Source organism: Lissotriton helveticus, chromosome 2_1 (assembly GCF_964261635.1).
Source record: "Lissotriton helveticus chromosome 2_1, aLisHel1.1, whole genome shotgun sequence".
NCBI lineage: Eukaryota > Metazoa > Chordata > Amphibia > Caudata > Salamandridae > Lissotriton > Lissotriton helveticus.
Window position 1 is genome coordinate 282,802,776 of NC_136059.1, and position 144,179 is coordinate 282,946,954.

The following is a 144,179-nucleotide window of genomic DNA, read 5'->3' on the forward strand; positions in this document are numbered from 1 at the left end:
GAAATTCCGAAATTAGTCATAATAAAATAATTGGCTTAAGAGTGTGTATTGTACTAGTACGTTTTTTATAAAAATGTTTAACACATACAATACTGCAACAAGACAATTATGACTGCAGAAACTGTGCTATCTTTTAATGTGTGGAGTTCTTCATAGCCGTTAAGATACTATGCTGCATCAAGACAAATATGTTAATTCAATTAGTTGTTGTTTTTCTAATGCTCCGCTGTCAATTGTAGGCACAAAAACACGGTGTGAAGGGTTTAAGGTAGGTGAGATGTTTATATCACACATGAATATACAGGGCCCTATTTACAAAGGTACACATACACATTTGGGGGTCGATTCCGATCCGGTAAAAAGCGCTCTGAATTGCCGTTCGGAGCGTTTTTCCCGTATGAATCGTACCCTGCAACGTCCCCCATACGTACGACGAAGTACGATCCGTACCAGGAGCTGGACTCCGTACGAATCGTACAAGGACCGCACGAATCAAATCCCCCGTACGAATCTCCCTTGGAACCCGCTGTACGCGACATCTGTATGGTTCGCGGCTGCATTTTCCGACCCGTCAAGTACGATTCGTGTTGGGTACGCACCGTACGACCCTTTTTCTACGGGAGCTGAAAACAGCCGTAAAAGCAGAGTTCGCCCCGAAACAGGTACGGACCCCCCCCCCAGGTACGGTGCGTTCCACCCATGATTGCAGGGGTACGGTGCATACCCCTGCGATCACGAGGTGTACGCACCATACCCCGCGATCTTGGGGTGTACGCACCGTGCCCCATGTACGCTGGGTGTACGGTGCGTAACCCATGTCCGCTGGGTGTACGGTGCATACCCCCATGATCGCAGGGGTACGCACGGTACCCCTGCGATCATGGAGGGATACGCACTGTGCGGTGTGTATGTGCATGTGCCCTTTTCCGTACGAATCGCCCTTACCTGACGTGGACCGTACGCATCGCGTCCTGATACCCCGGTCCGGATCGTACTCGTCGAGTGGTACGGTGTGTTTACGAGTCGTACGGAAACGGCTCCGGATGCGAATCGTACGGACGAGAATTTTACCGGATCGGAATCAGCCCCTTGGTGGGTAGCTTTACGTGTAGAATTTTTACGACTGCAGAAACTGTCATATCTTTTAATGTGTGGAGTTATTCATAGCTGTAAAGATAATACATGCAAAACAGCGCTTGTTGTTTGTGAATAGCAAAATAATTGTAGACTTACACCAAAAGTGCAAGTTTACCTTTCTGAATAAGGCCCAATCTGGTTTTTCAATGGATCTTGTCTTGATTTTGCTACATCTTTTGATTTCTACATTTAATTTTCCTCATTGTTGTGTGATTCTGCTTATCACATGTTCCCCCTTTAACTAATTTGGTTCAGAAATGTTAATTATTTATTTCATAAGTGCATTGTTCTTTGGGTTAGTTGTTGCAAATGTACCTCATACCTTGATTCCTGAGCCAAGTTTCCATTGATGACACTTAGCCATGGATTTCTCTCTGAAACTAGTATAACTTTTAGAAGTCAAAGATTTTGAATCTTGTGAAAGCACAGACAATTGAAAATGTGGCCTCTCTCCCATACAGAGTAACAGTCTTACCTTTTTGTAAAACAAAGTGAGCAGTTTGCGGATTAGAATAGATATTGTCTACAATCTCTCAGAGATATTGCAAACATTTCAGTATAAAATATTATTATTTGGCTCACCTTCTCACCTACACCCAAGCCAAATATAGCCTGCTAGAGATAACCCATCTCGCGTATATGGTATTCTTTACTCAGCAGTTAGACTGCATATTTTTCTCCAGCCGTAGTTTTGCTGCACTATTTTATCTATTTTGGGGAAGTCTGCCTGTTGCTTACAGCCTTGTTGCTCGATTTCTGCAACCCCATTGCATCAAACTACTGACAAACATCCACGCTCATCCGTGCTCTGTGGTGGTCTTTATTAGCCCTTTGACTTCACATCTATATTTGTTTAGCCAAAATATCTACTTTTTAAAAGTAGGGGTATTAGTGATTAAGGGTTGCGTGGGGGCTCTCAGAACCCTGAACAGTTTTGTATTGTGCCTTCAGTCTTTTATAATGGTAACTAAATTGTGCAATGCATTGGATTACTTGTTGGTGCTTCGCCTCATTTTGCGCCATACATGCACCTGCGAGAAATCTTAGTAAATAAATCCATTGGGTGCTAGGGTAGCTTTCCTTCAGCCTAGGCACCAGGGCCGGCTTTGTCACTGGTGGCGCTTGGTTGGATAATGTTTATTGGTGCCCCCATCCATGGTGGAGGTGGTGACCCACTCCACCATGGATTCCCTCACCACCACCTTTTAACAGGACCCTCAAGTGTCCATAACCACTCTTTCAGATACATTTAATTAGTTATACAGTGCCACCTATTCCAGTGGAGGGTGTCAGAGCACTTTGCATCACACACGTTACACTGAGACAATCAATGGTATATGTGTAAATCAGTTTCTAGGAAATGTTACATATGCCAGAGGACTACAAGGCGTAGAAGTGACATGTCATCCATACTGGCAGACAGTATAGGTTACGTGCTTCGTCTGGAGAAGCACAAACTCAGAATTGAAAATGGAACACAATAGTTGGGGGTTCTCTTTAATAATAGGAATCAATTTCTACCCAAATTAACCCTTTTTGCAACATTAATCTATGCTGTAATCTATACTTTGCAATGTGCATGCACTTCTTTAATGACAGTTAATAATTCACTGTTCTATTTTAGGATTTTTACTGATAAACTGTAACAAAAGGACGTCTCTTAAAAAAGCAGTAACTCACTGACCTATTTATATTATATGCACTTTGTGACCTGCATGGTACACATTCTTTGCAGCATATTAATCCTCTGTACTATTTTCAGTCAAACCTCAACTAGGCAAAACTCTGATCTCTCTCCAGGAAGAACATTAATAACTGGAGTTATCTTGACACTTTTACTGTTGCCTGGAAACTGGTGGAGGGAAGGAACGTGGCAACAAGTGCTTTTATAAGCTAAATAAACTTGCAAATAAGCACCTCCTGGAGTCAGTACCCGGTCCAGTGGCACCGGTCACATCACCCTAGAGCCGACCCAGCTAGCACTATTATCTGGCCTCCACACTAGGTTCGCTGTTGATGATATATAACATATGCAAGGAGAACATCCCCACATGAAGGACATTTCTTTAGCCAGTAGAAATACCCATTCTTCAGCCCATTGCACATACAGCAGTTGACATACCTATTTGTGAGTGTCAATGTGATGTTTAGTTCTACTGCACTAGTATGCGTCAATATATCGTTGTGGTAACAAATTCAGGGGTAGTTTTGCAAACATTTTGCTCTGGGTTAGCATTACAAAAATTTACTTTCTAGCACAAAACTTGTTTTGCACTAGAAAGTACCCTAAAAGTAACACGAAACAGCAGGATGCACTGCTTTGCATTACTTAGCACCATGGGGGCATTACATGGGTGGTACATGGGCGTTCCCATGGAACCACCCATGCCTTTTGATGCAAAACCCTATCTACAAACAATGGTATACAGGGTTTAGGGCCAAAAGTTAATGCTATTTCAAAGGAGGCGTTAAAAAAGGAAAAATGCTCTTATTTCTCCTTTATTTTCTGACTTTGCGAGAGTGCTGCACTGTGCAAAACGTATTAAATTAATTCTAAGCATGTTATTTTGTACTGGAAGGATAGCCTTCCAGTACAAAACTTATGCTAGACTCACACACACCCTTACACTACTGCGCAATGGTATGTGTGCCCCTCGGCAGCTGAAATCAGTGCTGGCACTAGTGCGAGAGGAGGAGAGAGCCCTATATCTGTAGATATGGTGCTCTTCTGCTCCCTCCCTGTCACGATACACAGCACAGTATTTTTGGCAGCTGTGCTGCATTCCGTGACTTTTTTGAAAATGTGGCCCTCAGTTCTTAAAATCTCCTGTGCTATGGAGTCATGTTGTTTACCTCATTCCTCCATCCAAAATATGAAGCTGGATTAAGAGAGCATTGTTAGATTCTTGAACCAGATAAAAAAAATACCAACTCCTTACTTGGTGGACCTTTGAAATTTGGACATTGATTAATGCTCTGGAGACTTTGAGATTCTTGAACTAAGTCGGTAGTTCAGAGCCAAAGTGATGTTTCTCTATCTACAAAACTGTGTTCCCCAGATTTTCATCTAGCCTGCTTAACTGAAAATGTGCTGGCAGAAACACCCTCAAGCCACCCAGATGTAGTATGGCTGTTATAATTCGACCTTTTTATTGTATAGTCACAGACTTTTTGTTTGCTATGTATCTCCGCATAAAACAAAAATCTGGATTTTTGTTCACAACACTGTGGACCTCAGTGTATTCTATATCAGTCATTTTTGGTGGAGAGGTGTGGTGCAGCGGCCAGGGCAGCTGACTTCGGAGCACAGGGCTCACGATTTGATCCCCATCTCCGGCGGCAGCTCTGCACCATGTGACTCGGCGATAGCTCACTTAATTTCCGTAAGGGTGAGTAGTTCGCGCTTTACAAATACGGATTTACATTCTTGTATCAGAATGGAGATACAATTTGAGTTAAAAGTACAATGTAGGCAGGTGGGACTACGAACAAATCCAGGTATAGTGAAATTTTTTAATGAATAAATGAACCGAAATGGCATTTCCAATCCACATGATTGAACTGTTTTGAAATGATGGTGCCTACACGCTTTGGGTCTGATAAACCTATGCTTCATTAATAACTACATTTAAAGATATCCCTTGTAGCAAACTCTTCATGCATAAAACATTAAAGGCATATGTTTTTTTTTTAGGTTTGAGTTTATTAAACATTAAAGAAAACATAAAAGAACAGAGTGAAGAAAAAACAGCCAAATGTTAAATCATCAAAATATACAACAGCAAGGGGAGGAAGGCAAAAAGTGATAAACAATGTAAGGAGATAAAAATTCAATTACATCAGAAAGATATATCCAATAATGACAAAGTAAGCATAAAAGTTACAAAAGATAAACAATTAATAATAATAAAGGTTTAAGGTGGTTTGCATACCTCAATAGAGTGAGCATCATGAGTGATGGAAGAAGGGGCAGAGGAGGAGAGGTAATTCACTAAAGGGAGCCAGAGGAGAAAACGCTTAATTGCTAGGGAAACAGGGGAAACAAAATTTGTATCTAACCTATGCTGAAAGCAAACCACATTCAACCATGAAGTGAAGGAGACATTAGTGGCTTGTTTCCAATTAGATGTAATATGATGGAAAGGAATGGCAATGAGGAGATCAAGAAGGAGATAATGTCGGTGTGGTTGGGGTAGTGCTGAGGACAGGGAACCTAAAAAGATGTGTGTAGGGGAAAAGGGAATCTGAAAAAGAAAGATTTTGTGGAGTTGTAACCAAACCAAGTTCCAAAAGCGCTGGATAGGTGGGCAATCAAAGAGCATGTGTTTCAGATCTGCAAATGAACAAGGACAGGGCCAGCAGGTAGAAGGAGTATCTGAGGAGAAAGAGGATAAAACAGAGGGAGTTAGTAAGGTACGATTGTAAATGAAGTACAAAGTCTGGGTTGTATTGGCAGCTCTAGAGGTTTTATATAGTTTAGACCAAATCTTTTCCCACAGTACAATCGACCAATCAAGGGAGAAATCGCGCTCCCAGGCTAACTCGACTTTTGATTTGGGTCTGTCAAGAGAAGTTTGAGCCGAATTGTAAAGAAAGGAAGCAGAAGGAGAAGAATCTAGTGCCGAAGCTATAGAATGACAAGCAGGGGGGATGGAGTTGGAGGCTGGCAAGGATGTGAGATAAGAGCGAAGAGCTGGAAGTAACGCGTCATATTGTGAGCGTGCACTAGCGGGCAAGGAGAAATGAGAGCGAAGATTAGAGAAAGAAATAGGCGAACCCTGAGACAAAAGTTGAGATATCCATCGTAGACAACGAGAGTGCCAAGTCTTCCAAAAGAAAGAGCGATTTCGAATTAAGAGTTGTTTATTATGCCAAATGGGTTGCTCATGTGTCGAAGAAGTAGAGGGATAGGAAGAGGATAAGTGGGGAGAGAGAAGTTTGCGAGAGTAAGAAATGATGGAGTTGGAAAGACTAGTCAAAGGCTAAGTGAAGGACAAGAACTCACGAAATTCAAAAGGGGAAATGAAAGAAGACGCAATTGTTAACCAAAGAGGAGGATAAAAAAGAAGAGCAGAAGAAAGCCAACGAGCCGACTGTTTGAGCGAAAAAGCACGACGCTAAGCTTTAAAATCCTGGAAACGAACTCCCGAGTGAGATTTGTCCTTTCGCAAAGAAGCAAGCGCAATGCGAGGTTTTTTACCTTACCATAGAAATTTTACCAAAATAGAGTCAGTCTTTTTAAAATAACAATTAGGAATACGAATCGATATAATGCATATAGTATACAATAGAAGTGGGGAAGGCATCATTTTGATCGAATTCAAACGACCCCACCAAGACAAGAAAAGCGGATTCCAACGAGATATAGCAGACTCTAGTTTTGTAGAAATATAATCAAAATTGAACTTCAAAGTGTCCGAAAGAAGGGGAGCGAACCAAACGCCCAAGTACTTTATTTTAGTCGGTCGCCACGAAAACCCAGAGAACTCAAAGAGATGATTTTGACATAAAGCATTTAAGGGAAGAATCTCACATTTATCAACATTAAGACGATAGCCTGAAACAGCGGAGAAGGAGGAAACCTGCTGTAAGAACGAAGGGAGAGCAGAGACTGGATCCGAACAATAGAAGAGAATATCGTCGGCATATACCGAAAGCTTGACTTGTTGGGAAGCAAAGGGGAAGCCAGAAATAGAGTCATCCTGCCGGATTTTGGTAAGAAAGGGTTCTAAGGCCAACACAAATAATAAAGGAGAGAGAGGGCAACCCTGCCTTACACCTCTTTGGAGATTAAAATAATCTGAAGCTGCACCATTGACAATAATGGACGCTTGGGGACAAGAGTAAAGCAGGGAAACAAGAGAAATACATTTGGGAGGAATACCCGACCAAGAGAGAGCCTGAAACATGAAGTCCCAACCTGTCCGATCGAAAGCTTTCTCTGCATCCAGAGAGATGGCAGCTAGTGGAGTTCCAAAGGAAGAAGCTTTACTCAGAATATTGAAAAATACCCTAGAGTTATCAGAGGACAGGTGACCCTTAATGAACCCAGATTGCTCAGGGCCAATTAGATTGGGCAAAATGGGATCTAAGCGGAGAGCCAGAATTTTAGCCAGAATCTTATAATCGGTATTTACTAAAGAGATGGGTCGGTAATTTTTACAGAGCGAATGATCCTTGTCCTCTTTAGGGAATAAACAAATTAAAGCTTGTTGGAAGGACCCGCTCGACAGACCTGAGCCCTGGAAGGAGTGAACCAGAAGTAAGAGTTTTGGTAGAAGAAGTGAAGCAAAATGGCTATAGAACTCAATTGTAAATCCGTCAGGACCAGGGGCTTTACCATGACGCAATTTGGAGACAGCGTGTGAAATTTCGGAGAGGGAGATGTCAGCATCTAAAGGCCCAAAATCTACGTGGGAGGAGAGAGGGGAGGGGATAGAATGAAAATAAGAAAGGACGTCTGCTGAAGAGGGAACTAGTTCTGGTGTGTACAGATTCCTGTAAAACAGCATAAATTCATTAAGAATATCTTTATCCTTAAACAAAGAATCTCCATTTGACGATTTAATCAGTTCAATACTTGTACACTCTTTTCGAATTTTCAAATAATTGGCAAGTCATTTTCTCATTTTGTTTTGACCACCATAGTAGCGTGCATTACACTTCAGCAACGAATTGGGAGCAGCGTCTGTGGTGAACTTATTAAAAGAAAGTTTGGCATCTATGAGATCTTTAAGGGAGGATTCAGAATTCGAGGAATGATAAGCAAGTTCAAGTTGCTTAATTTTAGTAAGTAAAAGAGAAGATTTAGCCTCATTAGCTTTTTTTCTGCGGGAGACAAAGTTGATAATAAAACCCCTAGAAGCTGCCTTAAACGAGTCCCAAACCATGACAAATGAGGAGTCAGGGGTTTGGTTGAGTGAGAAGAAGTCAGACGCAAATTTAGAAAATTCCATACAGAAGGCAGTATCAAGGAGCAATGAATTATTAAATCTCCACCTGCCAGAGTGAGGGGAAAAGGGAAGAAGGTCGATATCAACAAGCACAGGAGCATGATCAGAGATGAGAATAGAGCCAATTTCAGAATGAATAGCATGTTGGGTTAGGGATTTACTAAGGAAGAGATAGTCTATACGTTTTTGGGAGTTGTGTGCGGGGGAGTAAAAACTGTATTCTCTCAGTGCAGGATTACAGAGTCTCCAGATGTCTACTAATGCATTATTCTGAATGGATTTGACGAATTGGAAATGCATCCTTGAGGGGGAGAACCTAACTTTGGAATGACGATCAAGGAAGGGATCAAAGATCTGATTGCAATCATCACCAAAGATAATATAGTCATCAGGGAGGGTGGAGAATTTATCAGAGATAGTGGGCCAAAACAGCTTATCAACGCCCGTAGGGGCATAAACATTAAAGAACACAATAGGTATGTTGTCTATAAGCAACTTAACAATTAACCAACGACCCTGTGAATCACATTCCTGAGATATTACAGAGACATTTAACTTTTTATGAAATAGAATCAAAACTCCACTTTTTTTAGTGTCAGTGGGAGAAAAGAAAACATGTCCTACCCAACAACGTTTAACTTTCAAGGCTTCATCTTTTGACAGGTGAGATTCCTGGATAAATGCAACATCAGTCTTAAGCCGAGCAAGGTGTGACAGTACTCGTTGTCTCTTATTTGGGTTATTCAAACCCTTAACATTCCAGGTAGTAACACGGAATGGAATACAGTAAGAATAAATACAACAGAAGCATGCTTACTAAGCCAGTAAAAGAGGAAAAAAGGAAAGAAATCTCATGATATAAAAAAGAAGAGGTGAGGATGGTAGAAAGAAGAGAAATGAAGGAAAGAGGATAGAAAAAGAAGAGCAATGATGAGGAAAAAGAGAAAAGGAGAGAGATGAGAAACAGGAAGACAGTACAAGTCCAAGACAGACGACTGAAAAACATACCTACAAGACAAACTCGAAACGTGGAGTGACAGCACCAGAGACAGCGACGACAACAGCGAAAACAACCGCATCCGGACCTCCATCTGCACAAGGACAAAAAGAAGAGAGGCAGTATAAAAAAAAAAATTATCAAAGGAAACAATAGGGTGGAAATACCTGGGCGTGAACCTATAGGAAGCGGGAATAAAACAAAGGTTAGGAAAATAGGGTGATACAGTAGGAAATTGATAAGGCACAAATTTGGGACACAGAACGCAGGGCTAAAACCAGTGAGAGACAATTAAGACCCATCAGGTTGCTCTAGAAGTGTCCAAATCACTCGCTCCATGTCGACGGAGGAACTCTTGCAGTGCAGCAGGATCTTCAAAGGTGGTGGTCTTCTCTTTATAAGTGACTTTGAAAAGACATGGATGGAGGAGGCCATATCTAGCATTGAGAGCTCTCAGTTACGGGCGCATATCAAGGTAACGCTTCAGGCGATCAGCAGTGACTTTAGCAACATCTTGCGCTAGGTAGAGACGATGGCCCTCCCAGACAATTCGTTTTTTGACCTTGGCGCCAGAGAGAACTTGCAAAAGATCTGTGTATTGTAGAAACAACATAATGACTCCACGAGGTTTAGAGGACACTCTAGGACCCAAGCGATGTTCTCGCTGTATGTTGATGGAAGATAAGGCAGGAGCGTCTAATATCTTTGGAAGAAAGGATTGGAAGAAAGCCGTGGGATTTGACCCCTCTGAAAGTTCAGGGAGACCATAAAGGCGAAGGTTATTTCTGCGGTTTCGATTTTCCAAATCCTCTGTCTGCCTTTTAAGGAGAAGAATCTCAGCCTCCATAGCCGGAATTCGGGAACAGGTGTTTTGTACAGATTCCGTGGATTGCTCGAGGAGTAGAACACGAGAGTCTAGGGTAGTCCATTTATCCTGCATACTTTGCAACGCTTGAGACGTCGATTCCATAAAAGGTCGCAGAGCTCGTAACTCCTCCAATATGAGATCCAATGAAGAAGGCGAAGGAGCACTATCTGGAGAAGGAGGACTTTGTTTAAGGCGTTTAGAAGAGGTCAGAGTGGTCGGAGGTTTGCTGCCTGTATGAGATTTGGAGATGGCCCCCAACTGAGGAACAGGTTTAGACATCGCTCCTTCCTCCATATCCTGGGAAGGAGAATCATAGTCTGAGTTAGTGAGTCCTTTAGTCGCAGCAACAGGCTTCAAGTTGCGGGGTTTCCCCATATGTGGACAAGGAAAGATCTGAAGAGGAAGGAAGTGTTGGCCGCTCAAGGTCAAAATTGCTGAGGAAAGTCAATTAAACAGGAGGTCGATGTACAGAGCAAGAAGGAAAGCCAAGGCCCGTCCAGACAACCAGAGAGGAACAGCAAGAGATTACAGTAAGTAGTATCTTCCTTGAAGCCTGAGAAAGGTGGAGCCAGGGTAGAACGTCATATCAGGCAAAACGAGAAGAAAAGGGCATCACAAGATAGGATATCCAGTCGTGGCAAGCAAACAATAACAAGGAGAGAACCTCCAAAGATACCCAGCGTTGGATAGAAGCAGACATTCCCCCACTAGGGCACAGAGTCCATGCAGTGCTTCAAATTGAAAATTGGAAACAACTTTTAAACATAGTTAGTCTGGCAGCGCTCAGTGAAGTAAGAAACTGGACATAAGGAAAAACATTGCCCTATTATTGAAGTCCATTGCAGCACAAAACAATGGGAGAAATTGCATTAAGTAATGTAGAGAAGCACGCCATCATGAGGGCAGACAGCACAGTTGAAATGGCAGCTAGAATGACAAAAAACGAGATCGCGACCCGTATTTATTGAAGGGCGCTCACCTGGCATAGAAAGTGGCAAAAAACCAAGTCAGCGTCACAGGGAGAGCTCCACAGGGGCAGGAACACACTGTTGCAGAAGTCGGAGCCTGCCCCCTGAAGTCGCGAAATGGCGGCCAGAGCCACGGAAGCAACGTTCCTCAGGAAATGCGCAGGAAACTCGCCAAAGACGGAAAACAAAGATAGCGCTGCATTCACCTCATGTTAGGCTGCAAGAAAAAGTACTTCTGAATCGAAATACTGCTTGGTTTAAGTTTTAAGTAATGCAGGAACGGAGGTCTTCACGGGAGCTCCGCAACTACCCCGCCATCTTGGCTGGTGCCGAAACCACGCCCCCCCATATGTCGTTTTTAATAAAACATATTAAGTGGTCAATTATAGAAAGCCTTGCACGGGGCTGACCAGACTAGTTCACACAAACGTGAAAGGAAACTTGCTTGCGACAACAGTTTTTGGAATTTTCCCCCCCAAAAATGCAAAAATGGGGCCACAATGCGAGGAGAAGATGTGGACAAAGAAAAGGAATGTCTGTTTCCTAGTTCACAGAGATGATCAAAATTGTTCACTCTAAGACTAAATTATTTTCCATCCTGCTGCAGGGGCCCTGCCTACATACGTGTAAGCTCCAGGCACAAATCTACCCACCACCTATCAGTATGCCAATGACATTCATTGAAGATGCCCTATAGCCAAAACCATGCTTGCTTTTAGCCATGTGCATGAGTGATTCAAAATCCACAAAAAGTCATGTATATAATTCACCGTGCTGAATTTGGTGCCATTCAACTGAAACACCTGATCAAAACAAAATTAGCTGAGTAACTATAGAGCTTCAGAGAGCCTACCAGAACTGACTCCAAAGTGGAATTTTTATAACTCTCCAAAGCTCTTAATGGCGAGCTCTCAGCAAGAGAGACCAAACCTTTAGAGTCGAGGGCTACGACGCATGTTTGAGCACGCAAACAGACTGATTGGCAGAATTGGGCCATTTGCGACTGAAAAATTGCTTTTTCTGATGCACAAAACCCAAATTCCGATTCAGTTGCTTGTTACCGTATCTCCAGTTTAGGTTTTGTAATTCAGTATTTGGATGGGGCGTGTTGAGGGCCGCCTTCCCAATACAGTATTGCAGTGTTATGTACAAATGTTTTGCAACCAAGATGTGCTCGCAAAACATCCGCAATTTACGACAAACTCAAAGTTGGTAATGACCTATTTGCAAATGAGAAGGGGTCTCCAAGGAACCCCTTCACCGTTGAGAATGGTCGGAAAACCACCCCACCCCCTACTCTTAAAAAAAATAAATCTCAGAGTTTCATTATATTATTTTTAAATGCATCCCATTTTTCTTTAAGGAAAATGGAATGTGTTTAAAAAAAAGAGTGCTTTATTTAAAAGTAGTCACAGGCATGGTGCTCTGCTGACCACAGCAGGCCATCATCACTGTTCAAGTTCAAGTTCAGAAATTTGTATAGCGCACTACTCACCCAGAGGGTCTCAAGGCGCTTGAGGGAGGGAGGTGAATTTACTTATCGAATATCCAGGTTTTTAGTTGCTTTCTGAAAGAGAGGTGGGTCTGAGTGAGGTGGAGGTGGGTGGGGAGAGAATGCCAGGTTTTAGCCGCTAAGTAGGAGAAGGATCTTCCCCCCATGGTGGATCTGGGGATGCGCGGGATTGCGGCGAGGGCTTGATTGGACGATCGTAGTTGGCGGGAGGGGTTGTAGAAGGAAAGACGCGTGTTGAGGCATTCGGGTCCTAGGTCGTAGAGGGCTTTGTGTGCGTGGGTGAGGAGACGGAACGTTATTCTCTTGTTGACAGGGAGCCAATGAAGGTCTTTCAGGTGGTCGGAAATGTGAGCTTGCCGAGGGATGTCCAAAATGAGCCTGGCTGTGGCGTTTTGGATGCGTTGGAGTTTTTTCTGTAGTTTGGCTGTGGTTCCGGCGTAAAGGGTGTTGCCGTAATCCAATCAGCTTGTGACCAGTGCGTGGGTGACTGTCTTTCTTGTTTCGATGGGGATCCAACGGAAGATTTTTTTGAGCATTCGTAGGATGTTGAAGCAAGATGATGAGACGGCGTTGACTTGTCTGGTCATCGAGAGGGAGGAGTCTAGGATGAAGCCCAGGTTACGTGAGTGGTCCGTAGGTATGGGTGCGGTTCCGAGGGCCGGTGGCCACCATGAGTTGTCCCAGGCAGAGGGGGATGGTCCTAAGATGAGGACTTCTGTTTTGTCCGAGTTTAGTTTTAAACGGCTGTTCTTCATCCATTCGGCTACTTCTTTCATTCCTTCGTGTAGGTTGGTTTTGGCGGTGTTTGGGTCTTTTGTGAGGGAGAGGATCAGCTGGGTGTCGTCTGCGTAGGAGATGATGTTGAGGTTGTGTTGGCGCGCGATGGATGCGAGGGGACTCATGTATACGTTGAAGAGGGTTGGGCTGAGTGACGATCCTTGTGGTACGCCGCAGATGACTTCGGTGGCCTCTGATTTGAAAGGGGGGAGGCGGACTCTCTGGGTTCTTCCGGTGAGGAACGATATTATCCAGTTCAATGCCTTTCCTTGTACTCCGATGTTGCTGAGGCGTTGTATGAGGGTGCTATGACAGACTGTGTCGAAGGCTGCGGAGAGGTCAAGTAAGATGAGAGCAACTGTTTCTCCGTTGTCCAGTAGTGTTCGGATGTCATCTGTTGCTGCGATGAGGGCGGTTTCGGTGCTGTGTTTGGCTCGGAAGCCTGATTGAGAGGAGTCGAGGGATTTTTTGGATTCTAGGAAGGCGGCGAGCTGACTGTTGATGGCTTTCTCGATGACTTTGGCGGGGAATGGGAGGAGCGAGATGGGGCGGTAGTTCTTAAGTTCGGTTGGGTCAGCCCTGGGTCTCTTCAGAAGGGCGCTGAGTTCGGCATGTTTCCAGTTTTCTGGGAAGGTGGCGGAGTTGAGGGAGCAGTTGATTACGTCTCGGAGATGGGGTGCGATGATGGAGTCTGCTTTGTTGAAGATGTGGTGGGGACAAGGGTCGGTTGGCGATCCTGAGTGGATGGAATTCATCAGGCGGATGGTGTCTTCAGTGGCGATTGGGTTCCAGGCGCAAAGGTTGTTAGAGGGGGGGTTTGGTTCGGAGGTGGGTGGAGTGGGCCGGTCTTCGGACTGGTTTTGAAAGCTGTTGTGTATTTCGGCGATTTTGTTGTGGAAGAATGATGATAGAGAGTCGCAGAGGTCTTGGGAGGGGGTGATGTCGTTAGTGCCTGCGGAGGGGTTAGTGAATTCTTTGACGATGTTGAATAGTTCCTTGCTGTTTTGGGCATTGTTGTCAAGTCGATCCTTAAATGCTGATTTCTTGGTGAATCGGATGAGTTGGTGGTGTTTGCAGGTGGCGTTTTTGAAGGAGGCCAGGTTGTCAGTGGTAGGGTTTTTTCTCCAGGTTTTCTCGAGAGTCCGACAGAGCTTCTTGGATTTCTTAAGGTCATCGTTGAACCAGGGGGCTTTTTTGTTCCCTTGCTTGATTAGATGGTTTTTCAAGGGTGCTAGTTTGTCTGCGCTGTGGGTGATCCATTGTGTGAGGTTGGTGGCTGCTTGGTTTGGGTCCGATGAATTGGCAGGAGTGTTTTGTTGAAGCGACGAGAAGAGCTGGTCGGTGGTGATTTTGTTTCAGTTTCTTCGGGGAATAGGTTGTGGGGGGTTATGGGACGTGGATTTTTTGTAGTGGAAGTGAACGCAGCTGTGGTCCGTCCAGTGGAGAGCTGTGGTGTGATCGAAGGAGATGTGCTTGCTGGAGGTGAAGATAGGGTCGAGCGTGTGTCCGGCGGAGTGGGTGGGGGTGTCAACGAGTTGTTTGAGTCCGAGGTTGGCCATGTTGTCCAGAAGGGTGGTGGTGTTGTTGTCGTTTTTCTTGTCCAGGTGGAAGTTGAGGTCTCCCAGTAGAATGTAGTTCTCGGATGGGATGGCATGTGGGCTGATGAAGTCAGCGATGTCTTCACTGAATTGTGAGCGGGGTCCTGGGGGTCTGTAGATAAGGGTGCCTCTGAGTGTGGTTTTGGGGTCGGTGTGAATCTGGAAGTGAAGGTGTTCGGCGGTAGCGAGGTTATCGTCGGAACTGGTCATGATGCGGATGGTGTTCTTATGGACGATGGCGATGCCTCCTCCTGTTTGGTTGATGTGGTCCTTTCGGATGATCTTGTAGTTGTCCGGGATGGCTATGGTGATGTCGGGGGCTGATGAGGCATTCATCCAGGTTTCTGTGAGGAAGGCGACGTCCGGCGATGTAGTGTCGAGTAGGTTCCAGAGTTCGATGGAGTGTCTGTGGACTGAGCGGGTGTTGAGCAGGAAGCACTTTAGGTGGTTAGTGTCGGAGCTCTGTTTGGAGTTTGTGGATTTGGTGTGGGTCCTGATGCAGTTGAACTTGCAGGAGTTGCAGGTGAAGGGTCCATGGGTGTGTCCTGGAGCGGCTTGGTAGCAGTTAGGGAGTGGGCCGGGGTTAAGTGCTGAGAGGGTTGCGGCGTCGTATGTTATGCGGGTGGAATAGGATTTGCGTGGACCAGGGGGGCTGGCGCTGGGCGCGGTCCAGGCGCGGACGGGCGTAGACGGGCTTACCTTTGGCGCACCTTCGGCGCGCATAGGGCGCGACCGCTGCGCGTGAACGCTGCGCGCGTAGGCATCTGTCATATGTGGATAGTGGAAGGGGAGGGGCGAGGGAGGATCAGCTGGGAGGCGGGAGCGGGATGGAGATCAGGGCAGGGAGGCACAACACAACAACAAAAAACAAAATGGCAGCAAGCCAATATCGCAACAGGATTGGGGCACAATTGTAAATAGCGCGATGCAAATGGCAGTGGCGCCAGCACAATCAGGCACAAATAAGTCTGCAGGCAGCCCAGCACAAGTTCAAATATCGTACAAGCGCACCTTGGCAATCAAGCGCTATGATCTAATTTACATCAGCAATTTAATAAATAATAATAAACAGGCGGGGCAATCTAGCGCTACGAACTCTAATAAATAATTATGCAGGCTAAAGCAGTTGTGGGTGCAAGGCGAGATAGGCACTCAGCAGTCTGGCGGTAAGCGCTACGATACCAGGCGAGGCAGGGAGCAGCGTGTGGAGCGACCTCTTCTGCTGGGAGCAGGACGGTCACAGCGCTACCACGGCAGAGCGGGGGTAAACAGTATCAGTGGGAGGGAGGATCAGCTGGGAGGCGGGAGCGGGGTGGAGATCAGGGCAGGGAGGCACAACACAACAACAAAAAACAAAATGGCAGCAAGCCTATATCGCAACAGGATTGGGGCACAATTGTAAATAGCGCGATGCAAATGGCAGTGGCGCCGGCACAATCAGTCACAAATAAGTCTGCAGGCAGCCCAGCACAAGTTCAAATATCGTACAAGCGCACCTTGGCAATCAAGCGCTACGATCTAATTTACATCAGCAATTTAATAAATAATAATAAACAGGCGGGGCAATCTAGCGCTACAAACTCTAATAAATAATTATGCAGGCTAAAGCAGTTGTGGGTGCAAGCGAGATAGGCACTCAGCAGTCTGGCGGTAAGCGCTACGAAACCAGGCGAGGCAGGGAGCAGCGTGTGGAGCGACCTCTTCTGCTGGGAGCAGGACGGTCACAGCGCTACCACGGCAGAACGGGGGTAAACAGTATCAGTGGGAGGGAGGATCAGCTGGGAGGCGGGAGTGGGGTGGAGATCAGGGCAGGGAGGCACAACACAACAACAAAAAACAAAATGCCAGCAAGCCAATATCGCAACAGGATTGGGGCACAAGTGTAAATAGCGCGATGCAAATGGCAGTGGCGCCGGCACAATCAGGCACAAATAAGTCTGCAGGCAGCCCAGCACAAGTTCAAATATCGTACAAGCGCACCTTGGCAATCAAGCGCTACGATCTAATTTACATCAGCAATTTAATAAATAATAATAAACAGGCGGGGCAATCTAGCGCTACGAACTCTAATAAATAATTATGCAGGCTAAAGCAGTTGTGGGTGCAAGGCGAGATAGGCACTCAGCAGTCTGGTGGTAAGCGCTACGATACCAGGCGAGGCAGGGAGCAGCGTGTGGAGTGACCTCTTCTGCTGGGAGCAGGACGGTCACCTGTGATGGCTGCGATTCTTAATAGGTTGCACATTGCGACCTACCCTATCAATATTAATGAGGTAGGTCTATTGGCGACCCACTAGGAATCTTTAAGCACCACAGCCTGTGTAGTGTACAGCTAAATCTCCTCACTTTATGGCAAGCATGTCCACATCCTTGTTCTCGATAAATTTAAGCCAGCATCTCCTCTTTGGCAAGATACAAGACTCATTCCACCCACAATCACTGCTCGATGCCCTGTCAACACCCGCATCATCCAAGGAAACTGCCTGCTGTGGCTTGGTCATCAGCCACTACTTTAGGGACACATCTGCACAGCAGCACTGTGTCCCTCCAAGTCACCTCAGATTCTGCTAAGCATTCTCACCCAGTGGGGTCATAATGGTAAGAGCACAGTTTCAATCAAAGTCCAATTGCATGTTTTTTATGTTTATAGTCTTGCACTATCCTGCTTTGGGTCCTTTCCTTGACATGAAATGGAAACCACTGAGGAGCTCAATAGTGTGCCTCCTACTCCACATTAAGCGGCCATGCCCCACCATCTTCAATGAGGTTTTTGTCACCAAGCAGAAGGAGGGTGGGAGCCCACTGCCTCACTTTCCAGAACTCAATTTGCCCCAATTCATCATGGTAAATGCAGTGCAGGATACCACTTACATCAGTAATAATTTTTTATTTTTCACCCTTGTTGGTGCAGCCTGTGCTATGTAACTCTAGACACGTGCTTCTGGATTAATTCCTTCATCAGTAGAGGGCAATCAGTTCCTTTGGGGGTGCTGGAAATGCTGCCAAAAGCATGCTCACCCAGTGGGGATATAACAGTCAGAGCACAGTTTCAGTCCAAGTCCAAGTCCAAATATGAATTGCAGACACTACGTTTTTTATGGTTATAGTCATGCATTTTTTGGCCAATCCTGGACTGTTCTGCTTTTTGTCCATTCTGCGGGACATCAGATGCAGACCACTGAGGCGCTCAATAGTGTGCCTTCTACTCCATGTTAAGCTGCCTATTCCCCACCTTCTGCAATGACGTTTTTGCTACTAATATCTAAGATCCAAATCCTGCATATGGGCTGAAGTTCATGCTTGACGTACTGTAAGTGTACCTTGAAGTCTAATGCTAACATTAGGTAAAACATCTATCACAATGGATTGTAAAAGCAGTGTTCAGCTATCAAATGTGCCGATTTAAAAATTTTTAGAAGTCTTTGGGCCCTCCAAACTAGTTGGTGGCATGCTTCATCCTCAGGTCCCATCCAAGGTGTCGAATGCACCTCGTGTGTGCTTCAAAGCCTGATTTACAGCGGAGCTGGTTACGTGTATGATCTGTGCAGAGTGGTGCAGTAGTGGTGGTGTTTAAAAACTGTCCGTTGGGTCCCTTTCAACTATTTTAATGTTGGGCCTGCTGGCACTATTAAAAAGAGAGGCGGATATGGGTAGAGATTAGATTATGTCTCTCATATCCTAAAGGTAAGGTCAGGTCTACAAGTTTCAGCCAGGCAGTTACGTTTACTGGCATTCTTCAGGACTCATGTGTATGTGTGTTATAAGTGCAAGAATGTGAATGGCCAGGTGTGAGTAGCGTGGCCACTGGTGATGCCAAACTCGCTACGGCGCGGTGAAGGGGGAGGTTTTGTCCTCCTGATGTTGCTTAGTGCGATGAAACTGTCATCACGGGGAACATGAATCCCGCAAGGGGGCAGGACCTGTAGTTACACATTCTTCAAGGTCGTCTGCCCGCTTCCCATACCTGCTTCGGCCTGCTGTTCGGGATTCCATAGAGCCTACAATCTGTCAAAATGTGTTAATAACAAGGAGGTATACACTTATAATATTTGAGTTGATTTAAGGCAGACATATATAGATTATCTAGGCATTAGTGTACACACCTATATATGTGTAATATAGAACATTAAAGACCCTGAGAAAGGAGGATATTGATTTACTACTTGCTCCATAAGGGCCCTATAAGAAATCCATCTTTTCTGCAGGGTTTCACTAGATTGTTCATCTTTGCTGTACCCTATAACTTTACTAACTTTTGAATGCTGTAAAGTGTCTGTGCTCCTCCTTTGACAAGTAGATAAAATGGCGTATTTCTGATTGGTACATTTAACTTGCCTGTATGTACCTAGTGTATGATATAAATAGTGCACCCAGGGCCTGGAAGTTAAATGCCATTTATAAACTGTAGCACATATAAAGGCAATCTACTACAGTGGCAGTGCAAACCAGCCATTTGTATTCTGACTGCTGCAGAGGAAAACCTGCAGGCAGTGAGACCTATTAAAATAACCCTTTGTGACAAGTAAAACCCTTCCTTTACATATTAGTAATTCACCCCATGTAAGCGTTTTAGCCCAGAATGCAGGGTGCATGCTATTTACAAGTGGGATATGTAAAAAAGTAATATCACCATGCCCCACCAGTGATAAGACTTAAAAGGCTACTTTCACTGCAGCACGACTAGCTTTCCTATGTGGAAAACTAGAGTGGAGATTAAAATACTAATACTGCTAACTGGGGAAAGAGACTAGCTAGAAAAATAGTTAAACCACTGCTTCAATAATAAATTTGGATCTTTAATAAATATTAAGCAAAAGTAACTTTTAGAAAAAAATAATTTGCCTGAAGTACCTGGCACTGATGTGCATGAGCTCTCCACCTTTCCCAGCTTGTGCTTAGCCTTGAAAAGGTGTGAAATGCTTCCCAAGAACAAACTAAAGGGGTGACATGAATGGACAGAGTTGACTCCTCTTAGCTCAACAGAAAATGCGTGGCAGGTGCTATGACTCCAAAGGTAAGTTGGCTGACCTCCTGTGTGACTACAGAGAGAGAACCCGCTGCAAGAGACATTTCCCTGGACGTACCCAGGGGGCAGTGGCAATAAGATCTTGAAAGGACCCTGCTGTTAGCCTCCCCCTGACACCTTGTGAGTCTTTCGGTGCATCCCCTGAGGCCATAGGGGGCTTTAGAAGTATACTCCTGTGTACCAGGAGAAGTTTGGAAACTTCTAAAACCTTTTCCTCCAGAACAGTGGGACTTAGAAAATGTTTACAAAATATTTTACTTACAGACTTTTAGCAGGACCAATCCACTTGGTGCATCCCACCCAGGCTCTCTTGCGGTTGGCCTGAAATTGCATCTTGGTCCTAGTCTACCCACGACTATTGACCATTATTAACGCTTTACTTTTCTTTGGCACTATTTCTACTTCAAACTTTAAAAAAGTCATATCTTTGGCAACAGAGATATGGCTTTTTAAAGTTTGAAGTCGAAGTATATGCAATTTCAGGCTGCAAGAGCCATTTTCCCCGAATGCACAGCTAACGAGTGGCAACTAGAACTAGACCTGGAGTGGAGTGAGCCCTGGCCGGTAAGTACTGTTCCTGAGGTTCGAGGAACCCTACAAAGTGACAAGAGGCGCTGCTCCAGAAAGTCTGAAAAGCTCTGGACATCCACGTTTGGAGGGCCACTGAGACATCACAGCAAAGGTGTCTGATTTTGAGTGGACTTTGTCAGCTACAGTTTCGGTCTTGCCCTGCTGGAAGATTTTGAGCTCCATAAAAGGACTAACACTGGAGGCAGAAATCTTGAGCGGGAGAAGGCGTAAAAGTATATACCCATCTCAAGGACTTTGGCGGCCACAAAACTTTTATTTTTACCACTCTATGATTTTCCCAACAAAATCAACAGGTTCAGCACACCTTGTCCTAAAGCAATCCAACTTCGAGAGGATTTTGTCGGTTACAGAATGGAACCTTTGCCCCCTAGAGGATTTCAACTTTCATTATAGAAATTAAAGGCCTGATTTATACTTTGGCGGATAGGATACTCCATCACAAAATGTGACAGATATCCCATTTGCCTCATTGCAATTACTCCATATCTTATGGTATTTATAATATGGCAGATGGTATATCCATCATGTTTGTGACGGAGTATCCCATCCGCCAAAGTATAAATCAGGTCCTTAATCATAAGGTAAAATCCTTGAATGGGACAACCTGCTTGGTGTATCCGATCTCTATAGTGGTCAGCATGGAAATCATGCAAAGGACCCATTCACCCATGAACTGTAACTTCTTAAAGTCGCTTTATTTTTTATTGCCACTTTTTGCCTTAAATATTTAAAAGTTCATACCTCTAGTTCCAGTTTGATATCTGTCCTTTCGGTGTAATTTTGCTCATTACGTTTTCCTCTATGTTTAGAAATTGACTGTGATATTTTTATGTTCTTCTGTTTTGACTTTAAAAGCTGTTTCGCTTCAGCTAAACACTTTACATATGTCCTATAATATGCCTTTCTGGTCCGTGTCATATCTACCAGAGTTCAACCCAGGTTTACATTATTTATACTGTGTTTTACCCCAAAAATGTTGTGACCTAATTGCTTGTGGTGGACTCACATCCATCCCAATAAATGACACCGTTTCTTCCAGTGATTATGTAAATTAATGGCTCCTAAAAGTAGAAGGTGACTGTGGACAACAGGACTTACAGATCAATGGAAAGATACCTATGTCAGTGGAATAATATGAGTATATTATCCATACAATGCTGTGTTTTGAAATGTCCAGGTCAAATTTCAATGCAAACAAACAATACGTTTAGTAAAATCTGAAACCTGCTTTCTTTGGGAGTTAGTGAGGCTAGGCCTATCCCTCTGAAGATTGAATAGGGTGCTTATTGCTTGTTGGCAAAATTTGAAATAACCCGATTTTGCTATGAATTTGGTATAAACATCTGAAAAGGCCATTAAGAGAACAAATCACCAATGCTCGCACGTATGAAAAATCCTTGAAAAACTAGTGGCTGGCCCACATACGAAATTTGTGGGGAGCTTTACCAGTGCATGGTTTACTGCAAAGAACTGACACTATTAAAAAAGGGACAGTGAACATTGTTAAAAAGAGATATTGAGGAAATATGAGTGATGATGCGAAAGAAAGATGGCTGATGTCAGATAGCAGAATGTAAATAAATTATTGGATTTAAAGCTGTCTGCTGGGTTGTAGTATTAGCTTTCTAAGAATTTTACTATGCAGAAATAGAGCTTGTATCGCCAAATCAGACTGGAGATGTTGTCACTAAGGGAGGAGAATAAAGGAAGAAAATAGCAATCCAGGGGAATATTTATCAAAGCTTTGAGTCACTTTTGCGCCAAGCAAAGTAGTGCAAGGGCGATGCAAAACCTAGAATGATATTTATTGCCTAGCGTGGCCCTGTGTGGCTTGGTAAATCTGGAGTAATGCAAGGCAGTGCAAGTCGCAGTCTTGCCTTGCTATGTCCCTGGGAGCCGTTCAATGGCATGCATGTCCCGATGCCTCCACCTGTGTATTTTGGTGCATTCGTAGTCTAAATACGTGCCTTCCTACGGGAAGTGTAACGAGGAGAAATTCTTTATTTGTCCTTGTTTTTTCCTCTTTCTACGTGTGTTGCATTCTTCAGCACATGTAGAAAGAGAAAAAAGCAGAAATTAAATATCTTTATAGGTAATGCACATTCTTACCCTCCCTTTTTATGCAGTGTAGCACAGCAAGATGTCTTGCTGCGTAGTGTGAAATACTTATAAATATGGCCCCAAGGGTCTTGCTATTATAAGTTGAGGAAGACAGTCTCATGCTTTCTCTTCTGAGATATTGGTGGTTAAAAAACGTTTTGAAATGTTAATATATTAGCCATCTGGGTGTTGCCTTATAGATTTTCACTAAGTTCAACAGATGGTTATGGGATTTCATTCAAGAGAATGAGGGTTAAGGAACGACAATTTATCACAGTAAGTGATAGATACACAACATAGTCGTGATGACTTGAATATTGGCTTACACACAGAAACAAGGACTTTTTATGGCTCATGTTTTCAGAGATCATGATAATAACCAGCTGCATGTTTAAATATTTAAACACCCTAAGAAATATTTAATTTGAATATGAATCGAACTGTTTATTTGGCAACATAAGTGTAATAATTGCAAGACATAGAGTAGATCACAGGAATGCATTTAAAAAGGAATTGGCATTTAATGTATTATGTACATTTCAAAAGAGGCACCTGTATACTTTCTGGTTTTCGGAGTATTTTAAAGCCACATCATACTTAATCTATCGAATTGCAAACAACAAAGCTATGCATTTTTTATAGGAAACCTAATAGAATTTGGATTGATAAAACTCTATAAGCAAATGATGGATGACAAGGATTTGCTAGCATGAAAGTGCCTTACATTTTTGCAAATCCTAGGCCATTTATGCAAATTCATACGAGTGATAAGGTCTTCCACCAAAAGGATAGCATTCTTTTAGGACTCCTATATGAATATTTGTCTCGATTGCCTTGTGTTTATGATCATTTTAAAATGTGAATAGATTTCATACCTCTGGAATAAAATTGTACATGAAATTAGATGTATTTTGTTGAATTGTGCATAGGTTATAAAAATGTTTCATAAGCTTCATGAAATAATTATTTTACACTTCAGTCTACAATCTGGAAAATAGTTAACACACTAACGTCTGTGCAGGTGTTGTGTCCTTTCTACACAGAACTTCTCACATTGAAATGTTCATATCTATGGGCCTCGCTTGTAGTTGGCAGCCTGGAAACCAGATGCAGTCAGGTTACAAAATGTAGGTCTGTCCACCAATGGGTGGTACATTTTTCCACCACTTTAGGACCAGCATGCGCAGGGAAACCAGTTTCGGGGTACAATGAACGGTAATAGATGTATCACCATGCAGTGGTCCCATGGTGACATTTCACTCATTCAGGTGTGTCCTGAAGATACCTCCAAAGTGGGTCCGTCAATGGGCATGCTACACTACTGTGTCGCACATGTAGGGAGTTTCTTTCCTTATGTATATTGGGGATTTGAAAGATTTTCTGTCCTATAAAGATATGATTTCAATAATGGTCTTAGACAGACACCGAATCATGGGAAGGCTGTTGGAAGGAGCCACCTTTAAGGGAGCATTTCCCCCCCTTTCACCCCACCATTGCTAGTCCTGTCAGGGCAAGGTCTACCAAGCTGGTTTGTCCAATGGCAGAGCAGGAGCGAGCTCCTCCATTGGAAACACCACTTACCACTACTCTCTAAGTGGCAGCGCGCTGGAGGTATGTTGTGGGAAGCTGGTTAGAGGCATAAGGCTCAGCACGCTTTCGCTTAGCAGTCTCCCAGTGAGCTCCCCTGACACCCAGCCCTTCACTTTTAAATTACATGTTTTCTGGTGATCATTTTTAAAATTTTATTTTATTTACCTCTTGCTACTTTGCACTTCCGCCTCGTTCTGGGCACTCCTCAGCCTCCTGCGCAGTCCGCCTGCACCCCAGTCCACCACGGGGCTCTCCCGATTGTTGTGGAGAGTGCAGGCTCACGCAGGACGACAGTCTCTCTTCCAGCATAGTTGGGGCGGAGCACCTGGATCAGGCCGTGCCGCTACCCTTAACTAGGGAGGTGTCCTCATTCTCTTCATGGCAGCGCGCTGGAGGTACGTTGTGGGAAGCTGGTTAGAGGCATAAGGCTCGGCGCACTTTTGCTTAGCAGTCTCCCAGTGAGCTCCCCTGACAACCAGCCCTTCAATTTTAAATTACGTGTTTTCTGGGGATCATTTTTAAAATTGTATTTTATTTACCTCATTGCTACTTTGCACTTCCTCCTCGTTCTGGGCACCCCTCAGCCTCCTGCGCAGTCCGCCTGCACCCCGGTCCACCACGGGGCTCTCCCGATTGCTGTGGAGGGTGCAGGCTCACACAGGATGACAGTCTCTCTTCCAGCATAGTTGGGGGCGGAGCACCGCGATCAGGCCGTGCCGCTACCCTTAAATAGCAATGTGCTTTCCGTCGCGCAGCGGAGCCGAAGGCGCGTCAAAGGTAAGCTCGTCTGCACCTGTCCGCGGCCGGCCGGGGCTAGTGCCAAACCCCCTGCCCAACTTGTTCTCTCTTACTCCTCAACAGAGCTTAAAACCCTCCAGGTAATTGGCCCATCAGTTCTGAACTCCTTAGCAGACTACACAACACTGGGATTCGGTCCCTACTTCCCTACGTCTCGCCTGCACCCCCGTTTGGTCCATCCCCTCCCATCCCTCCGGCACAACCCAGCACCCTTCAGACCTCCATCCCCCTCATCCATCCCAAGCCAACCCTTACCAAACTTTCCATCTGGTACTTAAACACTCGCTCGCTAGTCAGGCACCAGCTAGAGATTTTCCACCTGCTAGACACCATCATCCCGTCATCCTGTTTCTATCTGAAACATGGCTTTCGTCCGAGTCCATGCCAGACATCCTAGCTGCGCTACCTGACAATTACTATATTCTCCAGGCAAACAGACCTGATGGGAAGATAGGGGGGGAGTCACCGCAATTTTCTCCCACTCACCCATCTTCACCTCTCTAATGATTCCCAATACCCCTTTGGCTGACATTTTAGCAGTCACACTGCACTCGAAGCACTTCCCGCTTACATGTGTAATATGTTACAGGCCACCTAACCTTTCGTCGAATTTTATCCAGTTCTTTAGTAACTTGGCTGCAGAATTGACGGTCAATCACGCCAAACTCCTCATCATAGGGGATTTTAATTATTGGCCGCATGACCTACACGAGAACCCCTGCTCCAAACAATTTACGGACTTACTCAATGGGTTGAACTTTTCAGAACAGATCAAAGTGGCCACCCACATTAAAGGGCATACCCTGGACCAGGTCTGGAGTCTAAACCTGGACATACTCGATCTCAGAGTCTCCCCCTGTGCCTGGTCCAACCATTACTTTGTTTCCCTCTCCATCATCCTGCCGACCGCCACCATAACCCACACAGCTGCCCCCATCATGGTCAGACACTGGAAACGTGTAGACATTCCCTCCCTCTGCACGAACCTCACTTCCACCCTCCACGCCTTTCCTAATCTTACTGACCTACAATGTTCACCTCATGTGCAGGCTGAAGCTCTCGACTCCTGGCTGACCCAGGCGAGAGATAACTTTGCCCCCCTGAAAGCCCTCAAAAGAAAGAGACCCCATGACGCCCAACTCTGGTTTACACAAGACCTAAGGACAAGAAACTTGCATTGCGCCAATTAGAGCGCAAGTGGAGGCTTCACTATTGCCCCCTTAAGAAAGCTTCCTTCCTTGCAGCCCTACAGGACTATAAAGCAGCTATTCTCTCGGCCAAATCTGTACATTTCTCTGCAAAAATACTGAGTTCAAATTGTAAATCTAAAACCATTTTTTCCATCGTGGATGAGCTGGTAAAACCTGATCGTGTCACTGCTAAATCCCTCCCATCACAATCCCTCTGTGACTCCCTCAATAGCAACTTTATTGAGAAGATCATCACAATTAAAACTAGCATCCCCACAGCTGTCGCCCTACCTGTTCTCACTGTGGCTTCTCCCAACCCCGCTCAGTATCTCAAGTTCCCCATGCTCACGGAAGAAATCTTCTCCTCTCTTCTTAGGAAAATCAAGTCTGGCTCCCCCCAGGATAGCTGCCCCCCCCATATTAGTCGGGAGATCTTCCTCAACAATCCTATGCCCCCCTTTCTCTTTTGAACAACTCCCTCTCCTCTGCGGTGGTCCCTTTCTCTTTCAAAACTGCTGTGGTTTCACCCATCCTTAAAAAAACTGGAGCTGACCCCTGCACCCTCTCTAACTTCCGCCCAATCTCCCTCCTCCCCTATCTGGGTAAAGTCCTGGAGTTCTTTGTGGCTAACTGTCTGAGCACCTTCATTGAATCCACCCACTTCCTTGATCCTCACCAAGCTGGTTTCAGGCCTCAGCATTCCACTGAATCTATTGCACTGGCCGTCCACGAGGAGCTAAGAAAGGGGACGGACCAGAACATTTCTCAGGCATTGGTGCTCCTGGATCTGTCGGCGACATTCGACACCGTGGACCATACCATCCTCCTCGAACGTGTCGAACACGCCGGCATCCGGGGGCTACGCCTGAGATGGATCACCTCCTTTCTTCAAGACCGAGTCCAGGCAGTTTCCTTCCTCCCTTCGCTTTGGTGGGAAAGCGTCTCACCTGTGGAGTCCCAGAAGGCTCCTCTCTCTCACCACTTCTCTTCAACCTATACATTCGTCCCCTAATCTCGGAGCTTCAGCAAAAATCCGTGACCATCTTCAATTATGCCGACGATCTTCAGCTCATCTTTAACATCGACCCCTCCCCTTCTTCCATCCAAAACGTCCACTCCATCATGACCCTCATTAGTTCCTGGATGAACTCAAATCAGCTTAAACTTAACCCCGACAAGACCGAGTTAGTCCTCACTGGGCCGCAAGGCAACCCCTGGAACCCCACCTTTTGGCCCCTCTCACTTGGTCCCTCTCCCTCCCCTGTTGACTCTGTCAAGAGCTTAGGTATCATCATTAGCAAGGACCTCTCGATGAGGGCTCAAATCAACTCAGTAGTATCCGTCTGCTTATTCCATCTGCGTTGCATTCAGAAAATTAGCAGACTCCTTTCCCATGAAGCTCTTGTTCAGGTCACTCTGGGACTAGTTATGTCTCGCATCGACTATGCGAACTCCCTATACGTGGGCATTCCTGCATATCAATCCCAACGCCTCCAACTCATCCAGAACCAGGCAGCCAGGCTGATTTATGTCCAACCAAGATCTAGTCACTCCAAGCCTCTCCTTTGGAACCTTCATTGGCTCCCAGTGGCACAGCGCAGCCTCTTCAAACTCGGCTGCCTGATTCACAAAGCCCTCTCCTCTCAGGGACCTTCTTTCATCTCCTCTCTCTTACACCGCTATGTTCCCCACCACACTTTATGCTCCTCTGATTCCAATCTACTGACCCCCCGATCCTTCAGACGTAAGAAACATGGAGGCCTGAGATTCTCTACCCAGGCTCCACTCCTTTGGAACTCCCTCCCCCTAGCACTCCGCCTTCTTCCCTCCTACACTCACTTCAGAAAATCACTTAAAACTTGGCTCTTCTCGTTAGTTCACTACTAGTTTTGCTCCGCTCTGTACCTCTCAGCCTTCCCACTCCAGCGCCAAGAAACCGTAGGTGAACGTGCGCTCTACAAATCCCATTTATCATTATCATATCTAAATGAGGCCTGCAAACGGGGAGATGCGCTGCCTGGTGGATGTCCAATTAGTACCCAGTGTTAAATAACATCAGATTCAAAGGGAGGCTGTTCAACTTGCATTATTTTGATCATGTCCTGTCTTGTTTTGTTTTTGTCATCATTTGATATACACACTTAGGAGTAGATTTTCAAACATTTATTCCTGGAGCACTGGGGCTTGGGTGACACTAAACAGCACAAAATGATTTTTTACCAACTTATTTTCTAGTGAAAAACTTGTTTCGTGTTTGAAAGTACCCTACAAGTAACGAAAAGGAGCACAAAGCATTGTTTTGCGATACCTAGCGCCAGGGGGCACTACTTGCATGGTACAAGGGCATTCCCAATCAACCACCCTTGCCTTTTGAAGCAAAACCCTATTTTATAACAATTGTAGACAAATTTAGCGCCAAAGGTTAACTACAGTACGAGGCTATTTAGTCATGGTTCAATCTCATGCCTCTTTAATCAGTTCCAACCACTCCCTGCCTTTTATCTCATTATATTATGTTAATTTTAATTCCTGCATTCTCTGTTTGTTACTGTGTTTTCTTCTGAATCTTCCTTCATCTTTCACCCTTTTGTATTATTTTCTCTCTTGCTCTGTATCAAAGTCTGTAGAAGAAATAAAAGTTATGTAAAAATGAGTGCATTAGGTCCCACCTGTAACCACCGACTCAAATTAAGCTCTGACTACACATGTTAAGTATCTAGAATATGCTTGGTGCATTATTCTATGTTTAGTTTTCTCTTGTAACGAAGCCTATTTTGTCTCTCGAATATGACCGGCCTTGGATAGGGTCATCAGCTTGCTGCTATATAAACATCAAATGAAAAATTATATTCCTAGCATTTCGAGGTGTGCCATATTTTAAATCATTCTTTAATGATCAGGATGCTGTAATTGAACTCTGCTTATAAATTCAGTGAGGGATTTGAGGCCCTTCCACTCTCAGGAAAGGCTGTGAATAAAGGAGCCAAATATGTGCACATTACAGCAAAAGGTTTGGTCATAAAGGGTACGGAATGTAGAGATTATTTCAAAGAGGTCTTCATGATATGCTCCTATATTGCAGGAGGGGCCTATCACCAAACATGATCACTTGTCCACAGAAGCAGACTACAACCCAGGCACATGTCTCATATTGCAAGTTCCTGTAGGCCAAACGTTTCCCTGTATTTCCATTTACCTAAGAGCCTCACAATTCTGTTCACTTTGCTTCAAGATGCATATACTTTTGGCCCACGTCCATTTGCCGCCATTTCCCTTATGTCTCACGTTCATCCTACTGAATGCCCTGGTGTCAAACTCAATAACCTATAATCCATGTGTCACTCAAACCAACATTTTTCACATTGACTGCCTAATGCTGTATATCTCTGTGCCTCTGTGCACGTCTTCCATTTTCCTTACACTGTATTTTAATATAACCAAGCTTCTCATGTTAGCTGGTCTTGTGCAAAAGGCTCCTCTAACATTCTCCCAAACGTTATGCTTCACATTTCCATGTGCACAAGATCGACATGCTCTTACTAATTTGCCCTAAGCTCTTTACTGTGCATTGCCATATGACTAAAGATTCTGCATGTCCTTGTTCTGAGGCTTCTCACGTCTATGTCTTTGGGCTGTACTCTCCTCACTATGCAAATCTAGGAGCCGCAAACATTCTTTAATTAGTACATGATCCCCATGCTGCTCACATTTCCTGTTTATATGCCCCGAGTTTATAATTCTGAATGGCCATTTCACCCAAGCTTCAAACATGTCCAAATATCATCAAATGATCTTTATTGGGGGTGCATGCTCCTACTGTGTCAAGAAGCTTGTCCATCAGCTCAAAGATCTGAACGTTTGCTTGTGTGCCCATGTGCCATCACTGTTTATGAACACAAGCTCTTCTTTGCTTGTTTCTGTTCCACAATCTTACAAGCTCAGGATACAAGTGTCTATGACTGTAATCTCTAGAATGTGCATTTCGAGGAACTAATAAACTATTCACTTTAGAAGTCTACGAGTCACAAACATATCACTATCACGTACCCCAAGCCCTAAACTCCTCACCATGGGCACCATTCACAGAACTAACTTAAGACAAAATCCCAAACTTACTACCATTTAATCATTTTGGTATTCACAGAAGGCACTTACTCATTGACGAGTAAGTGCCTTCTGTGAATACCAAAGTGAGTAAGTGCCTTCTGTGAATACAAAATGGTAGTACGTTTAGGATTTTGTCTCAAGATAGGTCTGTGAATCGGGCCTCATGTGTGTAGATGTGCTCATGGTATAGACATGCATATCCGTGAGCTCCAAGCTCCCCACTTTGCCTATGCATGAACCTTAAGCTCCTCATTGGATCTATGCTCCTCACAGCATGTGTGTGCCAAAGTACATCAAGATGCAGATCAACGTGCCCAAGCCCCTATACTCCTCAAGCCACATGTTTATGTATGTGCTCTTACATAGTCTGCTCAAATATCCCAAATTTATCATACTACATCCACTTTTATATATTTGATTTTAAGTCACTTTGGAGCACTTATGATGAGCACAGTCATTACTTTGCCTCTTCTTCGATGAAAGAATGACTAACATTGGTGAGCAGTGGTTCTTAGCCAGTAGTCGTGAACATCTGGGGGTCTGTGAAGCCTAACCAGCGGGTCCACAACTGAAAAGTTTATATAACTGAAGACGTAAAATGGAAAATTTAGAATTTTTAAATATTCTGTAAATGTGAATGAATTTTAAATTGGAGACTAAACAATTACTTAGTTTCCTCAGATTGATTCATGGGAGCAGTGCAAGTGCATCTAACAGAATATGAACAATCAGTGGGCTCAAATGAATATAGAAATGCTCCAACCTTCCTATTGAATTGAATTTTTTTATTTTTTTATATTCGTTTGTGAATTAAGTAACATATTTTATCGTGTCGCGCAGAAAGTTAAGTGAATTTTGCTTGCCTTACTAATTGTGCTATGTGCTAGCAATTGTGGTTATATTATTATTTTGTTTATTCTAGTGCGCCGCTTTAGCGCTTCTATTACGCGTGTTCGCGTTGTGTCTATCAGGGCTTGGTTGCCCTTTATTTGCAGCATGTTGTCTTGCAGCCGCGCCACCCCACTGCCTTCGGGGGTGTGCGCGCGGCTCTCCGGTCGTCTCTACAGAGACAGAGGTCTCTCCTAGCGCGATCCTTTGCGCGCATGCGTTCGGCGCTCAATGCTTCCCCCGTTACAGGGAGGTGCGTGACTTGTTACGGCAGCGCCATTGCTATTGAAACCCAACTGGTACCGCCCCTAATCGGCCGAGAGCGCTAGGGCAGTTAGTTTCACTTTCTTCTCCTTAGGTTTCGATGTGTGTAGCCCAATTGGGCTGGTTTTTGTAGGATTGGGCTACGCACATCGCTACTGCCCGATTTTAGGTTGTTTTCCCCCCATTCCAGCTACGATAGTCAACAGAGCAGGACTCCTACGCCTCTCTGGCTGAAAAACGTTCAGGGCCTGGAGGGAGCACACCTCCTGTGTACTTTTTGACTGCTTTTGCCCCACCTACGCCCTTAGGGGTGCAAGAACTCTTCTACAGCATTGCTGAGGAGCTAGGTACCGGTGACTGGACTGTGCTGTGGGTTGGCTCCCCCCTTACTCCTCTCCAAATAATATTCTAACCTCATGAACAGGTCCATTTATAAATTTGGCACCACCATGGAGGGTTGGGTTACCTATGAGGAGGATGATGCTGCTTATCAGGAAGAAGTGCCTAATGCTTCCATTGAGGATAATATTGTTGAGGCCCTGGACGCTTCTGTCCAGGATTCCGTCAACAAGGCCCTGGAGAAGACAGTTTCGGGAACTGTACAACTAGTGCTGGCAACTGCGTTAAAGCCTATCACTAAACAATTGGAAAGGTTTGCCAAGCGCCATGGTCTCTCTAAGCCTGCAGCCCCTAATAAGGATGGGGCTCCTTCTTCTGATTCTCAACCTCAATCTTAGCCTCATTCCTATTCCTTGTCCTTTTTGCCTGCTCATGACCCCCACAAGTCCAAGGACACGGACACCGACACCGATATGGACACTACATCCACTGATACCCCTGATGAGTCTCCTCCAAGAAAGAAGACTAGGAAGTCCAAGAATGTGGAGCCTGCACCTCCTGTGTCCACTCCCTTTAATGTAAACCCGTCTGACATTGTGCATCCAAGGTCGTTCGATTGGTTGCCGCATATCTACATGACAACCTCCGTAAAAGTTTCAACAAGGAGGTGAGAAATAGGCTTCGGTCTGAGTGCCCTAGGTCAGACATATCCGACAAGGTTGCAGAAACTCCTGATATATACTCTAGTATGCTGACCTTCTTGAAAAAGTTCGCAAAAGACCCAAAAAAGGGCATTGATCGCGCCTGGAGGGGGTGTCAGGATAAACTCTTCGACGTTGTGGGACCCCTAGCAAAGATCTTAGAGATGGCCTTGGAGGAGCAAGAAACAGGTGCCACGATGGATCCGCATATTCTGGCAGGTTGGACCCAGAGGGCGATATGCCTCTTGGGCAAAGCTAATTGTGCAATTTCCACGGAGCGACGTAAGTCTCTCCTTATGAGAATGGACTCCAACCTCACTGAGTTAGCAGCGGCGGAGCCTGCTCCACTGGCGGACGGCAATCTGTTTGGTGAGCGTTTTGTGAAGATCGTAGCTAAGTACGTGGATACCTTCACAACCCTCGAAAAAGCCCAGTCAGGAATAAAGAGAGTTTTTCAAGCTGGTGTTTTTAACAGGGCCGGACAAGGCCGGGGACGCTCTTTTGGCCGCCAGTCATTCCAGGGCCCCAGAGAGGTGATTTTGGCAGAGGCAGAATTGATTGGGATTCCACCCGAGGGGGAACGTTTTACCCGACCAGGCAACGTTTCAACAAAAGACGCTTCAACAGAGGAAACTACCGTGGTGGTTTCCAAGCAGCAGAATCTTGAGGTGAGCGCTGCAGATACTTTCCCGCTTCCTCTAGGGGGTCGTATTTGGCATTTCTTTCACAATTGGGCTCAATTGTCTCAGGACGCTTGGGTGTTAGAAACTGTTCAGGGCTTTCATTTCGATTTCTTTCAGGTTCCCTCTCAATGCCGTCAACCCAGATAGCTGTCTTTTTCCCGAACAGAATGCGTTTTTATAGATTCAGAAATCAAAGAATTGCTGCAAAAACATGCAATAGCAAATTGCGACGAGGGCCCTCACGGTTTCTGCAGCAATATTTTTATGGTTCAGAAGAAGGGCGGTGGTTACAGGTTGGTACTCAATTTGAAGGATTTCAATCAATATATGGTCTTTTTTTTTTTTAAGTTTCTTTATTGAGCAGAATAAATCATCACATCAAAAAGCACTGTCTATAGTACATCAATATATCAGCAATCCAGCTTTGATGCATAGTACAGTATAAACATATCAGTTTCGTTTTTCAATTTTCATGAACGGTTCAACCCTATAACTCTCCCCCCCCCACCCTCCCCAGCACTAGTCATTACAGTACATCAATTCAAGTTTAGCAGCGCCACAATCATGGCATTCGTTGTGAATAAGGAATGGATTTCTCGTCTTCCTACAAGTGTATAGTATTCGACAGTGTATAATTTCTTGAAGTTCTGCAACTCGGTTCAGCCATGAGCTCATCAGTATACAGTTCATTCACGTACCATTCAAAGTAACGTGGTCCAATATGGTAGACCATGCTCTTCCTCCACTTTTGGATCTATGGATGAGCCTAGTCATTGTGTTCTTGAAGTCCCTTCTCAAACTCCGTTATTAGTACATTCCAATCTAGCGAAATGGGATGTTTCCTAAGCCCCCTACGCTCTTCTCAGTGTAGCTCCAACCCTTCTGCCTTGCCCCATCGTAACACTTCCTTGCCCCACACCTCTACCTCTGGTGGCCTAGCCGATTTCCACCTCATAGCCACCGCCCTCTTTGCCAGCAGTAGTGCCAAGTCCACAAATCTAGTAGTTACACTTCTTTTCTTCTCCTTGTAACCTATACCCAGCATGCCATATAAAGCGGACGTGTAGGGTCTATTCCGCGCTAGCCCACCCAGAATGCGGGTAATCAAATCCCAGTAATGACCTAACTTGGGGCATTCCCAAAACATATGTAGGAGTCCTGCGTCCTCATGTTGACATCTGGGGCATGTGTCAGCTGCGTCAGGGAACATAGTACGCAGCCTGTGGGGGGTTAAGTACGCCCTGTGCACTACCATGAGCTGTATGTATTTAAATTTGGGGTTACGTGACACCTTATTTGGCAGTTGCAACACTTTGTTCCATTCCTTATCAGTGAGGGTTCTCCCCACATCCTCTTCCCAGCATGATTTAAGGAGTTGCAGTGAAGCAGCTCTGCCGGTTTTGATACCACCAGCCAGCCACTTTGTTAGATGGCCACCCATCCCCATGAGGTATAGCATACTGGTCAACGTGTTTGTGTCTGGTTCCGACCCGCCTCTCACCCAGTGTGTGGTTATGTAATGCGTAACTTGGGCATGCATCATAAATAATGCCGCTGGCGCATGGTATAGGTGGGTAAAGTCCGCGTGTGTCATGAGCCTACCCTCTGAGAAGAAGTCCCCAACCTGTTTAACTCCGGCATCCATCCAATGCCTCAACCTCCATTTCGTTAGCAAGCCAGTTCCCAGTGGGATACCCAATAACGGGATCGTGGGTGTATATGAAGAATGTCTGTTCGTGTATCGGACTGCCTTTTTCCAATACGTGATCGCCAATTTAAGTAGCGGTGGTGCTGACTCGGATATCTTAGCCTTTGGAAGCAGAAGCCGGTGTATGTCACCCCGCTGTCTGTCAGCGTCTGTCATGTCTAATTCGTGGAGGTTGCGACCGGCCAGCCAGAATGCCAGCCATTGTAGTTGGCATGCATATCCATAGGCGATCAGGTCTGGTACCCCCAAACCACCCTTGTCCGTAGGAAGTTGTAATTTGGCCAGGCTTATTCGTCGCCTGCCCGTTCCCCATACCAGTTCGGTCACTATCGCATTGAGGGACTTGAAAAAGGACATGGGTATTATAACAGGCAAGTTCGTGAAGAAATAGAGTAGCCTCGGCAGAACCACCATTTTAGATATGGCGACTCTGCCCGCCACCGACAGGGGAAGAGTAGTACAGAATCGCACCTGAGAACTGCAGGGCGGTCAGGGCCTTGCCCAAGTTGCCGTCCAATAGATCTTGTGGTTGACGATACACCTGGAATCCTAAATATTTGAAGGTCACGGTCGCCACCTGAAATTGGTGTGGCGCAAATCGGATGTGTGATACATCCAGGGGTTTATGAAAGCCGAATTTATACGATTTGGCCTCATTGATCATAAGGCCTGAAAGCCCGTGGAAGTCACCAAAAACCGACGGTAAGGGGTGTAGCGGGCCGCTGACATCATTAAAAAATAACAGTATGTCATCTGCATACGCTGATATGATATGGTGAGTGGCGAATCTGACAATCCCAGCCGTGGCTGCAATAGTCCGCACTTTTATCATTAATGGTTCTAGCGCAATTATAAAGAGTAATGGCGATAACGGGCCTCCCTGCCTCGTGCCCTTCTCAATCTTGAACTGGCCTGAGATACATCGATTGGTGCGAACCTGCGCCGTAGGGTTCCTGTATAGTAAGGACACCAAGTTTATGAATTCCGGTGGGATCCCGAATCGTCTCATTGCTGCGATCATATAGTCCCATCTTAGGGCATCAAAGGCTTGCCTGAGGTCCAGGGATATGCACCCTTCTGTGTCCCTTCCGGCATTATTGGGTGACATCAACTTACTGAGTCTCCTTAAGTTTAGGGCAGTGCTCCTGCCCGGTACAAAACCGCATTGGTCGGGGTGTATAACGTCCGGGATGCATTGGGAGAGACGTGTGGCCAGGAGCTTACTGAGGATCTTATAATCTGTATTGAGCAGCGACAGGGGTCTATAATTCTCCAGCTGCTGGGCGTCTCTGCCGGGCTTCAGGAGGGACACAATCACAGCCTGTAATGTCGTGCTCGGTAAGGAGTCACCCTCTAGCGCCTCCATGTAAAGTGCATGCAAGCGGGGGGCCAGGATGTCTATGTATGTCAGATAGAATTCCGCCGGAAGGCCGTCCGACCCGGGCGCTTTATTCCGCGGTAGGGCTTTAATGGCCTGCCGAACTTCCATTAGTGTGATGGGTTTCGAAAGGTCCGCGCTTTGTGCCGCAGTCAACTTAGGAACACATATGTCAGAGAAGAACGTGTCAAGGTCTTGGCCCGAGAGTGGAGGGTGTGGTCCATACAAATCTGAATAGTAATGTTGCAACGTGTTGTTGATCTCTAGCTGGTCCTGCACTAATATTCCTGCGTTATTGCACACCTCTAGGATAGGGGCACTTGTCGGTTTGTTGCGCATAAGGCGCGCTAGGAGCGCACCTGCCCTGTCAGCTTGGGTGTGTTGTCTTGCGGTGTATTCCCCATAACCTACCACCCTCAGTTCCTCCAGCAGCTCCGCATACTGTATGCGTGCCTCCTGGAGCTGCGTGAGAGCGCCGCCCGTGCCAGCGGCCTCGCTCTCAAGCATCGCCAGGCCGTGCTCCACCACCCTCAGCTTACTCAGTATTGTGTGCCTAACTCCCACTTTCGTACCCATCGCCACACCACGCACGGTCGCATTAAAGGCGTCCCATTCGATTTGCCTGGAACTGGCCGTGCCTCCGTTCTCGGTGAAATAATTTGTGCTTGCGTCTAGCAGTGTTGACCTGAACACCGGGTCCTCTAATAGGCTCGGGGAAAGTCACCATGTCGGGATCGGGGTAGACAGTCTCCCCCAGTGTATTGTCTGTTCCACTGGGTTGTGGTCCGACAATGTCTTGCCCATGTGCTGTACAGATATAACCGATGCCACCAAAGTCCTGGAACGGAGCAATCTGTCAATTCTAGTGTGTAATTTGTGTGGTGGAGAGTAAAACGTGTACTCCCTATTGGAAGCGTTAAGTGCTCTCCAGGCATCGACTAGTTCCCATCCAGCCACCCACCATGCTAGCGCCATTGCCTGTTTTCTGCTCTCCGTGCCGTGGAGTAGTGGGTGCGATCTGTCCATTGTTAGGTCTAACACTGCATTACAATCACCTCCAATCCCCCATTCGTGCCCCGCCCAACCCATCAACACTCTGCCAACATTTGTGAAAAACTTTGACTGGTCTGTATTCGGAGCGTATATACTACCCAACACTATGCATGTACCATTGAGCATCCCTCTCGTGAACACATATTGGCCGTCCTTATCCACTCTCGTTTCTACTGGTTTGAATGGGACCGTGTTCCTAATCCATATGGCCGCCCCCCCGGGAGAAGGCGGAAAACGCCGTGACGAAGAGTTGGCCCTTCCATTTCTGCAAAAGCTTAGCGCCCTCCGCCCCGTTTAGGTGCGTCTCCTGGAGATACGCTATATGTAGCAGCCGTCTATTCAGTTGAGCCAGTACCCTGTGCCTCTTATGCACTGAGCCCATGCCTCTCACATTCCAAGTGCAGACCTTATATTGATTAGGAGACGCCATTACCCCATGTAGTCCCATTTCGAGACGCTGCCTCTGACCTCATGAAAACAACCCATATGGTAAACATCACCAGTGCTGTGTGCAGTCGAACCACCCCAACATTACGGACCTCTCCCCTAGAACAGAGAGGACCAAACTTTAACACCCAACAGGGGTACAAACAGAGCGCTATTGTGTCTGTGCCTGGGGGGCGTGTGCCCAGTCGGGCAAATGCAACAGTTACTTATTAAGAGTCTCGTCCTCAGGGTCCCCATCAAGAGCAGGTGCCCAAGACCCCCCCCCTCTGTAGCCAATTAGGTCAATCTCTACATTACCAAACCGCTTTATCCGGATCGGTGATCACATGTCTGCTGCCATCTGCTCCGTGATGCAGGGGAATAACTGCAGACTGCCCTCTGCATCCGACGCCGTTGTCTGTGAACTGGTTGGGCTGGCGGGTATCGCCTCACCATTGGTATCATGTTCCGCAAGGGCGTTGGATGTCAGCAGGGCCGCCACCATCGAGGTATTCCACTCCATTTCTCCGAGTCTCTCATGTTGTGGAGTCCCCCGCTCTGGAGACCCCGGGAGCCTCCCCGGCAAGTCCTGGCCATCAGAATTTTGCGTTTCTGGCACTTCCTCCCTGGATCGCGGGGATGTAGGTGGTGTGAGTGTTACCTCCATCCATTCAGAGGCCTCCTCCGGGGTGTCGAAAAAGTAAGTCTTACGGTCATGAATGACTCTGAGGCGAGCCGGGAAGAAAAGGGCATATTTCACATTACGGTCCCTGAGGGCGCGTTTCACTCCCCAAAAGGACGCCCTGGCCCTCTGCACCGCTTGCGTGAAAGCCGGGTAAATGGAGATTGTTCGATTTTCCTATTTGATTGGGCTGTGATCCCTCGCTGATTTCAGGATTGCGTCTCTGTCCTTGAAGTGGAGTAGGCGCGTTATCAATGGTCTAGGCGGTGCTCCCGGTTTCGGAGGCCTGGGGGGTACTCTGTGTGCCCTTTCGACGCTGTACATCTGGGTAAGCTCCGCCGGGTCCACCACTGTTTTCAGCCACTCTTCCACAAAGCGGGTTGGGTTCGCCCCCTCTCTTCTCTCCGGCACTCCTAAAATGCGTATGTTGTTGCGACGCGAGCGTCCTTCAGCATCATCCACTCTATCTCTTAGGCCCCGCATCTGCTTCTCCAGATTTTATGAAAACCGCGTGGAATGTTCTGTCTGTTGAGGTAGTAGATCCGCGATGGCTAGCTTGTGTTCAGACACCTTTTCGGACAGCTTCTCGTGGTTATCTTTCAGCAGTGACAGCCCCGAGGAAAGAGTGTTGATCCGTGCCTCAAGCGCTTCTCTGGAGGCCCTGATCTCCGACAATATAAGGTCCAGTTTATCTTCCTGTGTGGGAGCGCCCGTTGGGGGTATCACCTCTTCATTGGAGGAAGCCAGTGGGTCTTCCGAGCCGGAGGCATGCGGTCCCTGGCGGGGGAGCCTGTTCCGCCCCATCGCGTTCCTTAGGTGATACACTTCGCAGGTCAGCGGTGAATCCTGTATGTCTCCCGCTGGGCAAGTCTGTTCTCACATTGGGGGGGTTGGTCTATTACGGTCTCTCCAGCCGGTTTCGAAAATGAACCCCTCACTGTCCTCCCACGCAGCTCGTGTGATGGTCTCCAGCAAACTCAGGCCCCCAGCCCGATCGTCTCGGGGTTCATAGCATGGGGGGGGGGGCAGGCACGTGAGGAAAGAACAAACCAACCCCCAGTGCCGTTCATCCATCAGGTCAGTGCGATCCTCTTCGGGCTTCCAACGTTCAACCGCAACTCCCTGTTACACAGGCGCGGTCCTGCCTCTGGGGTACACCCACAGCATCCGCGGCACAGCGGGGCAGGTAATCGGTCACTCCCACGTGATCAGTCCGCTCAAGCTTCTCAGGGACACCCCCTCGCAACCGATCTATCAATATATGGACACCAGGGATCTGGGCAGTGGTAGTCTGGGCAACCCCTCGTCTTACAGTGGTTCCCTCACCTCCAGGCAGTCGGGTGTTCAAGGTTCCTTCTTCGTTGCTCGGCAGCAGTGGGGCCCGCGGGGTCACCCCCGTCTGCGCGGAGCTCCCCCGCGGTGTTCAGGGCAGCGGCCGATCGCAACAGTTGGGCTAACCTCGTATGTATCCGCGTGGCAGGGCGAGTCAGTCCGGCGACTCCCGTCCAGTAATTCAGTGGTGTACAGCCCACAGCCGCCGCTCTGCGTGCCCCCGACTGCAGCGGTTACCCCACACACCAGGCAGCTAGCTCTATTTGTGCCCGCTAGGCTCCGATGGCATAATTCGGCAGCGCAGTCTCCGCCGTGCAGAAGTGATTTTGCAGCGCCGGGGATGGCAGCACTTCCGGTCCGCCTCCGGGTGCACTGTGGACCGCGGCTTCCTCCCTGTGTGTAGGCCCCGTCCGGTCTCGATGACTCACCAATTTGTATGCCACATCGGTGGGCTCCCGAGCTTTGTCAGATTTTGTAGATGCCGGTCACAGTGGTATGGCAGTTTAAAGGGTTGGGATGAGGGTTCAGGCCCTATAACAGGATAATTACAGGATTTCGGGGATTTCTAGTGGAGTGAGCTCAATGCACGTCTGCCATTCTTGGCTGTTAGCCACGCCCCTTCAATCAATATATGGTCTACAAGCATTTCAAGATGGAGGACATCCATCTCTTAGCGTATCTTTTGAAGCAAGGGGACTGGATGGTTCGTCTGGATCTGAAGGACGCCTATCAATCTGTCCCGATTTTTCCTCCTCATCTGAGGTTTCTGCAGTTCCAGTGGAAAGACCAGTGGTACGAATATTTGGTCCTTCCTTTCGGTCTTTCTTCAGCTCCATGGTGTTTCACCAAAGTGTTGAAACCAGTGGTAGCCTACCTCAGAGAGCAGGGGATTCGTATGATAGTATATTTAGATGATCTTTGGATCATGGCGCAAACGCCGGAGATGGCGGCCCAGCATCTGCGCATGACCATTGCTACTCTGCAGAACCTCGGGTTTGTGATCAACTAAACTGAATCCGTGTTATGTCCAGTACAGCAAGTAGAACATCAGTGTACCATGGGGCAAGCACCCGGAGGTGCCTGCCACATGATGCAGAGATGTTTACAAACATCCATTTTTGAATGGGAGCTTGTGCTGCATGCGGTTTCGGCCTGCTGAACAAGCTCCCATTGAAAAATGGAAGTTTGCGACCTTACCACTTACTCCTGACCCTCCTGGGAGGTCGCTCCACCTCCAGGTAGCTCCGCCGGTGTGCCCCTGCTACCGCTGCCGAGATCCCCTGGTAAGTGTGCTCAGCCTCCATCCTCTGTGCCACTCGTCTTCCCCCTCCTTGTGCCCCATTTTTGTTTTCTGTACCACTCGTTCGGCCCTCATTGTGACCCGTTTTTCTGCTCTGGGCCACTCATTTTCCGCCTCTCTGTGCCCAAATTTGCTTCTGTGCCACTAGCCCACTAGCTCCCTGCTCACCCTGCGCACTCGCCGGTCCCTCCTCCCACCTCCCAGCTGCTCCTCCCTCCCACCTCCCCATATATGCCGGATGCTGCGCGGTGAAGTGAGCGACCCCTGACCCTCCTGGTAGGTCGCTCCCCCTCCAAGCAGCTCTGCCTGTGTGCCCCTGTTCCCCAGGTTAGTGTGCTCAGCCTCCATCCTCTGTGCCACTCGTCCTCCCCCTCCTTGTGCCCCATTTTTGTTTTCTGTACCACTCGTTCTGCCCTCATTGTGTCCCATTTTTCTGCTCTGTGCCACTCGTTTTCCCCCTCCTAGTGCCCCATTTTTGTTTTCAGTGCCACTCGTTCTGCCCTCATTGTGTCCCATTTTTCTGCTCTGTGCCACTCGTTTTCCCCCTCTCTGTGCCCCATTTTGCTTCTGTGCCACTAGCTCCCCGCCCCCCTGCGCACTCGCTGCTCCCGCCTCCAGAATTGCAGCTGCTCCTCCCTCCCACCTCCCCATATATGCCAGATGCTGCACGGCTGCGCAGCGGACGCGCGCAGCAGGTGCACCGCTGGCGTGCCGAAGGCGCACCTACAGCAAGCCCGACTGTGCCCATCCGCACCTGGACCGCGCCCAGTGCCAGAAACCCTGGCCCCCACGATCGCCACGACGCCAGACTCCGATACGATGCCAGCACCCTCCACGCACTCAACGTCGGCCGACACCACAGCTGCTTTCAGGCCACCCCGAAATGCACCCACGGACCTTTCTCAGGTCGCATCTTGTATTTGTATTTAATTATACTTATAGTGCATCTGCAGCTTCAACTGCGACAGAGCCACCAAACCTCCAAGGACTGGACCCAAACACCTCCGCTGCATACTCCTCAACTCCCGCTACGCACGCAAACACGCCGTCGAGCTCTGGGATCTGCTCTACACCTCCGCCCCAGACGTGGCCTTCCTGACCGAGACCTGGTGGAACGACTCCTCGGCGCCCGACCTCGCCATAGCCATCCCGGACAGCTACAAGATCACCCGCAGGGATAACGCCAATGGAATCAGAGGAGGAATAGCCATCGTGCACAAGTCCACCCTCAATGTTGCCACCCACGCGGACGACACCCTCAACACCGCCGAACGCCTGCACTTCCAGATCCACACCGACCCCAACACCACCCTCAGAGGAACACTTGTCTACAGATCCCCCAGACCCCGGGCCCAGGTCAGCAACTCCATCGCCGACCTTGCCAGGATCCACACACTCACCTCCACAGACTACATCCTCCTCGGGTACCTGAACGTCCACCTCGAGAACAACAACAACGCCAACTCTGCCACCCTGATCGACAACCTCGCCAACCTCGGCCTCAGACAACTCATCACCGCACCCACCCACGCCACCGGCCACACGCTGGACCCCGTCTTCACCACAAGCACCCACGTCATCTTCAACCACACCACCAAACTCCACTGGACCGACCACCGCTGCATCCATTTCACCTTCAAGAAACCAACCACGCACCACCCACCCAACAGCTGCCTCGCCGTTGCTGGAGCAAAGTCACCGGAGACCAGCTAATCACCACCCTCGCCCAGAACCCACCCACCAACCCAGACACCGCAGCCCGCAACCTCAGACAGTGGATCGACGACTGCACCAACACCCTCGCCCCGCTCAAGAAACCCTCCAACAGCCACGCCAGCAAGAGAGCCACCTGGTTCACCGACAAGCTCCAGACCTCGAAACGAGCATGCAGGAAACTGGAGAAGAAATGGCTCCATGAATGCACACCGGACAACCACGCAGCCCACAAGGACGCCACCCGCAGACATCACCACCTCATCAGATTAGCCAAGAGATCCTCCTTCAAGGACCGCCTGGCTAACAATGCACACGACAGCAAAGAACTCTTCAGCATCGTAAAGGAACTCTCCAATCCCAGCGCCAACACCATCGACATCCCGCCCTCACAAGAACTGTGCGACTCACTAGCCATCTTCTTCTACCGCAAGACCGCTGACATCCACGACAGCTTCATCACCTCGACCGCCAGACTACGCCAGACTTCACCTCCCCTGTGAACACCACCAGTGCCAACCGCCTGACCACCTGGTCCAACGTCAACGACGACGAGACACGCAAAGTCATGAACTCCATCCACTCAGGATCTCTGTCAGACCCGTGCCCACACCACGTATTCAACAAAGCAGACACAGCCAGCGCATCCCAACTGCGGAAGATCATCAACATCTCCTTTGAAACAGCGAAATTCCCGGAAAGCTGGAAACACGCCGAAATCAACGCTCTCCTCAAGAAGCCCAAGAAGGACCTCAAGAACTTCCGGCCCATCTCCCTGCTCCCGTTCCCGGTGAAGGTCATCGAGAAATTTGTCAACATGCAATTGACCCGCCACCTCGAAGACAACAAGATCCTGGACCCATCCCAGTCCGGATTCAGACGAAACCACAGCACTGAGACAGCCCTCATCGCCGCCACAGACGACATCAGGCGCCAACTAGACAAGAGCAAAACCTCAGCCCTCATCCTCCTGGACCTATCAGCTGCCTTCGACGCGGTCTACCATCGCACTCTAAAGACCGCATCCAAGAAGCCGGAATCCAAGAGAAGGCCCTTGACTGTACCACATCCTTCCTCTCCGGCAGAACCCAGAGCGTCTGCGTCCCACCCTTCTGATCCGAAGAAACCAACATCATCTGTTGCGTCCCCCAGGGCTCATCCCTCAGCCCGACGCTGTTCAACGTCTACATGGCCCCCTCGCACAAGTGGCCCACCATCACGACCTCAACATCACACCACCAGGACCAACCTCCACGAGGGAATGAAGGCGTTGCCGACTGGATGAGGAGCAGCCATCTGAAGCTGAACTCGGAAAAGACGGAGGTCCTCATCGTCAGACCCACCCCCTCAGCCTGGGACGACTCCTGGTGGCCGACCACACTGGGAACAGCACCAACACCCACCAACCATGAACGCAACCTAGGATTCATCCTCGACTCCTCCCTCTCCATGTCGAAGCAGGTCAACGCGTCTCCTCCTCCTGCTACAACACCCTCCGCATGCTCCGAAGGATCTACAAGTGGATACCAACCGAAACAAGAAGAACAGTGACCAGGCCCTCGTCAGCAGCAGACTGGACTACGGCAACGTACTCTATGCAGGAATCCCAGCCAAACACCTACGACGACTAAAACGCATCCAAAACGCCTCCGCCCGACTGATCATCAACATCCCCCACCACAGCCACATCACCCCCCACCTGAGAGACCTACACTGGCTCCCCTTTGTCAAGAGGATCACCTTCAAGCTCCTCACCCACGCACACAAAGCACTCCACAACGCCGGACCAGCCTACCTGAACAGCAGACTCAGCTTCTACACGCCCACCTGCCAGCTCCGCTCCGCCAGCCTCGCCCTCGCCGCTGTCCCCCGCATCCAACCACGACCTCCGGCGGCAGATCCTTCTCGTACCTAGCCGCCAAGACCTGGAACACCCTCCCTACCCACCTAGGCAGACCCAAGACCTACTTGCCTTTTTAGAAGACTCCTCAAGACCTGGCTCTTCGAACAGTAGCGGCACCCCCCACCCCTCAGTGCCTTAATACCTTCACGGGTAAGTAGCGTGCTTTACAAATACTATAATTGATTGATTGATTATCATGGGCGGTCACATCCTAATGGGGTTGTCGGAACTGCCGACCTATGGTCTTGCGCTTCCTTCCCCGACCGACATCGTAAGCAGGCCCAGTATGTTAAAAGTCTGTGAAAAAGTCACCAAAGCTACAAGGCTGGCTATTTCATGAGAAAGCACTGGATTACATTATTACGCTTAGTAAGGCCAATTGAGTTTTGAGTATAGGAAACAGCTAGAATATAATACAAATAATGTTAAATACGTATTTCACAATATAACTGTAATATCAAATTTGTAATATATTTTAATGAAAATAAATTTTTGGAAAGTTACTTTTTCCCTTCCCAAAACCTCTGGAGGCCTATTTGTATGAGCTCCTACTGTCAGATAGCAGCTGACTAGCCGTCTTGTTGAACTGTGAAAACTTCTTCCCGAACACGACAAATGCCTTGGGTGTGTAGAGGTGTAAACATATGGGCTATGCCCAGAAACTTGTTTATCTTCAAAGAGGCTTACGCTGTCACAGGCAAATGTCAGCTGATACCTGGACTGGTCCCTTCTTTGTACCCTAATCAGGTAGGCACCAATACCAGTGGAAGAGTAGCTGCCATCTCAAGTGGTTTGAAATTACCACAGATGAGTGGTTGTTCATTTCCCTGGCCCATACAGGGGTTGGACAAGTTATGCACAAGGGGAGGAGGGTTCCACATGTTGGATTTGGGCAGGAACGGGCATTGTGGAATTGTTTGTATTAGGGCACTGGAACTGCTGTGAATGTGGGTAGTGTTATCTCTGGAAATGTTTTCTCAATTGTTAAGAGAGGAATATGTGGTCTCCCTAAAAGTCTCCCCTACCCACAAACGTGTACCAGGCATCCTCACTGCACCTACTGTTGAGACCTGTGAGGAGATTGGAAGGGGTGGACCTGATCTCACTTGCACCCAGGACAAAAAGGTGGACTCCAAGTGTCAGCTGTTTGACCTCCTGTTATGCTACAGTGCTACAAAAAGCTACAAGAAGCCCCCTTTCCTTAAGAGTCCAGCTAACCAGTTACAACTTGACCTTCCATTGAACCTGGTGGTGGCTTCTTCTGAAATGAGTCTGTAGAAGCTCAGTATTTAAGTGCAAAATAAAAGGGTCAATGACAACAGTAAAATAAACAATTCGCTCTCAGCACATTTGTATTCAAGATTTATTAGGAACCCAACCAATCAGAATGCAAAACAGAATGCAATATACGTGCACACGGAGACCTCAGCAAAGCTCACTGAGTGCCCAATTGGTATGACAGTGCAGAGACATTTTATAGGTATAAGCCCCCACAGGATGGGCATCATAGCATACGTAATCTGGATCAGGCTATGACCGGCTGGACCAATCAGTGAAGTGCACATGTGGTGTGACACCCTTTTAAGGCTCGAAGTGTGCCTATACCCTAATGTTACTGCCCACGTGTCATCTACAAGAGCAGATTTGGGTTTTCCCCTAAAGGTGAAATCTGTGTCTCTGGTGTACGTGGACTTGGCACGTAGGCCTGTAGGTCATGTCGACATGACTTACTGAAAATGTGGCGTGTTGCAATAGCGAGCTGGAAGCTGGCAGGTTTGTTTCTCGGAAGCCTTGCGTTGCTTGCACGTTGCAGCTGACTGACACACAGAATGGAGCGTGCGACCATTTTGTGGATTTCAGCTTGTGTCTTTCATTAGTAGTTCAAAGAAGACTGTAGGCCTGGAATCATATATATTTGGTATCATGGAAATGTCCGCTTCGTCAAGTCTTGCCTCCTCACTGCTGTTCCTGGGGTTCAGGAACATTTGGCTATGCCAAAATGTTCTTCCCCTCACATCTTGAATCCACTGACAGACACTTTTTGATTAAAAAATCCTGCACAGGACCGTAACAAACCTACTAAGTCTATCTGACAAAGGTGGGTTGCCACTGGGCCAAAGAATCGGGTTGAAAATCAGTTTCAGTGGGGCATCACAGAAATAATATACTGCCTCATGGAGCCCTGTCAGGTACAGCTCACAGTCTTGTCCCACTTAAGGAATCCAAGCTCCAAAAAAGTGACAAATGTACAAACTTTTGCAGGGCAAAAGCACAAAAAGTATCTGGCCAGTGAGGAACTTTGGTGGGGTGCAACTTTTTAATATCTCTAGTTCAGAGCTTTGCTGCAGAAAGCTTCACCGGTACCTCATCTGGTGGTGATCCTGCCTCATGTAGCCTTTCTGGCCACAGCCTGTTGCTTTGCCCCACTGAAGGCTTTTGACTTCCAATTTAGAGACCAAGGGCCTGATTACATGCCTGGCAGTGTGGGAACTACTGTATCAGCGTTTGTGGTCTGACTGCTGCAGCCTCAGCGGTCCGACCAATGTATTATGAGATTGTCAGATTGCTTTTGCAAAGACTGCGGGAGACCTGCTGACACTGCCAGCACACAGCAGACCGCCGTGTCTGCAGTTGATGAAAAGCTGCTGCCATTGGGCGGTACAGAGAAGTGGGACTGTCAGCTTCGAGTCGGCAGATTCGAAGGATTTCAATCAACCATCAAGCGTTTTTTAAGCACGACTACTCACCCGTAAGGGTCTCAAGGCGCTGAGAGTGGGGGTGCAGGATCCAGTTCACCAAGGAGGGGTCTGTGGAAGAGCCAGGTCTTGAGGTCTCTTACGAAGATGGGGACCGATGTTGTCTGTCTGAGGTGGAGCGGAAGGGCGTTCCAGGCCTTGGCCGCAAGGAAGGACAAGGAGCGTCTTCCCGATCTGTTTTTTCTGGTGCGTGGGATGAAGGAGAACGCGGTTGTTGTCCTTCATCCCCTGCCAAACCACGGCCAGGGGCACGACCACCCTTTCCAGCCTGTAGCATTCGCACCAGAATGCACGGCGGACCTCTACTCAGCACACCCTTGCTGACCTACCTTCCATTGGTTTATCCTCGCACTCCAAGACCACTTGATAACGATCACGCCAATACAGCCCTGATGAGTCACGGTCTCTAACCTGTGATGAAACACGTGTCGGCTGGCTTTTTTTGAATAAAGAAAAAAGAAATAAAGACTAATATTCAACACTACAAACTGTCTTCAAGCAATCAATGATATTTACATTTCTCTTTGTCTCAAAAACTACCACATTACCAATACTGCTTTGATCATACGTGTGCACAGTACCTGTGTTTTTATTGTTGCAAGTGTCCAGGCATCCTTGTGCCTGTTCACCTAAGAGAGGCTTTAAGGTTTCCCTCTATACTGTTTGCACCATGTTACTATTTTCCTAAATCTCTCCATCATCACCGTTACTACTCGCACTGTGTGAGCGCCTTACACTGTCAACCGAAACCTTCAGCTGATCCCCCACATAACCAATTCATCAGATAAGTCATCAAAAATTTGCAAATATCAAAAAGAGGGTGAAAGATGAACGGAGGTGTGCAACAGAGCTAGTCAGATTTACTTCAAAGCATGTTAAATACTTTTCAATTCATGTAAAATTCATTTGAACCTACACCTTATTTACTTTCATATGATATATATTTCTTTCACAGTACACCATATTCACTTCAATGCATGTCACATTAATTTTAACATAGGCAACTCTTTTTAATACTTGTTATCTTTAATTCAGCATGTCTCATACTCATTCCATCAAGACCTAATAATTTCAGTGAGAGTAATTTTATTTTGAGTGTTTGTTATATTCTTTTAAATATGACACATTCCTTCCACTCCCTTCAGCTTATTTTATTTGAAAACATAATTTGAATTTTAAAGGTTGTTATGTTCTTTTTACCAGGTGCATTATTTATTTCAGTGTGGTTGATACACAGCTCAATATGTGTGATATTGAAATTAGTGTATTCATATTGATCACTGGGCAACATATCCATTCACTCATGCATTACATTATTTTGTCAAGTTATCTTCATTCTATCTAGCAGCATATTTTATATCTGATCTATTCATTCTAATGTGTGTGATATTCATTTTGCTAATCATGTGCATTGTGAGAGAAGCCATTTTTTTAGAGCTGCAATTTTGACGTGAGCGGTTTCCAATAGCACATTTTTTAAGTCCTAGAGGTCAGAGTAGGGTCAACTTTATTATCGGCACTACTAAACATATTTCAATAGTTCCACATATGTTGTATTACTTATATTCCGAAAATACCCACTATTAGCTTTCATTAAAGTGATTAAAGCTATCTTTGTAAGTGTCACTTTATCAATTTGCAATTCATGTATGACCTTCAGTTGAAACATTTTCCCTTTATATGAATTTTGGACCTTACATTATTAATTGTAGCCTGCAGTTGACTGGTATATATAAAGTAAACAACACAACAGAATAACGTATACGATGCAGCATAATCACACAATTAAAATATAACAGGGCAAACTACAACAAAATCGTCAAGCCAGACGTTATCACGCATTACCACCTCCAGAATCCTATATAATAATACGGTGGTAAAATATGTTTGAAGAAAGCACTACCTTAATTTATCATAAGGAAATAAAAGAGTGTCAGGTAAAAATATTTAGTGACCTAGCCCCCTATCTGAAACCATGTTTGCACTTACCATTGCAGAGGATCATGGCACATTACGCATCTGAGTCTGCCTCTTTTATTTCAACTCACTGCATAAACGTTTAAAGCATTTACGGTTCTTGGTGGTATAATCTGGAAGTGTCCTTAAAAGTTTATTTGCTGAAAATATAATGTTATTTGTGATCATACATGTTTTAGTCTGTCACTGGTGTCTCTGTCTGTACCTGTGTGTTTCTGTGTCTGGATGCTCGAAAATCATTTGCTTGTCAAAAGATGTACATATACATTTAAGCAGATATTCCCCAGTACTAGATATGTTTGCCCAGCAGAGGGCACAAGATCCTCTACAAAAATACATTCTCTTACTCACATTCGGGTTTTGTATCAAGAAACAAAATTAAATTGAGAAGGTTGTAGAGAGGTGGCATATGAACGCAGCTGTATACATCACAGGAAGTCTGTATGATAATTTGTGTACACATTGACAGAATGTTTCTCTTTAGGGGATTATTTAAGTGTAAAAGAAATAAGATGCTTTGTGACATAAAATGCAGTTTATATAAGCGAAATGACAATCACTACGAATTGGAATAACCTGGCTTCTTCACAACATATTGTGCAACAGCTTGTCACAACCTGCGTTTCAAACATATCAATTGGAAAAAAATCTGCTGTGCGAATTTTCCTTTCACAACTAATATTAATAAATTATACTTGTCAAATCTTACAAAAACGTTTCGAATTTTGGATGTTTAGGAGCTTGGATATAAATGCTGTGCTTCACAAAAAGGATACATGTTTATTAAAACCTTGAAGAAATCAGCGATAAAAAGGAAGAAGGAACAAAAAAAGAAGAGAAAGAAAAAGAAATGAAAAGAGACATTTAAAATAAAAAAAGACCAAAAGAAGAAAGAAAAAAACAAGAAAAGCAAGCAGAATGAAAAGGACAAAGGAATAGACTCAAGTGAGGGAAAAAGGAAGGAAGGAAGAAAAGTAAAAAGAAGGTTGAGAAGAAAAATGTATGAGAATTCAAAGAGAAGTAAGGAAGGAAGATATGAAAGTAAGAAGGAAGGAAGGAAGGAAATATACAGATTACCTATTGCATCAAACGGTTTCATGAAAGTCAATATCCCTGTGCAATCCAGTATCAATCAAATCCAAAGTTCCATGATATTTTACTAATGTTCTCGATTCACCTTCATTTTGCTTCCTTCAAATACTGAGATACAAAGACAGTTTTTTTTTATTCAGGCAGACTCGTGTAGCTAATCTTCAATTTCTAACAGTGAGGGCTGGCAGAGAACGGTGGTGGGTGTTTAAAAAAAAATAAAAAAAAAATTTAAAAAGACTTACCTGATCGCTGTTCTCCTGGCTACTAGACTCCCCTAGCGAATCACAACGCTGCTGTCATCTGCTTGACAGCAATGTTGTGATTGGTCTGAGTGGTGTGGTTTGCCGCTCAGACCGGGAGTAGGTGCCAGGGCATGTTCTCCACCCAGACTGTGCAACACAGCCTGTTGGATAACATGCTAAGTGTGCATGAGTATTTTGGTGGCACAAAATGCCCAGCCAAACAGTCATGCACACTTATGGCGCACCATCCACTCCTCCCATTGAAATGAGTCCGAACCCGCCCTGTCCTAATCTGGCTCCAGTCCATTATGCTAAAAGTAAAATGATAATAATATTCTGTTATTATTTTATTTTTCCTTTGCACTGCTCATAGAGCAGTCGGCCAACGCTCCTCCACCATAGCGAAGGAGCCGCCGCTGATTTCTGGAGGTACAACAATGAGGCACGTCTTCAAAGTAACATGATAGTAGTAAAAGTGTCTGCTTTGGAAGGTAATTTCCCTTATTTAGATTAATATGGCAGGTTTCAAACATCTGGAGAATAACACTTGTAGTAGTCAATATCAAATCCCAAATATCAATCCGTGCTTATGGGGACCTTATTATCGATGGACAAAATATTGAACATGTGGCTGCCCAGAGGGACGTATTGATTTACTATTCTTAACTCCACATCTACGGACCTTGAAGATGTATCTCACCAAGGCACATATATTTGAGTTAAGTATAGAAAAAGTATAGAAACTTACTTTTTGTTGATATTTAGTCTTTCGATATTGTGACCCGTCGATATTTGGGATTCCATAGTCCCATCCTACACTGAGAATTACTGATAATGGGACTTCTACAAACAAATATACTTTGTAAATAAAAAATGAATAATACTAGTAATAAATTAGTAACTAAACACTAGCATTATTACAAGTAAATACATCAAAAAGATTACGCCAATTTAGATATTACTAACTAGGCCAAAACAAGTCAATCTGCAATAAGTGATTCAAGATAGTAACAATATTGGTCGTCAAACTGCAGCTATCAAATGAAACTCCCAAGTTAGGATTGTAAAAAAGAAACCAAATTTTAGATATGATTGTTCTGTAGATGCTGTACTTCATGCTTACCACTGTCAGCATCCTATGGAAACCGCAAATACTGGAAATCCAGTATTTATTGGAAAATGTACTTTCATCATCATAGAAATTATATCCAGTCCCCAAATGTTACATGTTAGGATGCAGCTCATTTACACCACTTGCGTTGTCCACGGCAACCATCAGTGCGACCCTCCCACCTCCACTACTAGTGCAGAATGTCTGGGGCATGATATCTACCTCAAAAAGGATTGCTTTAGGTTTTTTAATTAGGATTAGGGAGACCCCCCCTTTCCCTCCATGAGAAAATTAGAAAAAAACAGTGGTAAGTGGTGAATTTCCACAGCACAAATTTAATTAAACTAGACCAAAAAATGCAGAGCTTCTGTAGGGGCAAACTAGATGCAGTCAGTTAGCAAGCAGAGCCTAGTTTCGCAGCCTAAATGTAGTAACTTTTTTTTAATGAAAATTTAGAATGTGAAGTTACCTTCCTAATTCACAGACTCAGGATTGGTGGAATTTTACTTTCATAAACTAGAATCGCGAGCATTGAAACCCGAATCTTGTACATTTAGGCTCAAGGTCCAGATCCTAGATGTTTCATGATCCTGGTATTTTAAAGTTATGTGAATGCTCACAAAACTGAGTTTGTTGATAATCAGAAACACTTTGTAGGTAGTCTCAGACCACAGACTCAAACACAAATTCACTTATCTGAATTTCAGCACTTTGTGCCTTTGCAAAGTGAGAATTGGAAGGGATCACCCTCATGTTTTATGGGGATGTTGGGGAAGAGGTTTCTCAAAAGAGAAAAATCAAATCTATGTAGACAGGGTGATATATTCAAATTTGCAACTCATTTTGACAAGCAGAATTGTCCACCTGGTGAAAATTGTCTCTATTGACACAAATGTGATTTTGTGCCTCGCCCTTTGATAATCATGCTGGCGTGTTGGACTCTTTGAGGTGTCTACCCTTGGTTCTATTCCTTGTAAAGGGGCCAGCTTAGCTGAGCAGGGATGGTATCAAAGCTGATGGACCAACAACCCAGGTCACGATTACAGCAAAGGTGTTACACCTCGATGTCAGCCTACGCTTATATATGTTTCTCAAAGGTTCAAAGGATTCAGCCTAGCAACTTTCATGATTCTGTGTTCCTGCTTTGCATACTTTATCAGTCCCACTATCTACCATAACACTGTGCTCTGGCCTCCCTGCCCAGCACCCTTCCTGTATCATAAAATGCCTTGTATGTGCACAAGAGAGTTTCTTCCCCCCTCACAGTATAGCTCTCCCCCCAGACCCTGGAAAGTCAACAGTCCACATCTCTTGCCTGAGTCTGCACTCTACACCTCCATCTTAGCACTTTCTTGACCCTGGGCTTCCCAAAAGCGGACCCACAGGCCTCCATGTTATGCATTCATAGGCACAAATACATGCAATCTTTAGCTCACATTGAATATGCACACATATCACAAGCGCTACATTCCTCTCATGTAAGCCAAGTGAGTTGTGAACACGGCTGCGGAGCTTTAACCCCATGGGCTGGTTGGCTCCACTCCTATATCGCAGGAAACAAGCCTGGTCATCCTACTGTTCACCAAATGGGTATGCACCACCACTTGGCACATATTCCACAACTCTGGGTGAGGGTAGTAGCCTAACTCGTTCTGAGGGAAGCACTTTTGGCACCCCCTCTGGTCTATCATAGACAGCAGTCCATCAAGGTAGGCCTGGGTCATTGCATGCATGCATGATCTGTGCATGTAGCTTGGCCAATTTGTAACCAAGGTACTGTATCGACATGCAGTTGGGTCACTCCGGGTTCAGGTGCTCATCCGTTACCATCTCAACACATGGCCTTTGCTGGAGCAGCTGGCAGGCAAAACTAATAATGGCTAAAATAGGGCATGCCTCTCAGGCAGAAACGTGTAAAGCTTCTGAGAATCATTCAGCCAAACACAGACAGAATATATTTCCTTTTCCCCATTTAGTGGAAGAGGTTAGGAAATTGGCATCCGACCTTCCTACTAGTCTTTTTTTACGCCAGATTACCTATAAGGTGCTGATTTTGTTTTTATGGGACATTCTTTATAAATGTTACCAAATTAATATTCAAATGCTTCTTACACATTACGAGTATATCATACAACCCAAGCTGTAGGAAGAATATGGAGCTTCCAATCACGCTATGTTTTAGGTGTACATGGCAATACACATCTTTCTCTCCAACACTCTTGATCAGAACTCGGTCCCACTGCATGGAAGGCCAGGACAAAAACAGCTGATTTAGCAGAGTAACAAGTATCACAATCTATATATATAAAAACAAATGTATGTCTGTCTGTTTGTCCTTTATGCATTACTACACCATTCATCCGATCGCCATGAAACTTTGGAAAGTTGTTGAGTACACTACCGCGAAGGTTTCTGGGATAACATTTTTTTAAATATCGCCCCCCCAGGGCCCTCATAATCTTTCGAATACTGATGTACGCAAAAGATGGAAACAAAAAATCGTGTATCCACAAGCACTAGAATAAATAAATAGAATTAAAACACCATTCATCCGATCGCCATGAAACTTTGGGAAGTTGTCGAGTACACTCCCGCAAAGGTTTCTGGCATAATTTTTCTTTTAAATATCGGCCCCCCGGGGCACTCATAATCTTTTGAATACTGATGTACGCACAAGACGGAAAAACAAAAAATCGTGTATCCACAAGCACTCGAATAAATAAATAGAATTAAAACACCATTCATCTGATCGCCAGGAAACTTTGGGAAGTTGGTGAGTACACTCCCGCGAAGGGTTCTGGCATAAAATCTTTTTAAATATCGGCCCCCCAGGGCCCTCATAATTTTTCGAATACTGATGTACGCACCAAACGGAAATACAAAAAATCGTGTATCCACAAGCACTCGAATAAATAAATAGAATTAAAACGAGACTTTGAAATGTTTTCCATATTAAAATGAATAAGTTTCAATAAAAATTACACAATGTAAATTGAATGTTATCATAACGAGTATCCTTGAATTTCCTTTCTTCGGAGATCGCAGCAACGCGCAACTGGTAAGCTAGTTAAACAATAAAATAACTATCTATTTAAACTGAGCACAGGTGGCCAAGTTCTAACTAGCATGCATTATACTCCGGAGTGCCACTTTTTCTTTTACTTTGGCAGCACAAGTGTCTCAATCATATCTATGAGGCGACGCAAAGTCACCCTGCATGGCTTTGCATGGCCTCAGAGATGTGGATTTAGACAAAGCAGATCAAGTTGCTGCGTTGCCTTACACTATTTCAATGAGGGATTCCATAGGCATTGCAGTGGGATTTCCCACACATCACCCATGGATTTTAACACTGCCCCAGTTTGTAAAACCATGTAAACCTGGGGCAGTTTATTTATTAGATTTCTAAAGCGCATAGCTGCCCGTAAGCGTCCCAGCTCTGACCCATTACTGATGAGATAGGAAGAGGGGGCTCATGGGAACAGCCATGTCTTCAGTGCTTTCCGGAATGCAAGCAGATTGGGTTGTGCCCGAAGGTCAGAGGGCAGGGAGTTCCACAATTTGGGCGCATTATACGAAAAACAACGGCCTCCTGTTCGTGCTCTGTTGATCTTAGGAACTCGTGTGAGGTGGGCGTTAGAGAATCGGAGGGGTCTGGAGGTGATATAAGGAGTGACCAGATCTTTGAGTATGGGGGGAGCTTTTCCATTGAGAATTTTGTGCGTGAGGCAGAGCGCTTTGAACTGTACTCTTTCTATGATGGGTAACCAGTGTAGTTCGCGGATAGCTGGTTTGGCCGAACAACGGGTCTTAGTGTTGGTCAAAATCCTAGCAGCAGCGTTTTGTACTACTTGTAATTTAGTTATAACCTTCTGGGGGACACCCAGGTACAGTGCGTTGCCGTAGTCCAGTCTTGATAGGACGAGACCTTGGATCAAGAGTTTTCTTGATTGGAAAGGGAGCAATGGCAGAATTTTTCGGGTGGACCGTAGGATACCGAAGCAAACTCCAGCCGTTTTCCTGGCTTGGGTTTGCATGGTGAGGTTTTTGTCAAGCCATATACCGAGGCTTTTAATCTCAGGCTTGGGAGTTGGGGGTTTACCCATACAGGGGGGCCAGAGGGAGTCTGGATGGAAGTGGGCTTGGTTCCCCATCACCATGATCTCAGTCTTGTCGCTATTCAGCTTCAAGTGAGATCTGTCCATCCAGCTGACTATGTCTTTTAAGCAGGAGTAGAGGTCTATGGTGGAATTTTCCTGCTGGTAGAGGGAAACCACCAGCTGCGTATCATCTGTGTATGTCAAGAGTTTTATCTCGTGTGGGGTAACTATCTTATCCAGGGGGGACATATATACGCTGAAGAGTGTAGGGCTCAAGGAGAAGCCCTGAGGCACTCCGCAACGTATAGGGGTCTCTTTCGATGTAAAATTGCCCTCTATGACCTGGAATGAGCGGTCCTGCAGAAATGATTTCAGCCAAGACAGGGCGATGCCTGTGATCCCAAGGTCTCTGAGTCGCTGGGCCATGATCTGGTGGTTGACCGTGTCGAAGGCCGCGCTTAGGTCCAGGAGGATCACTGCCACTGATCCTCCTGTGTCCATGATCCTCCTGGCTTCCTCGATCACCGTCACCATCGCTGTTTCAGTGCCCTGGCCCGGGCGAAAGCCTGTCTGTGATGATTTAAGTAATTAGTTGGATTCAAGATACTTAGACAGCTGAGAGTTGATACATTTTTCTGTGATCTTGCTGGTGCATGGAAGGAGGGAGATCGGTCTAAAGTTGGAAAGGTTGAGGGGGTCTAGGTTAGGTTTTTTCAGTAAGGCCCTCACCTTCGCCTTTTTCCAGCTGGGGGGAACCAATCCGTTGGTCAGCGAGGCATTGATCACATTTGCCCATGGTTCAAGAATAGTAGGTGCAACCAGCTTTAAGATTCTGACTGGGGCGGGGTCCGAAGGTGAGCCACTTTTAAGTGATTGGAGGATAGGGGAGAGAGTATCAGGACTTATCGGGGTAAATGAATCAAATCCCGTGTGGAGATCATTGCCCTGCGGTACCAATGGCAATGTCTGGTCAGTCGGGGGAAGGGGTGGGAGTGACTGTAAAATATTTAAGATCTTTTGGTCAAAAAACATGGCCAGCTCATCACAATGGTTGTTTGATGGGTCGATAGAGCCGGTGGGTTCTGGTGTTTTGAGAAGTTGTTTAACGATTAGGAAAGTCTCCCTAGATGAGCATGATGCCGAGCTGATTTTCTCTTGGAAAAAAGCGGTTTGGGCATTTTTCAGGGCTTTTTTATACGTAAGAATGGACAATCTGTAGTCCTTCTTGCGGCTAGGGTCGAAGTCTTTCCTCCATTCTCTTTCGGCTTTTTTGCAGAGTTTCTTTAGCTGGTGGGTCTCTTGTGAGAACCAAGGAGCGGATGTTTTTTTATGGGAGGTAGGATGAGATTTTTTGGGAGAGTCATGTTAAGGGAGTTTTCAATCCAGGAGGAAAACTTCCTATCTGCTTTGGTAGGATCTGTTTCCAGGGGAGGTTTGTGGGATTCCAAAACCTGCTTCCAATTCTCAGTATCTAACTTGGCCCATGGACGCGTGAGTTTATCTGAGGGTCTATTAGGCGGAAGGATATGGGGTATTTCCCACCTAAAAGGGATGAGTAAGTGGTCCGACCATGGCAACGGGATCGGGGCCTTAGTTTTAAAATTGCTCATGTTACTTATGATGGGGTCAAGTAGATGTCCGAGCCTGTGCGTGGGCTCATTGCTCTGTAAGTGGAGCTGAAGGGTAGCTAGGTCTGAAAGCAATTCTGAGGCGGTGTTATCCTCGCTGATGTCAAAATGAATATTAAGGTCCCCTAGGACTATCATGTTGGGCGAGGTGCTGGACAGTATAGTTGAAAATTCCACCAGGGAACTACAGAATTGGTGGGCGGTAGATGAGGAGTCCTGAGAGGGATTTACATGGGGATAGTTGGATGTTAAAGTGTACATTTTCACAGTTTGATAGGGGACTGTCGTGAAAACGACATGTGAATCGGTCCCTGTAGATGATAGCAATCCCTCCTCCCTTTCCCTTTGCTCGGTCTAAATGTTGCAGGAGGTAACCCTGAGGTAACGCCCGTACAATGTCATGGTCCGAGTCTGGTGTGAGCCATGTCTCTGTAAGAAACAGGATCTCCAAATTCTCCTCTTCTAGTAACATATATATTTCCTGGGAGTGTTTGGGTAGAGATCTACAATTTAGTAGAGCCATATTAATAATTGTCGGGGGAAGTTGGTTCTTAAATGTAGGAGAAAGTTTAAATGAAATGAAATGAAATGAAAAATTGCATTTGTATAGCGCATAACTGCCCTGAGGCCTCGCAGCGCTTGAAGATTAAATGGTTTAGCGCAGGCTCAGGGCAGATCAGCAGGATTTTGCAAACAAATGCGTTTTCAAGGCCTTTCTAAAAGACAGGAGGTTGCTGTTTCCTCGGATGGTGAGGGGAAGGGCGTTCCAGAGTCTGGCCGCCGAGTGGGAAAAAGAGCGGCCACCCCACCGGGCTTTATTGATTTTAGAGGAGGTAGCCAGCTGCAGGGTGCCAGAACGAAGGGAGCGGGCTGGAACATAGGGCGTAACCAGGGGGTGCAGAATCGCTGGGCCTACACGATGGAAGGATTTGTGCAGGATGCACAAAGCCTTGAACTGCACTCTGGCAGCCATTGGGAGCCAATGGAGGTCTTTCAGAGCCTTCCTCGCCGACTGCCGACGGGGCAGATTAAACAGTAGGCGGGCAATATAGACAATTGTTGCAGCGGTCCTCACCTTTAAGGGAGTTGGCGCAGGGGGCCTGTAAAGGCTGGTTCAACTGTAGCAGAGAGTCCCTAGAGTACGATAGCCTGGATTGAGGGGAAAGGTCCAGAGTGCCTGGCCCTAGGCACGGTCTGGCGCGGACGGGCGCAGACGGGCTTGCCTTAAGCGCGCCTTCGGCGCGCAAACGGCGCTCGTCCGCTGCGCTTCCTCCAGTGGCACATTTTATGTTGAGGGAGAGGAAGAGGCGGGGGCGTGGCCAAAAAAGGGGGCGTGGCCTCGGTGCACGCCGTCAATAGCGTCAGCCACAGGGCGTTGTCGGTGTTTGGGAGGCGCTGCTCGCTTTCATCAGGGTCCCAGATCGTGAGCAAAGGACTTTGTCAAGGTAGGATCGTATTTTTAAAAACACAGTAAAGTAACACTCAAAAGGTTTAAAAGTTAATACAAGCAACACAAATGCAGCTCCCGGCTTTCCGCCTCAGGAGTAGTGAATCTAAAAGCGCGCTAGTATTCAGCGCCTTTTAAGCTGGGCGGGGGGCGGGCCAAAAAAGGGGCGTGGTCTCGGTAAAAAAGGGGGCGTGGCCTCGGTGCACGCCGTCAATGGCGTCAGCCAGAGGGCGTTGTCGGTGTTTGGGAGGCGCTGCTCGCTTTCAGCAGGGTCCCAGATCGTGAGCAAAGGACTTTGTCAAGGTAGGATCGTATTTTTAAAAACACAGTAAAGTAACACTCAAAAGGTTTAAAAGTTAATACAGGCAACACAAATGCAGCTCCCGGCTTTCCACCTCAGGAGTAGTGAATCTAAAAGCGCGCTAGTATTCAGAGTTCCAAAACCTTATGCCTCCCCGCAGCAGGCGTAAGGAGAAGAAATGTTTTAATTTCTCCTTTTTTCCTCTTTCTATGTGTGTTCCTCTTTCTATGTTCTGCAGCACACATAGAAAGAGGAAAACCCCTCTCAGGATTCTTTTTATGCAGGAAGGTGCCCCTTCCTGCATAAAAACAATCCTACCTATGTTGGCGTTAGGCAGCAATTTGTGCATCACGCAGGGGAAAGGACAGGAATGCACCATATTTCATAAATAAGATGCATTCCTGCCCTTTCACAGGGCAGCACAGCAAGAAGACTTGCAGCACTGCCCTACGCCAATGCCTCATAAAAAGAGGCTCTTTGTTTTAGCCACACTTTTGACCACGCTTTCAAGCTCTCTTACTGACCTTTGGTTTGCTAAACACTGTTTAATTTATTTCCCTGATGTAAACATTATTTGCTGTGGGAATTGAGATTGTTTATGGTTGTCGATAGTTGGCAATAATGAGGAAGACCAAGTTCTAAAAATTATTGTCAGGAAGGGGTCCTTACGCTTAAAATATTTTGACAGGGGGGTCTCGGCATCAAAAGGTTTGAAAACCTCTGCCTTAGAGCAACTTCAGATGTCAAAAACTCCAGGGGGCAGATTTACTAACCTGTCACGCACAGCAGCACAGCAAGGCTACACTTGCACAGCAACAATTTTAGGGAGACATCATTCATCTATCTCTCCCCAACTTCATCATCTTTTATTCACCAATACTCACTCTTTGATTCACATTATTTTTAAAGCAATGATTCCTTATGACTCACTCCTAATCCCTCACTCTTCCTTCTTAACCTCTCACCACTCATCCCTTGTTCATCTTACTTTGACCAAAATCCCTCATTCCTCATTAATATCCTCATTGTTGAGCATTCCTCATTTAGGCATGGGAATTGAGAAATTAAAAGTGGGGTATGCGAAGTTAAAGATTAAGAGTGAATAATGATGTATAATGAATAATAATGAGGAGTGAGGGATGAAGGGTGATTAGAGAAGGATTCAAAGTGCAAACTGAAGAGTGATAAACTACAATTGAAGGGTGAGGAAGGAGGAAACGAGTAGGAAGGAAAAGGAATAAGTGCTAATGATAAGAAGTGAGGAGTGAGGGATGATGTGTAAAGAATGGGAAGTGAAGGATGTGGGTGAAGGTGAGAGATAATGAATGGGGAATGAGGAAAGAGGATTGGCCATGTCCGTGCAGTCAGGAAGGTGTGTCACTGGCATAACATTGGCCCACGCACACCCTGCGAAAATATAGAATGCCAGAATATCGACTTCCTATCTACAAACAGGTAAGTACAAAAATATCGACTCCAAAATATCGATTGTAAAAAATATAGACAGTCAAAATATCGAATTTTTTAAATGTCATAAAAGTAATTTAAAATTAATATAATAATAAATATAATTCATTTAAACATACTTAAAATACTTAAATAAACTTAAAATTAATAAATAATTAATGTAACTTAAAAAAAATGTTTAATACATATATATATATATATATATATATATATACACATATTATTAACAAAACATATACAATATTTTTACCGTAGGATAGCGAGTGGGTTAAATTTACTATTACCACTCCAGTGAGTGCAACAGTAGGGAAAGCATTGGATAGCGTAGAGGTAAAAATTACTATTCCCACTCCAGAGAGTGCAACAGTAGGGAAAACGTTGGATAGCGTAGGGGTAAAAATTACTATTCCCTCTCCAGTGAGTGCAACAGTAGGGAAAGCGTTGGATAGCGTAGGGGTTTAAATTACTATTCCCACTCCAGTGAGAGCAACAGTAGGGAAAGCCGTGGATAGCGTAGTGGTGAAAATTACTATTCCCACTCCAGAGATTGCAACAGTAGGGAAAGCGTTGGATAGCGTAGGGGTAAAAATTACTATTCGCACTCCAGTGAGTGCAACAGTAGGGAAATCGTTGGAAAGCGTAGGGGTAAAAATTACTATTCCCATTCCAGGGCATGTATGTGCGCCATATGCACACACATGTAAATTTCAGGGGTGCAGCAGGGTGTCTTTGAGACACCCCTGCACCCTTGAAATTATTCCTTAATTGCGAATTGGCAAATTGAGATTCGCAAATTAAGAAATATTTCACAATCATCCTGGCCCATAGGAATGCATGGGAAATTATTCCTTAATTGCGAAATCGCAAATTGCGAATTCGCAAATAAGGAAGACTAAGAAATCGCTAAAAAATTGCAATTTTCTACATACATTAAATTTTGCGATTTCTGAATAGCGATTCCTTAAAAATCGCTATTTAGAAATCGCAAAATGGAATCTTGATACATCTACCCCTTAATTAATTATGATTAAATTACTTCCCACCCTATTCCCCTATAAACCCACAACCCGCTACAGAAAATAAGTTACTAACATTAACATATTTATCAATGAATCAATTAAAAATAATTACCAATTATATTTTAATTAATTACCAATTAATAATTGATTAACAATTAATTCAAAATAAATACCAATAAATAAAATAACATATTTAATTAATTATAATTAAATTACTTCCCACCCTATACCCCTATAAACCCTCAACCCGCTACAGAATTATATTACACAAAAATTACAAATAATATTAACTTACTTACCTCAAATTCGATATTTTTGTTGTCTATATTCTGTCCATTCGATATTTTCTCCATTCTATATTTTTGATTCGATATTAATGCTATTCTATTCGATATTAATACTATTCTATTCGATATTTTGGTAGTCTATATTCTGTCTAGTCGATATTATGTCTATTCTATATTTTTTACTCGATATTATTGCTACTCGATATTAAAAACTCGATATTTTGACTGTACACCGGGCCAGATAGTTTAAAAGTTAGCAGCAGCATGCAGACATTGTCACGGACACTGTCACGACACGCTCTGTGCACAGTCTCTGTGCATTTTAATGATTGGCTACCGCAGCGCCCTGGGCACCGCACTTGCTGTGTACGACCATGGGTGGTGGGACATTATTAATTTAATTTGATACTCGGAGAAGGAGGTTCAGCTCTTGCGGCCTCTGTGCCGCATGTTCATATTTGTGCATTGCATGCTGCGCTGACTATGCGCCGCTGCTGCGTGGTGACCACTATGCACTGTGGTCTTCAGCGTAGGGCATAGGAAGGTGGGTCATGCGTGCACTGTGCAGTGTAAACTGCATGTGCAACAGAACCAGCAGTCTGCGCCTGCCACTGCTGCCAGTGTCACGGTAGAGAAGCAGCCTGCAATTGGTGAGGACTACTACTACACCCAGCAAGGTGCAGTATATTTTCATCCTGTCACTACCAGTACACCCAGTGACTGGTGCTGATGCAGATTATCTAGGAGTGTACCTGCGGTATTATTGATGCCTCATTTCCCGCCCCTCTTCCCATTATCATGAAAAAATAGCAGCATTGGCTGATTTTCCTGTGCAGGGCCAGTTTCTGGCCACAGAGCAGAAATAGTGCAGCAGGTGCTGCAGGGAGAGGGTGAGTCTCCCTTTCAGGAGCATAAAGGTTGATGGGTTGTACTGCAGACATTCAGAGATGTTTTAAGGCATGGGCAAAGTGGGCAGCAGCCTAGGGCATCAGCCTTCCAGGGTGACCCTTGATACAGCCAGCTCTGTTCTACAGAGTCTTGCCCTGATGACCTTGAATAATTCTAAACAGATAGTTTTAAATTCCGGTTTTTTACATTTATTCTTAATTTGGGTGATGTGTGAGAGTCTCTTACAGGTATTTTGCAGAGAAAGGTTGTCTTTACATGTCATGCAACATCCATAAAATGTTCTTTTAAATATAAATATGACCTCGCATATGCGAAATGGGTGTCACAGAGATTATTTGCAGTTATATTAATTAGCTGATGCTTTGGTACAATATTGAATACACACACCACTAGCCCAGAATATTAGATGTAAACAAAGAGGGCATGAAGTCGCTGAAATTGGATCATAAATTTGAATCTGTATCAAAATATGTTTGGCCCAGGGCCCCCAAAATCCTTACGATGTCCCTGCAGACATTGTGCTACTTCTGGCCTGTTTTGCTGAAGGCAGAACATGGCGTCCATCACTTGTGTCCTGGCTTAGGATGATGTTCACTGGGCATATCGGATCAACTGGGGAAAGTGTGTAATGCCATTGTGGTGCTGGATTTTGGGTTTCCCATCCCGGCCTTCCAAAAGATGCACTGGACTTAGCCTATGTTATTTATGGTTCTCTCAGAGGTTCTCTGAGTATCGCCCTACTTCCACATTGTGGAAAGTGTCTTTGCGCTGTAGCTTGGTCGTTGTGTGTACACTGTTTGCTCTTTGTCTAAAGATGCGTGTGTGGGCCACAAGTATCTTCCCTCTTTGCCTTTTTTTATATTTTAGTGGAGCTGTTCATGATGTTCAGTCTTGCCACAAATAAAACCTGCAGGCAGAGGTATATAGCAGGGCTATTGTTGCTGTTTGTTGTTTGGTAGATCACTTGCACTATCCTATTTATGCCTCTGTATTGTGAGCTCACCCACACCCTGTAGTCAAGTTAAAGGTGAACCTGAACTCTAGGCATAACTAGCATCTGCTTTTGAATTTTGTGGCGTAACCAAAACTGGGTCTAGGCTCACGGGCAATAAGGACAAGCCTTACACGTAATCACAAAGAACCAAAAACGAGCACCAATATTGCCAACTACTTAAACATGGGTCACTGCTGACCACTCGACCTACTGAACTAAACAGTAACTCTAAGGAAGCTTGTTTGTCCGGAATGAATCCAATACTTTTAATTAGTTTTTGATCAAACACATAAATGAGAAATTTTTCATCAACCTTAGAACACAACACTTATTTCACTCCAAAATTGACGTACAAAGACAAATTCTCTCATACAAAAGACTTTCATTCAAACATTCATACAAACAGTGCAACACAACAATATATACATCAGTTAATATACAAATTATTTACAATTTTAGTACTTGACACAAAAATATCATAGCATTGGAATAAACGAATTCATATGTTTTGAAATATTAGACATTTTAACAAAACATTCCTAATGCTGAATACAAGGGGTCTACGCGTTTCGATCGCCCCTGGTTTTTGGGGGATCTCGTCAGGACCACGTGCCTGCAAATGGAAAGATCAAACATAAATCAATCTAGTGGAAAACCAGACCTCTGTCACTACAGTAATAAAAGGGAGCCTACTCCTACCTCGAAGGTGCTCGATTTCTTTTTAGGGGAGGATAGGGCGCTGTAATAAAAACAGACTCCATTCAGTATCTAGGTCATTTCAACTACCAAAACTCTATGAGAAACGCTCACACGCAAATACTCACAGTTATCGCTATCACAGCCACTTGTAATTTGAAAGAGGAAGTTTGGAGATCTATTAGAAAAAGGATTGAGTTGGTCAGTGCGGATTTCAGATTATTGGAGAACTTCAACACTATAACTACTTAGCAGCAGAGGGCAGGGGGTCTTACTTGTGTTATGCGTGTTCCAAGTATGGCGCTTTAGTGCGGACTTGAGGACGATTGTTTGCGCCTGTGTGGAAGAATTAGGTCTCCTTTTTGCGAGCGTGGTGATTCCCTAACAATGCGGGACCATCTAGATGGTGCCGGCTGTCTGAAGAATCTTACAGGAGCCGGTTGGCGTGGAACCCCCTGATTGAGTCAGACGCACGGAGCGAGTAAGGTAAATGTCGCCAGAGATGATGGTCCCGCATTGTTAGGGAATCACCACGCTCGCAAAAAGGAGACCTAATTCTAGTCCCTTTTTTCTTCCCCCTTCCCCTCATTCCGGACAAACAAGCTTCCTGAGAGTTACTGTTTAGTTCAGTAGGTCGAGTGGTCAGCAGTGACCCATGTGACCCACTCGGACAAGACAGAAGTCCTCATCCTGGGAGCCTCACCCGCCGCTTGGGACGACTCCTGGTGGCCCCCGCCCTAGGCAGCGCACCCAGACCAACGGACCACGCACGCAACCTGGGCTTCATCCTGGACTCCTCCCTCTCCATGACCAGACAAGTCAACGCCGTCTCCTCGTCGTGCTTCAACATCCTGCGCATGCTACGTAAGATCTTCCGGTGGATCCCCACCGAGACCAGGAAGACGGTCACCCAGGCCCTCGTCTCTAGCCGTCTGGACTACAGCAACTCCCTCTACGCCGGAACCACCGCCAAACTCCAGAAGAGACTCCAGCGGATCCAGAACGCCTCAGCACGACTCATCCTGGACATCCCCCGTCGCAGCCACATCTCCGGACACCTGAGAAACCTGCACTGGCTCCCGGTCAACAAGAGAATCACCTTCCGTCTCCTCACCCACGCACACAAAGCCCTACACAACCAAGGCCCAGGATACCTCAACAGCCGCCTCAACTTCTATGCTCCCAAACGCCAGCTTCGATCGACCAGCCACGCCCTAGCTGCCGTCCCCCGCATCCGAAGAGCCACCACAGGGGGACGGTCCTTCTCCTACCTCGCCGCCAAGACATGGAACACCCTCCCCACCCACCGCCGCCTGACCCAGGACCACCTCGCCTTCAGGAAGCAACTTAAGACCTGGCTGTTCGAGCAGTAGCGGACCCCCCTCCCCCAGCGCCTTGAGACCCTCTGGGTGAGTAGTGCGCTATATAAATGCTATGATTGATTGATTGATTGATGTTTAAGTAGTTGGCAATATTGGTGCTTGTTTTTGGTTCTTTTTTAATTTTGTGGGGCTCTGATATTTCATTGTAGAAAGGAAGCCTACATGATACACAGGACTATGAGCACATCAGTGATGAAGAAGAGCATGCTCCAGTCTGCCTTCTGTAATATTCTCTATGCTTTCTCAGACAGGGTGTCAGGAGAATACAAAAAAGATTTGTATTCTTCCAGTGATACCCATGCCAAAGAAGTGTACTGTTTAATGCATACTATACCTCTGCTTCAACCCTGTAGGACCCCACACTGTCTTTGCAGCTTCATATACGCTGTCTTCTTCCTTAAATAGATTTATGTATGTACTTTTACCATCGCCTTCTTACACTGTTTTCTTGAAACCATACATATACATATGTGTTTGTATTTATTTCATTGTAAAGCACTACCATAGTACTTATTCATGGATGGCTGTACTCCATGCCAAGCCACTGATCTGCAGTGTGATATTTTTACTGTTTGACAAATCCTAGTATTTGAGGTGGCCCCGAATTAAGTGTTCACTAAGATACATTGACTGATGTCAGGGTGACAATATTGTTGGAGCTTCTCTTTTAAATGTGTACACATGTATACATTTTTCTGAATTTCCTCTTCTGACTGGGCACCCTTTGCATCTCGTATTCTCTTAATTCCACCACTTTTATGTGAGCAAATAAACCTAAAAATTAAAGTTTTCATCACAAAATACTACTCATTGGTGCAGGTCACAATATCGCTTGGACAGTAATACTTCGGATTTACCTACAAGAGTTAGAAAAGCACTGAAGTACGACAACTTGCCACAAACATTCAGTCCCTGAGAGCTGGCAAATATCATAGTGTTGGACATGTTTGCATCAAAACTGAACTCCTCTTTTTACTTCTGACACACAATCATGGCCAGACAGTTGTCTACTAAGTTTCTCTCATCCAGAAATTAAGAACTGTGGCTTTCTGTAACCAAGTTTTTTGAACTTCACATCTTTCTAACAATGGCAATATTAAGGCCAGTCTCCAGCCTTTAGCCATAAATCGCAATATTTGCACCACCCCCTTCAACCTTCTAAAAGTCCTTAAGTCAAACTCTGTCTCACATCTAACCTCCTCCTACAACCTCACTCTGTAGTTGCAACATCACAAACAACCACACTGACAGTTAAGGTGTTGTTTGCACTTGTCTATGATATGTGTGCCTTAACCCCTTGGCTGCGGCGGTAATTCTGTCGCGACGCTGGGGGGGGGGGAGGGGGGTCCGTACGGAGCAGCGACGGACGGAACCTCTCCGTCCCGAGCCAAGGGCACGCTGTGCTTGTAACGGAGTGGTTCCATCACGGCCCCGCCCGCTCAATAAAACGGCTGCGCAGGCGTGGAATTGACGCCGCGTAGGCGGGGCGGCCGCGCCATGACGGAACCACTCCGTCACCAGCACAGCGCGTCCGTGACTCGTGACGGAGTGGTTCCGTCACAAGCACTCAAGGGGTTAAATCTTGTAATTAGCATTGTTTACTCTACAGACATGAGAAATAGAAACAGAAAAACATCTGCATCAATGTTCTGAAGCATCCAAGCAGTTTTCATTCTCAGCCTCATTTGCCTGTCAGGTTTTTAATCCTGCTTAATAAGAAAACCATGATGGAAGAAATTGAAATTGCTTCTTCAGTTCATTTTAAATACAATGGAATGGTTTTATCCTGCACAGCCCCTGACAGACGCAAGTGTGGCGCATGCAAATAATTCACACTAGTTTATTTCTGTTGGAGCTGGCAGGATACTGAGTTATGTCTTGGGAACTCGTTGCGTATATTGCCAATTGAGTGTGTGACTTTGCAGTTTTGGGTTTGTCTTTTAAATCTTCAAGTCATTTTCCATCACTGTCAATTCTAATTCAGACCCTAGGTAGTTGTACTTTGTTCTTCAGCGATAGGCAGTTCCTGAGACAATAGGACCGCTCCTTGGCATTGTTCTGATTGCTGTCTCAGTTAAATAATCTGCTCTTGACAACAACGTTACAAATGGCGTGGCTTCTATGTTAAGAGTGTTTCTCACTTTCTTATCCGAACTTTGAGCAGGACATTATAGAGGCATTTCATTAACTGTTGAAGGTTTCAAATCAAAATATACCAGATTTTTGGGCGGTGGGTCAAAGTGATAGGTTATGGGCTGGGGGTGTGGCCCCTCCAGGTACTTCACGGGTGGAGGGAGGGCACAAGTTTTGTTAGGCCACTGAGACGTGTGCTGCTAAATGTGACAATTTTGCTGTATTGTTTAGCTCCACAGTGATTAACCGCATGCGCGCTAGCGGTTTTCCCGCTGCGCGCTGCGATTCGCAAAAACCCTCGTTACGTGACAAGGTCAGCTCGTCACACGCGCAGCGCAGGTAACGCCGATGACGAGCTGACCTTGTCGCGCGCGTCGAAGGGGTTAAGGAAGACAGTAGTCAACAGCAATTGTCTTGAACACATGAGAGCATGTTTGAACATTTATATTTTAAATAATTTGTGTATGGCACTACAGTGTTAACTTAGAGTGGTGGGTAGAAAACAGGAACTACAGAAGCTGTGTATTTGAAGTCTCTTCATGGTGGGCCTCAATTTGGTACCAGCCTTTTCAGGGCTTATCAGAGTTTTGCTTTCAAGTGAAGGGCCAGGGCATTTCAGAGTCTGGTCCATTGAACTGCCATGCTTTACTCTTTTGAAGAGTTACAGTGGCATCAGATTCAAGGCGGGTGATTCATGAGCTCTGGCTGTGTTGTAGGTAATGGACTATTTCGGTATAGCCTAACCTTTAGCACCATGTGGTGCAATACAGTTGCTAACTCTCCTAACAGCGTGGGAGATGTAGGCAACTCTGCAGTTTATCAATATTTTTCTTAGACAGCCACTGTAAACAATCGTGCAACAAACAAGCCTTGAATGCTTTAAAGTTGGTTCCTTTCCCATACTTGCCAACATTTGAAAATAATTTCCAGGGACACTTTGCACCACAGCTATCAATTACTTACTTGAAAATGTACCACACCCACTGCCACAAAGCTCCGCCCACTCCATCCAACACACATCATTAGCAGAATTGAACTCCTCCTTATCATCATAGTGCAGATTATAGGGTCAACTCCATAAAGAGATAATTCTGGGAATTGAGATTCGAATTTAAGGCCAAAGTAGCTGAGTTGGAAAAATTCTCCCATTCACCTGCTTTGAAGCATTATTACAACTCGGTTACTTTGGCATAAAGTCTGAAATTCCCATCGCAATTCCCTGCAATTCTCTATTTATCGAGTAGGCCCTTATTTCCGGGACTGTCCCGGGGTAGTGAATTACCCAGGACAGTCTCCAACTTGCAGGGACTGTCCTGGCAAAAACGGGACAGTTGGCAGCTATACTTTACCACTTCATTATTATGGTGAGCAAAAGAGTGATCTGCATTTTACGTGAAGTGGTTTATGTACTCTTAAAAAATATAACTTGTAAAAAATACTGTGTGAGACTCAATTGCCTGTAGCAATAATGTTATTCTTGCTTTCCTTTTGTGTAAAAGCTCTCAATGTCGCCTAATGCGATGTAAGTAAAGCTTTAGCATACATGATTTGTTTAACCTTCCTTAGAAGAATAGCATTTCCTGTAGGTTACATTCTTCGTTTTTTGTGCTATAAGTCTCTGTTAGGCTGCTTAACACAGAAACTCTCGTATCTGTCTTTGTGTTTAGCTGTTTGTGTCCTGGAAACAGTGAGCTTTGCGATGGCCCTGAGATTCGGGCCCAGATTCCTAAGTTGTCAGGCAATAGTGCGCAGCACCTAAAGATGCTGGTCTCCGTTGTGTGACAGGGAGAGAGCAAATGAGTGCCATAGTCACAGGGATATGGAACTTTCCTTCCCTCTCCCTAGTGCCAGGGCGGATTTCACCTGCTGTGCGCCAGGCACACAACTTAGCGCCATAATGCTAAAGTGTGTGCCTGAGTCTAGCATAGGTTTTGTACAGGAAGGTTAACATTCCTTTACAAAATACTATGCCAAGATAAGTTTAAAAGCTGTTCCTACATTGTATGTGTGCTATACAGTGCAGCGCGTATGCAAAGTCAGAAAAGCACAGAGAAATGAAAACATTTCTCCGTTTTGCACCTGCTTTTCAGTGGCATTCACTTTTGGTGCTAAACTCTTTTTACCAATGATACTGAATAGGGTTTAGAATCAAAAAGCATGGGTTTCTGATTGGGAACACCCATTTAACACCCCCTTGACACAAAGTAATGCAAACTATCATTTTGGTCTGCTTTGTTTTACTGTTAAATACAAACCAACGCTAATACCAAATAGCATAGGGTTTTTGTGGAAAAGGAATACTAAGCCAATGCTAAACCTTTGAGAAACTGGGTCTCAGGGCGTGCCTGCTATATTTCCCTTCCCTTATTCCCTCGTTATTTGTTTATAAGTCAGTGTAGGGATCACAAAATAGGATAATTCTTTTTGGATCTTGCAAAGAGGTTTTTAGACACGTAAATTAGAAAGATAAGAAGTATATGTCGAGAAGGGAGGCAGACTCTAAATGAGCAATAGTCCTACATTCCATTTAGTCGTTCAAATGGCAAAATACCCGTTGGCACTTGCAGATTAGCCAGTAAGCATGGTGCATATTATTGCAAAGTACACAACAAACGGTTCTTAAAAATGAGAAGAAAGCTTAGAAAATAAATAATGTAGACACAATCAACAACCTTAACATCATAACACATACCTGTTAATATGGAAGAACCTACTTACACCTTAAATGCATCAATTTTGCTTCACAAAGTATTTATGTGTACAGGAAGTAGTACTACAGGAGTACTCTTTTATGTACTCTTACCCACAGTTGTCTTTCCTCAAGCAACATCCTATTAGTAATAGTGCAAGTTAGGCACAGTCCTTTACATTTGTGTGACTGCATATGAATAGTCCCTAAATGTTCCCCTATTTCATTCCCATTGTAGATGCTTAAGAACCAAGTAGTGCCAACTAGATTTATTGAGACCTTGGTCTTTTAAAAATGACACCATATAAAAATAATATAAAATGATTACAAACATGAAAAAAGTCATAATTTGTTAAAATCAATAAAACCATTCGGTGAATTTACAATTATTAAAAATCTGACCACAGCACATGTAACATCTACAAATGTCATTCCCCAAAAACCTTAGAGCTTCCCCTCATACTTTTACCCCATATATAATTAAAACTTGTAATAACTTAAGCTTTAGGCCCAAAAATCTGAAACACTCACACAAGATGTGTCCACAAGAACATCGCAGTCTGAGGCCGCAACTACTCATTCCGTTCTTATCCACAAGCTGATTTGCCGAAATCCCACAAGAACGGAGTGAATTGAGCACTAATCACAATTTCCTTAGGACATGATGAATAACAGGATTTTGTATCTCCATCAAGTATGGAAGCCTGCTAAAAGTCTCCGACGAGGCTCTTAAGTAAACCATAGATATTTTGAGGGAAAAAAGGCAAAATCATTGGCCCTTGACTCTGCCATGCCTCTAGCATTCAGTTCCTTCCTGGATGGTAATTTCTGGACTTGGCCCTTGCAGCAAGGTCACCCCAAACCTTTTGCCTTCATCCCTTCCTTTATTGAACCTGTTTTTGTTGGCTTTTAGGACCCTAAAACATGATATAATTGGCTCACACTTTATTGGTGCATATTATTTTTCTTCTAAGTCCCTTAGACATAGGTAAGTTTTAAAATCCAATTTCAGCCTGGCAAGATAAAACATTTGCCAGGTCTAAATATTCCTTTTAATAGTTATAGGTCACCCCTAATTAGAGCTTAAAGGCTCGTGGGGCAAGGTGTATTTTTCTAAAAGGTTGGACAAGTGAGTTTAAGTTTTACATGCCCTGTAGTGAAAAACTTCTAAAGTCATTTTTCACTACTGTGATCCCTATCTGCCTCATTCACTAATACTGGGTTACCTTATTACACTTAATGAGCAGCAAAACTGGATTGAGAGCAGCTAGAGATATGCTGTTTCAACTCAAATCAATAGTAATTTAACAAACTTTTAAATGGTAAAGTCAGATGTTAAGGCACAATCCTGAATTTGCCACTTTTAGAAAGTTGCCATTTTTTTATCTTAACAATTTGTGCCTTCTGTCAGTATCCTGGGACACATGCCTGTATGTGGCTCTGTCATTGGGGTTTGTGTCTTCCTCATTACACCAATAGAGAGATAGAGGTCTCAGCCTAGCATCACCTCCATTATTCTGTATATCTATACACCACAAATGCTAGGGAAAAGGACAAGGTCCATTATTCTTCGGCCCCTTCCTTTGATTTACAGGTATCCAGAGATATTTGGTAGGAATAATACCACCACAGTGAACTCAACCGAATTACAGACAGACCCAACCAATTTATGGAATATAACGGACATTCTTATACTAATGGTACTGAATAGAGATAATGATCCAGGTCCAAAAATACCTCAGGACATAACTCTGAGGTTTTCCATTAATAGTTGGATGACCCAGATATGATTAAAAACTGAAGATATGGATAATGATTGATGTCTTTTGTTTTGCCTATCCAGTCATTAAAATATTTACATTAAATATATTTAGCCAACATGTTTGAGCCACACCGATTGATCCTGAACGCAGAGTGAAAACGCGCGTTGCCCAAGTGACCCCTCCGGCACGGTTGAAGAAGAGGAATTCACACTCCCTGTCAGGATGAGGCTGCCGCCATCCTGAGAGAATCCACTGATAAATAGCTGGTGATAATACTGCCCCCTGGCAGTGACTACAAAAAGCACTCGTCATAGAAGAGGACCTTCCCTTCTGTATGGGATTAGGACGCTGCCACTGAGGGATTCGGTGAGCTACATGATTAACCCTTGGAGTTACCTGACGATGCCCTGCATCAAGTATTGACTACACTGACTACCCTGATCTACAACGGGGAGCTTGACACCTTACTGATACTGAGGTTGTCTTCCCGTCCTGAAGAAGACCCGCAGGCTGAGGCCCCCAATCACCCCAAGCATTAAGCCGGGTCGAAACGTCAATGCCCTCATAACCCCTCTTGGACCACACATATCCCTAAATTGTGAAAACGAGCGCCTCTTGGAATTGTATTTCGTTACATTAGTGATAAGGAACTATGTTTGAATACTAAATGTGGCCAGGAAAAAAGTGACTGGAATCAGTGAACCAATCGGTATTTATAATTCTCTGCCTTTTTTTAAATAATCACCAACTTTTTGCTCTTTTCACTCACCCTTTTCAATTCTTGAGCACCTCTCTTTTGCACGTTCTTAGGAGCATCCTCTTTATGTACCATAAAGTGTCAACAATTAAATGAACCACGAAGTTAATGTTGGAATTTGGTGGAATAAAAATCTTTTATTCTCCAACAAGTGAGTTTGGGTTGTTGCATTTTCAGTCTATTGATTGTATCAATACTGGGAGCAATTGATGTGAATGCTCGAAACAAGAAACTTATGACTATAGACTTGCTTTGTTCTAACTAAAATATTAGGTCTAGGACCACTGTTTTTCATAATGAGCCACACCAGTGGCAGCTACTTGAGGGCCTTTAGGTATGCAGGCCGGCACAATTCCCTTGATGAGGGTGTGACTACAGAGATTATCCCGTATTTGGGGCATGACACTTGACTGAATTTTCGAGCTACAAGGATGACCATCCACAGTGCTCTGCCTGCTCCTTGAGGCCACCTCCACTGCGAATGGAACTCTTTGTGCCAGACTTTGAAAAGGAAACTTTTTTTACTGGGACTAACCTTCACACTGTATCTGGCCCACGCTCCAACAAGCTCAGCCTGAACTTGTGACTTACCCCTCATTTTAGCACGGCAAAATAACGTGAGTGGGTCGTTGTGCTTCTAGATGATATATTTACCTGAAAATGTTTAATTGCATATCTCCTACTGCTTGAATGTGTGTCATTCTAGTGTCAATTTTTGTTTACAATTTACTCTACTTTTCAAAATTGATTTAGCATTCTGTGTTGTATATTATATTTTCACCTTATTACTGTTTTTGTGCTGCATACATTCTTTACACGTTGCCTCTAAGTTAAGCCTGACTGTTTTTGTGCAAAGCTACCAGAGAGTTAAGCACATGTCAGTTTAATGACTGTTGTGGTTTAACCTGACAAGGATTGAGGTTGTTGCCTAAGTGGGGCTTCCACCCCCCTTAAACAATAACCCAACTACTTACAGTAATAGTCAATTCTGAATATTATGAGTCTCCAGTTTAAGGTAAGTTGTGATCTTCCTAAGGAATTCATTTAATGCCGTTGCCCACCTTAATTCACTAGGAATAATTTAATTTACACATTAACTTGTGTCTTTTAAAATTGGGGAATCTACCTGTTTGTGATAATACTTAGGATTTTTGTAGCGTAACTTCATGATTTTAATTGGGTTTCCATCCTAATAGCTTTAACCATTGTACTTTGGGGAGCTCTAAAAAAAAATTAATTCAGCATTCTTCCCCGAATAATTTTTGTCACTATGCACATTAATTCAGCAGCATATAGCCTTGAAGCTTCTGAAATCTTTCCTATCCGAGAGATCTCAAATTGTAAGCTGTCAAGCTCTAGTGATTACCAGGTTCAACCATTGCAGAGTAATCTATATGGCCTACCCAGAGCTAAGCTTACGCCACTAAGGGCCTCTCTCAGCTCTGCAGCTAGGCTTATTGAAGATTCAAAAAGAAACAATCACATCATTCCTGACCTGAGATCTCTTAACTGGCATTCATATGAGCCAAGGATTCATTTGAAAATTGCCTGCATGACCCATAAAGCCCTCTATTTCGATATTCTGAGATACCTTGCACTAAAACGAGTGTTGTCTGGTGGCAGCAGAGCACCTAGCTCCCTACTGCTGAAACCACAAAGATGTTATAAAAAGAAAGCTTTTAACCAAGCCTTCTTAGGCATGTCCCCGAAAACCTGGAATGAAATCAGAATGAATTCCTAAAATCATTCAAGAATGAAGTTAAAAGGATACTGATGAACAAATTTATGCTACAGAATGCATTAACTATACCCCAGGACATGATTTATCCTGTAGCTGCAGTATGCATTCTTATTTCTCACATTCTTTGTTCTTCTGTTGTTCTATGTCGTTTTGTCCGCCTGGAAACCCATTGCTTTCTTTCTAGGGGATTCTCCTATACCCTATCACTCCTGGATGAAGTTTTATTTCCATCTATGTCGCCTTGATTATTCTAAAGCACTACGATACCCACAAGTGTCATGTAATTGCTATACTTAATAAATAAATAAAACCATTTTATATTGAGCTCCTTTGCTTTGCTAGGCATGGTACATCAGGATTCTCCCTATGCCCAACATTTTTTAATCTACAGTTATCCCCTCTAGCCAAATTGATTAGATCCTTCAACTTACAAGCGCTCTCATATGCAGATGACACGACTTTAACAACTGCATGAAGGCGGTTGCCAAATGGATGAGGGAAAAATTGTCTGAAATAAAATTCAGACAAAATAGAAGTCATCATTTTTGGTGGTCAACCTTCTATTTGGAATAATAACTTGCGGCCAGATTTGTTGGGAACCCTGCCAGTACTCACCAATTCGGCAAAAAATGTGGGTGTTCTGGTGAGCCAACATCTTTCATTCGATTTGCAAGTTATCTGAATTAAAACAACAATAAAAAAGAAGGCCGGTCTGCTCTGAAGTGAGATTACCCCCCATAGAATAGGGAGAAAACCCTTTGGTTTTCTTAAAAAACTGTCACCCACCAGGGTTTCCCCGTGGTGGCTGGCACGCTTCATCATTGGTTTCCTCCCATTCCGCTACAGAACGAGGCATGCTGCGACCTGCGAGAGATGCAGGAGCACTGAGTGGTATACTATAATAATGGAAGTGAATAGAAGTGGGAGGGGTCCTACGTAGAAGGTTAATAATTCCTGCCTGATAAGTTAGTAAATATTTTAATCTGTCCTCCCGGGGTATGATTAAAAATTGGTAGAAAGTTGAAAGTTTAGGTGATAATGTTTCAAGCCAATCTCCATGGTTTTCAACTCCCTGATTCCACTTCTTAAGTAGTGCTTACATAAAATACCAGCATACACTCATCCTCGGGGAATTCCCTTAGGTTAATAGGCCAAGGATATGCTTTGGAGTTAGTGTTATTGCAAGCGCACCTTGCCACCTGAGGGCCCATGAAGCATAATTTTTGCCACACATGAGTATCAAGCTACTGCTACTCGGTAGGGGCAATCAATCTATATTATCATTAGCATGCAGAGTTTTGCTGGTATTTCACATGAGCACTAATTTAGGAGGGTAATCAGGGAGTTAGAGCCTTCGTCCTGATGTAAAAATGCTCCATATCAGACAAGCTCTTTATTCTGTCTAGCCAGTCGGGGTGAGGGAGGTCCGGCACCCGGTGACAGAAACCTTTGATGTGTCGACGGTAAAAATATTTGGTTGTGGTAGGGTTCTTACTGCCCACAGGTGACACCTGTGACCAAAACACAGGTAGCTTAAGCCAGCATGTTGCTTGCTGTTGCTTCTTGTTACTTCCGTGTATCCATCTGTAGTACACCTGTGGGTACCCAGAATCCATAGAAAACCTATGCAATTCTGGTACCCCCTACTCAACAGAACCACAGGAACAAAGTTGGAAGCTACAGCCTGGGCAAGGATATACTGATGAATGTGGACGTTCGGAGAGAATTATCATGTTTTGGAAAAATAATTGCCAAAAATCTGTCAACTGGCATGTTCATCGAGTAAGGACAAGGAAGCTCTGTCATGCACCAATATATTTCTTACGTTTTATAGAATGACAATTGATATAGGTTTCATACTTTCTATATAGTCCTGAGTTTCATAGTTGTCATCAAATGAACAGTGCACCATAACTAGTGCTCTGCACTAACATTACATCATTTATTGTGCAGATTACTTTCTTCAGAAAAATTTACGTTTGGCATTTCTGGATTCCAGACATTTAAGGCAACATTTATTGGGTTAGTGTTCTGAGATTTATGTTTGTCAAATTTAGAAATGCAACAAAATATTAATTATCAAAATATATATAACATAACACGATTAAACACAAACTACTAAGTTGTGAAAAACAATACTATTATATCTAAATTAACCACAAACCCACAAACAAAACTACAACTAACATATAGACAACCCCCCCTAAACTCCCCTATCTTAAAAACCCATTCATTACCCTTAAAAAAGGACACACCAGCTCCTTATTGCGACCTGGTTACGGGAAAACAGACAAGAAATAACACAAATAGATTACAAAACAGAAGCTTGAGGTAATATAAATGGCAGCTAAATGAAAAAAAGTACTAGTCCCCATTGAAATGAATGGCAAATAATGTAAAAATGTAATACATTTATTAAAAAATATATAAAATATGTAAAACATGTCAAAAAATGTTGTTTAAATATGTTCCAAAAGTGTAAAGGATGAATTAAATGAAAGTATTAAATATGCAATTTTTTTATACATATGAAAAATGTTTCAGATATTTTGAAAAGATGTACATTCAACAATGTAATACATTTTAAACAATGGTTAATTGTTAATAAATGCTCAAAATATGCAACATGCAGTAGTAATTAAATATAATGATTTTTTTTAACCCCCTAAAAATTAAAAAATCTTGATTTACTTAACGTTACCTAAATATTTATTTAAAAGTTTATATAACTATCTATGTTTAAAATTGCTCATTTAAACAATAAATAAAGTTGAAACCATGCAAAAATGAGAACAATGTGTTACATGTCTTTATTCTATGTAAAATGTAATTAATAATATTACCTGCATATATACAAATAACTAGTGTTTATTATATTATATTTCTACACACCAACAATATTAGCAATATAAAACAAAAAGGAAGGGTCTCATTACGAGTTTGGAAGTCCATGAACAGCCGTACCATTGTTGTCCAACCGACAAGAGCTCTGCAGTCCGACCGCCCTATTACGAGATGGGCAGATTGCATTTGTAAAGACCGCGGCTGAGCCTCCAACACTGCCACCACACCGCATACCGCCAGAGTTGCAGTTAGGGGAAAGCAGCTGCCAGAGGGTGGTACAGGGTTGTTTCACTGCCGTCTGTATTACAAGTTGGCTTTTTGATGAGCTGACTACAGCGGTGGGGTGCATACTCACCTCTTTCCTGATCTTTCGGTCGGAGTTAAACGTGGATGCTTTTGTTCAGGTCCCCCCTTCACAGCAGCATCTTCACCCCGAGGATTACGACCCTGTTTGAGATGATATACAAGTTGAGTCCCTTTTGTACCATATACCCATTGTCTGGATTGCCCACATATGGGCCTGACTCCGGCAATGGGTAGGTGGTATTTTTCCACATTTATCATGCATATCACTTCACTTCACTTCAAAACGACTTTATTTCGATTCATAACGAATCATAAAAAGCACGTAGACATAAAATACATAATTAAGGGGTACAGTTACAACGGATTGCAGTCGCTGTTAAAATAGAACAATTAAGATATTTACAGAATTTTAAAAAATGCAGAAATTTTTCAATAATTCCATCGGGTATTGTCAAAAACTGATAAGTTATCTATTTCCAGAACGTTTTTTAAGACGAAAAGCAGCTACCAAAAAGTTAGCGACACTAAACATAAATAGTGGTGAATCTAACTTTTTTAAGAAAAATAGGGCAGGCTTGATTTGGACGAACCCCTTGTTCTTAAGCAATGGAACAATATACTTTTTCCTGGGCAAATCATATATACCACAGAAGAACATAAAATGAGCAGTGTCCTGCAGAGAAAAACCATCACATTTGCAGGCCGCTAAGTCCTCTGGCTTGGCCCATGCCTTCGAGTCATTTAACAGCAAGTGAATCTGGTTAAATCTTAGTTTGGTTAATAACCAGCGATGTAATGGAATAGACACTACTGTTAAATAAGTTTCAATGGCCGGTGTAGTTTTGGAAATATAGTGCTCCCTCACAGTGGGTTTCGCAAGCTCACAGCTCTCCCGCTCCATTTCTCTCACTTTAAAAAAAGTCACTTTGAACCATTCCAGGTCATTCTTCACGATGCAGTCTGGTTTATGGAAAAGATCTGGGCGGCCCAGGGAAGTTAGTGTTTTTTTTATATATGCTAGCCACGGGATATTTTTCATATTGTCCAGAAGTAGGCAGTCTCTCATAATTGTGTGGTTCAGAGTTAAGTTGGAGTTCAGCCATGTTTTTAACCACATCAGGATAGGGGATTGTTTGATGATGTCACTGATATACCCCTGGCCTAGTTCCATATGGACAGAAAAAGTGGCTGTAGATTGAGGTAATCCTAGTAGCATACGTAAGAATCTGTTTTCTTCCATCTGTATTGATTCTATGCATATGAATGCATCCCACACATATGCATCGATATATATGGAAAAAGTAATCACCGATACTGCAAGATCCCTGCAGCCACACCTTACGCACTGTGGTAAACTTGTAATACTGCAGTCGGAAGATCACTGGTGCTGCGGTCTTCTAGAGCCCATGGCCACAGTGTAAAGACACCCCACCATAACCCCTTTTAAAACACAGTGTAGGCACTAAAAAGGTGACATTTACTATTCCCACACCGCACTCCTCACCAATACTGACGACATCCGCTTGCTCTTCGACTAGGGTGAAACCACAGCCCTCATCCTACAGGACCTCACTGACGTCTTCAACACCTTCTCCCACCTCACCCTAATCACGAGACTCCACGATGCCGGCATCAGCGACAAGGCAGTGGCCTGGATCCGCTCCTTCCATTCCAGCCGAACACAGCAAGTAAGACAACCCTTGGTCCTCTCAGAACCCACAGACATCAAGCTGCGGAATGCCCCAGGGCTCCTCCCTGAGCCCCACCATTTTCAACGTCTACACGGCCATTGTCAGAAATCACAGACTCAACATCATCTCCTATGCCAACAACACCCAGCTGATCCTCTCCCTCACCAACGAACCCATGGCCACCAGAATCAACTTTCATAGAAGAATGAAGGCTGTTGCCACCTGAATGAAAGGCAACTACCTCAAGCTCCACTTGGACAAGAACAAAGTACTCATCCTGGGACCTGCCCCTTCAGCCTGGGGCAACTCCTGGTGGCCCCCTGCAGTAGGAACTCCTCCCACCCCTACAGACCACATATGCAACCTAGGTATCATACTGGACTCCTCGCTGCGAATGAACCGCCAAATCAATGCAGTATCCTCATCCTGCTTCCCCACACTCTGCCTGCTTCGAAAGACATTCAGATGGATTCCCACAGAATCCAGAAAGATGGTCACCCATGCACTCATCACCAGCAGATGTGACTATGGCAACAAACTCTATGCCGGCATCACCCAGAAATAGCTCAGGAAACTACAGAATGACAATACTCCGCAGCCAGACTGGTCCTCGACATCCCCCGCCGCAGCCACATAACACAAGACCTTTGACACCTCCACCTCCACTAGCTCCCAATCAATAAGAGAATCATCTTCAAGCTCCTCACACATTCCTACAAAGCTCTCCACGATGAAGGATCAACATATCTGAAAAACCGCCTCACGTTCCATGTACCCACCAGACAACTATGCTCCACCCAACTTGCCCTGACAACCCTCCCACAGATTCGCAAGACCAGAACTGGAGCACAATCCTTCTCCTACCTCACTGCCAAGACCTGGAACGCCCTGACCTTCACCTCAGGCAACCCCCATCTCTGACCCACCTCCGAAAGGACCTCAAGAATTGGCTCTTTGACTGAACCCACACACCCAGACGGATCAGCAGAACCCCTCCCCTCAGTGCCTCCAGACCCTCACAGGTAAGTAGCTGCGCTATACAAACTTCTTATTGATTGATTGATTGAGTCTAACCATATTGGGGGAAGATGTTGGACACCATAAGGGTAACATTTACTGTTCCCACTCCAGTCTAACCTCATTGGGGAAGGTGTTGGACACTAAAGGGATGACTTCTACTATTCCCACTCCAGTCTAACCATATTAGGGGATGTTGTAGGACACTAAAGGTGTGACATTTACTATTCCCACTCCAGGCTAAATATATTGAGGAAGGTGTTGGACACTAGTGGGGTGACATTTACTATTCCCAGTCCAGACTAACCATACTGGGTAAAGGTGTTGGACACTAAAGGTGACATTTATTATTACCACTTAAGTCTAACCATAATTGGGAATGTGTTGGACACTGTAGGGGTGACATGTACTATTACCAGACCAGTTTAACCATTTTCGGGAAGGTGTTGGACAGTTTAGGGGTGTATTATTCTCACTCCAGCCTAAGCGTATTGGGGGGGGAGGGGGTGTTAGATACCAAAGGGGTTGTAATACCTATTCAGGGTCCAAGCTAAGATTATTTGAAGAAGATGTTAGACAGTGAACAGTTTACTAAATACACTTCAATAAAAAAACTTTAAGATTACGCAAATACTAAACAAATATTTTATATAAACAATAAGTACTCCACTCCAAACACAATTTCTTAACTATAAAATACAATATTATTAAATTACTAATTAATTTAAAAATAATAAATCCTAACATTCTTGAGGTTTAACGCATAAACAATTACATAGAATCATTATCCTCGATTAGAAAAATATAATAAAAATATATTTTGAACCATTTTTTATTTTAAATATATACATTTAACTGAAATAATTCATTTAATTTAAAATAAATATGAAATTGTTTAATTTTGAATAAATATTTCAGGGAAAGAAATTAATTTTTAAGCATTCTCATTGTGATCCACCTTTGCCATATAGCACATCCAATATTAATACTATCGGTTCACTTGTGAACCTTTCCAAGATGGCGCGGGTTTTCGAGTAAAGCCAAGGCATACGTTATACACGTTGCCAGTCTGTGTATCAAGGACTTTGTCTTTTCTCTTTGGGAAGGTTTGCTTAGTAATTTGAAACGTGATCATTACAGTGCACATCTTCGCGTGCATACATGACATACTTTGCAGTAATAGCAGTAATGGTAGTGTTGACGTTTTTTAAATTTACAATTACAATCGGGAAAATTACTTGACAATTATGTCGAATTATTTAATGGATAACAATCCGAATTTGTCACCTTTTCTCAACTTTAGTTGGGCTGTGACTCTACAGCACATCGGTTATATAATGGGTTGGTACACCCTTGAGCCCTTTCAAAATGGCGCGGGTTTCGAGCACAGGAAACCTTGGATCTCGTCATAGGTGTGACGTGCCAGGTGCACTATGGGTAAATGCGAACTATTTGAACCTGACCTGCTGCCATGTCTCGACAGGCACCCAAAAACTCAACACTATCAGAAGGTACTAGATAGACAAAGAAGAGACTCTTTGAGGAAACATGCTGACAATTCTGAAAACTCAATTGACCGCTACCCGCGGCCCATCACTGAGCTGACCCTGTGATACAACCTCAACTGTGACAAAGCGTCACACATCAATAAGACAACCTAAACAGCGACTAAAAAATTCAAAATGAATGTGGAGTAATGAGGCTCGTGCCTCGGTATCCAAAAACTCACCACTGTCAGAAGGAATTTGACAGATGAAAAAAAGACAGTAGACGATGTCGGGTCTCTTGAGCCGGTTGATTTTTAGGTGTTTTTGCAGCGTGACCAAGTAAGGGGGTTATTTTCGGAGCCTGTTTGCTTCTTACGTAATGATGGTCGGACGCATAGGCTGCTTGGCTGTTTTTCTTGTGCAAGTACTTTGAAGGGGGGTCTTACGATATGCCTTAAACCAAGACTATGCTACTTTATGTATTTTATGCGTTTATCGCACCGCATAATTACCGCGGTTTTGGGCCAGATAGAGCAGACATTTGCCGGTTACTTTGGATCTGATTGAGCAGATACTTGTCAGTAATGTTGGAGTGTCCTTTAGGCACCCTATGTTTGCATTCTCAAACCTCCTTCTAAAGTATGTTTTACCGTAGCATTAAATTCTGAGTATGTGGGTCCAACCATTATTGGCTTGCTACAGGCTCTATTAATAATAATTAGGAGTATTACTATGCTCGCAGGTATTTTGTGATTGAATGATGAGTCTGTTTAGAAGGGAGCTATATGTAAGGAGTAATATACAATTCCCCTCACTCGATAATTATCAGCACTAGCTATGCTCACTATTTGAACTCTGAGGACTGCTGAGGACTGCTATACGTAGGGAGCAATATACAATTCCCCTCACACGATAATTATCAGCACTAGCTACGCTCACTATTTGAACTCTGAGGACTGCTGAGGACTGCTATACGTAGGGAGCAATATACAATTCCCCTCACTCGATAATTATCAGCACTAGCTACGCTCACTATTTGAACTCTGAGGACTGCTGATGTGTGTGAAAATCCACTTTTTATTCTTTCTACAAGGGGGACGAATGTAGACGGGCGGAAGTTTACATCCGCGTCGTTCTGGGTTATATATGCTCTGCTTCCCATTTATTTATTCACTTAAGGTGAATAAGTCAGCCTACAATCTGATAACAATTTTTTATTTTTAGAACAGTATATCTACTGTTGCATCGCATGTCATATTTCTGACCTGTTTTATTTCTTGATAGCTGAACGACTGCCACTTTGGTCGGTAGTTTAACTCTAACGTGATAGAGGGTTATTTTGTACGTCCATCGGTGAGTATACATGTACTGTGTTAATATGGTTTTATTTCTGCCTATGTGAGTGGTCTTTTATGATAATACCACTCGTTTTTGTTTAAAGCCTTACGGCAATGTTTCTCTCCTTTCCTTAACCTTCTGTTTCTTAGAATGCTTTGAATCCAATCTAGGAGTCTGATAAATATTAGTGTTCTATCAATAGTGAAGTATAGCTGGGGATGCTTATTTTTCGCTAATAAATATATGTGCATATTGTGCCCGTGAGAATTTGATATGTGCTAATCGCAATATTAACCCTTTAAGCTCACCTTGAAAACAATTAGACAATTGGGTCATTTAGTCTATTTGGTCACCGGTCATTTGGCCTCACACTGTATTTTTTGTTTTTTGTTTTTTGGGCCTTTACTATATGTATATGTTTATATATTTCTGTATAGATCTACAACTTCTTTTGTGGTCTACACCTGCCGTGAATTCGGAAATACATGGTCGCCCATATTTGCTGCCTTCACGAATTTGACCTTTATATTTCACCAAAGGTGAGATTGTGCAGTGTCTTAATATAGGGGAATCACGATAGTGTCTTTCGCTTATGACTACCGACCTTAGATGTCTTTTTTAGTGTTGATGGGGGTTTGGTAGCTGTTCCAGTTCCCTACAGGGGTTTCCTATATGGGTTGCTCACCCTTTTTACCCACTGTACCTGGGGGTAACCGGACGGTTCTTTTTCTTCTTCTTCTTTCATCTCGATAGCTGTTTTGTGTGATAGGTTATATTTCTTCTCCTATCACCTGGTGACAATGAAATGCCTCCGTGATTGTATATGCTGACCGCTTAGGACTCTTCGAACTTCAGATTCGGATACTTTTATATCATATTGTCTAGAAGGTGACCTAGCCATATCGTGGAGGCTTTCTATATTTACTCTTTGACCGTCTTATTGGACCTTCAAGAGATTACCAAGGTGAGACCCGGATCAGTGCTTATTTGCAATACTTCCCCACTTGGCAATTTACTGGAAGTGTATATCTATCCTTATGTCCTAACAGCAGTAATGCCTTATTGTTTCTTTTAGTGTAATTCTCAATATGTGATGCATTTATACCCCAATACACCCTGTTCTAGCGGCTCGCTAGTTCTTTAGATCCCGCTTGGACCAGATAGGAGAGATAGTTTCTGTCTTCTCTATCATAGACGTATCTTTACCCAATTTCTATTTGTACCTATCATGTTTCTTTTTCCTTTTCTCCCTTTCTTATTCCCCTCTTTTGCTCACTGCTTTAGTGTCACCATCCATTTTCCCCTTACTAGGTCTCAAACTGTGTCCCAGTGATATATATGTAAAAAACGCGAGGAACGTGAATTTGTATATAATATACTATTGCTCTGTAAAAATGTTACACCTGGCCCGATATAGAAAGAAAAAATGTTTTTCGAATCAATGGCCGAGTACATCTACATTGTACCACGATGCATTTGTAATACTCTTTTTTGATATTGAGTTCTTTCCATGTATTCTTTTACACAATAGTTTTTATTTGCCCTTTCTATTCTTTTCTTTCCCTTGTTTTTTCATTCCACTCCTTTGCTTGCTCTTCGTGAATAACTTATTAATTATGTTTGAGTGTTCTACCTGTGGTAAACTGATGGGCCATATATGGCCCTGTTTTAAGATTTATTTATGCTTTGCCATATGATGTATTTTGTCTACTTTGAATGTAGTTTTTGTATATATATGTACTATATGTCTGTGTACTTAGTGTTGTTTTTTTATTTGTGCTCTTTTCAGCCCTGATGAAGTTCCGCAAGGAACGAAAGGCGTTGGCTGAGGCTTTTTAAAGATTGAATTAATAAAGGACACAATACTGCAAATCTCTGGACTTATCTCTTTGGTGCACCGTCCTTATTCTCAAGATTTGGTATCTGTCTCAACAGTGGAGCCTCCGTGTGGCTTGCTCCGAGTGTTTTATGCCCAAACTATGTACTGACAAACCTATTTTGAAACTGAAGTGCCTAACCGTGGTCAGCTACATTTTCTGTTTCTTACATTTTTAAATATTTACATTTTGAAAAAGTATATAAAAATATTTTCTAAAATTTTTACTTTTTAAGATATATGTTTATTGCTATTTTGCAAAATGTTAAAAAACAATTTACACTTTGAAAAGATTGTTAAAATGTTTACTATTAATATATATTTATATATTTATTTAAATATTAAATTAGATTATAATCCAAAACATTTATACATCTTGAATCATTTAAAAGACATTAATTCAATTTTTTTTTTAACATTAAGCAAACACTTTATTATTATTTTTTTTAAATAATTTTTATATTTTGTTTTATACAAAATAGTTTTACACTTAGGGCTTCATTATTATCTTGGTTGGAAAGCTTATGCCCAACACCGACTCTGATTCGGGACTGACCGACTTGCGGTTGGCGTGTCCGACCACCAGATTACAATGCGACCGAACACTATTTGGTCGGATTCCCATTGTTTCCTGTGGGAGTTTGTGTAAAGCCCAAGAACCAGCTGTAACACAGGCTCCTATGGGGAAATGGCGGGGGTGCGGAAAGCCCTGCCCCCTGTCGCAGGCACCCCATTATGCCAGCCATACAGTGCAGGGTATTACAAGGGGTCCCTTAGGTACCTCTCGGCCATCAACCGTAGGCTGCGTTGGCTACGGGACCCTCTCAGGGGCCTCCAAAGTCACTTTCCAACAGCCTTTCCATTTCGGACAGGCCGAAGGGAAAAGGCTGTTGGAATTCAATATTGTGATCCCGACAGCAGAAATGCTGTCCTTAAGGGGTGTATGATGCCGTTCCGACTGCCAAGAATAGTCTGCGAGTCATAATGACTGCGAACTTTGTAGTCAGACAGTTGAACTGTAAACCGACTGAGTCAGTCGGAAGGGCTCCGATGCGTTTGCGCAGATCCAACTGTCGGGAGGAGGCTTTCCGCCCGAGATCATAATGATCCCTCTAATACCATTAATATAATATTCTAGTAATATTAAATTAGAAATTTAAATTAAACCTTTAAATTATAAAAATATATTGTAAAAATTAAAAATATTAACTTGCATCTCATGAAAATTTTACCATAAATTGTACTTTCGGAGGTGCACTTTTTTAAAAACTTCCCACCCTTGTCCCCTAAAAATCCAAAATCCTGCTACTATTAAAGTATAAATCCATTATTTATATACATAAATCCAACTTAAATTGCAAATTTTAACAATTTCACAACAAATAAATTATTTCACTACAAACACAATCAATCATATACAAATAAACACACTACAATAAATGACATTCAAATGAACAAAATTATATTACATACATCTTCTACAGCAACATTTATACAACAATGTTAAACACAAGACTAAAAACAGTATTTTTTACTTTATATTCCTTTCTAGGATATTCCTGTAATCTTGTGGAAAAGTAAATTTTGCCATGTTCTGTGTCCCTACGCCTCATCCATCATATGTTATGTGTGCATGACCAATATGCATATGTTATTCCCCATGTCCGATTAATGACGCAATTACAGTTGTGTCCACCTCTAGTATGCTAGTTTCCAGTCCTCGTGAATACTACGAATATCAGGCCTATGTAAAGCTACGTTGCCACGTTTCTCAGTGTGCACGTTATTCCATTATAAAGTCCCCGTTTCCAGGCCTCAACAGGGCCTGGACATCAGATTCAGCTCCTGTCTCCTGAAGTCCTCGCTGAGGAGCGATACAGCCCCCACCTGTATCCTCGACCCTTCACTTACTTCCTGCCTCGCAGTGCCCGGTGTAGCTTGGCTCTGCCTCTGAGTCTGCCAAAAGTATGTTATAGTTCCAGTTATCAGTTCAGTCCTCCTTCTCTGCATTCCTAAGCTACTGAACTGCATCAATAGTTTCCGTCATTGTCTAGCCTATGCGGCTCCACGTTAGAGAAATACTGTATTTAATGGTCATTTAATATTCTCCATCACGCACTACATGTAGAATAATGCATGGTCCAGTCTTAGAATCAAGTTAGCCTTTCCCCTCATGACTTCTAGTTTATATCAACATGTTCCCTAAACATCAGATACTAGATAGGGTTTAGGTACATGTCGCTCCGACCCTCCAGACTTTAGTCTCTGCTCCTAGCACAGAGTTCATAGCCCCCAGCTTCTCCTAGTAATACGTCATTGCCAGTTTACGCGCACTACCAGGTTAGAGGTCCCGGCTCCTTAGGTAGCCCCCTCCTATGTTTCCGCCCATTCATGACATATTCTGTTACGTTTGCACCACATGTCTATGTATACGCCCAGTTACACCTACTTTTACTGTTATCTTTCGCGACTGCTACGCGTCACGCCTTCTGCTCCACCCACTGCTATGCCTACTGCAATGTAATGCTATGTGTTTGCGCTATGTATATAAGTTCATGTATTGTTATTAAAAGTTAGCGCGCTCATCCCAGACCCGAGCCCCGGCAGCTGCCGGGCCCTGTTACCCCTGTCCTGTGCAGGTTGTCCTGTTCCTGTCCTTATGCTGTAATAAACCTGCAGAAACTCCTACTACCTCGAATCTTGACTCTTATTTATTGAGCTATCTGTTATGCTATATGCCTAGTCAAAAATAGGGTATTATTTATTTATTTACCACATAATGGCGCCCGAACAGGGACTTGCCCTTTCCCCACGCGTCGGTGAAGCCACGCCGACCCCCTGACCCTCTACAGTCGTGACGGAACTCTTCTGCGCAGTGGCAGATATTTCTGCTCAAGTATCCCTCAGGCCCACGGAGGAGACGGAGGAGGCGGTCCAGCATCCGAACGAGACGGTGGAGGAACGCGGCGAGTCCCGACCAGAGCCCAAGCCGAGAGTCCAAGGTCCGAGGTATCCGGAGGCCCACCCGTAACTGAAGTCCGAAGTCCGTCGTCGTCAGCCCAGTCCCGTCCGAGGCTTTCCGTTCTTGCTGCCCGGTGAGTACCATTGCTGGGGTAGTATCTAGACAGGACCAATCTAAATTGACTCCTGGTCCGTGGGTTGGTGGTGCCCAGACTCACAAACGAAGTGTTCACCTAGGTGGATACGGGTCTTGATGCGTCCCTTTATGGGACCGGTATGTTCCGTACTGTTTCAGCAGTGCATCCAGTAATTCTAGTCTGTTCCGTTCTCGAGAAATTCTGTTCTGTTTCTGTTCTCAGTATTCCAGGTAATATTCTGTTCGAACTGTTATGTTATGATATTGTTTAATGTATTTCCAATGTCGTGGTATGCCTGAATTGTTTTCCCAATTGTTATTGTTCTTCGTGTATTGTATTGTGTTCCGATTCAAGTTTACAATGCCGCTCTTTTCAAGATTACGTCAGCTAAAAACTAGAAAGGGTTTATTAGAAGAAGCAGTTCCTGTCCCGCCTAGGGACAGTCCAGGTCACTTTATGTATCAGAAACATGGCATAAGCGCCATATTGTATCTAGATTTATGGGTAGAGTATACCAAACCGTTAGAAGAAAAGTATAGATGGCCCGTATCGGGTACATGGGATGCCGAATGTATCATGCGAGTAGAAGAAGCATTATGGAAAAAGAAAGCTAGACAGTCACAGAAAGATGCCATCGAGTTATGGCGTAAAGAAGCGCATAAAAGAACGGAAAAGGAAGTCAGAAAGTCAGAGTTAAGTAGAGAATCCCAAGAACGAGCCCAAGAAAGAGAATTAATCGAGATAGGTGAACGAGCCAAAGCCGAACAGTCAGACAGACAGAGGCATGCCCTCATTAAGGGTATGTATCCTCTTCTTGCCGAGGGCTTGCCAAAAGCGACCCCAGAGGCATCCAGTAATTTCCCGCCACCATTAGTTCCGACCAAGCTACGTCACAAACCGACCGCAGCTGATATTTTTATTTCGTCCTATTTGGACGACACAGTCCCAGAATATGCAAATCCTGTTCACGTTCCGCCAGTCCCTGTAAATCAGGTAATTCCTGCTCCTCCAGACACCGGAGTACCTGTTACGGTACCCCCGGTCCAGCCCGCCATACAAGTCCAGCCTACATTTCCATTTCCCACTCTGCCAGGACGTAGAGCCTCAGTAGACGACTCCAGTTTAGGGGCCGCAGGAGGAGGTCCTCCTCAAACCCCGCCGCCACACAAGCGTTTAACGTTAGCCGAATTACATGCACAAGCGTTACAGCGTACGCCTAGATATCAGTCTGTTGCAGAAATAAGAAAAACCCTTGCCGAATGTTGCTATGATCCAGTCCCAGGCGAGGATAATATGGTTTTATATTCATTCCGCGTAAGAAAGGTGGCCGAGTATCTAGTCACCCTACCAGATATGAAAGAAGATCTAGACAGAATATATCGTTTCATCCGTACAGGGGATGATCCAGAAAGTATTAGCGAGACTATGTCTCAAAGGAAAGCCGAGATCCAGCTCATGATATTAAAGTTCCTGATCAATTGTCTAATAAGAGAACAAGACTACCCGTCTAAAGATTCCGCCGAAATGAGAATCCTGACAAGGTGGAGTGATAATATAGCCGAGGGTAAGCACAAGACCGTCGGTGCTATGGAGAGTATGTACAAGAAAATCCGTAAAGAGATAATAAAGATACACGAACAACGTAAAGCAGCACAAGTAAGCGAGAAAGAAAGTATCTCTGATCCTGAAGAGGAAGACGAGAATCCCGCCAGAATAGCGTATGTAGGAAAATCTAGATTTCCAGATCGCCATTTACGCCTAGAACACAAGTCTATTTTCCATCATTCAGCACCAGAACAAGGTTCTCTAGAACAAGTATTTCAAGCTACCGATCACATTCTGAAATCACGAATCGGTTATAGTGAATTAAGTACCATGCATGAACAAGAACTAGCCCGATCAGCAGTCCGATGGATTACTGATTCTACCACTTTTCCAGACGAAATAGTGGCACAAATGTTCCTGAAATTGCCCCCAGCCGAGCAGCGACTGGTGGGTATGTATATGATTCAGCACCTCATTACTCTGTATGAGGGTCAACACTCTGATCCAGGCCCGTTACATGATATCCTGAACGAGTTACTCCAGCATAGATGGAGAGGTCTAGGTACCGATTTAATTAGTGTCATTCTAGAACAGCGCCACAAATATAGAACGTTTTTGAACCCGCATTTTGTTCATGTCTCACCCCCAGAAAGTAAATCATTCTACATAGACCGACAGAATCCGTTACGAGAAGTCCACCCAGTCAGAGGGACGGGTGGCGAAATGCAACGAGTGTTTGTATACACTCCAATATCAAAGATGGAACTTCTTGAAATGAAGAAATTAATTCCCTGTCATGACAAAGATCCAGCAGGGTTCCATAGAGAATTAAAAGACATGCTCCGTATGGGAGAATACACTTATCCAGATATCATTAAAATGTTAAAGGTCCTGCTGCCCGCAGGGGTGTATGAAAAGCTAAAGGAAAAAGAATGGGAGGTGGGAGAGAAAAAGATCGATTGGGCAGCTCTAGAAGCTGAAGACAAGGCACGAGTACCAGGTACCGGTCTTGGAGATAAATGTAAAGAATTACCAGAATTATTGATTCAAGTTTTACCCAGATTATTGACAACGAGAAAAGAAGACTGGGATGCAATCTCAGCCTGTAAACAGAAGCAAGATGAAGATATTAGTGATTTTTATTCTAGATTTGAAAAATGTTTCAGTATCAACAGTGGTCTCAAGACAAGTAGTGAGTCATACCCTCACCTCTTCGTTACTAAATTAGTCGAGAATTCAAGCCCTCAAATTAAAAATCGAGTTTTGAAAGTCGAAAGCACCTGGCAAGCAAATACTCCGTCCCAGATGCTCCAGATGCTCCAGTACCACCAGAATAGAATTAGGGAAGAGCAAGAACACGAGAGAAAACGTATGAAAGACACGAAAATGAAAGTGCTAGTTGCACAATCCGTTCCTCAAGACAGTCAGAAGAGGGGTCCGAATCAAGCCAGTCATCCTGCAGCTCCCGTTAAAGGGAACTGCAATTATTGTAAACAGCCAGGTCATTTTATAAATGAGTGTGCAGTTCTGAAACATAACATAGCTACTGGTAAGACTAAAGAAAGACCACGTCCGCCTAGACAGGAACAAGTTTCACAGATTCCTCAGCCACAGAATGCACAACAGACAGTTCCAGCACCGCAGCCTATTGCTGCAACACAGCACGTTACATCGCAGATGTACCAGTATGCACAGTCCGAGTATCCAGAGTATCAGCCATATTCATGAAACAGCCTAGAGAGGGAGGTAGGCTTGCCTCTCATCGAGATACCTGTAGATCAAGAAGGTCCCTATGTTCACAGTCAAGTATTAGGGAAAGACAGAAAGTTTTTGATCGATACAGGGGCAAGTAGGACCACAATTAGTCATGCCGAAGTTCCAGGGGCTCCGCTCTCAGGCTCAAGAAATGTTTCCCTTGGATTTTCAGGAAAGCCTATCGTTAACGAGATATCAAAGCCAGTTACTCTAGAAGTAGGTCCATTGTCCCGCACTACTGATCTGTTACTTACTAAGTCATGTCCAGAAAACCTATTAGGCATTAAGACACTGAAAGAGTTAGGTGCAGTTATATGCTGTTCCCCAGAGGGAATACGATTGTTCCTACGTGACTTCAAGGGTCACTATGTATTACGAGATTTTGATTCAAGATTGTCTAATGTTCCACAGCATTTATGGGCGCAAGGTCCAACTGATGTAGGTTACATGCAAATCACACCCTATCGTGTGACTCTCAAGCCAGGTGTAGTGTTACCCCGAATCAGACAGTACAGATTGCCCCCTGAGGCTGTAGCAGCCTTATCCAAAATTATTGACGAGCTCATGGCTCAAGGAGTAGTTGTAGAAACTGACTCCAATGTATGTAATTCTCCGATCATTCCAGTCATGAAACGTACTGATCCAAATGCACCCCCAGTATATCGATTAGTGATTGATTTACGAGAGCTTAATAAATGTATTATTCCGCAGTACCCAGTTGTCCCAGACATCTCTTCCCTATTGACAGCCATTGATTCCGAAGCCACGTTCTTCACTGTCATAGACCTCAAGAATGCATTTTTTAGTGTTCCAATTCATCCAGACAGCCAGTTTCTTTTCGGATTTTGTTTAAATGGAAGGAGCTATATGTTCACACGCGCTCCTCAAGGTTTCACAGAAAGTCCTAGTATTTACAGTCAAGCACTTAAGAGACAACTAGACAACATTCACATGCCAACTGACACTGCCCTGCTCCAGTATGTCGATGATCTACTGATCACAGCCCGTTCTGAACGTGACTGCGAGCGAGCATCCCTCACAGTTCTGTATTTCCTAGCCGAGATGGGGCACAAGGTGTCACCTTCGAAGCTTCAATTCTGTGTCCAGCAAGTGGTCTACTTAGGACACTTGCTGTCCAAGAGGGGTAGGCAGTTGACACCCGACCGTATCCAGTTAATAGCGAGTCTTCCCCAGCCCAGAACCCAGAAGGAGGTACGTGCTTTTATCGGCCTTACTTCTTATTGTAGGCAATGGATTCCCCAGTATGCATTTCTAGCCAAGCCACTGATACAGTTAACGACACAGGAGGCAGCCGTATCGACTGTCCTCCCTTGGACATCTGAACATACACTTAGTTTCAACGAGTTAAAGAAAGCCCTATGCCAAGCTCCAGTTCTAGCTACACCGAACTACAGTAAGCCTTTTACACTTTTCGTTACTGAACGTGAAGGTACAGCATTATCTGTTCTCACACAAGATCAAGCAGGACAATACAAGCCCTGTGCTTATTTTTCGAGCACATTAGATCCAGTCGCCCAGGCGTTGCCTGCGTGCCTCAAGTCAGTTGCAGCCACAGCACTAGCTATCAAACAAAGTGATTCCATAGTTTTAGGACATTCCCTGACAGTACAAGTTCCACATTCCGTGGAAGTTCTTTTAAACCGAACACAAACTCAGCACTTGACAATTGCACGTTTAACAGGTTATGAATTGACACTGTTTCAGCCACACATAGAAATTAGACGCTGCAACGTCCTGAATCCTGCTACACTGTTACCATCAGTTAGTTCAAATCCTGCCACACACGATTGTGTGGAAGTAGTTAACATTACGACAAAGCCAAGACAAGACCTGACAGACATTCCGTTACCAGATCCCGACCTGACACTTTATGTGGATGGTTCATGTATGAGAACTAGTACAGGAGAACTAGTCGCCGCGTATGCAGTGACTACTGACACCGAAGTTATTGAAACACACCGTATTGATACCCTGTCCGCTCAAGCAGCAGAGCTAGTCGCTCTGACACAAGCCTGTATACACGCCAAGAACCTGAAAGTTAATGTTTACACAGATTCACGTTACGCATTCGGAGTTGTACACGACTTCGGAGTGCTCTGGCAGGAGAGAGGTTTCATGACTTCTCATGGAACCAAGATTCAGCATGGTCTCCTTATCCAAGCTTTGTTAGATGCCATACATTTACCGACATCTATCGCTATCATGAAGTGCAGAGCACATACGAAAGTTACTGACATTATTTCCCAGGGTAATGATCTAGCAGACCGCACAGCCAAGCTTACAGCACAGACTCTAGACATTCCAGTTAATCAGACACATACTCCAGATCCGACTACATGCATGACAGTTAAGGACCCTACTCAAGATGTCATAGATATCCAGTTACATGCTACTCCCGAAGAAATCAAGAAATGGTCTGAACAAGGAGGGGTCCAGACAGATCAAGGATGGTTAACAAAGGGTAGAGCCACATGGTTTCTCCCCGACTCTATGGTTCAAGTCATTATCAATACCGCACATAGTCCAGCACATTTAGGAGAGAAAGCTATGTTAGACAGTATCCAGAACATTTGGTTCAATAAGCATTTACGAGCTGCAGCCAAGCAGAAAGTCTGTACCTGTATGATATGTTGTCAGTTTAATCCAGGTAAAAGTGTAGGCAGTGTAGGCAGTTGACACCCGACCGTATCCAGTTAATAGCGAGTCTTCCCCAGCCCAGAACCCAGAAGGAGGTACGTGCTTTTATCGGCCTTACTTCTTATTGTAGGCAATGGATTCCCCAGTATGCATTTCTAGCCAAGCCACTGATACAGTTAACGACACAGGAGGCAGCCGTATCGACTGTCCTCCCTTGGACATCTGAACATACACTTAGTTTCAACGAGTTAAAGAAAGCCCTATGCCAAGCTCCAGTTCTAGCTACACCGAACTACAGTAAGCCTTTTACACTTTTCGTTACTGAACGTGAAGGTACAGCATTATCTGTTCTCACACAAGATCAAGCAGGACAATACAAGCCCTGTGCTTATTTTTCGAGCACATTAGATCCAGTCGCCCAGGCGTTGCCTGCGTGCCTCAAGTCAGTTGCAGCCACAGCACTAGCTATCAGACAAAGTGATTCCATAGTTTTAGGACATTCCCTGACAGTACAAGTTCCACATTCCGTGGAAGTTCTTTTAAACCGAACACAAACTCAGCACTTGACAATTGCACGTTTAACAGGTTATGAATTGACACTGTTTCAGCCACACATAGAAATTAGACGCTGCAACGTCCTGAATCCTGCTACACTGTTACCATCAGTTAGTTCAAATCCTGCCACACACGATTGTGTGGAAGTAGTTAACATTACGACAAAGCCAAGACAAGACCTGACAGACATTCCGTTACCAGATCCCGACCTGACACTTTATGTGGATGGTTCATGTATGAGAACTAGTACAGGAGAACTAGTCGCCGCGTATGCAGTGACTACTGACACCGAAGTTATTGAAACACACCGTATTGATACCCTGTCCGCTCAAGCAGCAGAGCTAGTCGCTCTGACACAAGCCTGTATACACGCCAAGAACCTGAAAGTTAATGTTTACACAGATTCACGTTACGCATTCGGAGTTGTACACGACTTCGACTACTACCTCGAATCTTGACTCTTATTTATTGAGCTATCTGTTATGCTATATGCCTAGTCAAAAATAGGGTATTATTTATTTATTTACCACAATCTTGATATTCTTAACATGATATTTTTGTATCACGATTCTGATATTTTGTCTAAATATCACCTCTGGCATCTGAAGATTGTCCATCCGACAAAGCAGCCTTCGTTAGGTTGAGACATTGACTTCTAGCAGGATTGCGTTGATGGCAAGATCTTGAGGTAATCACAGGGCTATATGAACCATACCCAAGCATGCTGAACCCACTTTGCCCATTGGCACTTGGATATGAAGCTTCTCTATGCTTAACTGCTAAACGATCCTGTTATCACTGCCTTTTCTGTTAGGCACAGATCTCTAGCCTCCTGATTCAACAATAGAATATCAACACCTTCAGGAAATATTAATGAAGAAGGTGAATTCCGCATTCTGTTCTCATCATGAACAGCAGACAAAAAAGAACAGTCAGCATTGCGATTTCAGATCGAAACCTGGATGTCCACCACCTACCCGAAGCTAAACCCAACCATGCCAGAATTCCTGTATTTTGCCAAGAACAATAAACATGTTACAGTACAAACCTGCTCAATGACATGAACCGTCAGGACATTAAACCCCAATTTTACCAAATGCCAAGTCACTTGTTTTCACCTTGGACACCAACCTCATCCTCAAGGAACACATTGCCAAAAAACAATGACATCCTGGTGTAAGCTCTCTTCTGAAGCAAGTCAAACCATTTCTTACAGAAAACAACTTCAAATCTACTGTTCAAGTCCTTGTACTCTTGCATCTGGATGTTGGTAATGTCCTCCTCCATGACCATCCAGGCTCCAAACTGACATATCTTCGGGGCATGCTCCCTGTGCCGGCCTGCACCATATTTAAAACCAGCTACATCATTTAAAAAGCTGTCACAAACTGCAACCCCACTTATCTTGCAGATAAGCTCACCGTCTGAGGTGGTTCTCAGCGCTGCAAAGATACTATAAGACTGCAGATTAAGAATTATAAAAAAGAAAGCAAGCAAGACATCAGGGCTTTTCCAAAGATGCATCCAGGATCTGAAACAACAGCCCCACATCTATTAGGACTTCCCCAGTACAGCTCCAATTTAGGAAAGAGCTGAATACCCACCTCTTTGAAGAACGATGCATCACACTGCAATAACTGTCCAGAACTCAGTTTCTCTTCTTATTGAATTTATCTTTCTCCTCTTTTTATTTTCAGTTTTTAGAGAATACTTTAGTGCTATCAGACAGTGCTAGCAGACAACTCCTTGCTGTTCATTTCATCTTCACTGCACCACATCCAATCCAGCCATTGCCTCTAAATTAGGTGGCTATCATGGAATGGTTTTTCCATGATTTAATTGTTTTACCATTGCAAGATGGCCAACATATTAGTTCTAAACGTGGCAACTATACTGGAACTTCAAAACTGTAATATGCTATGAATAATTCCATAGCAAGATGGCCACAATCTGCTATGGTTAATTTAATTTGGTGTTGCAGTTAATCTTCCATATATTGTTGAGTTAATGTGTTTGTGTTTTATTATGGTTGTGTGAGTGGTTGAATGTAACAATGAATTAGTGCATGGATGCATGAGTGCAAGCATGAGTGACAGAGTTCATGTATGATGACATGTTGAATGCTTAAACCCATTCTTGACTGAAGAAGCACTGTCATATTTAAACCACATCTGTTTATTTGCATTGCCAATGCGCTGTATGAAGACTGCAGCTTTGGGACCAACACACACACAAATCACAAGGACATTTACATTTTTAAAGCTTTTTAGGAAAGGTTTGCTGAACGTTGTCACGTCCTACAGGCCAGTTAATTTGTGCTTGCTGCACAGCATGCCTGCAGTGCCTGTGTCACCAGCTGCAATGATTTCATTTGTTTGATGTTTCATAACTTCATTTTGTTTGCCCTTGTAGATAAAGCAGCCAGTCTTGATTTCATGCAATTCCTTAAGGTGGAGTGAGTGAAGGCATTTAAAGAGCAGGTTGACATGGGGATATCAATTTTAAATGAGTGTAAGAAGCTGGCTGAAAAGTAGATCAAGTCTGTTGGTTTTATTTCCAAAGGCCAATCTAAACTTTACTAATGCTACCATTACTGTACACTGCCTTGCATATGTCATCGTTAGTGATCATCAGATTGAGCTACAGTTATGGCCAGCGACTTAATTTGGGTAGATGGTTTCTGGTGCGCCGCACCGTCACATAGGGCTTAATTACCATAGCGGCTTTCAGTTGCGATCGCTGCATTACGATGCAGGCAGTCGAAAGTGAAACCAACCGGTCCTTCCTGCTAGATTCTGACGGGCTCAAGGAGCCTGGAGACCATCCGCCAGCTGGAGGCCTGCCTGTAATCCCTGTGGACGGCGTTTCTGCCGCAGGGATTTTGATTTCAGTTTCTGCCAGGCTTTCCATGTCGGGCTTTCTGACATGGAAAGCCTGTTGGAAAGGGACATTGGGGGGCCCCCCTTCACCCTGCGGCCTCCGGCTGGGGGCTGAAGGGACACCTATGGTATCCCCCCTGTTAATTTCTTAACCTTCTGGCAGACACCCTGAAGTGCCTGCCACGTGGTACAGGGTGAACAGATTCTCCCATTTCTCTGTGGGAGCTTGTGCTACAGCCGGAGGTCGGTCGGTCTGATTCGCTGATGATTTGGTTGGATGTCCACCCAACATCGTAATTAGGCCCAATATTGTCAAAGCTGGCTCTTATGACAGACTGCCACATGGTGGCACTATTTGCTTTATTTAGAGATGAGCACATTACAAAATGACTAATATTTACCACCCAAACCATTTCTATAGCTTTCAGGGCCTTGAATAGTAAGAATTGTCACACTTATAGGAGTGTGATGGTTTGTTTGTTTGTTTGATATGTTTGTTCTGTCACTGTGCAATGGATAGTGCAAGATGCATTGTCCTCCTGACTAGGAGTCAATAAGAGTGTTCAGTGGACCCCTTTGGCCTACGGAACCCGGTGCTAATTTATTTGCTGCATCAATGAAAGTTAGGCCCCTGGGTTATGTTGTGTTTTACTATGAGGGAAGAGAGCCAAATCTGAGATAGGTGTTGGTGAGGGAGCAGGTCAGGAGCAGAATTCAAAATATAAGGAAATCTGTTTAATGGGTTGCAATCTATCCAATATCTTATGGCCACTAAACTTCTGAAGGTATGTACACTTCTGTTGTCAGCATATCTTCAAATTGTGCTGCTGACCGGTTAATAATCTCTTTTTGATATCTGTTTTAAGTTCTGTGCTGATGCAATGCTTCCGAAAGGTTCCATCTTTGCATCCAACCAGCCAGACTGGGACGCTCTATCCTCTGTCTCCCAACAGCCAGACTGGGAGGAGGAGCAGTTGCTTCATTTAGGGCCACATGTACGAGGCATTTTACTGGTTGCAAATGGTCCATCGGTAGCTTGCGACCTGTAAAATGCATTTTCAAACGTTTCCAGTCCTAATTTTACGAGTCAGGAGCCTATTACTGACTCGCAAAATAGGATTTGCGAGTTGCTAATATGAAGAGGCATGCCAAGGGCATCCCTTCCAAATAGCAAGTCACACTGTTATGTAGGATGTTTTGTGACTGTGAATGCGTTCACAAAACATTCACAGTTTCCCACCATTTTCAAATTGGTGTAAGTCAAACGTAAAAGGGCAAGGGGGTCCCTAAGGGGCTCCTTCTCCTTTGTGAATGGGAGGTGCCAAACTTTTTTCAGAGCAGGCAGCGGTCCCCCGGACCACTGCCCACCCCGAAAAAATTTAAAGAAATCTTGAATTTTTATTTTTGAAAAGGATCCCATTTTCCTTTAAGCAAAAACACGGGATGCATTTTAAAAAAAATGCTTTATTTAAAAAGCAGTCAAAGACATGGTTGTCTGCTGAACCCAGCAGACCACCATCCCTGTGAGTGCTGGCCATTCACAATGGGCCACAAATTGAGACCTGCCTCATGAATATTAGGGAGAGTCAAACTTTAAGCCATTGGGTATCTTTGATTATGGAGATTGTGAGGTAGCGCTGTGCATTTCTTTTACTGGTGGATTTTAATTCAGTAGGTATTGATGGGAACTACATGAGGTACCACATAGAGGTTGAAGATCTGAGAATAGAGACCATGGCCGTTAGGTATCAAGCAATTTTACAGACGGTAAGGGTCTGTTTCATAAAATCAGACCTTTCTGATCACAAAGTGACCTTTTTTAATTAACCAAACCCAAATAGTGGTTCGGTAACATGTTACGTAATCAATACCAAATTGATTTTTGGAAGGGGCGTTTTTTCGGGCATCCCTTCCAGATACCATTTCCTTTAGGAATATATTAATATTTTACAACCAAAATCCAGTCACAAAACATTAGGGCCAGATTTATCAAGGTTTTGCGTCAACCTTGCACCCTGCAAGGGAGTGCAAGGGCGATGTAAAACCTAAGCGAGATTTATCAAGCTACACAAGATGACCATGAATGCCCCTGCATGGCTTGAATAATCTAGAGTAATGCAAGGCAGCACAAATCGCTACCTTGCATTACTCGACGGCACGGAGGGGTTCCATGGATGGAGTGCGGGTGTTCCCACGCATTCCATCCATGGATTTTGGCGCATTACCAGATTTAACATTAGTGGTAGACCTGGGAATGTGTCAAAATGCTACGGCTCCCAAGGTGAGGTGTAATGAGGAGAAATATCTTTATTTCTCCTCTGTTTGTCCTCTTTCTACGTGTGCTGCATTCTGCAGCGTACATAGAAAAAGGAAAATGCATCTTAGGATTCTTTTGTTTGTGAAGGAAGGTGTCACTTCCTTCACAAAAATAATCCTGCCTACAATGCAGGCACCCTTGCACCTTGCCACAAGGGTGCTTGCGTCTGGCGCTAAGCAGCCAAAAGTGCACCTGCGCTAGTAAATGACAGGAATGCCCCATATAATGGTAAATACAGCTCATTCCTGCCCTTTCCCTTTCATGTAGCTCAGTACAGAAATTTGGCTTGCTGTGTTGCATTGCGTAAAAGATTGATAACTCTGGCTCTAACATTTTAGCGCCTCCTCAATGGAGGTGGTAAGCTATTCGCACATTGGAAAGGCTTTTGATTGATCAATGCTGCATTGTGGTCCAAAGTCAGACTTTTAGCAGGGTAGGCTTTCGAGCAACACACTCACTTTGTTTTTGCCACATATAACTGGCATCAAGGCTGGTAGATATGGTTTCACATAAATCAAGTAGGTTTGCATTTGAAAATGCATTGCTAAGCCATGCTGCTGCCTTTGCACATTAAAAAGCTGTGTTATCAGTATAAAACTGACCCCTGCGACTCGCTAGTGTTCTGTGGTTGCCGGGTACACATTGCAAGCCTCGCAAGTTGCACAAGTAAGGAAACGTCTAAAGGTCGTCTTGCCTAAATGACTTATTATGAGTCTAGTGGTCCACGAACCACCAGACTGATGGGGGCGTGGCGGTGGCGGTCTTCTGTGTGCCCTATTATGACGGGGTGCCTGGTGGTGTTGCAGCAGTCTTGAGGCCCCAATATGCTTGAAGGAGGCCGCCGCGGCTCGCCAAGCATATTACGTGTTTCCTCACTGCCACACTTTTCATTGTGGTGGGGTCACCATGAAAAGTGTGTCAGTAAAGAAACAAAGGGGCCCTGCAGGACCCCCTTGTGCCTCCACACCATATGGAGGCACACAGGGGGTCCTGTGTGCATGCACAGCAGTACCTGCACAGCATGGACTGCAGCAGCCCATGCCTTGCAGGTACTTGTTCTGATGTTCCCATTGTGGTGCGACCGCCGTGGGAACGCCCACCAGACAGGAGAAAACTCTGAATTTGGTAGGTGGTTCAAACATGAGTATGGCGGTGCAGGGCGGTCCCGCCCCCTGACCGCCAAACTCATAATAAGGCCCTTAGTGACTTGCAAGAGAATACATACATGATATGCAATCGTACATCTGGGCCAAGAGGGCTTTTTACTGACTATATACGTTTATAAAATTCTACTTAGAGTCGAAACAGAATAAGAGAATGCAGCGGGCCTTTAAAAGATACTTTCAACAAGATCCCGGAGCAATTGTGAAAAGAAAAAGAGAGCAGCCTTCATTTTAAAACAGATGATGTGTTGTTGCTAAAGAACATACATCTAATTCATATTACATGAATGGACTAGGGGCCGACACTCTCCCACTGGCTCTTTATGCTACAATCTCTCAGACATATTTCATTTCACAGGGACTATGCAAGCATGCCATCTGTAGTTATCGAAAAAAGGTATTGCCCCAGAGGACACGTCCATATTATTTGACGTGAAGCCCTCTATGTGTGCCTCTCCAACTATAAGGTGTTATGTGAGACCCTGAAGCTACCTTCTGCAAAGCCTTGCATGCTACTCTTGCAGATCAGGCGTGGATTTTATTCAAAGGAAAACAGGAGCTGAAAACACCGTGCTGTATTATAAATTACTTTTATGGACTGTTGTTCATCACTGAAACGATTACCCTTTATAATCATATTCGTGACTGCTAGTCTGAGCTGCTGGCAAGCTTCCAGTTGCTTATATTTTCATATTTTCGATTTTCTGCAACAGATGGAAGCAACCGGGCTACTGAGGCACGGGCTGGTTATTTAAAGCCAGAATGCATTTGGAATATTGGATTCTGAGGGTGCATGGAAATGTGAATTTTGCTGTATTTTTTTGTTCATATGTTTTGACTTTGCAGTACTTTCGTTTTATATATTCTCTGCAGCTTGTTAAAGAGGCAATTGTTCATTTGATAGAGAAAATAATTGCACTGGTGAATGAAACGGCGAAAATGCTTAGCGGGAAAAATCCTTATATTTTCAGTACAAAAACCCTGCCTTTTGAGTTTATGTGGAATCACAAAGGATCAGAGATAATGTAGTTGATTACATTAACATCCTTCAAATGGATATCAGCCTCCTGTCCAGCCGTTGCCACCATTTTCTTTGCTTCACCTATTTCCTCTCCACACGGTTGTCAGGGACAGTTATCGGTTTTGTTGAATGTTGTAGTATTCCATGTTAGTACCTTTTATGCTAGAATGGTAGTGTAGCATTCTCTGTTAGAATTGTTATCTTACATGTCCAATGTAACATTCTATGTGAAGCGAGCTATTCTCTACTGAGCTTCTACTGGAGGTGGTTGTTCAAGCTGTCTATTGAATAAATCTAAGGTATTTCTGTCTACTATGTGTATATAGATTGCACCAGCGGCTGTATACCTTCTTTCTGTGCCCTGAATGCACCAGCGGCAGTTTATATTCATCGTCTATATATTACCCTCGCTAAAATCAGTACTGTATTCCCGTTTTCCTTCTAAACTGATTAGCACTCATTTCCATCCATTCCATCTATTCTTAACGCGATATTTTTCTGCCAATGTGTTACAACTTTCTACATTTTTCCATCTTATTGACAGTCCGACCTCATCGGCATAATTTGAAACTTACCAAACGAGCGTCTTTTCTTCCACGAGCCCATCTGCCTTCACGAGCATACCTGCTTCCATAACCCAGTTTCTTTGTACGTTCGCAGCAACCTCTGACTCATCACCACATTTACTTTGTCATCACGCACGCATCACGCTCTTGCGTATGCGTTCCTGCAACCATTTTGTTTATCCACGTTCCCATGGAAACAACCACGATCGTCTTCAAATAACAAACACGATAGTTTTTCAGAAGATTGCTCATCATTAACCTCTCGTTTCGAAAAAAATTTATATACTCCTTATTACACAATGTACCTTTACTGAAATACTATTATTTACACATCGTTTTAAAAAAAAAAAAAAAAAAAAAAAGAAGAGAACTGAAAGTGAAAAGACTTAACATTTTCTTGGAATTTCTGCTTCATGAACAACGGTGACTACTTTTATTATTTTGTGTAATTCATTTATATGAAACTGTTGATATAACTAATTATAATGTCAAATAATATTACCTCACCCGCACACTTTTTACCCTTAGCAGGTGATCCAAAAGTGGAATGGGATCTTTGGTACCCCACATTTTTAGCATATGTAGACGTTGTTGAAGAAATGGGTGCTCTCCTAAAAGGAAGTTAGCATTATTAAAGAATTGTCTGGGTGGTGCTGGACTTAAAGAATTACAAAGTTTACCGCCCATAGAAAGTACTGGTTCTGGGGATGTAAATATATTTGATGTTGTCATAAAACAACTAAGTACTAGATTTGGAAGAAAAATTAACGTTGTGATGGAAAGGTTCAAATTTTATTCCAGAGTACAAAAAGACGACGAATCTATCGAAAATTATGTAGCCGCTTTACGCACTTTGGCTGGGTCCTGTGCTTTTGAAACCATCAATTTTGAACAGGTCTTGAGGGACCAAATTATGATGCGCACTAAAAGCAAAAAGATCCAAGAACGTCTATGGATGGGTACAGACTCTTCACTTAGTGCTGTCCTGAATATCGCCAAAGGTATTGAACAGTCTGAACTATTTGTGAATGAAATTAGAAGTCAAGATGTTAAATCTAAAGTAGTTATCCCTGAAGTCTCATTAGTTAAAAACCACAATAATTTTAAAAAGAGTTATTTTCCCCCAAGAAAAGATTTTTCCGGGAGAGAAAATAAATTTCCTGTTAAAAAACCACAGATTATTTGCTATAGGTGTGGGGCTAACGATCACGTAGGCAACTACAGGGGTTGTCCTGCTTGGAATAAGATTTGCATAAAGTGTAAAAAATCTGGTCACTATAACAAAATGTGTAAATCTGCTCAAAGAGTAAATTTTCTATCTTATGAAGAATATGATGATACTGAACAACCTTCTGAAATAAACACTCTGTTATGCGTTGGTGACTCAGAATGTAAGGGTTTTCCCACAGATATCATCACTATCAATGGTGAGAAGATCTCAATGTTGATTGATTCTTGCGCTTGGTATACCATAATTGGCAAGAATATTTTCAATCGTCATTGGCAATCAACCAAACTACTACCACCAGACGTAAATCCTGGTGGATATACGGGTAAGAAAGGCCAGTTGGGAACAAGTGGAACAAATGGTCTGATCCTTGCAAAGTTATTGAAGTCTTCTCTAAAGCAGTTCGTGTTGATGGGGGTAAAGTATGGAATTTCAGGAGAGTTTCTCTATGTAGAAATCCTAATCTTTCTGCTCCTTCTCCACCTAAAAACCCCATTATTAAGGACCAAGTACCTTACTCTGCCATGGTCGACACTTTCATACCAGAGAGTCAAGATTTAAATGTTCCCGTGAGTGGCAGTCTTCCTTTAAGTGTTTCTTCTACACCTGTTATTGAAAGTAATGTTCATACACCTGTCAATGAATGTGATTTTGACAAAACCAGTTTCCGAGAGGGTATTCCTATGTCTCATAACCCTGTTTTTCAAGAAAATATTGCTCCTGATTTTGTTCCTAGGAAAAGTTCTCGTGTTAAACAAATTCCTGTGAAGTTACATGATTACTGTTGTTAAATTTCTATTTCATTTCTCCTTAGTTTTTGGTTAATTATTCTCCTCTTTATTTTATTCTATTTATAAAGTATTTTTTTGTTTGTTTTTTTTTTGTTGTTTTTTTTGTCTCAAAGAGGGAAGGTGTGTAGTATTCCATGTTAGTACCTTTTATGCTAGAATGGTAGTGTGTTTAAGGCGGGTGAGCAACCCAATAAACCCTTGCGGGCTTGGGCAAGTAATATTTACAAAAAATGGGCCAGCAAGGGAATTTGTTTTAAAATTGTCAATTTCGGTCACCATGGGAAATAAATGAATCAGTTACCCACATTGATGTCAATAGGTGACTAGATTTGAATTGTTGTTGCACTAATGTTATTACCACACTAATAACAAAAAGAAATACACAAACCAGGGTTTTTGTCAAAGAGTTATTATTTCTTTTATAGTGAATAAAAAAGGGTACTAGAGAAATGCATTTGGGACAAATGAAGAGCAGATTATATACTCCTACTATCCATCTCAAACAAAAGTCAAAACTGCTAAACAATGTTGCTATAGTGATTTCAAACCAACAGAGTAAATGAAAATCAATATAATAGATAAAAATCAAGCAGAATTTAGACTTTATAGTCGACGTTTCGGTCTTTTATGTTCGATTTCATAAGACCATCATCAGGACTTCTTTGTTGTGCATTTAGGGCGATGACCCTCGGGAAAGCTGTGAAAGACAATCCATCATTATAACCTGGTTATGTACAGCAAAGAATAAATCAACATAAGTTTACTCAAAACACCTATGGCTGCAGAATGTCATACGTGCATTCATTGCTGATAGTCTATTTACAGTTTTTCGTGCTATTTACAGTTTTTAATGTGCAGAATAGAGTTTCAAGGTCGGTGTGGGGACCATATTTTGAGCACAGTTGCGAAAGAATCATGAAAAGCTTACATGCAGAATACACCGCCTAACGGTCAGTGATGCTGATCAGGATCTGTCAATAAGAACAGTGGAATCCAGGCCTTCAATATTACGTATAGTCACTGGAAAAGAATTTAGCTACTTTAATTTTTTATAAAAGTCTATTACATTGTGAAAATCACAATTGGGGTAAATGAGACATTTTACCTTGGACGAATGGTTTTTAAATTCCAATTGAAAGTTGTGAATTCAAATCCAAACGATGCTTTTAATTTTGACACGATCTATCAAAAGAAAAACATGCATACCATGTTTCACATACGATGAAATCACAACGGATTTATGTGAATAACATCGTCATACATTTAAGCAGATGAAATCACGTCAAAAGTATTTGGTTAATACACAGGATTTATGTGCCATCTGGTATAGAAGCTGCCATGCGATTGACTGCGCGAAACAGCTTATTTGTGCCATCTGGTCTACAGGCTATCATGCGATTGATTGCATGAAATGACTCTAATTTAAAGTCGGGCTAAACAGTCTAGAAGCTGTGAACTGTCGCGGGGTTATTTGCATAAAATAATTCAACAGTAGTTATACAGGGCACAGATTTCAGAGAGAAACTATTAAAAAGACTATTTAAAACATGCACATGTATTGCAAGCCTTCAAGTGAAATTACTTGAAAACGCTGCAAAGACCAACATGGGAAGATTGGTAGATTAACAAGCTATTACAGAAATTTTTATGAAGTGACTAAATTATTTACACGGGGGTGGGGGGGGGGGGGGGGGCGCGAAAATTCACCAAATATGCTATTTTAAATACGGAGACTATTTAAAAGATGCACATGTGTTATAGGCAATCGAGTAAAGTTGCTTCAAAGCGCTGCAAGGAGGGACATTGGTGGATTAAGGTAATGGTGCACCTTTACAAACACACCAAAAAAATGTAGTGTAAGTAACCTCACCACGAGGTGTATGCACCGATCAGTTGCACAATCACTTACTTGGATGGTTTTTGGAAGCGACACGAGTTACGCCAGCAGCATCAAAGCGACAGCGGTCTGAGAGCAGCTGAGACCTACTCGGTTTGAGATGTCGTCTTTTAAACGAAAGAAGCACGGGAACTGCCGGCGTTCCTCATAGTTGAAACCGAAAAGGGACTGTATTATTTAAAGGAGACCTTTGTTGTGGATATTGGAACCGGCCATATTGTAGTGTTAAATAAAAATCATTGGCACATTTGGGAGAATGACATGACGTGGGAGCTGTCAGTATTCACCACAGTTGACATAAAGAGGGGACTAGTTGTATTTACCAGACCTCGGCTTAGAGTTTACACAGCAGCCATAATGGAATGCTTGTTTAATGCAGTAGCGCATTCCGTCTCAGCATTAACCTAATTAAATGGCTTATCTGTTGAAATAAATAAGATAGGCTGAAAATAGTCGAATTTGTAATTATAATCAAATGAGATTTACTTCCAGGATGCCATTGGACCGAATCATTGTATATCTTATGACATGGGAAATTCTATCACCATTATGGTGCTTACACTCTATAGATGGTGTCTTTGTGCAGAGTATATAAACAACAAATATCAACATTGATACATTTTTTATTGGTACTAACACAGGGGTACTGTCGTCATAAGTGGACGCGCCCAGTCTTTTGCAATGTATACAAATAATTAGTTCAATCATGACATGTATGTGCAAATATTTACAAAATGACAGTACTGTTCCTAGATCTTAGGGAATATCTTTACCTATTTATACAGCAAAAGGTACAGTTAAGGTCTGATTATGGTCATTTAAGGCAGGCCAGGGTATGCCATTCGGTAAATGAATTTAATCCTTTTTTGACACTGTCGGCGAATTCAATCCATCGATTTTCTTTGATGGTTAGAATTCTGTCGACATTCTTCTGTCTAATTGTTGGTTTGACCACTTCGATGATCCACCATGCCATTTCCTTATCGGAATGTTTGAATCTGGAGTAGTGGTCAACTAAAGGGGCATTTTCAACTTTGCATCGAATACGAGATTGATGCTGTAGAATTCTCTGTTTAGCCATTTGTGTGGTCTTACCAATATATAGGAAGCCACATGGGCAGCTGATGCAATAAATGACATTGGAAGTCCTGCAGTTAGAAAAATGGTTGATGGCGATGTTTTTGCCATTGATAACGAAAGATTTAATATTTTTCGTTGTATTGCAGGCAGTGCAATTGTTACATTTGAAATGCCCCTGTACTGGTGTCAACTGTCTCATGTTTTCAATCACATTGAGATCTTCATGATTGTATGCATGTACCAAGCGATCTTGTAGATTAGGGCCACGTTTAAAGGCAAAAAGTGGCCTATCTTTCAATTCTGGTAGATCTTGGAGTAATGGCCAATGTTTGATGACAGTCTTTTTTATTTGTTGGCTGATTGTACCAAACGTGGTTACACAGACAAGTGGTGTTTCTGTTTTGATGGATTTGGTTTCTAATAAGGACTCACGGTTGTTATACCACGCTCGTTTAAGAGAATTCTTAAGAAGCTTGTTTGGATAGCCTCTGGCAAGTAGTTTCTGTTTGAGAATCTTTGCCTCATGAAAGTAATCCATACGTCTGGTGCAGTTTCTTCGAAGTCGAAGAAACTGCCCGAAAGGGAGCCCATCCCGAAGTGCCTTGGGATGATGGCTGCTGTATTTAAGGAGAGTATTCCTTGCAGTAGGTTTAGTGAAGAGTGTCGTGTAGAGAGTTTTATCTTCATTGACTTTGATTGTGATGTCAAGGAAGTTCATCTCTTCAGTGTTGTAATCTAGGCTAAACTGTAAGTTGGGATTTCTGCCATTGAGCCAAACATGGAGGTCTGTTAGGAGGTTTCTCTCACCTTTCCAAATTAGGAAAACGTCATCTATATACCTTAGCCAACATGATATGTTGGCTAGGTACGGATTAAGATGGTGATAGATGAATTCATTTTCGAAATTGGAGACATAGATGTTTGCTATATTGGGGGCGTAGACAGCCCCCATCGCTACTCCTTTACGTTGTTGGAAGAAGTCTTTTTCAAAAAGAAAAAAGTTTTCACACATTGATAGGCGGATGCATTCAGTTATAAATTCGGTTGGTACAGTATGCGGTCTTGTGCGAGTATCCAAGAGATCTTTGATGATATCTAGTACATCCTGTTGAGGGATGTTTGTATACAGGCTTGAAATGTCCATTGTGACCAAAAATTCCTCTTTTGGGTCAAAAAAGTGATTCTCAACTTTAGTAATCACCGATGTGGTGTCTCTGATGTACCTTTCAGACTCTACAACAAAAGGTCTGATAAAAAAGTCTGAATATTGGGCGAGCGGTTTTAGTATGGAATTACAGCCCGATACAATCGGTCTCCCTGGTGGTACTGTGGCATGTTTATGTATTTTAGGGAGGATATAGATGGCTGGCACAGTGGGTGACTTATTGATTAAAAATTGTGCTTCTTTATCACTCAGCCATCCTCCATCACTCCCCATTTTACTTAGAGCCATTATTTCTGTTTCTAGTCTTTTGGTAGGGTCACACTTCAGAAGTCTATAATTGTCAGTGACTGACAATTGACTAAGCATTTCTTGTCTGTATGCATCACGATCCCATAAGACTAGGCCACCGCCTTTGTCAGCTGGTTTAATCAGTGTGTCAGTTAGGGACTGAAGATTTTTGAGAGCCAAGTGTTCTTCTTTATTGAAGTTGTTTCTACAGAAAGGTGTTTGTTTGAAAAGGTTTTCTGTTTCAATTAAAACTGCACTCTCAAATGTCAGAATATTTTTGGAAACCATATTATTTTGAGGGAAGAAGGTAGATGGTGGAACCAATCCTGTGAAATTTCTGTCTTGTGTGTCAGATTTGGATGCAAAAAAATTCTTGAGACGTACTGAACGGAAAAATTTGTACAATTCTAACTTGGTTTGAAATTTACTATTTCTGTAAGTCGGCACAAATGATAGGCCCGATGTTAATACAGAGATTTCGGCTTCAGTTAAGATGTGTTTGGATAGGTTAAAAATTGGGATCGTGGGATGTTCATTCACCATTCGTAATGTTGGTTCCGGGTCTGCCGTTGGCCCGGAGTATATTGATTCCTGTACCATCCGCGTCTTGCTCCCCTCCCTCTCCGAGGTGGACCCGATCCCCTCCTCTCCTGTCCTAAAAAAGGCTGGCGAGAAGTGGACGGTTGTTGATCATATGAGGGTCTATGTTGACCACCAGGTGCCTGTTCACTGTCAGTATCAGACCCAGTGTCAGAAAATGTTGTTCTTTTTTGTTGATGTTGTTGATTATAATTGGAACCTTTTGTAGTGTTCTGTGGTTGATAGAAATCTTTGTGTAAATATGGATATGTCCTTTCCTTGTTGTAGCTGCGAATATCTTTTTGCAGCTTATCGGTTTTCTTTTTTGAGTTGAACTCCTCAAAATCCTTGATGGTTTGTGCTACCTTGTCAAGGAGAGTTTTCACATTGGTGATGCTCGAGTCATTGTTAATTTTGGTCTCAAGAGCTTCTATCTCAGTCAGCAGCAGTTTAATTTGTTTAAAAGCTGTTTCTATGCTTAACACCATCCAGGTGCGTGAGCATTTGTTGGCTGCATGGCTGAACCCAATTTTAAAGTCACCGTCGTCAATGAATATGATGGGAATATTGCGTATCTGGAGGCCAGTGGGAATGATATTGGCGCTAAGACAATCGGTGAGAAATTTGGCATGAAGCTCAGTTCTAACAAGTTTCTTTTTGAGACGTTCTAGTTGGTTGAGGTCAGATTCTGCAGGCAGGTTGACCAATGCACTTCTATTGCCTAGAAGGGAGGGACCAGCTGCTATTTTCAGGATGTAGTCATCCGTATATGAAAGAGTCTCAAGCTCAGACATCCAAACTGTGATTGAGTTGGATATAGGAAGTGAATTAGACAAAGGTTTTAACCACTTGAAAAGTGGCTCACAGCAGACGTAGTCTGCGCGAAGGTATGTTTAAGGCGGGTGAGCAACCCAATAAACCCTTGCGGGCTTGGGCAAGTAATATTTAAAAAAAATGGGCCAGCAAGGGAATTTGTTTCAAAATTGTCAATTTCGGTCACCATGGGAAATAAATGAATCAGTTACCCACATTGATGTCAATAGGTGACTAGATTTGAATTGTTGTTGCACTAATGTTATTACCACACTAATAACAAAAAGAAATACACAAACCAGGGTTTTTGTCAAAGAGTTATTATTTCTTTTATAGTGAATACAAAAGGGTACTAGAGAAATGCATTTGGGACAAATGAAGAGCAGATTATATACTCCTACTATCCATCTCAAACAAAAGTCAAAACTGCTAAACAATGTTGCTATAGTGATTTCAAACCAACAGAGTAAATGAAAATCAATATAATAGATAAAAATCAAGCAGAATTTAGACTTTATAGTCGACGTTTCGGTCTTTTATGTTCGATTTCATAAGACCATCATCAGGACTTCTTTGTTGTGCATTTAGGGCGATGACCCTCGGGAAAGCTGTGAAAGACAATCCATCATTATAACCTGGTTATGTACAGCAAAGAATAAATCAACATAAGTTTACTCAAAACACCTATGGCTGCAGAATGTCATACGTGCATTCATTGCTGATAGTCTATTTACAGTTTTTCGTGCTATTTACAGTTTTTAATGTGCAGAATAGAGTTTCAAGGTCGGTGTGGCGACCATATTTTGAGCACAGTTGTGAAAGAATCATGAAAAGCTTACATGCAGAATACACCGCCTAACGGTCAGTGATGCTGATCAGGATCTGTCAATAAGAACAGTGGAATCCAGGCCTTCAATATTACGTATAGTCACTGGAAAAGAATTTAGCTACTTTAATTTTTTATAAAAGTCTATTACATTGTGAAAATCACAATTGGGGTAAATGAGACATTTTACCTTGGACGAATGTTATTTAAATTCCAATTGAAAGTTGTGAATTCAAATCCAAACGATGCTTTTAATTTTGACACGATCTATCAAAAGAAAAACATGCATACCATGTTTCACATACGATGAAATCACAACGGATTTATGTGAATAACGTCGTCATACATTTAAGCAGATGAAATCACGTCAAAAGTATTTGGTTAATACACAGGATTTATGTGCCATCTGGTATAGAAGCTGCCATGCGATTGACTGCGCGAAACAGCTTATTTGTGCCATCTGGTCTACAGGCTATCATGCGATTGATTGCATGAAATGACTCTAATTTAAAGTCGGGCTAAACAGTCTAGAAGCTGTGAACTGTCGCGGGGTTATTTGCATAAAATAATTCAACAGTAGTTATACAGGGCACAGATTTCAGAGAGAAACTATTAAAAAGACTATTTAAAACATGCACATGTATTGCAAGCCTTCAAGTGAAATTACTTGAAAACGCTGCAAAGACCAACATGGGAAGATTGGTAGATTAACAAGCTATTACAGAAATTTTTATGAAGTGACTAAATTATTTACACGGGGGTGGGGGGGGGGGGGGGCGCGAAAATTCACCAAATATGCTATTTTAAATACGGAGACTATTTAAAAGATGCACATGTGTTATAGGCAATCGAGTAAAGTTGCTTCAAAGCGCTGCAAGGAGGGACATTGGTGGATTAAGGTAATGGTGCACCTTTACAAACACACCAAAAAAATGTAGTGTAAGTAACCTCACCACGAGGTGTATGCACCGATCAGTTGCACAATCACTTACTTGGATGGTTTTTGGAAGCGACACGAGTTACGCCAGCAGCATCAAAGCGACAGCGGTCTGAGAGCAGCTGAGACCTACTCGGTTTGAGATGTCGTCTTTTAAACGAAAGAAGCGCGGGAACTGCCGGCGTTCACCATAGTTGAAACCGAAAAGGGACTGTATTATTTAAAGGAGACCTTTGTTGTGGATATTGGAACCGGCCATATTGTAGTGTTAAATAAAAATCATTGGCACATTTGGGAGAATGACATGACGTGGGAGCTGTCAGTATTCACCACAGTTGACATAAAGAGGGGACTAGTTGTATTTACCAGACCTCGGCTTAGAGTTTACACAGCAGCCATAATGGAATGCTTGTTTAATGCAGTAGCGCATTCCGTCTCAGCATTAACCTAATTAAATGGCTTATCTGTTGAAATAAATAAGATAGGCTGAAAATAGTCGAATTTGTAATTATAATCAAATGAGATTTACTTCCAGGATGCAATTGGACCGAATCATTGTATATCTTATGACATGGGAAATTCTATCACCATTATGGTGCTTACACTCTATAGATGGTGTCTTTGTGCAGAGTATATAAACAACAAATATCAACATTGATACATTTTTTATTGGTACTAACACAGGGGTACTGTCGTCATAAGTGGACGCGCCCAGTCTTTTGCAATGTATACAAATAATTAGTTCAATCATGACATGTATGTGCAAATATTTACAAAATGACAGTACTGTTCCTAGATCTTAGGGAATATCTTTACCTATTTATACAGCAAAAGGTACAGTTAAGGTCTGATTATGGTCATTTAAGGCAGGCCAGGGTATGCCATTCGGTAAATGAATTTAATCCTTTTTTGACACTGTCGGCGAATTCAATCCATCGATTTTCTTTGATGGTTAGAATTCTGTCGACATTCTTCTGTCTAATTGTTGGTTTGACCACTTCGATGATCCACCATGCCATTTCCTTATCGGAATGTTTGAATCTGGAGTAGTGGTCAACTAAAGGGGCATTTTCAACTTTGCATCGAATACGAGATTGATGCTGTAGAATTCTCTGTTTAGCCATTTGTGTGGTCTTACCAATATATAGGAAGCCACATGGGCAGCTGATGCAATAAATGACATTGGAAGTCCTGCAGTTAGAAAAATGGTTGATGGCGATGTTTTTGCCATTGATAACGAAAGATTTAATATTTTTCGTTGTATAACAACCATGAGTCCTTATTAGAAACCAAATCCATCAAAACAGAAACACCACTTGTCTGTGTAACCACGTTTGGTACAATCAGCCAACAAATAAAAAAGACTGTCATCAAACATTGGCCATTACTCCAAGATCTACCAGAATTGAAAGATAGGCCACTTTTTGCCTTTAAACGTGGCCCTAATCTACAAGATCGCTTGGTACATGCTTGGTACATGCATACAATCATGAAGATCTCAATGTGGTTGAAAACATGAGACAGTTGACACCAGTACAGGGGCATTTCAAATGTAACAATTGCACTGCCTGCAATACAACGAAAAATATTAAATCTTTCGTTATCAATGGCAAAAACATCGCCATCAACCACACAAATGGCTAAACAGAGAATTCTACAGCATCAATCTCGTATTCGATGCAAAGTTGAAAATGCCCCTTTAGTTGACCACTACTCCAGATTCAAACATTCCGATAAGGAAATGGCATGGTGGATCATCGAAGTGGTCAAACCAACAATTAGACAGAAGAATGTCGACAGAATTCTAACCATCAAAGAAAATCGATGGATTGAATTCGCCGACAGTGTCAAAAAAGGATTAAATTCATTTACCGAATGGCATACCCTGGCCTGCCTTAAATGACCATAATCAGACCTTAACTGTACCTTTTGCTGTATAAATAGGTAAAGATATTCCCTAAGATCTAGGAACAGTACTGTCATTTTGTAAATATTTGCACATACATGTCATGATTGAACTAATTATTTGTATACATTGCAAAAGACTGGGCGCGTCCACTTATGACGACAGTACCCCTGTGTTAGTACCAATAAAAAATGTATCAATGTTGATATTTGTTGTTTATATACTCTGCACAAAGACACCATCTATAGAGTGTAAGCACCATAATGGTGATAGAATTTCCCATGTCATAAGATATACAATGATTCGGTCCAATGGCATCCTGGAAGTAAATCTCATTTGATTATAATTACAAATTCGACTATTTTCAGCCTATCTTATTTATTTCAACAGATAAGCCATTTAATTAGGTTAATGCTGAGACGGAATGCGCTACTGCATTAAACAAGCATTCCATTATGGCTGCTGTGTAAACTCTAAGCCGAGGTCTGGTAAATACAACTAGTCCCCTCTTTATGTCAACTGTGGTGAATACTGACAGCTCCCACGTCATGTCATTCTCCCAAATGTGCCAATGATTTTTATTTAACACTACAATATGGCCGGTTCCAATATCCACAACAAAGGTCTCCTTTAAATAATACAGTCCCTTTTCGGTTTCAACTATGGTGAACGCCGGCAGTTCCCGCGCTTCTTTCGTTTAAAAGACGACATCTCAAACCGAGTAGGTCTCAGCTGCTCTCAGACCGCTGTCGCTTTGATGCTGCTGGCGTAACTCGTGTCGCTTCCAAAAACCATCCAAGTAAGTGATTGTGCAACTGATCGGTGCATACACCTCGTGGTGAGGTTACTTACACTACATTTTTTGGTGTGTTTGTAAAGGTGCACCATTACCTTAATCCACCAATGTCCCTCCTTGCAGCGCTTTGAAGCAACTTTACTCGATTGCCTATAACACATGTGCATCTTTTAAATAGTCTCCGTATTTAAAATAGCATATTTGGTGAATTTTCGCGCCCCCCCCCCACCCCCGTGTAAATAATTTAGTCACTTCATAAAAATTTCTGTAATAGCTTGTTAATCTACCAATCTTCCCATGTTGGTCTTTGCAGCGTTTTCAAGTAATTTCACTTGAAGGCTTGCAATACATGTGCATGTTTTAAATAGTCTTTTTAATAGTTTCTCTCTGAAATCTGTGCCCTGTATAACTACTGTTGAATTATTTTATGCAAATAACCCCGCGACAGTTCACAGCTTCTAGACTGTTTAGCCCGACTTTAAATTAGAGTCATTTCATGCAATCAATCGCATGATAGCCTGTAGACCAGATGGCACAAATAAGCTGTTTCGCGCAGTCAATCGCATGGCAGCTTCTATACCAGATGGCACATAAATCCTGTGTATTAACCAAATACTTTTGACGTGATTTCATCTGCTTAAATGTATGACGACGTTATTCACATAAATCCGTTGTGATTTCATCGTATGTGAAACATGGTATGCATGTTTTTCTTTTGATAGATCGTGTCAAAATTAAAAGCATCGTTTGGATTTGAATTCACAACTTTCAATTGGAATTTAAATAACATTCGTCCAAGGTAAAATGTCTCATTTACCCCAATTGTGATTTTCACAATGTAATAGACTTTTATAAAAATTAAAGTAGCTAAATTCTTTTCCAGTGACTATACGTAATATTGAAGGCCTGGATTCCACTGTTCTTATTGACAGATCCTGATCAGCATCACTGACCGTTAGGCGGTGTATTCTGCATGTAAGCTTTTCATGATTCTTTCGCAACTGTGCTCAAAATATGGTCGCCACACCGACCTTGAAACTCTATTCTGCACATTAAAAACTGTAAATAGCACGAAAAACTGTAAATAGACTATCAGCAATGAATGCACGTATGACATTCTGCAGCCATAGGTGTTTTGAGTAAACTTATGTTGATTTATTCTTTGCTGTACATAACCAGGTTATAATGATGGATTGTCTTTCACAGCTTTCCCGAGGGTCATCGCCCTAAATGCACAACAAAGAAGTCCTGATGATGGTCTTATGAAATCGAACATAAAAGACCGAAACGTCGACTATAAAGTCTAAATTCTGCTTGATTTTTATCTATTATATTGATTTTCATTTACTCTGTTGGTTTGAAATCACTATAGCAACATTGTTTAGCAGTTTTGACTTTTGTTTGAGATGGATAGTAGGAGTATATAATCTGCTCTTCATTTGTCCCAAATGCATTTCTCTAGTACCCTTTTTTATTCACTATAAAAGAAATAATAACTCTTTGACAAAAACCCTGGTTTGTGTATTTCTTTTTGTTATTAGTGTGGTAATAACATTAGTGCAACAACAATTCAAATCTAGTCACCTATTGACATCAATGTGGGTAACTGATTCATTTATTTCCCATGGTGACCGAAATTGACAATTTTGAAACAAATTCCCTTGCTGGCCCATTTTTTGTAAAGAATGGTAGTGTAGCATTCTCTGTTAGAATTGTTATCTTACATGTCCAATGTAACATTCTATGTGAAGCGAGCCATTCTCTACTGAGCTTCTACTGGAGGTGGTTGTTCAAGCTGTCTATTGAATAAATCTACTGATATCTACTTGATCTCTTTGAACCTTTATTATCACAAATGTCACACTGGAAAAATGGCAAGTGCAGCTGCAATCGTAATTTAGCACATGTTGACAAGGTAGCTCCCCCATCCCTGGACCACAAGGGTAGAAGTACTTTTCAGAATCATGTTTGAGTGGAAACAGGTGAGAGTTATTAAGCTTGTGTTTGCCACACATTCAGCTATGAGCTGCACAATCCCAGAAGATCCAGTGCTATAAGACAAGCTGAGGATACAAAGTTTTAGACAAGTCTTCAATATAGCCTTCAAGCCCTCTGTAGCGGGTTCTACTGGCCATTAAAGACCCGCTCCAGCCGAGTACCTTTAATGGCCGCTATATGGCTATTAAAACATTCCGCCCCTAGAGGGCAGAATGTTCTAATTTGTAAAACAAAGGCCTCCCGGAGCCCGACGGGTTGAAAACCGCGAGTCCTTTGTTCACAGCAATAGCTGTGAGCTAAAATTGAATGTTGATGCTCTGGGCTACTACCAGCCATTAGAAGCCCAGAGCACTCCATTGTTTTCGATGGAGCGCTCAACATTCCAATGTTCTAATTAGCAACCTATTACCCATATTTATTGAAATATTCCATCAGTGTCTGCAAAATACAATGCTTTATAAGCAACACAAATGACAGCAACAATGAACTTCACTATCTTGTCACAGGAGCATGGCGACAGGTCAGTGGTTCTGTATCTCCTTACCGGAAATCCCAAAATCAACGGGATTAGATTTATTCAAAATCTTAGCAGAATAAATCTGTGTCGGCTCTACTCTATAAAGATTGATAGTCCCCCTCTAAAATCGGTGGAGTAAGTACGTACAGCATCACTGTTTTCTCTAAGTTATTTTCTCTCTATCGCTCATAGGCCACCTTTGAAAGAAAGATAGACCTCAATTATTGCTTCGAGATTGTTTTACACATATTTGGAGTGTTACATAATTCCTCCAACTCTAGGGCTGCCAGTTGTATCCTCACATACTGGATCCAAGTGCATTATCCATGGCTAAACAGTTGTTAATGATCTAAGTGCCACAAAAGTAGAGGGGGGTTGCCTAAAAATATATGTTAAACCTAATTCACAATGATAGATGTAATTAGAGCATGAGGTAGGGAGGGCAAATAATCTCTTATAGAATTTATCCTCTAAGGTCCGAAGTTGAGTTACCGGGACCATACCCCATATACCTGCTCCATATATAGCGACTGAGATTGACTTTGCCTGGTATATCTTATTTATGGTATAAAGAGGTTATGAGCCCAACCTTTTTGCAACGGTCTTTATTACTTCTAAGCTCCTCTCCATCAACATTGCTCTATTCTTTACCATAGTTGCCCAAGTCTGTTTTTTATCAAAATGCACACCTAAAAAAGAAAATGTGTCTACCACCTCTAATCTTCTCTGGCCTATCTCAAAGCGGTACTCTCTCTTTACCACAGGAGTCCCTACTATGAGGGCAAAGCACTTGGCTTTATTGACCCTTAAACCAAGTGAAGACATAAACGAGGCATAGGCATTTATTCATCGTTGAAGGGCCACCCCTGTCTGAGCAATTAGTACCGCATCGTCGGCATATGCGAGTATCAGTACAGATAGGGATTCAAATACAGGGACAACAGCTGTTGCACTGCGAAGTGCTGCTTCAACACCATTTCTGTACAATGAAAATAAAAATGGGGTGGAAAAAACCCTTGTCCAACGCCCCTTCGGATCTTAAATGGTCTAGTGCATTCCCCCTGACTCCCAAATCTTACACTTGCAGTGGCATCAGAGTAAAGTTGCTGAATGAGGCTAATTATTGCAGGCACCACCCCCACCTCCTCCATTATATCCCACAGTTGGGAGTGGATTACACAGTCAAATGCTGAGCTGAGGTCCATAAATGCCAAAAAGACCTGCCCTGTCTTGGCTCTAGTATATTTGGTGATTATCATATTTTAAATTTAGGCACTGGTTTATGATACCTCTGCCACTCTGGAATCCATATTGCGACTGCATCAAGATATTCTTCTCATTGGCCCATTCTTCCAGCCTATTTAGAAGTAGAAGCGCCATTAACTTTGCTGTGGTGTCCAGCAGAGACATTGCCCTGTAAGTCTGGGAGTTTTCCCTATCACCCTTTATATATAGTTGAACAATAATACTGGTTTTCCACGATTCATTAAAAGCATTAGTTAGTAGTGGTATCCATAATTCTTGGTGCTCAAAGGAAAAATTGATAGGGACATCATCTGGGCCCTTCAACTAGAGCACTCTTTCTTTGAAAATATTAGGGGTGTACTCGGTGGTAATACTACCCTTGACCTTTCAGTTTCTGAGATGTTATTTGAGTAAAAAAAAAAATTCAAAGTGAATCACCCGTTGCTCTTCACTAGCATGGGTATCTAAGGTAGGATCATTGCTATTTTTAAAAAAGGGAGCGTTAATCATTTCCAGAAATCTTGAAAGTTTTTGTAGAAGACTGCTCTCTCTAGATTTCTCCATGCTTCTTCTCTTAGCGCCATTCCCTATCCTTCCTGGTTGTCAAGCACATTTTACGGTGCAACTAAACCTGATCCCTATCTCTGGGTTGTTCTTTTAGAGTCCTGTTCAGTAATCTTAGGGCTTTCGAATAGGCATGATCAAACCACCGTTTTACTGGAGGTTTTGAGTTGGCTTTTGAACACCCCAAGGTTGTTTTCCCTTCCTTAAAGTAAGCTCTCAAAAGAAGAGTGCAACAAGTATATATTTCCTCAGTTTCGAGGCATTTTAGAACCAGTCTTAAGTTTCTGGATACAAAATGAGGTACCAATTTCACCTTATCTATTTGGGACAATTTAACTGGTATACATTTTTCCTTGTCTGGACAGGTTGTTCCATAAACTGAGTTAATTTTTTCCTTTGTACCCCTACAGCCAAAACTGTAAAAAGGATAGCATGACCACAAAAAGCAGTAATTTGTGAATCAATTTGTAAAGTCATTTCCCGTATGGATCTTGGCACAATTAGATAGTCAATAGAGGACTTGTAACTATTTCTGACGAAAGTCTTATGGAGTTCGCCATTACTGGTAGCTACCCTAGTCACAATTTCCATATCCCTTATGTAAAGCATTCTTTTCAGACTGTTCCCATATTGTTGTGTCCAACATGCTGAATGGGCTCACCCTTTCTATTTACCAGGCCACAAATGTTATTCAGATTGTATTTGCACGGCTGCCCGTTAAAATCCTCCATCCAAACTATATAAATGACTTCCTTTCCATTTGCTCTAACAACTTTTCTTAATTCAATTTCTAGTGAGCCCACCACTACTTCTGGGGCTCTGAAATTATTATTATAATAATGTATTTCTAACTAGTTCTGCATTCTATCCCCCTCAACCATTATCATGTGAAATTGTTGGGCTTGGCGTCACTATTTTCTTCATTTTAATAGGGAGCATATTTGCTAATAATGTTAAAAGACCTCCCCTTGTTCTACCTACAGAAGATGGAACTGCATTTGTTTTGTATGAGCGGAACCCGTCAATGTAAATATTTTCAGACGACCAAGTCTCCTGGAAGCATACAATATATTGATTTTTCCAACTGCTGACCACATAGAATTATTCATTTTAATGCCTATGCTTACTAGGTTCCACGTTGCTAATTTTGTGCCAGGATTGGATACCCCACTCCTTGGGGTATGATTATTATGCTTATTATCTCTTTCTAAATTGAGAGGCAGGGGTTCCTTCGATGATTCCCCATGGATAATATGATATAGCCCAATATGGAATAGTCCATCACAGGCCTCAAGGTCTGTAAGCGGTGCAATCCTATTTCCCCCCCTTACACCAGACTCCCCTAATGGGACCTTTGTATCAAGTTTGTTATACATGGGTTCTCACGAGATCTCATAATGGGAACTCTGACTTAGGGTTTCAGATGGGGGGAGATTGTTACAAAAGTGCTCCAGTGGGAAAACAAAAATCTGTGACTTAGGAGATGGGGATTCATTCCGCTGAGCCACAGTCACCTGGGTACCTCTTTATTATTAAAGTTTTTTACAACACAATCTCCTGGATATGTTTTGTGTGAAGGGCCCACCCACCCAGATATGTTTTGTGTGAGGGGCCCACCCACCCGGATATGTTTTGTGTGAGGGGCCCACCCACGCCCACCCACCCAATTCTCCTTGCCATGAGAATATGATTGTGCAAGCCTTCAATGTTTATATCTAGATACCTGCAAAATCTACTTCTCTTACTATTTAGCCAGTGGAGAGATTGGTCCATCGGCTGTTTAGCTGATTCCCTCTGTCCCTCTCTTAAAACTGGGCCATTTACTAGGACCAGCAGAAGAGGGGATGCTGCAGGAGGAAGATCTAAAGTCTGATTACTCTGGGCAGTTTTCTGGCCTGCTAGTAATATTTGGCCAGCTGGATCTCTCACAGGGTGGGCCTCCATGGAATCAGTCCCTTCGACCTGCTGCATTATAGCACCTTTCGGATCTCTGAAGTGTGCGTGTGACTTATCATCTCTCGGGACAAGTTATCTTCAAAGGTGGCTGCTGGTCACAACTTTAGGTTGGTCCCTTGTAGCTTTTATAGGTTTTTGCTTCAGGTTTCTCCCGCCTCTTTACCTTTTAGTCGCTGGCTGGGGTTAATGACCCTGCTACCAGAGGAAAATGATTTAGCTCATAGGCCCAGGAAGAAAATGGGTTGTTGTCAACAACTCACTACTTCACAGTAATAAGCCATTTCATGGTTGGATTGTAACAAGCTTTGGACTTCTTTTGACTTTGAAATACTAAGCGGCCCATTAGGATGGTGGGTGGATTGCCCCCGCCAGGCTGGCAGTAGCCACCGCCGGCCTGGTGGGGGCAATCCGCCCGCCGATCCGCACAGGAATGACCCCCCGCCACATTAGGATGGCTGCGAGGTCCGCGCGGACGATAAGACCGACCGCCGCTTTTCCGCCTCGGTCTCCTTGTGACCGGGGCGGAAAAGGTCTAATATGGTGGCGGTGTCTATCAGACACCGCCGCCATATTAGGATGGGCTTTGGGGAATGCCTTGCCGCCACGGAAAGGCATGCGGAGACTCCCTGCGGGGGCCCGTTGTGGGCCCCCTGGGACTCCGGGGAGGCGGGGTGCACATGGGGGGTATCTATGGTACCCCCCCACATTTCAAAGTGCAACATGGCAGGCACCGCGCAGTGCCTGTCATGTTGTTTTTTGAAACGCACAACATGCTTTTTTAGCATTGCGGCGGGCGGTGCTTTCAGCACCGCCCGCTGCAATGTTAAAAATACGGGATGCTCCCGCCACTGTTGCGGGTGCATCCTAATTCCAAGGGCGCGACCTCGTCCTTATGGCAGGCTGTCCCGTTGTCCGACAGGATGGCGGGCGGACAAAGTCCGCCCGTCATCCTAATAGGCCCCTTTGTCAGGATCCGATGCCTTTGATTCCTAGGACCCTTCTAGATCTTTTGGCTTCAACCCCAGCAGGAGATAGAACCGTTTTTTGACTGTGACAGAGAGGAGAGGACCACACATAAAACAGGGAGTAGCTAAGGGAAAGTAACAGTCCCTCCAGATGAAAGACAGCTGCCAGAACCCTTTAGGGGCCCTATCTTGTGAGAGATCTGGTACCTATAAGCAGTGGTGGCTCACAGAGAAAGTGCTGCAGGGCGGTGAGGTGGGATGGGGGAGGGGCACCGTGGGTGGGCAGTGGTCTCCGATTTACGGCGGAACGGAGTTAAGCAAGTCAATAAATAAATAAAACAATTTACATTGTGCGAGCTGCATCGCAAAATCGGCGATGCTTAGCCTGCCTGGTGTCCCCATCCTGCCATTATTTAATTGTAAATTTCTTTAGAATTTTTGGTCTGTTTTCGGCTGGTTTTCCTGCCGTTGCTGCCCCTTTGACCCCGCCCATGTAGACAGCCGCCCTCCCGCCTCCCGGCACCTTGTCCTGTCCCCCTCCCCTATTTTATGGCGGCCGCTGCGTGGTCGTGCCTCTGGCGCGCCGAAGGCATGCCACAGGCAAGCCCGTCTGCGCCCGTGCGCAGCCCAACCACGGCCTGCGCCAGAAACCCTGGACCTACGAGCCTCCCACCACTACACCTCCACCACCTTCCTCACACTCAACCCCAGAAGAGACAACTGCCAGAGATCGACACCCAATACCACCCACGGCCAGATCTCCTGCTGACGGTGCCGACGATCCTTCACCACCACCAGCCCCCCCATGATCACTGAACCCACGCTGGACGCCCGCACCACCGAAGCCCTGACGTGCATCCTCCTCAACATGTGCTCCCTCCACAGTCACACCATAGAGATTTGGGACCTGCTTGACACCCTCTTGCCAGACGTTGTCTTCTTCACAGAAACATGGACTAACGCCATCACCGCCCGGGCATCGCCACTGCCATCCCCAACGGATACAAGAGCCAGTGAAAGGAACGCCCCCATCGCCCAGGAGGAGGACTTGCCATTGTACAGAAGAGCTCCCTCCAACTCTCCACCTACAGCACGAGCGCCCCTCTCTCCAACGCAGAGAACCTCCACTTCCAGGTCCATACCAGCCCCAGAACCATGTTGAGCGGGACCCTCGTCTACAGGCCCCTGGGCCTCGTGCCCTTTCCGCCACCACCATTGAAATGAAATGAAATGAAAATGATTTTTGTAAAGCGCACGTAGCTTCCCTGAGGCGTCCAAGCGCTGAGATTAAAAGCGAGAGTGCAGTTGCCAAGGGTGATATAACCAGTAAAAATTCTATTTATTAAACAAGAACGTTTTTAGCTGCTTACGAAAGGAAGTGAGTTCTGAATTGGACCTTAGATATTGGGGGAGGGCATTCCACATCTTGGCCACATTAAAGGAGAAAGAGCGGCCTCCCGCTCTAGATCTCTTTATTTTGGGTACTGTGGCCAGAGTGGCAAGGGTTGAGCACAACTGTCTAACAGGGTGGTACGGGGTGATAAGGGAGAGGTTGATTGCTGGACCCCTGGCCCAGAAGGCCTGGTGAGCGATACATAGGGATTGAAAACGGATTCTCTCCCTAACGGGGAGCCAGTGTAGGCTTTTTAGCCCAGACTTGACAGATGACCTGCGAGGGATTTGCAGTAGCATCCGGGCAGCACAGTTTTGTATTATTTGTAATTTTCGCAGGGTAAAGTCAGGTGCTCCCAGATACAGGGCATTCCCGAAATCCAAACGGGATTGAATCAGGCCCTGTATCACAGTCTGTTTTGCTTCAAAAGGTAGCAGAGGAAGGATCTTTCTGATAACTCTGAGGATACCAAAGCAAATGGCAGATAGTCTGGTTGCCTGATGGTCAAAAGACAGAGACCTATCTAACCAGATGCCAAGGCTCTTGATGGTGTCCTTAGGTGCCGGTGGTGGGCCCAGACAGGGTGGCCAGACCGCATCAATGGAAGCTGGCGCGAGCCGACCCAGTAACATGAGCTCAGCCTTGTCTCCATTGAGTTTGAGAAAAGACTTGGTCATCCAGCTTTTGCCTTTCTCCAAACAGCCCGCAAGATCCACCCCGGCTGAGGAGCCGCCCTCTTGAGCCAGGGAGACCACCAGCTGAGTATCGTCTGCGTAGGTAATGATCTTAATCCCATATGGGCGGACGATCTCAGCCAGCGGTCTCATGTAGACGTTAAATAACGTCGGGCTCAACGATGAACCCTGCGGGACTCCACAGCCCAGAGGTTTACTGGAGGAAATGGTATTGCCTTCATAAACCTGGAAGGCTCTGTTGCTCAGATAAGATTTGAACCAATCCAGAGCTCTGCCAGATATTCCAGTATCCATGAGACGCTGCAGGAGGATACCGTGATTAACGGTATCAAATGCAGCGCTCAGATCGAGGAGGATGACTGCCACTGATCCTCCTCGATCTAAAATTTTCCTGGATTCCTCCGTGACCGCCAGCAGAGCGGTCTCCGTCCCATGTTTGGGTCAGAAACCCGTTTGTGAAGGGTCAAGCAGCTGATTATTTTCAAGACAAGCTGTTAATAGGCCATTTATGTACTTCTCTAGGATTTTGGCAGACCAGGGAAGCAAGGAGATCGGGCGAAAATTATTAAGATTCTTAGTGTCCAAATTAGATTTTTTGACAAGAGCCCGCACCATGGCCTGTTTCCAAGCCACTGGGACAATACTTGTAGAAATTGAGGTGTTAAGTACTTTTAGCAAAGTAGGGAGAATGGTATGGGTAGCAGAGACCAAGACACGGGAAGGGGCAGGATCACTGGGTGAGCCCGATTTCACCTGCAACATTAGGGAGGTGAGTAGGTCCACACTCAGCAGGGGAAATTCGACCAATGAAGATGAGCAATTACGTTTAGCTTCCTGCAAAGGACGAAAAGGTAGCTGCTCCAGAGTGATCAGGTCTATGGGCGGGAAAGAGCCATTGCTGACCTCGTCGCACCCCACGCAATCACCTCCACAGACTACATTCTCATCAAAGACCTGAACTTCCACCTCGACAACCGCAGCGACCCCAACTCCACCACCCTCCTCAACAACCTCGCCAACCTTGGACTGAAGCAGCTTGTCACCCCCGCCACTCACAGAGCCGGATACACCCTCTGCCCCATCTACGCAGGAGGGACAAACATCCACTTCAGCCACACCACGCACAAACCACACAGCCCCTCTGGACAGACCACTACTGCTTACACTTCACTTTCAACAGCACCACTGCACCCGAACCTGGCCGGCACCCGCCACAAAGGAACTGGAGTAAGATCGCAGAGGAACACCTCAACACCACCCTCCTCCACAACCTCCCCCCTGCTACAAGCGAAGCCAACTCTGCAGCCAAAGAACTACACCGCTGGATCACCGGCTGAACTGACAAGCTCGCACCCCTCCACCACCCTGTCAAACAACGCCCCCTGAATGCCGCCTGGTTCACCACCAACCTCCAAGAAGCCGGGCGCTCCTGCAGATGCCTCAAGGAACTCTGGAGGAACAGGAAAACCACAGAAGACCAGAACAATTACAGGAATGCCATGAATGAATACCAGCAGCGCATAAAGGCCACCAAGCGGACCTTTATCAAGAACAAAATCCACAACGCAAGTAAAGCTAAAGAACTCTTCAACGTCATACAGCAGTTCACCAAACCCCCCAGCGAAGCCACGGACATTACACTTTCTTAGGACCTCTGCAACAAGCTCAGCTCCTATTTCCACCTGAAAATCAAGGCCCTCTATGACAACTTCGGCGAACAGACACCGGACACAACCCCCCTCTCCACCACCGACAACCAGCCGACCATCAACACTTGGAAACCTGCCACCACTGAAGACACAACCATGAAGAACACCCCCTCAGGATCCCCCACGGACCCTTGCCCACTTCACATCTACCACAGAGCTGCGGCCGCCAGAGCACCCAAACTAGGCTGGACCTTCAACACCTCTCTCGAATCCGCCATCTTCTCCGATGACTGTCAGCGGGCAGAGGTCAAGCCACTCCCCAAGAAACCCTCAGCCGACCCGACAAACTTGAAAAACTACTGACCCATCTCTCTCCTTCCCTTCGCAGCCAAAGTCACAGAGAGATTCATCAACGCCCAGCTGACCACCTTGATCGAAGAGAACTCTATCCTCGACTCCTCCCCGTCTGATATCCGCAGCAACCAAAGCACCGAGACTTCCCTCCTCGCCACCTCCGGTGACATCTGCATGCTACTCGACCAGGGCCAGACTGCGGCTCTCATCCTACTAGACCTCTCAGCAGCCTTCAACACCGTCTCTCACCGCACTCCCGCAGCCAGACTCCGTGGCTCTGGTATACGAGGAACCACCCTCGACTGGATCCGCTCCTTTCTCTCTGGCAGAACCCAAAGGATTAAACTCCTTCTGTTCCTCTCCAAACCTACAGAGATCAACTGTGGCGTACCCCAAGGATCCTCGCTCAGCTCCACGCTCTTCAACATCTACATGGCCCCCCTCGCCGCCATTGTCAGACAGCATGAGTTCAGCATAGTATCCTACGACAACAACACCCAGCTCATTCTCTCTCTCACAAAGAACCCCAAATACATCAGGCTCAGCTTCCAAGAAGGAATGAAAGACGTTGCAATCTGGATGAGCGACAGCTGCCTTAAACTGAATTCGGAGAAGACAGAGGTCCTCTGACCCTCCCCACTGTGTGGGACAGTGCCTGGTGGCCCATTGACCTCGAAAACCCGCCCACCCTGGCGGACCATGCCCGGAACCTCGATATCATTCTAGACTCCTCCCTCACCCTGGCACACCAGATCAATGCCATTGCCTCCACCTGCTTCAACTCCCTCGCATCCTCCGCAAGACTTTCAAGTGGATCCCCCCCTGAATATAGAAGGACTGTCACCCACGCACTCATAACCAGCAGACTGGACAACGGGAACGCACTCTATGCCGGAATCAAAAAAACCCTGCTACACAAACTCAAAATGATCCAGAACAAAGTAGCCAAACTCGTTCTCGGAACCCCACGACATGACCACATGACCCAGCACCTTTGACACCTCTATTTGCTCCCCGTCGAGAAGAGAATAACCTTCAAGCTACTCACCCACGCCCACAAATCCCTCCACAACATCGGACCCAAATATCTCAACGAAAGAGTATCCTTCCACGTACCCAAAAGGAACCCCCGTTCCGCCTACCTCACCTTGGCAGAGACCCCTCTCATCCGCAGAACCAGAGCAGGCAGAAGATCCTTCTCCTACATTGCAGCAAAGACCTGGAACGAGCTCCCAGTCAACATCAGATGCTCCCCCACTCTGAACACCTTGAGGAAAAGCCTCAAGACCAGGCTCTTCGACTGATCCGGAGCTGCACCCCCCTCCCTCAGCACCTTGAGACCCTCAGGGGAAAGTAGCTCACTTTCTAAACCCCCTGATTTCTTGATTGATCCGGAAGATTTTCATAGCAAGTCCCTCATGCACTGGTAGGTGGCGTCGTGCATCTCCACATTTGGTTCATCCAGCTTCAGATGTGACATCAGGGCCACAACAATCTGTGTCGCCCTGTGTGCTAATGCTAGTGTCTTTCTGATCTTTTTCCACGCTCATAGAAATAAAAATATGTTAGTGTGCTCATCTCTTATTTAGGGATCTTATTATTGGGCTATATTAGTTCATTCCACAGGTTGTGAAGGAGGCCGAGACAATGAGGAATCAGCAATTTCATAAAGTTTCTACCAGAAAAGGTGTTAGTAATGGTAAGTAACTTGCTCTTCTTCTAATGGCAGATCGCTCATCTTGTGAATAGAAAAAGTAGTTCCTCCACAAGTGGTGGGTCTGTGGAATGACACGCAGCACAGATCAGGGGAAGGCTCCATTTCACCAAACCTGTCTCTCCATGCAGTAGTGATTTGTGAACTTGTAGAGGGATACTCGAGTAGTAGTCTGGCAGATGTGTAAGAATAGCATATCTTGTTCCAGCACATTGGTAGCTGCCTTTGCTCTGGTGGAGTGAGGGTGCAAACCTTCTAGGAAGTGTTTCTTGCCTAGGCAATAGCAGATCTTTATGCATGATACATTCCATTAGGAGATGCTTCTCTTGGTGCACTTTTCCTCTTTTTGACTTCAGGAAAGAATATAAAAAGTTGACTGTCTAATCAATTGTCTCTGGTTGAATCAATGTAAAAAATAAGTTACTCTATTTCCAATATATAGGAGGCCACTTTTATACATTGAGCACCCAGTCATATAGGATTATCAGGCACCATTTAGGGGTAAATTATTGAGATATAAAGCAACAATTCCCAGAGTTCTGTCACTCATCAAGCAGATGCGTTAACGATGAGGAACACTGTCTTCATGATCACAGGACATCTGTGAATTGGTTCAAAATGAGTGCACATAATTAAGTGAGAACCAAATTGAGGTACCGCTGTGGCATCACAAAATATGTTGGAGGAAACTTGTGGATCACCCCACAACCAGTGATTTGAAAAGGAACGGCTGATTGGACAACCACAGGACAGCCGTGAGGGTCAAAAGATAACACTTAACTGTTGCCACAGCATGCCCTTGCTGGGGTAGGGCAAGAGAGACAAAAAAATAAAATGTCAGACAACTTTGCCTGGGAAGGCTGAATGTCACAAGAGGACCACTGGCTGCCAGAATGATGCCTATTACTTTGGGAGGAAGATCGACAGCCCTCAGCTATCACCATTCAATCACCACACTTCGAGATGTATCTTGTGCAGGCTTGAATGCAAGATCCAGCCCTGCTGTTGTGACAGGAGGTCCTCCAGAAGGGGCAGCTGAATCAGGCGATGTATGTTCATGGGTAGAAGTTCCAGGAACCCTACTCTTCTCACCCAGTCTGGAGCCACTAGGATGACTTCTTTATCTTTTTTAATTCTGTGGGCAGGAGATGTAGAGGCAGACAGGCATACAGGAGTCTCAACCCCTAGCCGAGGTGAAAGGCATCTCCAAATGAGAACCACCATGGGAAATCCAATGCCTAAAATCTTGGGCACTGCACATTTTCTGTGTTGGCAAATGGAACGTAACAGTGGTCCCCTTATTGTTTAAGACACCCTTTACCACCTCAGGGTGTAACTGCCATTCGTGATCTGCTAGGGAACGTTGGCTGAATTTGTCCACACTGGCGTTTAAATATCCTGCCAGATGATGGGTGCTCAGGGGGATGCCATCCGAGTTCAGCCACTTCCATAGATGTGGAGGGCCCTGGTGCAGGACCAATGAACCCACAACTCCCTGTTTGTTGCAGTACCACAAGGCGGTCATGTTGTGTGTGAGAACCTGTACTCATTCTCCTCTGATGGTCGCAAGGAACACCTTCAGTGTCAAGTGAACCCACTGCAACTTTACCAGGTTGATATGGAGATGGTGTTTGCCGAAGGCCATAATCTTCTGATCATCACCTCTACCAGATGACCTCCTCAATCCAGCAACAAGCCATCTATCACACCGTTAGTTCTGGGTGGATTAAGGAGAGACATTTGAAATGGATCTGATTACAGTCGATTAGCCACCACTGGATGGGGCAGATTTACAAGCCCCTTGCGACACTTTTACGCCGCTGTTGCGTCACTTTTGTGACGCAGCGGTAATGTAAACTATGCACCACGTTGCAACTTATTTACAACTTGATGCATCTAGGCAGATGCGTCACGTTGTAAAGCCCTGCGCCACATGAAACATGACGCAGGTTTCATGTTGGCGTTCTGTCGCAAGGTGGGTGTTCCCTCGCAGGAAAGCCCTGTAAAACTGACGCAGTGAAATCTACCAGATTTTACTGAGTCAGTTTTACGATGCTGCTGCGTCAAATCCTTACGCCTGCTTGAAGCAGGCGTAAGGAGTGACGTACCTTGTTAAGTATGGGCGGCCCCTGTGCATTGCAGGAGTTGCATTGCGCTTGCGAAGCGACTCCAGCAATGCGCCGCCCATACGCCACAAGATGCGTCACGCATCTGCACCTCCTTGCACCATGGTGCGCCGCATTGTGAATGCGACGCATCAGTCGTGGCGCAAGGAGGGGGTTACGTATGGCATCTGTTACGATGCATACCTCGTGATTTGCAGAGATGCGCCAGAAGTTGTCAATCTGCCCCTACATTTTTTGCAGTCTCCTCCAACATCTGGATGAAATCCAAAAGGTTCTCTTGGTGCTGATCCCACTGAGACTTTGACATGAGGCCAAGAAGCCTTAGAGCTGCCCTCAATTAGAACCAGGTCAAAGGTTGAAACTTGGTCTGGGTGAAATTATAATTAATCCAGAGTCATTTACGCTATTTTGGTAATTTCAAGTAACAAAGTGTAAGATTATGCCATTAAGCTAAATTGTGTGATTTCTGTGAGAAATTGGGATGTATCGTTTGTGTTTAGTAATAGCATTTCAGGCATATTTTTTACCTAAGCAGACTGTTCAGGTAATTTTTTAGCACAAAACTATAAATCAGAATACAAATGTCAGTGTTCTGAATGCAAACTGAAGTTCCATTAACGTGACTGGTCAAGAAATATTTTAGGAAGATTTTTGTACTTGAGCAGACCATTCAGGTAATTTTTTAGTGCAAAACTACAACTTGGAATGTGCACTGCAGTGATTTGCATGCAAGCAATCAGAAATCAATTTAAAATTACATTACAATAATTTGTCAAGTGAACAATGCATTTTGAGTAATTATGCTCAAATTCGCATAGCTTTGCCGCAATTTCAGCTAATTTTGCTAGACCAAATTACACGTGTTACACATACCCCTAGATGAAACATTGAGTTTACAGCCCAAGTGTCCTGGACTTGTTGAGGCAGAGAGGAGGCTAAAAAATGCACAATATCCAGAATAGCTTCGATGAAAGGGAGCTGTTGAGAAGTCAGGTGGGACTTTAGCATATTGATCAAAAAGCCCAAGAGTATGAACAATTTGGCCATCATCTAGAGGTGGTTTACAACTGTTTGAGGTGAGCCCTCCTTCAGCAACCAGTCATTGAGACATAGGAAGACTGGCATTCCCAACATCTGCAGGTTAGCTGCAGCCACTACCATCACTTTTGTGAGCACCTGGGGTGTACTGGTAAGGCCAAATGGAAGCCCCGAGGACTGAAAGTGCACTTGCCCTATATTACTCCACAGGTAATGCCGGTGTGTCTGCAGAATGGGAAGGTGGAACCAGGCATCCTGCAAATCCAATGCTACCATCCAGACTTCTGGATCCAAGGCAGACAGAACCTGGGCCATGATAATCAGAAAAGCAGAGGCAGCGGACCAGAGAGACCGCACCTGACCTGTGTTCCCAAAAATACAGTTCACCTAAATATTTTTAAGTGAGTTCACACACCAGAAGCACCTGCTTCCAAGGTGTGTATACCTGAAAGTTTCAAGTAATGAAAAAAAACATAGCAGTGCACCACATCAAATAATGAGAATGATAAAGAGGAGAGAAACACCCCAATCAAATAAGTAAGCTCTGTGTGTCTTTATTTTCTTCTTTTTCTTAAAAGGTTTCACACACATACGCTGAAGACAGCCAAAGCGTTTAGTCCATAGCAATAGACATCTTCAGGGCTGCAATACAATGAATATGTAACATGTAAAAAACACTCATCACACAGGACTAAACAAACATGGGCAATGGTGGGTGTAGGAAAGTAGGATCTGCTTTCATGGACACACCCAATTTTTGCTGCTGTCATTTTGTTTTACTGACTAGTCTGACTGGGATCCTGCTAATTAGGATGCCAGTCTCTGTGCTTCTCTGTTAAATTGGACATGGTGAGTACTTAGGCAGAGTCCAGATTGGCTACTGGTGCACTCTTGTAAGTCTGTAGTATATGGTATTATGGTACCCAGTTCATAGGTACACCAGGGGTCTCACATGGACTGAAGTATGTATTGTGACACCCATGAGAGACCACCCAAATTATGACTACAGGCCTGCCATTGCAGCCTGTGTAAACTGATGCTAGCACCACTTACAACAGATATAAGTTTCCGTATATCTGAGGTCACTGCACTTAAAACTTATAAGTCACCCCTAAGGCAGGCTTTTCAATCCTGAAGGCAGGGTGCTCGGCTCTAAGTGTGAGGGTGCCCCTGCTGTGCAGGACACCCCTTCAACCTTCATAGTCCTTTCATCCGGGTTCTGAATGCATCAGCCATTAGGATACATAGAGTGGCCAAGCGTCATAACTTGATGGCTATCTCTAAACTGGTGGTAATGAACACTGTCGTGTTTGGTATCATACATGATGGAATCATTACTCCCACACAGTAAGCGGTTTGGGTGGTATGATTCCATGTACTGTAAAGCTCCTCCGGGAGGCCCTCGGTGCTCCCGGTACCAGTCTTCTAGACCCAGACAGCAAACTATGGCTGCTGATGACTGGGACACGATTTTGCCCTCCTGCTGCTGAGCCAAGTTTGAGCAGGGGAAGGCAGGACAATAGGTTTCCTGTCACAGGCAGGTGTGACCACCTCCCAGACAGGACTGGGTGGGGGTGCTTGCCAGCACTACTGAGACTGCTTGAAGGACACAATTGGTTCCCTCCTTGCATACTCCAGTTCAAACCAGTTCAGGGAGCCGTTGGCTCCCGCTCTAGTTCAAAACTGGACAAAGGATATGGGAGTATCCTCCCTACTGTCCACCACCTCCTGTGGTAGGGACCCCTGAATCGTCCCAACCTTTCCTTAGGGTACTTAAGGGCTTACCTGTGGGTAGGTCCCTATATTCATTGTGAGACAAGATTCAGATCCAATACCACTTCTACTTCAACCATCTGGGCACTCTGGACTTTGCTTGGGTAACCAAGACTGCAACTGGGAAGAATCCTCCTGCTCCTGCTCTCGTTGCCCTGCAAGTCTGCTGCAACGTCTGTGCCTGTGCTTCATACAGGTTCTTCACAGGACCTGTGGACATCCGAGACACCTGAAAGAATCTCCTTTGGAGTGAAGGAGTCACTCCCTGCGTCTGCAGGCACCGCAACACAGCTGACCGGTCTGCTGATCCTATGCTTCCACGGACTCGAAAAGGGCTCAGGAACACAGGTGGTAGTTCTACAACTCCCTTGAGGTCTGCACTGTCTTCTCACCAAGATCGAGGCCAGTATCCTATTTCAGAACTGCTAGAACAGAACCCTTGTGCAATGCGTTGGCTTGCCTTTACCAAAACTTGTTGACTCTGTCCTCCAGAGATCTTCAGGCCCCAAGAAGATCCAGCCTCAAGCATCTCCTACAGCCAAGATCTTTGCCTACACCATATCCTTAGTAACGTGGGCCTTCATCCTTTGGTGAGCTGCTCAATGTCCTTTTGCCAACCATGTGCCTCCGGCCCGTGGGTCCTCTCAAGGGTCATCCTTGGCTCCAGTGCAAAGCACTGGACCTTCTCTGCTTGGCCTCCACTGGGCCTACTTTGACTTACCTGCTCTTGGTGAGTCACTTGGACGTTCCTGGTCCTGACATTGCACCTTTTTCTACAACTACATTGTTTGCCATTGCCAAGGCTTGTTGGTGCCCCTGCCAGACATTGACCCCTTGGCGCTTGACATCCAGTGTGGGACAGCTTGTGAACAGCTTCTGGTCTCCCACAGCTTTGCCTGGTCTGCACAGCTTCAACTTCAAAGGAACCTTCAACTCTCCTGCATCACCAACATTGGTGGGCATTCGGCTTTCGGTGCCACCTGGTTGCTCCTGAGTGGCATAGACTCTGTCCCCTCCGCTTGCAGGTACCTCTCACCTTGAATCCACCTCTGGGTTCCACCGGACTCTTATCACCTTCTTCCTCAGCGACATCTTCCTGAGTCCTCCATTGTGGTCTACGGTGGTTTACGACGCCACTTCGCACTTATGCACGCGGCTACCCTGGTGAAGGTATTCTGGTTCCTGGGGTATCTACCAGTGGGGTGGCTCTCCAACCTTCTGTCTTCCACTGGGTTTCTTCACGGTCCGCTGGGAAGGGTCCTTTTTCTTTACAATGTCAACTGCCACTTACTCATTGATGTGAATTGAATACGCATTCGTGTTCCCACACTGCGCACAAACTCTCTCTGGGTGGTTCCTTGGGTCCCCAACTCTTCTACGTCTTCTGGGTCAACTCTTGTCTTGAGTAATGGTTCGCATTCCACTATTTTAGTATATGGGTTGGTCTCCCCTGGGAATCACTGTGTGTTTGTGGTTCTCGCTGATTCTATTGACAAGTATTGTGCACATATCTCCGGGTAGGAGATACTGGATTGTGTTAGTGAGTGTTAACAATACATTCATATTTTTTATAACTACACTGTGTGATTCTTTTTCACTTAACCCATACCATATTATTAATTGCTGGTAAAACAAACTGCTATACACTCCTTCTGGGCTAAGCCTGATGGCTGCTCTCCACAGCTACCACTTAGAGAGCTTTCTAAGGTTGTCTAAGACCTCTAAAATCACAATAAGTGTTGTCTGGACTTGTGCAGGGTGCTACACTTACATAAGTGAGCACCATATACTAAGCCAGCCTCCTACAGTGAGTGTTTTGAACATGTCCTTCTGATGGAAAACGTTCAGAGGGTAAAAATCTAGGATGATGTGAAGGATTTCTTTATTTTTTTGGCACTAGGAAAAAATATGAATTTCAGCCAGTCCTGGTCTGTGATGCTGCTACCTTCTTTATGACTCCCTTGGCTAAAAGAGCCAGAACTTCCCCTCGGAGTATGGGCAAGTGATCGTCTGGGAGGTGTTTGGTGTGGGTGGATATTCGAGGGATGTAAAAGGAAGGGTAGGATGGAACGGTCTGCACCAATCTGGATCACCCATTGGTCAGATATGATGCTCCTCCACCTGGAGAGGTGAAAGGTGATGTGGCCTCCCAAAGGGATACCTTGCACTGCTGACGGCGATTAAAAGGGTTTTAAATCAGCTGCTGGTGAAGTGGTTGGGGTTTTGGGTAGATGTTTGACCTTGGGGACCTGGACGCTGCTGGCCTGATCCTTCACCTCTACTTCGAAAGGACTGCGAGTCCTGCCTTTGCTGAGATATGTCCTACTATTTCCTCTGTTGGTATCTCATCTCAAACCCTGAAAGATGTGAACTTGTGGAATCTGGAACACCGGTGGATCGAGAGAGTCTGCCTTTGCCTTTCTGTCCTTAAAACTCTCTAATGCAGAATCTTCCTAGTCTCCAAAAAGACAGCTCATATCAAGGAGCATATTCATCAGTGACTGCTGAATGCCACTGAAAAATCTGGTGGAGCGGATCCAAGAGTATCTTAGCACCATGCTGGTGCCAACTGCTCTATCCTGACAGCTCCTCACTCCAAGGCCCGATATAATAGAATCCATCACCCAATGTTTTCAACCTTGAATATGGCATTGGAGGTTTGGCCTTATATCACCAAGCACAATGGGCAAGATATCTTCCAGCATATCCCATAACGTGTGAATGTATCGCCCCTGGAGGAAGCTCGTATTATGTACCTGAAGGCAAGTCTGGCTAAGGAGAACATCCTTTGACAAATAGCTCCATGTGTTTCAACTCGAAGTTCGTTGGTGGGATTGGAAACGCACTGGGATTCACACAGCTGGTGGAGGTCTGAACCACTAAGCTTCCTGGTGATGGATGTTGGAGGAGAAATGTATGGTCCCCCTGAGAAGTCCTGTGCCGCCTTGCGATCTACCATTTGAGTAGTGGGTTGATCCTGGTTTTGCCCAGGTGCCCAACAGTGTATCCATTAGAGCATTATTGAATGGTAATGGAGGTGCCTGATTAGTTTGTCTGATGAACCAATTCTGTCAACACATCAGATGTCTTCTCAGCAGTGGATAGTGTTAGTTCCAAGACTTCTGCACGGCACCTTTTCCCTGTGGCAAAGAAAGCAGACCCTTTTGTGGCTACATTTTGCAGGGGGAAGTGGAGGCCAGTGGAGTCCTGCAAGTCCATAAATAAGTTTATGTCATCATAAACAACACTGGAATTGTCATTGCCTTCTTTGAATACCTGTTTGCAGTGAAGGAATGATTAAGGGTCAGAATGAAAATAGTGGTGTGATCAGTGTGCCGTGGTGTAGATTGCTTTGGGTTCACCTCAGAGTTAGAGAGGACAATAAGCTCCCCCTCTGGCATTGACATCATCAGTGCTGGCATCCATGCTCGAGGCACATGAAAAAGCATAACATCGAGCTTGAAGACTGTTTAGAGTTTGCATGGCTGGCACAGCTGGCATCGGGCCGGACCTGCCAATAGTGGTCCTGCCGAAGGCCACCTGAGATCCTTGAAGCCTGAAGGAGCATCAGAGTGGTCAGGGTGGGTACTGAAAATTCAGACCATAGCTTCTTTAAACTCTCAAAGCTGTTGTGGAATTGAAGCAGGACCCAGAAAGTCAGGACGGAGAGGCATTAGAGTCCAAATCAGTACTGGGGATGAGGACCAATTTTGTAGCTTCACAGTACCCGGGTCATCACACGACTCCGAGTGATGGGAGTGGCAGGATGTACGAGAGCCATGTTTTACCTCTTATGTTTTTTCCTCTTTTCGGACTATCCTGGCAACCTCGAATTTTGGGCTAACAGATCAAGAGATAGGCCTCAGAAGCGAGAGAGGCTTCATGCTCCAACCCTCAACTGGGACTGGGCCTTCTTTGACTTCTGTTAAAGTTCCGTAAAGTACAGCTTGGCTTTATTTTTCATGGATGGCCTTGGGGCACTTGTCAAAGGAAGCTGAATTGTGCTTGGAGCCAAGACAACAGAGCCAAACTTAGTGTGCATCCATGACTAACATGTCCTTGTGGCAATTCTTACACGGTTTAAATCTTTTTGTCTTAAGTCGGGTTTTGGCTCTGAAAGCATGTAAAGAAAAGAACTGATGTCTGTGCATAGAGGTCGCACAGATATAGTGGACCCAAATATCACATCTGGGGTGGGTAGAGCCAATGCACAGCTGTATGAAGCCACCTACCGGTGCGCAAGGGAGTTGCTATGAAAATCTTCTGGATCCAGTCTGGCACATGGGGAAATGCACAAGGTGAGGAATCTGTGGGTCGAAATTCCTATTAAAATTCCATGCATGCACGCACAGGTCCAGACACACAGATTTTCTCCACTCTAGGATTCATGATTAACAGAGGAACTTTATGTGAATGGGCCAATAGGCTCCTATTCACATGGCACAGGTAGAAAGGCATACTATAATCACTGCAAAGACGATATCCTGCCAACGCTGTTCTACATGCATGAACCAGTGACATGGGCAATAGTCTTCTTGTTTCTACTGATGGTCAACTTGGTGCATCCCTTCAGGTCCTGGACAGAGTCCAGATGTTTTGTAAGACAAGGGCAGTCCAAGGCCTTCATACACACGCTATGTTAGCATGAGGCTAGAGCAAAAATCGGACAAACAGGATATCGACACTCGTAGTCAGTCATGCAGGGCAAGGGTCATGACTGTACACCATGCAGGGAATATTACTGTCCCAATAGTAACAAGTAATATTGTAGCTAATGTGCCACTGAATGGACCTGTCTTTTACCAGATTATTACAGGACATCATCATTATTATATATTAAATGTATTTATCAGCAAACGCTACTGTGGAAGTACATTTCTGCTGACAGCCAGGAAGCATGCATGTCCAGACAAAGATGAGACCAATGTTCATTCTAGGAAAGGAGAATTCATGTAGCCTTGAAAAAGTGAATACATGCTGATCACAGAGTGGTGGAATGCAAACAAAATAAATCAACTAAAGCCTCTAATTAAAGTAGTGAAATACATGTACTGATGAATAAATAACGGGACTATTCACAAAGGTAAATTCACACATGTAGATTGTTGTAAATGACCTTCCTTTGTGTGGTGTGCACTCAGATTAGTTGCCTTGACTGTTTCCACCAGTTGTAGGACATTTTACCTATGCTAACCAGTGGTAAAGTGCCTGTGCTCTCCCTTTGCATGTAATGGAATTGGCATAGCCCTGATTGGCATATTCTACTTACCTATAAGTCTTAGTATATGGTACAAAGTTTCAAGCGCCTGTACGTTAAATGTCACCAGTGGGCTGTAGGACCCATTGTGCCACCAACTACAGTGACAGTGGAAACATGAATTCAGGCTTACCATTTGTAGCCTGGCTGTGCAGTTTTTAAACTCCATATTCAGCCTTCCTTTTAAATGTTGATAAGTCACCTGTAAGTAGACTTTTTTACCATAAGGCAGGGCATATCTTTAAAGGTTTGGTATGTATATTTTAATGTTACATAAAGTGTCCCCAAAAACAATTTTTACTGTGACAAGGATGGTTGTTCCATAGGAAAGCAATAGGATACAATATTAAATTCAATAATGTTTATCTCTGGCTAGGAAATGCCTACAGATTTTATTCTTGGACTTTTATGAAATATTTATTAAATGACCAATTCACTGATGAAGTCGGATTTTAATAAATATTTTTGAAACAGTATTTTTAGGAAGTTATTTTTTCCCTTCCTAAATAATCTAGAAGTACATCGATCTGAGCTACAACTGTCACCTTACGTCTGAGTAGCCCCCTTAATGAGGTGTGAACTTGTTCCCTGAGATGGGACAAAAAGTCTTGGGTGCGGGAAGGTATTATTGTCCACTTGACAAGATGACCTGTGGACTGGGCCCAGGAACTTGATTAACTTCAAAGAGGTACGGTACACAAGAAATGCTGCAAAAGTAGGTCATCAGCTAGAAAGTGGCCAGTAGTTTCCCCACCCACAAGCTTTTACTAGGCATAGATGGGACATCAGAGCACCTTCTGGACCTGTGGAAGAACAGATGATGACTGGATCTGCTGTCTATAACAAGGGAAAAACCAAACCTGCTCTTGTACCCAGGACAAAAAGCAGACACCAAGGGTCCTAAGACTAACCTCCTGTTCATCCTACAGGGACACAAAATGCTACAAATGTCCTGCTGACCAGTTCCAACTCAACCACTCATGGACCCTGTTGCTGGCCTCTGCTAGAGTGAGTGGCCCACCAAATGCTGTTCCCAAGGTTCTGGCCTTTCTAACTTATTCAATCATGCAAATACAATCTCTTAGAAAAGTCATCAACACAACTATCCAAGTGATAATAAGTGCCACAGATACAGAACACCCAGTTCAGGTTCAGCCTAAAAAGCAGCACAGATACTGTAATCGCCCAAGTGGCGGATGACACTGTGAAGATTCTAGGTGACGCTTGCCTTCTCATTCTACTTTACCGCACTACAGCTTTCAGCACCACTGATCATTAAACACTGCCAGACACCTTTGCTCACTGAATGGGAACTTATATTGGAGGAGTGAAAGAGCATTTTCTGGGTTTGTTCAAATTCCAGCAAGACACAAGCCTTTTGAGAAGAGCCCCAACATACTACTTTTACAGAAGGGGCAACTCTGTGCACATCCTCTGAAGTATTACACTTTAACTAGACATTCCACATGAATACATATTATGGACCCACAGTCGACTTAGCCATCTTCAAAACTAAGGGCCATATTGAATTATTGGTGGTAAGGATGCTCTGTTCCAATTTCAACTGAGTATCTTTATGCCTGTACTCGGGTGAGCGGGAGCATACTGAAAGGGGAAGACCTTACGAAAGAAGCGGGCGGCGGCGTGTCACTAAGGAGGGGAACATAATCAGTGGATCACGGGAAAACTGGGAGTGTTTTGGCATCATTTGGAATAGGAGCTTGTGACAGCGGCCCATAATCTACTGCCCGTTTTTTATGAAGTTGGAAGAAACAAACACAGGCGCCTTTTTGGATTGGTCGGAGTAACCTTCAGAATAAAGTATTGATTGAAGAAAAGGAAATTTACTACGGAGGTACCAAGGAGCAACATAAGGATTGAGCCCTGATGAAGCCGGTTGATTTGTGTAAACCTCGGCGAAACGCGTTGGCATGACAAAAGGGGATTGGAGTTTGAAAGGAGAAAAGAAAAGAAAGAAATCTTCAAGAGTCCAATTAACTGTCCCATGTTCTTTTGCAAAATGAGTATTATTGTTGTGATAAGTGGTGTGCTGCAATCATTGTTGTAATATTGTGTTCAATCCTAGTATTGCGCAGTGAGAAGTAGGGTGTTCTCTTCTCCCATTGACATTGTAAGCACCAAAGGAAATAAGGAGTTTGTGTATATATTTTTGAGTGTATTGTCACATGAGCGCCAGGATTCTCCCATACACCCAAAAGGTTTGAATTAGTATCTTTACCACCAAGAATAACGTTCACCAGACAAATGTATGCGGATGCGGCTGTACCATAGAAATAATCATGGCCACCGTGATTAACCCCCTCCGATAACCCTGCGGAGTAAGCACCTTCGAAGGCTAACCTGTCATTCCTCCGACTTAAATTAGATGTAGAGAATTACAGGTCAGTTTTTACAGCATGTCACTGCCTGGACAATCACTGCCAAGAAAACCCTGGTGGTAAGGGGTAGTAACAATTGCTAAACACTCTCCTCATGATGGGATATGACTCGAGAAGAGCATTTAATTTGTTATTTTTAAAAAGAAAATCCCATTTTGCTATTTTCTTTTTGGAAATAAAAACAGAAACCTGCTTGTTACAGGGCTTCGTGCCACTGACAGAGTCTTGTACCAAACAGGAAAATGCATTGATAGGAACCGCCGTAATGGTGGCTCCTGCTAATGCATTGTAACTGACCACTAGCTTGGTGGTCATTTATAAATTTGGTCCGCGGAGTAGTCTCTGCCAGGTGGATGTAAAGTCCTCCGCCAGGCCAATGGAGATTACTCATTCTGCCAATATCTAAATCAGGCCCTAAGTCCCTAAGCCGTATACTCTTGTTAATTGTGTGTGCCTAGAAAGGTAACACGTTTAGGCGCACATTTGTCTTGATGTATAAAGTAATAGGAATGCAATGAAACAACATTAGACTCCAAATCCATCTTATTTATAGTTTTCAGCTCCTTTTCAGAATCTGCACTTTACACCTGATATTGAGGCTCTATCTAACTGCATGCCAGGACACATGAGCACTGCAAGGTCTCCCAATTCCCTATCCGTGGTTGGTTAAAATCTAGGACAGTCTGGGAGTCTGCAGTGTGTTTTTAATGTTAATAAATCTAGAAACAAGGCAATGGATTACAGGCTGATTTAGAATTGTGTTGGTGACAAACCTGTCCTGCAGTGTGACAGATACCCTTCGTATGCCATATTAATGTAATAACATCTGCATTATTTCCAGTTCTCTGTCATTATTTTTGATGGCAATAGTACTTCATTGTAGCAAACGTGATGGTGGAGCTAAAGGAAGGAAACTCAGTAAGATATTAGCTATCAAGGAAACTCAAACTCATGGGGTGGTCTGGTGCGAAAATGTGCCAATTATATTGTCAGTTGTGCATTACTGTCCCACTATAAATAAAGCCCTCAGCTTGATCTCCTTGCTATTGCCAATTATATTTTATCTTTCAACTCCCTTAGCTCCTTTGATGTAATCTTCATATTGTCTGCCTGACTCACAGGCCATTGCTTAGTCATGTAGCTCTTTGGTCTTTGGGCACCTCCTGAATTGGAGAAGAAATAGTGGCTTTAAGATCTAATTTCCTGAAGAAGAAACTCACCCTAGATACGTCAGCTGCCATTCTTTATCAATCTTTTTTAGAAGTCTTTATGGATCAAAATAACACTGGCATTGATCAATGTGGCAGAGTCTGTGATTTTGAGCATAATGGCAGCGATGGGTGGAAAATGCACTTTAGAAAACTGTGTGGTATTATTAATATCGTTTATGCCCATTGGACCTTGTAATGCTTCAATTATAATCCAGAGTTTAATTTATTTAGGTTTCTCTGATTTTCTGAATACGTGTAGCTGGATGATATGGAAATATTTCTTACTCTTTCATCATATAAGGTCTTTCAATGCCAATATGAGTCTTAATTGGCAGTTAAACCTGAAAAGTGCGAATTTGAAAGGAAGGCTGTGTAGCATATTGCCTTTTTTAAGATAGATTTTTTTTTAAGTTGTAAAGATGCAGTTGTAAGAAACTAGCCTTCCTTGAAAAAAGTGCAACTAAATTAAATAGGAATTCAGTATTTTAAAGTGTTCTCGTTTTGATACAGACAATTACTTAAAGACAGTTTTTTTATTCATCTGTTGTTGCAGATTTTTTGAAAAAACAAAATGTCTAGAAAAGGTTTTTAGGGATGAGATGGATGAGATGAAGACAAAGGCTTTGTAGATTCTAAAGAAGATTTTGTTTCTGCTTTGGTTCTACGTCATCGTGCAACAATAAGACATGTATTTGTGATATTGTCACTTCTGATATAGCTATTTGTGCCATTTTGGTGAGTACAATATAATAATGCAGTCCAATTTCCAGTTGTTCTATCCCATATCCTTTCTTATGATAAACAAATGCAATCTGCACCTGAAAATTAGAAATTGCACATTATGCTTACACAAAAATCATCAACCTTTCTAAATCTCTTTTTTCTTTTATGGGTCTAAATACCGCCCACCCCATAATTGACACCTCTACTATCCACATCCACCCACCTACGGTTATTCAACTCTCCCACAATCAGTATAACCCTCATGCAATACTTCACTGTGGGGCAGATCATTCTGCAGCCTCTCCCTACTTTCAGAAGAATTACAATAGAACAGAAACATGAGGTTGGATAATGTCAATAAATATTTTCTCACCACAAAGCAAAAAATAAAATACGAAAAAAAGATAGGCAGGAAATTATCCCGACAGCCGATTCCTATCGAAAGAGGATATTTTGCAGACTATTGAGTGTTCATGCTTAGCAGATGATAATGAAATCATGTAGGTATTCAAGGATGTTATCCGTCTGAAAGTGTATTACAGCTGTTCACTTTTCCATGCCCAGTAAGTCCCAAAGTTTGTGCAGCCAGTCTGTGTGTGTTGGTACGGTGATGGTACCCCATCTACAGGGTAGAACCTGCTTTGCAGCGCAAAGTGCCAGGGTGATAGTCTTCCCCCTATTGAAATGCATCAGACATGTTTGTTGGGAAGGCCTAGCAAAATATAGCTGGGGAAGCGAGATATCTCAGTATGAAACATTTGGTCGATATCCGCTAAGACATCAGTCCAGTAGCGGTAAGTTTGGGTTAGTACCACAGCAAGTGGACAAGAGTGCCAGATTGATTGCAATGGCGCCAGCATTGGTCATCCTTCCCCTTCCACCACTGAGCTAGGCAGGACGGAGTGTAGTACCAGTAAAGTACAGTTTTTAATAGTGTTTCTTTGCCAGAGGCACTAGTAGCTGACGGATCACATCCTTGAATACATAAAGTCCTTTTTTCAAATTAAGCAGTCCTTGTGAAACACCACATTCAGCCAGGGGCGGGGTACAATAAACATAGAATCTGGAGAGAAGTCCCCCGGCACATCACTGTACCACTGTCAATGG